This window comes from Moschus berezovskii, chromosome Y, assembly GCF_049115385.1.
Source record: "Moschus berezovskii isolate FMDL1 chromosome Y, NW_MosBer_1.0, whole genome shotgun sequence".
NCBI classification, from domain to species: domain Eukaryota; kingdom Metazoa; phylum Chordata; class Mammalia; order Artiodactyla; family Moschidae; genus Moschus; species Moschus berezovskii.
In genome coordinates this window covers 41,912,699-42,056,877 of record NC_142489.1, presented here as the reverse complement: position 1 = coordinate 42,056,877, position 144,179 = coordinate 41,912,699, and the positions used below count along the sequence as shown (strand labels likewise).

General features: G+C 44.1%; 1 long non-coding RNA gene and 1 pseudogene across 4 annotated transcripts; both read right to left on the bottom strand.

Annotated features, from left to right (window-relative positions):
- Positions 1 to 42,066: 42,066 nt before the first annotated feature.
- On the bottom strand, positions 42,067 to 42,997 carry LOC148773108 (gamma-glutamylaminecyclotransferase pseudogene; annotated as a pseudogene).
- Positions 42,998 to 53,169: 10,172 nt separating this feature from the next.
- LOC148773107 (uncharacterized) lies at positions 53,170 to 96,120 on the bottom strand. 4 transcript variants are annotated; one of them, XR_016036995.1, is made up of 3 exons: positions 95,595 to 96,120; positions 90,980 to 91,142; positions 53,170 to 57,901 (listed from the first exon to the last, which is right to left on the bottom strand). It is a non-coding gene; the product is annotated as an uncharacterized LOC148773107 (long non-coding RNA). The 4 variants fall into 4 exon arrangements; XR_016036994.1 differs by lacking the exon at positions 53,170 to 57,901 and adding an exon at positions 76,204 to 76,469; XR_016036996.1 differs by lacking the exon at positions 53,170 to 57,901 and adding an exon at positions 76,478 to 77,862.
- Positions 96,121 to 144,179: the final 48,059 nt, after the last annotated feature.

The following is a 144,179-nucleotide window of genomic DNA, read 5'->3' as shown; positions in this document are numbered from 1 at the left end:
CAGCTGAGCGACCCTTTAAAAGACAGCGGTGCCCAGGAGACAGCACTCCCCAAGTGCCTATGGTGAGCTCGTCACTTTAGGCTCGTGACCTCTTTTAATCCCCCCAACCATTGAGATCATTGGCAGAGCCCCTGCCTCACAGATGAGGCCATGTCTCTACAGGTGGTGGTTTGTCAGCATGGCTCGTACACTGTGGGCAGCCACAGGGTCAGACCTAGACCGACGACACACCTTGGCGTCTCCCAGCAGCGCATCGCGTGGTTGGGGTTTAGGTCCTCCCACAGCCCTCTGCACCGCCATATGACTCCTGACCACCTGGTTGGAGAGTAGTTTGTGAAGCGGGGGTCGGAAGGACTAACCCTCCTCTTCTTCTGTGTTTGATCTTAGAACCTTCCCACTTAGCTTAGGGTTGGAGGTCTGTAACCCCTTGGTTTCCTCATGAGAATTACTTTCATGTAGGGGCTAGGGGTGGTTCTTTTTTTAGAAAGGGTAATATTGATCGAAGTAACTGTTTTAACTATTAAAAATAGATTAAAATTGCAACTTGAAGTTCCCTTTATATAAAGCCTTAACTCTCAATGAGCATGTGAGAAGACCTCAGTTGACACTTCAGATGATCGGGGTATGGAATACCAGTTAAAGTGTGTTGTGGAAGATGCACTGTTATTTTTTTAAGCATTGAACCTCTCTTTCTCTACCCTCTGCTAAACAAAACTTTGAGTCCCTGCAAGAGTTTTAGGAATAATGCAGAGAGTCTGTGAAATACAGGTGCTTGGCAGTATTTTGTGATATTGCGCATCTAAACTGGTGGTCCTCAACCTGGGTGATGCTGCTCCCTGGGGGAACTTTGGCAATGTCTGGAGACATTTTGGTTGTTACCAGTGGTGGGCTGCTACTGAAATCTAGTGGACTAATTTCCTTAAATATATTGAGAACATTTCCAACTCAGGAGGCTTCTGAAACATCCTACAATAAATAAGACAGCCCCTACAAAAGAATTATCTGCCTTAAAATGTCAATAGTGCCAAAATGTTCATGTCTAGATGATATTTATAAAAGGGCATATAAACATCTGTGACCATCTCCCCAACTTTAAAGCTGTCTCAGTTCAGTTCAGTTCAGTCACTCAGTCATGTCTGACTCTTTGTGACCCCATGAACCACAGCATGCCAGGCCTCCCTGTCCATCACCAACTCCTGGAGTCCACCCAAACCCATTCCATTGAGTTGGTGATGCCATCCAACCATCTCATCCTCTGTCATCCCTTTCTTCTCCTGCCCTCCCTCAATCTTTCCCAGCATCAGGGTCGTTTCAAATGAGTCAGCTCTCCGCTCCAATAGTTGGCACAAACTATGGGAGCTTCAGCTTCAACATCAGTCCTTACGATGAACACCCAGGACTGATCTCCTTTGGAATGGACTGGTTGGATCTCCTTGCAGTCCTAGGGACTCTCAAGAGTCTTCTCCAACACCACAGTTCAAAAGCATCAATTCTTCGGCGATCAGCTTTCTTTATTGTCCAACTCTCACATCCGTATATGACCACTGGAAAAACCATAGCCTTGATTAGATGGACCTTTGTTGACAAAGTAATATCTCTGCTTTTTAATATGCTGTCTAGACTGGTCATAACTTTCCTTCCAAGGAGTAAGCATCTGTTAATTTCATGGCTGCAGTCACCATCTGCAGTGATTTGGAAGCCCCCCAAAATGAAGTCAGCCACTGTTTCCACTGTTTCCCATCTGTTTGCTGTGAAGTGATGGGACTTCTCATTAAAGCTGTCTGGCGCTCCGCAGATTTACTCTTATGTGCCCATGGGTAAGTAGTGTGTAGTTGTTCCACCCTGTTCATTGCAGCTTGTCTCATGTTAGCATCTTGATTGTATTAAAGGAAAAACTGGGCTCCATACACTTGTATGTCATATATATTATCTATTTTTCCCTAACACTGATGACTCTCTTTGTATGCTTGTGTGTCTTCAAAAAATTTTGACCATCATATCAATTTTTATCAATGAAGTTTTCTCTTGATCAGTATCTTCAGTTATGATCCAAGGGATTTTGAGATATAATATTCTTGATTGTGTTTACATTTCTTTTCAAACAGAACAAAGGTTTTGCAGTTCAGGCTCACCCATCAGTAGAGTTTTCTTATTGGATCATCTCTGTTAATGCTCCTCAGAATAAAAGATCAACTAGATATTGTATCAGTTTATCAACTTGTTGAAAATAAGCCTACATAAATACATGCTGTGAGCACCACGTGTGCACACAGCATGTCTGAGCTTGAGACAAAACCTGCCATCTTCCAAATGGCAGCTCTTGAGGTTTGAAGACGAACCTGTGAGGAGGTGAGAGTGGTGGCCCATCCCTCACTTCCAGCTCCCCCTGCTCCATGCCCACCCTGTGCAGTCTGTAGCCTGGTCCTCCGTGGGTCTGCTGGCCTAGTCTACACTTGGCAGAGGGTTCTGAAGTGTACCTGCAGGATTTTAATTTCTCAAGGTGACTTAGTGCCAACTCGGAGAGATTAATGTCTACTGAAAGAATTTATGAGTTGCATCTCACAAGAGAACGGGGTCTGCCATGCCACACAGGGCCACTGGGGAAGTTCCAGGTTGGTTAGGAGGCAAAAAGGAGTGAGGGGAGAGCACAGAGCAGGGGGAAAGGGGGCAGCCTTTACTGGGGTTTCTGAAGGAAAAGGCAAGTGGAGCCTGGTAAACAGGGTTGGACTGGCGAGTTTTAATAACATCGGTGGGCTCTAGGAGTGGTCCTCCTTATATGGTAACTGGCCCTAGGGTGATTTGGAGCAGGAAACAATGCCTTGGTTTGTGTTAGGTAAAAGGTTTGGCTGGTGGAATATAAAGGTGCGTCCCCAGGCTCAGCACTGTCTTTAAGAGTTAAGCTAGCCCTGGGAGGGACTGGGGGTGGGTGAGTAGGATCTCTCAGGTCCCTAAGACCTCTAAGATTTAAAAACATTGTAAGATACAGAAAATAAAAAACCGAACGTGATTAACACATGGAGAACCTACAAACAGTTGGAAGCAAGGGAACTGGTGTCCAATAACTAAACTCACGAAGACTGGATGTCTAAAGCAGAATGCGTTTGTATTAATTTGAGGGGAGGAAGATTTCTTCCAGATCTTTAAATGTGCCTTCCAGAACTTTGAATGGTGGTTCGGGAATAATTGGGATTCCCTGATAGCTCCGTTGGTAATGAATCTGCCTGCAGTGCAGGAGATGGGTTTGATCCCTGGGTTGGGAAGATCCCCTGGAGAAGGGAAAAGCTACCCACTCCAGTATTCTGGCCTGGAGAATTCCATGGACTGTGTAGTCTATGGGGTTGCAGTCACAACTGAGCGACATTCACTTTCTTTCATGAAAATAATTAGGAAGCAAGTTAGAGTAATTTTAGAGCTGGTCTGGGTTATGTGATAATGGGAATGAAGATAGATTCAGCTTACCTATGCTCTGCAGCCATGAAATTAAAAGACACTTACTCCTTGGAAGGAAAGTTATGACCAACCTAGATAGCATATTAAAAAGCAGAGACATTACTTTGCCAACAAAGGTCCGTCTAGTCAAGGCTATGGTTTTTCCAGTGGTCATGTATGGATGTGAGAGTTGGACTGTGAAGAAGGTTGATCGCTAAAGAACTGATGCTTTTGAACTGTGGTGCTGGAGATGACTCTTGAGAGGCACTTGGACTGCAAGGAGATCCAACCAGTCTATTCTAAAGGAGATCAATCCTGGGTTTTCATTGGAAGGACTGATTCTAAAGCTGAAACTGCAATACTTTGGCCACCTCATGCTAAGAGTTGAGGCCTGGCATGCTGTGATTCATGGGGTCGCAGAGTCGGACACGACTGAGCGACTGAATGGAACTGATGCTCTGTCGAAACCCGCGTATCACTTTTAACCTTCTGCCAGAACACCCTCCTGAATCCACCTCTTGCCTTCTCCGTTTTCTGTGCCTTAGTGGATGGTCACCTTCTGGCAGAAGGGACTCATGTGGTCAGTCAGGCTGAAGCCACCCCAGCTGTCGTCACTGACCTGTACCCTGCAGAGTGTGGTTCTGTTTGTCTTACACTAATGTACACATCACTCGGATTGAAACTTCGAGTGTCTCCAAGCTCTGCGGTCATGCATGACCACAGTTGGTTAGTATAGCAGTTCTGTGTGGAGTTTTACCAATACGGCTCCCAGGAATTCCTAGGACTCTTCCATTTCTTACATAACACTTCCTGTAGTACATACACTCAGACAGAAAAAAACAAAACGTTTTGTGGGAAGAGTCTTGAAAGATATCATTTCTAGCCCCAGCAATGCTTTACCCTGGTGGTGTGACCTTCCGAAACCTCAGCTTTCTTTGTTGTAAGATGAGAGGTTGAGGTCGGTGACCTACAAGGTCCTGCCCGGCACCATCCTGTTCTGAGAAGGATGAGTTTTGTCACAATGTACAGTTTGTTTTGCACTGGTAGCAAAAACATCACATGTGCAATTTATTATCATTGTCTTTTGATTTTTAAAAAATTTCCTTGCATCTCACATGAGCAGATGTCCCTGGCTTATAAGCTACTTCTGTTGTGTCCTGTCACTTAATTCCTGGGGACAGCACATTGTGTGGCTACAGGCTCAGTGCTAATAATCAAGATGATATGTTCTGCTTGCTGTGACTTTTTTGCGTTTCTGGGGGTGAAATGCAGATGCTTTTCAATTATTCTAAGGGAATTTTGATTAACCCCCTGGGTAGAGTTTGTGTACCACCTGCCATGGAGAAGCAAGCTTTATTGAACAGAAGGTATAGAATTGAATTGCTCATATTTGTTTTCTTTCTGGTGCCTATAGTATTTCAAGCTAAAGCATTTTAATAAATATTTAATAAATATCTGTCTAAAATAGGTCAAAACTATTAGAAACTAAACCTCTTTTGTTCTTCAATTTCAAATGCAAATAAGTTCATTTGATTCTAAGTGGAATTTCCAAAGATTCACATTTTTCTTTTATATATGTAAAAAGTAGTTATATTTGACTGCAGTAGTCAGCATCCTGCTTACTACTTAATTCTAAATATTTGCCCTTAGCAGCAACATCGCTAATTTTGTTGCTGTTTTTGCAGATGTCTTGCATGTTTACTGTTTTTTTCTCCTTATCCATTTTTTACCTTTTGCCTCTGGCCAAAATACAGGTGTTTGATTTACAGAGAATTTTCAAACGGCTACCTCTGAAGCTTTAAGAAAACGAACCAGTTTTATTAGGATATAATTCCCTTTCCACGCATTGCACCCGTCATTCCAAGAGCACAGGTGAGTATGTTTTAGTCTATTCACAGGGCTGTACAACCCTCACTGTAATCAGTTTTACAGCATTTTTATCACCCCCAAAAGAAACCCCAAGTCCTTTAGCAGTCACTGCCCTTTTCTTTTCTCTCACCCCTTGCCAGCTACTAACCTACTCTCCATCTGTGTGTATTTACCCATCCTGGGCATTGCCTAGAAACAAAGCCATACAACATATGATCTGTTGTGACTGGCTTCTTTCACTTAGCACCTTTGCAAAGATTCACCCGTGTAGTAGCATCAACCCTTCATTCATCTTTTTTGCCAAATAATACTCCACTCTATGGACATACCACATTTTTTCCTTCAGAATGGCCATCTAACGTGCTTGCCTTTTGAGCTATTATATATGATGCCATTATGAACAATCCTTTATATATGTTTTTTGTGTGAATGCATGTTCTCATTTTTCTTGAGTGTATACCTCCGAGTGGGATTTCTGCGTCATGTAGCAATTCTCTGTCTTAAATTTTTGATGATCTGCCAGCCTTCTCTAAAGCCATTATACCATTTTACATTCCCCTCAGCGCTTAATCAAACATTATTTAGTTTCTCCATATTCTTGCCAATGGACTTCCCTGGTAGCTCAGACGGTAAAGCATCTGCCTACAATGTGGGAGACCCGGGTTCAGTCCCTGGGTTGGGAAGATCCCCTGGAGAAGGAAATGACAATCCACTCCAGTGTTCATGCCTGGAAAATCCCATGGAATGAGAAGCCTGGTGGACTATAGTCCATGGCATGGGGTCGTAAAGAGTCGGACATGACTGAGCAACTTCACTTTCACTTGCCAACATGTGTCGCTATCTTTTTTTTCTTGCAGTATAATTGACATATAATGTTATACTAGTTTCAGATGTACAGCATAATGATGCAGATTTGCATTGTTTTTGATCACCACAGTAAGTCTGGTTAACATCTAATGTCTTTTAGATTCTAGCCACCTGGTAGGTATGCGGACAGGACTCCTTTTTTTCTTTTTGAGTTTTTAAATTTTTTATTTTATATTGGTATATATCCGATCAACCATGTTGTGATAGTTTCAGGTGGACAGCAAAGGGACTCAGCCAGACATATACATGCATCTGTTCTCCCCCAAACTCCCCTCCCATCCAGGGTGCCACGTAACACTGATCAGAGTTCCGTATGCTATACAGTAGATCTTTGTTGGTTAGCCCTTTTAAATATAGCAGTGTATACATGTCAATCCCAAACTCCCTAACTATCCCTTCCCCTACCCCGCTCTGACAACCATAATTCGTTGTCTAAGTCTGTGAGTCTACAGGACTCATTTAAATAGGATTCCTCCTTCTCCCTAGCACTTATGGCAAATGCAAAAGTATCCAAAATGGTGTATTAGTTGTTTTATTAAAACAAATTTAACCCTAACACAACAACAAAGCATATACATTTTAATTATTGTATATTTTCTATTACATTGTTATCTCTTCCTCCAATACAATGTTTTTATATTGAGCAAGCAGTTCCTTTTATTTCCCTAGGCTTTTTTTTTTTTTAATGGCAGCACATACTGTGCAGGAAGGTCATTACATAAAGAGAGGAAAAAAGAATAATCATCATCGAAGAGAAAGTTAATGCTGTTCATATAATTTTTTAATAGGCACCTTGTACTGTTTTGAGATTTAAACCAACTAATCATGTTTTGTTCACATTCCTGTTCCGTCCCCTCTGGTTTCCTGTGAACTGATGTTTTGCTTCAAAAATGCAGATAGTGAAAATATTTGTCAAAGCTTCAAATACCAGCATTTTAATTTTTTAGTCATTTAGGTATTAATTCTGTTCTGTAGACCACCTACATGTGTTTGTAAGGACTGTAATAACTGACACTGTATTTAATTAGCACTAATAGTGTGTAGAAGGAAAAGCATATTAAGTATCTTTCTGAGTCACTAGTTCAAAATTATCAGAAGCTTGGAAGAAAAAGTCCTTATCTAGGTTACACTGATATTTTGCATCGCATCACTGAGTCACTCAGTCATGTCTGACACTTTGTGACCCCAGGGACTGCAGCCCACCAGGCTCCTCTGTCAATGGGATTTCCCAGGCAAGAATACTGGAAAGGAGTGGGTAGCCATTCTCTTCTCGAGGGGAATCTTCCCAACCCAAGAATCGAACCCATGTCTCTTATGTCTCTTGCATTGGCAGGCGGATTCTTTACCACTGTGTCACCTGGGAATAGCCGTGGAAATCTGTGATCCATTTCCAAATTCATTCATTCACTTAAGATTTTATTGAGTGCTGTTATATGCCAAACCATGCCCGAGGTGCTGGGGACATGGACCAGTTTCAGTAGGACAGAAGCGTGAATCACAAGTAGGTAGCAACCAACTGATATATACAGTGTAGTAAGTGAATATTGGTATGTCCACAAAAATCAAGCTTTCATAGCTTTTCATAGCAAAACTGGAGGAAACCAAGGTCATTCTCAGAGTGCCCTGTTGGAGGTAGGGCAGGGAAGTCGCATAAAGGGGAGGATGAAGACTTTGGACTCTGATATTGGCACTCTTTTCTCCCTTCGTGATCTTAAGAGCCATTTTTCATTCTCTTGTCTTAAGTCACTTTCCCCAAGTGTAACGATCTTGCTTCCTTTCTTGAATTTCATGTTGGATTCAGTACTTACCACTTCAATTATGTATATCCTTTCTGTTTGTTCACTGAAAGTAATTTACACGTCAATAATAAGGGAGGTTTATTGGAAATTGTGCATGCATGCTCAGTCATGTCCTGTACCAGGTATCGAACCCGCATCTCCCACATTGCAGCCAGAATACTGGAATGGGTAGCAGTTCCCTTCTCCAGGGGATCTTCCCAACCCAGGGACCGAACCCAGATCTCCTGGGTTGCAGGCGGATTCCGTACCGTCTGAGCCGCCACGGAAGCCCAGAGAGCACTTGTCCCACCGAGCCAGCCAGGAGTTGAACTTGGAATCTTCTGATCGGTAGTCAGATGCGTTACCCGTTGTGCCACTGGCCCTGAGGCCAGATTCTATACTTACTGCTTCAGTTTTTTGTGCTCCTTCCGATTGTACACAGATAGTGATTTACATGTTGATAGTGAGGGAGGTTGTACATGTGTCCAGGGAGGGGATACATAGGAAACTGCACATGCGTGCTTAGTCGTGTCCTGACCCAGGTATTGAGCCCATGCCTCCCACATTGCAGGTGGATTCTTTACTGCTGAGCAACCAGGGAATATCTTTTGCATAATTTTGCTTAAAGCTAAAACAAAAGCTGTTCTAAAAAATAAAGACTATTTTTTAAAATGTAATGTACCGGTTCGTGATTAAGGACATATATACCTTTACAGGGCACCTACGTTTTTGAGTCAGGCAGATACTTATTGATTGGCTATTCCAGCTTTGCTTACTAATGCTCTCTAATACCAGTTCCCTGGTCTGTAAAATAAGAGTAATAACAGCATCTACCTCGTTAGCTATTGTGAGAATTAGATGAGAGAATGCATGCGGACTGAGCTTCCTTGGTGGCTCAGCGGTAAAGAATCCACCTGCAATGCAGGAGACTTGGGAGATGTAAGTTCAGTCTATGGGTTGGAAGATCCACTGGAGGAGGAAATGGCAACCCACTCCAGTGTTCTAGCCTGGAGAATCCCTTGGACAGAGCCTGGTGGGTTACAGTCCATAGGGTTGCAAAGAGTTGGACATGACTAAGCAACTAACACTTTCACTCACTTTCATTCTATTGATATAACAATAGCTTTTCTATTTAAAAGACCAGTGTAAGAACAAGTGTATTTTACTTTACACTATTTTAGAGTTAAGTCATACTATTATATATACCATAGATGCTGTTTGTTATTTATTATCTAATGTATCTAATAGTGGAGTTAGCAAAAAAGCAACTAAATTATCCAAAGGTGGCTTTGTACTATCCTCCTGGTTGGCTTACTCAACACCCTTGAAGGTGAACAAGAGAGAAATTTGGCCCAGACTGGTCTTTTCCTGCATTCATCACTTAAAAGGGGGGGTGGGGAGAAAGAATGGGGAGAACAGGCCATCTTTTACTTTTATAATTTTTAATCCATCATTAAAAGTACAACTTGCTTTATGATCTAAAAAAATATCATATAAGTCTTCATATTAGGAACAAAAGTGAACCTTTCAGACAAAAAGGAGCAGGGCTTAATCTGCATTAGCCCTTTGATGTATTTCTAGATTTTACAAAGCTTCCCGTCATTCCCAGCCACGCTGAGACAGACCTAGTCACATGTCCGGCAACGCTGTGTTCTGTCTCCTCAGCACTGCTGAGCTGGAGACACCGCCTGTGAGTGGCTGGGGCTGGACTGTTGCCCCTGGGATGTGTTAGCACAGGGATGGGCCCCAGTTCTTCTCCAGGCAAAAGTTCTTTAAAAAAATTTTTTTTTAAATTTTATATTGGAGTATAGTTGATTAAAGGCGAAGACTTTTAAGTTAATAATTGGTTCGGAAAAATTAACTATCACCCCTTTTACTCTTCTTTTGAATATTTCTTTAAGATGTAACTGTTTATTGGTATATCTTGGGGGCTTGATTGATAAGTGGGAAAATGCCAGCTGAAAAAAGGCATGTTCATCTGTAGTTTTGAAATAGGAAATGTAGTAGATAAGTTTTGCTTCTAAATTTAAAAGATCCTATATTTTGAATTCTTGCCATTTTTAGTCCCTTCATTTCATCATTTCTGTAACCTAGTTTTATGTTAGAAGCTGCTGAACTTTATGTAACAATTTCTTTTTGTTTTGTTTTCTTCTGTGATTTTCTTACGTTTAATCTTATTTAAAAATTTTGTTGGGGTAGAGTTGATTTACAACGTTGTGTTAGTTTTGGGTGTATGCAAGGTGAATCAGTTACATGTATATCCACTCTTTTTTTTAGATTCTTTTCCTATATAGGCCATTACAGAGTATTGAGTAGAGTTCCCTGTGCTATACAGTAGGTCCTTATTAGTTACCTATTTTATAACAACTGCTTGATGAGCACATATTCTTTTGTTGTGATGGTGATGGGTTGGTGTATGTTTTTATTTTTTTATTTTTATTTTTTGACTGTGATCCAATCAAACTTCATTTACAAGCCACTAGCAATCCAATCGGAGAAGGCAATGGCAAGCCACTCCAGTACTCTTGCCTAGAAAATCCCATGGATGGAGGAGCCTGGTTGGCTGTAGTCCGTGGGGTCGCTAAGGGTCGGACAAGACTGAGCGACTTCACTTTCACTTTTCACTTTCACACATTGAAGAAGGAAATGGCAACCCACTCCAGTGTTCTTGCCTGGAGAATCCCAGGGACGGGGGAGCCTGGTGGGCTTCCATCTATGGGGTCGCATAAAGTCGGACATGACTGAAGTGACTTAGCAGCAGCAGCAATCCAAATCTCTCCCATAGGTTGTTACCTAGCTGCACCCCAAAGACCTACAAGGCCTGCACTTGCCAAGGTTCAAGATTGAAGAAAGAGCCTGGAGTCAGCAAAAAAAGACATCAGTTCAGTTCAGTTCAGTTCAGTGGCTCAGTCATGTCCGACTCTCCGCGATCCCATGAAGCACAGCACGCCAGGCCTCCCTGTCCATCACCAACTCCCGGAGTTCACTCAAACTCATGTCCACAGAGTCAGTGACGCCATCCAGCCATCTCATTCTCTGTCGTCCCCTTCTCCTCCCGCCCCCAATCCCTCCCAGCATCAGAGTCTTTTCCAATGAGTCAACTCTTCGCATGAGGTGGCCAAAGTATTGCAGTTTCAGCTTCAGCATCAGTCCTTCCAATGAACACCCAGGATCGATCTCCCTTAGAATGGACTGGTTGGATCTCCTTGCGGTACAAGGGACTCTCAAGAGTCTTCTCCAACACCACAGTTCAAAAGCATCAGTTCTTCGGCGATCATCTTTCTTCACAGTCCAACTCTCACATCCATACATGACCACTGGAAAAACCATAGCCTTGACTAGACGGACCTTGGTTGGCAAAGTAATGTCTCTGCTTTTTAATATATTATCAAGGTTGGTCATAACTTTCCTTCCAAGGAGTAAGTGTCTTTTAATTTCATGACTGCAATCAGCATCTGCAGTGATTTTGGAGCCCCCAAAAATAAAGTCTGACACTGTTTGCACTGTTTTTCCATCTATTTCCCATGAAGTGATGGGACCAGATGCCACGATCTTTTTCTTAATGTTGAGCTTCAAGCCAACCTTTTCACTTTCATCAAGAGGCTTTTGAGTTCCTCTTCACTTTCTGCCATAAGGGTAGTGTCATCTGCATATCTGAGATTATTCATATTTCTCCCAGCAATCTTGATTCCAGCTTGTGCTTCTTCTGGGAGTTCCTCATGTTTAACTCCTCATGTTTAATTACCCTTTTAATTCCTCATGTTTTTAATACCCTTTCTGTTGATCAGCATCATTGCCAGAAGTGGCACTTGGTTTCAACTAGCTTCATAGACGGGAAGAAAAGAGTCCAGGTTTCAGTTTCACAAATGGGAAGAGAAACAAAAAACAAAACAAAACCTAAAAGGAAAAGGAAGCAATTTGTTAGCAGTGAGCCACTGTGCAGAGGAGGATAACCTGCCTTCAAAGATTTTAGTCTGGAACACCGTAATATGGTGTTTAATAAATAGTTAACTTCAAAGGGCTCCACTACAAGAGAGTAGGCAGCTTTCCTACTATTCTTGTTTCTGGCTCAGTTTTACTATAAGTGGCTCACATCCGGCCCTCTGTGGTTTCAGACGGTTATTCGTGTTTATGATCCTAACGCTGACACTGTAAGAACTGTGGCCCTATTTTAAGTCAAGAGCAAGCGTGCAGCAGTCTTCAGGAACTGATCAGGGCTCTCCCAAAGCCCTGACACCGTGACACATCTTACGGAAAGTGCTCAGGCACTATAAACCATATGCACGTGACTGTGTCCTCCAAAAATAAGCTGAGTTTGCTAAGAAAGGGCCAGAAAAACTCATTAAATGTACCCAAAGTTTTTGATGTATTGTGGTCACTCCTCGCTTCTAAACACTGTGCTCAATATCCTTCAGATAAAAGCCCAAGGTTACAAAGATCACTGGAGATGCTTGGAGCTTTTCTTTTTCTTCCTGTGGGTATATTTGGCATGTGTGTGGAACTGAGGGGCCACTAGTAATATCAGTTTCTTCCAGATATTAGCCGATAGCCAGATAGAATGAAACCATAAGCTACTGAAACTCAGAAAGCGGCTATGGTTGTTTTTTCTTTTTCACTATAGATTTTAACCCAACAGAGTATTGGGTCTCCATGGAGCCTGGCTGAATCTTTTTTGAAGAGGCTTCCCCAGAGATTCTGGTGACTATCCCTGTATAATCACTGCTATGAATTCTTGTTGGGTATGGTTTGGTTTGGTTCATTTTGTTATTGCTCACTATTGACTCAGTGATAGGACCTGGGGCCATCCTAAGAAATAAAGGCTTGAGACCGTTTCACTCTGGCCACTCCTGCTTTGGTGCCTATTCCTTCCTCTCACTCGCTCCGTCAGTTCAGAACTGGAGAGACTGCACTACTCTCAGATCTAGCCATCTGGGCATAGGGCAGAGGGGTGAAGGGGAAAGGGGGTGAGTGAGCATGTGGAAGGGAGAAACCGACCCACCCCATTGCACTCACACCAGTGGAAAGGGTTTAAGGACTGGGCCAGGTTTCTGCATTATCCTCGTTGTTCTTTAAAGCACTGGCTGCTGGAGTCATCACTTTCTCTTCCATCCCTTGTATCCTTGAGTCTTTACCTGGAACCAGCTCACTGACTACAGCCATGAAATTAAAAGACGCTTGCTCCTTGGAAGAAAAGCTGTGATAAACCTAGACAGCATATTAAAAAGCAGAGACATCACTTTGCTGACAGAAGTCTGCAGAGTCAGAGCTATAGTTTTTCCAGTAGTCACTTAAGGATGTGAGAGTTGGATCATAAAGAAGGCTGAGCATCGAAGAATTGATGCTTTTGAACTGTGGTGCTGGAGAAGCCTCTTGAGAGTCCCTTGGACCGCAGAGAGATCCAACCAGTCCACCCTAAAGAAAATCAACCCTGAATATGCATTGGAAGGACTGATGCTGAAGCTGAAACTCCAGTATGATGTGAAGAGTCAACTGAATGGAAAAGACCCTGATCCTGGGAAAGATTGAAGGGAGAAGGAGGAGGGTGGTAGAAGACAAGATGAATGGATGGCATCATCGACACAATGGACATGAGTTTGAGCAAACTCTGGGAGATAGAGGAGGACAGGGAAACCTGGCGTGTTGCAGTTCATGGGGTCACAAAGAAACACACACAACTTAGTGACTGAACAACAAAGCTCACTGAGGGAGGTAGGGGTGCTCTGTGGGTTTCCAGTTGTGTCTTCTGAGACCCCTTCTGAACTTGGACACAGATAGCCATATTACAGATCTTAAAATCCTGGGTTCAAGCATGTCTAGTTTAGGTATTCCACGGGTCAGTGCCTTCAGAGGAGCAGTTCACACTAGTGTCCAGCATGAGTGATTTGTAATAGGAGCTTCTCCAAGAGAATTAGACTCCTTTTCAATCTGGAAATCCCAGTGCCAGGAATTCAACCTCAGAAGTTGTTTTAGTTAGGTTTTTTTTTGCTTGCAGGAGATTCACATTTCTTAAACTTAGTACCAGGGAATGTAGACAGAGGCCTTTGGAAATGGCCAGTTGTCCAGGCCCTGGGGAATGCATTAGCTGGTAGTTCTCTGGATCTTCTTGCTCCGATCATCTCCATCCTAATCGTGTAATCTTGAGCACTGGCCTGTGTTGAGCACACCATATATGTGAGGCATTTCGGATTGCCTTCTCTTTTACTCTTCCCATGAGGTGAGCCTCAGTACTGATTATTGTTCACTTTTGAAATGAAGGACTTGAGGTGCCCAGGCATCAGGCCATCTTCCAGGGTCACAGAGCCACTACCAGAAACAGGACTTGGCCCAGGGGGTGTCTGATGGCACAGCTGGGCCCAGTAGCCCGTTACAAGCAGCTCCTGGATGGTCTCACTCTGGACACATTAGTGACAGCGCCCCCAGCCAGGTCTGCCTCCATCCACCCCTGGCTTTGCCTTCCTCTGCTGGCTACAGTTTCTGCACATGGCAGGTGGACCCCAGTCTCACAGCCTCATCAGCATCCTCTAGGTCGTGCTTTCCCTGGAAGCTGCCTCATTCCTAAGAGCAGGAGACTCTGACTGGTCTCTCTCATCTTTTCTCACCTAGATGTTTGGTGGATTGCTGGATAATCCAAGGTTTGCTGCCCTCTAACCCCATCAGTCAGAAGTGGGGATAGGAAGTGGGGCTATGCAAGGCTGTGGGTTACCACTTAGGGTGACTCTGATGGGATGGCCCCAAGATTGAAGCTCCCCTGAGGACCGATGGGGTGCATTCCTAATGGGGAAGGCCCCAAGAGTGAAGCCCCCCTGAGGACCGATGGAGTGCATTCCCAAATTTTTAGAAACCACCAGACTGTCCATCATCAGGGGTTTGATTAACAGGATTACGGTGGTAGGACACTAATAGTAGCCATTAAAATTATGAGCAGGTCCGTGTTTATTAACATGGAAAGATGCTCTATGAACTATAGTGTGACATGAGAAAATAGGGTTAAAATGGCATGTGCTGGGAATTGCCCCGGTGGTCCAGTGGTTAAGACTTTTTTCACTGCCAAGAGCCTGAGTTTGGGGGTCTTCCAAGTCAGAGAACTAAGATCCCAGGTGACAGAACTAAGATCCCACATTCCAAAAAAAAAAAAAAGTCATTGTGGATACTATTTTGTTGTAAAAACCCAAACTTGGAAGCTTGAATCAAGGAATATTAAGAGTAATTTGGGTAGAACTTTCATCGTGCTCTTTTGGTAACATTTAGTTTAAAAAAAAAAAAGGACATATATTGTGTATAAGTGCAGTATGTTCGACAAACACATCAAGGTACAGAAATTGTATAATGAAAAATAGCTGAAATGAAAAATATTGAAACAATGAAAATAAGACAGAGGCCACAAACTACAAATAATTACATTTATTCATATAATAGACAAGTTAAGGGAGGCATAACTGTGTGAACTTAGTTAAAAAGCAGCATTATTACTAAGGAGATAAAAGGAGAAAACCACATTTCTTTAATATAGTCACACTCCAGGTTTCTGGAAGTATTTCACCATGGATTTTTTCCCTACTGGGAATAACTGGGAAGAAAACTTGAGAATTGCTGGCTGAGGTGTCATTAAATTCAACTTTATCGACTCTGATAGAATTCTAAGAATTTCATTTTGCTGATGTGTGTGTGTAGAACAGTTTTTGCCAATCAATGTAAATAGTAGTAGCACTGCAAAGAGTATTATATTTCAGATAAATTTGGGTAGTGCTCGGTTCAATTAAATAATGTTTTTTTCTTTTACTTCAGGACTTCTCAGTCTTTATTAAACTGATATTCATTGTGACTCTCTAAGAGGAAATATGGAATGTTGTATTTCTCAAATTTCTTTTGACCACTGAATCCTTTTATTCACTGCTGCTGCTGCTAAATCACTTCAGTCATGTCCGACTCTGTGTGACCCCATAGATGGCAGCCCACCAGGCTCCCCGGTCCCTGGGATTCATCAGGTAAGAACTGGAGTGGGTTGTATATTAGCCTTTACTAAAACTGGTTTTGTAGAAAACATAGAAGATGCTACGTTGGGACCTTTTAAATTAGGACTTGAAAGAAGCAGGATGGCAGAGAACACTGAGAACAGAAATAACAGCTGAAACACCAATGATTAGAGAAGAGATCCCTTTCCCATCAAAAATAAACAAATAAACAGAAAAAGCCCCAAACCCACATAAAATTGTAATCTTATGGGCGATACAGCAGCAGGACTTAGAGAAGCTTGTCTCAGAATAACCTGTGTTCTCTATATTATACTTCTGTAAGCTGTTGTTGAGTCACTAAGTTGTGTCCGACTGCCACCCCATGGACTGCAGCATGCCAGGCTTCCTGTTCTTCACTGTCTCTGGGAGGTTGCTCAAACACATGTCCACTGAGTCAGTAATGCCATCCAACTATCTTGTCCTCTGTAGGAATTATATATTATAGAATGGGATTATATATAACACATTGAAATGCTTCAAATATATAGGTATTTAAACTATAGAGTTCCCTGGTGGCTCAGACGGTAAAGTGTCTGCCTACAATGCGGAAGACCTGGGTTCAATCCTTGGGTTGGGAAGATCTCCTGGAGAATGAAATGGCAACCCACTCCAGCACTCTTGCCTGGAAAATCCCATGGACAGAGGAGCCTGGTAGGCTACAGTCCATGGGGTTGCAAAGAGTTGGACACGACTGAGCGACTTCACTTTCAAATTATAATTGATATTTAAAATATATATTATATAGCCTTACTAATAATTCTGTAGATTTTTAAGAATACTTTTAAGAAATAATAACTCTGCCTTGAGGTTTTGAAGTTTTGCATGGGTCTCCCCTGGAGATTCACAGTGCACATTAGCATTTTCAAGTCGTGAAGTACCATGGTAAAGAGGCCTGTTCCCCAGATTTTCCCAACTCTGTTTGACACAGGTGACTTACTCATCCCCATATTTAATTTTTTTCACATATCTAGCTTCCCTGGTGGCTCAGAGGTTAAAGCGTCTGCCTCCAATGCGGGAGATCCGGGTTCAGTCCCTGGGTCGGGAAGATCCCCTGGAGAAGGAAACTTCGATAACCCACTCCAGTATTCTTGCCTGGAGAATCCCACAGACAGAGAAGCCTGGTAGACTACAGTCCATCGGGTCGCAAAGAGTCAGACATGACTGAGCGACGGAACGGAACGGATTAAAAAGCCCTGAAAGGTAGTGCTCCTTGGGATACCTTTGGGAGGCACTGCTCCAGATCAGGGGCAACTGACAGCCTCACCACTTACTTTTGTGAATAAAATTTTATTGGAACACAGTTTTCTTTGTGGCTGCTTTCACATTGTGGCAAAAGCTTAGTTATGACACTCAAAGCCTAAAATATTTACTATCTGTCTGGCCCTTTATAGAAAAAGCATGCCCATCTCTGACCTAGTTGATTAATTGTAGGTAGTTGTGTGTGCAAATTAATTTTACACTCTCTGTGTTGTATGCTAGCATTAATACATGCAATTAAAAACCTAATATAGGTAAATGTATGTGTGTTAAGTCGCTTCAGTCATGTCCAACTCTTTGAGACACAATGGACTATCTCCTGCCAGGCTCCTCTGTCCATGGGATTCTCCAGGCAAGAATTCTGGAGTGGGTTGCCATTTCCTCCTCCAGGGGATCTTCCGAACCCAGGAACTGAACCTGCGTCTCTTGTATCTCCTGCATTGGCAGGCGTGCTCTTTACCACTTGCACAACCTGGGAAGCCCATTAAAAATCGAATATAGGTATATATATATGTGTGTGCAGATGTGTATATATTTTAAAATAGTGTAAGACATCTTATCAACTAACAGTGTTAACCAAGAATGAGTATAAAGGCCAGCCAAACTTGTTCATTATGTTTTTTGTGTCAAAACAAAGTGCACTGGACAAGCAAGAAGATAATTTTGTTTAGGCAGTTGTAAAATGGAGGGGTTATTAATAAGGTTATCAGTGAGGAATGTCTCACAGGAAAGGGAGGGCCCGTGTTGTGTAGGGCCAGGTACACAGGGGGATTGCGAGTCTGCTGGGGTCCACACGGCCTGACTCATGGGAAGGGAGAGTGGCTCCTTGCCTGTAGCCATTTATCAGACACGGGTGGGGGATTCTGTAACTCTGTCTGTTTTCTAGGAACACAGGGCTCAGGGAAAAGTTAGTGTTGTCAAATGTCAACCAAGTCAATAAATATCATCCAGTACCCACTTGTATGTAGTTCTGACCCTAAAATGTGGTTTTTTTCTAATGTTCTATCCAAAGCCTCCTCTCTCTCCTCCTGTATTTTGTCTTCCATCACTTCTCTTGTCTGTGTCATAGTCAATACTTTTACCATAAGTCATTGCTTATTGGAATAGAGTCAGCAATTATGAATTAGAGAAAAAAGACACGTCCAACTTTTTTCAAAAAGGAAAGTGGTATCTATGGAATAATATAAAAGGGATTGGTTACATGTCAGTTTGCTATTTCTGTGATATTACTATCATTTTATCCATCTGTAAAAATCTTTATAATAAGAAAGATTGCCACAGGCCTGCTTTACTTTTTGAGTCAGTCCCAGACAACAACAGTACAGGTCCCACTCAAGACGATAATCAGAATAAGACCCTCGCACTTTGAAGGGAGATTAGTGCCTTTTGGAACGTGTATCATTTGATAAGTCTGTTTGAATGGCTACAGTGATGAGAATCATCATCTGATTACTTTAAACTAGGCACTCTTCTAAACATTTTAAAGGTTTTTTTTTGAAGTACACTCTACAGACAATAACATTTACACCTGTGAGTTATAAGTTAATGGATTGTAGTAAATGTATAGAGTTGTGCAATCATCACCACAACCTAGTTTTTAGATTTCCATTACCCAAAGTTCCTTTCTGCCCATTTGCAGCTAATTCCTGATCCCACCGCCAGCCCCAGGCAGTCACTGTGAACATTTTATAGGTGTTAACTACTTTACTCCTTTGAGCTCTGCTGTAAGATGGGCCATTGTCATTATCTCAGTTTTACTGGTGTGGAAGTGAGGCGGAGAGAGCCCACGCTGTTGGGGGACAGGCCCTCTGAGTCACTACAAACCTGGGCTCGTCTACAACAGAATCACCTGGAGAGCATGTTAGAGCTTGGACAGCAGGGCCCACCTGAGAATCCCTGGTTCTTTATAGGTGGGGTGAGGCCCCCAAATCTGTCTTTCCAACAAGTTCTCACTAATAATGCTGGTCAGGGGATCCTATTTTGATATACAATCTCAGACAACTTGAGAAAATTGCCATTCTTGTGATGGGTCTGTTTTGTATTCTTGGTGAGCAAATATTGCTCATTCCAGGGCAAGGAAACGTACATCACGAGACTGAATTATCATCATAACCACTAAATTCCATCTGAAAAGTGATGTTTGCTGTCACCTTCAATGTGGCATGGAAGCCGGTTTTGTGTGCGCGTGCCATATCTGTCCATCATTTTGTAACTTCTAATCAGAATGAATAAACATCATGTGACTCAGCTATTGCCATCTCTGCCTTTTAAAAAGCAGACAGCTATTCACGGCAACAAGAAGCAGAGCCAAACTTTGTTCTCATGCCTCCAGTCACAGGCAAAAATGTAAAGGATAATTTACCCCAATAGAAGAAAAATAAAAGAAGAATTAAAAAAAGACTGAAAGGAAAGTACTGACTCACTGTAGAAAGCTGCAAAATGTTGCCCTTGGGATAGAGGTTAACTGAATTGTGAAATAATGGCCAGAGCTCACACTCTTAATAACTTATTCTTAGCCCTTGAGAAGGTGCCTCCATTTCATGCTGAGATGCTTGGCAGAAGGTGCTGCTGTTTATAGGCTGGCTCAGTGGAGAGGCCAGGATTGAAAACTCTCTGTACAAACTCATTTGCATTCATAATGCTTTTTATTTTAAATCACCTCCAAATGTGAATATTTTGATGTCTTTTCCTGTATTTTAAAAAAAAATAAAATTATTTCAGTGATTATGAGTCCATGTAAAGGTGAGTCCGGTGGCTTTCCATCCCCCCCAAGAGACAGAATGGAAGCCGTAGATGATGCCAGAGAGTTGCGGAAGTAGCAGCCATCGAAGGACCAAGCAGAGATCAGCCAGAGGTCCCATTTCAGAACCTTTTCGGAATGCAGGAGAAGAATCACTAAAAAAGAGGTTCATTTGCTTAGAGAGGTGGTGGTGTGATATGTTTCTTAATGAAAATCAACCGTTTGCTGCTCTTCAGTAACTGCTCCAGTTGACTGTCATTTTTCTAGACTGAAAAGAACAGTGGAGTAGGCAGAAGGGTGTCTGCTGGCCGACGTGGCAGAGGGCACACGGAAGTGGCCCTAGGACAGCCCCCTTGAACTTCTGACCAAAGTGGGAGGCCCACCCAGCCTTCTGGGATGTCCAGATTCCTCACGCGTGGCTGGACACAGGGTGGGTACCAGCCCTGCTGCACCACCAGCCAGGACCTGTCCGGAGGCGGTTGACTAGAAATGGCCCTTTTTAGAGCTTTCAGGATCCCATCAGCTTCTCTGAACGGAGCCTTTCCAGAGCTTTTCTCAGTATATTTGAGCCACAGACCAAGAAGGCAACCGGGCTTCTTAAGGCTAAAGCTCACCTTGATCAAATCCACCACGCTTACAGATACTGTTACTGAGGCAGGTGGGTTTACCTGACATACAGCAAGCCAAACGCTGAGACACCCAGGTTGGCAGCCGAGAAAGAGTTGATTCACAAGGCAGCCAAGCGAAAAGATGGGAGAACAAGTCTCAGATCCACTTCCCTGGTGACCCCATGGACTGTAGCCCTCCAGGCTCCTCTCTCCATGGGGTTCACAGGCAAGACTACTGGAGTGGGTGGCCATGCCCTCGTTCAGGGGAGCTTCCTGACCCAGGGATCGAACCCACGTCTCTTATGTCTCCTGCATTGGCAGGCAGGTTCTTTACCACTAGCACAGCCTAGAAAGCCCCAAATGCGAAGAGGTGAGATATTTATGGGATAAGCCAGGTGGTCTTAGGCATGGGGAGAGTGAGCTGAATCCAGGTTCCTGTAGAACCACTGGACTTCCTGAAGCTGGTAAGGTGTGCATTCGAAGACAGGAGGGAAAAAGAAGGAAAAAATAAAGCAAATATTTTCAACAAAGGTAGTTTACAAGCAGAGGGGTTTTAAGAAGCTGTTCTGCCGTCTACTGCTCTGCAAGACAAGCTCAGGAATCCCTGTGAGCCTTCAGTCTCTGTGAACTCTGTGGGCCTGGTTTCATGACCCCTACCCCAGGGGTCTCACACTCCCAGGGTGACTTGAGAAAGCCCCCTTGTGGTCCGAGTTTGGGTATATCAGTTCAGTCACTCAGTCGTGTCCGACTCTTTGCGACCCCATGAATCACAGCACGCCAGGCCTCCCTGTCCATCACCAACTCCCGGAGTTCACTCAAACTCATGTCCATCGAGTCGGTGATGCCATCCAGCCATCTCATTCTCTGTTGTCCCCTTCTCCTCCTGCCCCCAATCCCTCCCAGCATCAGAGTATTTTCCAGTGAGTCAACTTGTCGCATGAGGTGGCCAAAGTATTGGAGTTTTGGAGTTTCAGCTTTAGCATCAGTCCTCCCAATGAACACCCAGGATTGATCTCCTCTAGAATGGACTGGTTGGATCTCCTTGCAGTTTGGTTATATAGAGCCAACCAAAATAAAGACTGAAGAAGTGGTCATCCACACCTGTGCAGACCCCAGACTTCTTGGCATGAGTGTGGCTTGAGTATCACAGGATGTTAACGTTCTTCCATCTTTTAGGAAACGTGATACCTTTCAGTCCTGTGCCTGGTGACTGCTGTTCCCCTCCCCGGCCCTCCACCCTCCACTTGGTGGCTTTCAGTTCTCTTTAAAGTAGACTTTATTATTTTTTTTCCCTCCCATTTTTAAAACGGCTCTGTTTTATATGGGAGTGTTGCCAATTAGCAGTATTGTCATAGATTCAGGCGCACAGCAAAGCGACTCTGCCATACCTATACAGGCATCCATTTCTCCCCCAAACTCCCCTCCCGTCCAGGCTGCCACATTGCCCTTAGCAGAGTTCCCTGTGCTGTAGGGTAGGTCTCTGTTGGTTCTCCATTTTAAATACAGCAGTGTGTACATCTCCCTCCCAAATCCTAAGGGATAGTTAAGGAGTTTGGAATCACAGTAGACTTTAGGATTAGAGTCAGTTCTGAGTCATCCAGCTGTAGAGAGCAATGGTGGATAAGAAAGCAAACGTGAAAGGTTTCTGATAGAGGAGTAGGTAATATGATGCCAAGCTTGACTCTCCAGCACCCCATCCTTCTCCCAGAATATTATCTCTTCCAGGACAGCATTCAACATGAACTTTCCTGAGACGTGGATAACTCAAGATGCCAACCTAAGCAACCTTGAGTCTATATTTGAAATTCCTTCTGAGCGTTATAGCATTGATGCTTTCGAGCTGCAGTGCTGGAAAAGACTCTTGAGAATCTCTTGAACTGCAAGGAGATCAAACCAGTCAGTCCTAAAGGAAATCAACACTGAATATTCATTGAAAGGACTGATGCTGAAGCTGAAACTCCACTACTTTGGCCACCTGATGTGAAGAGCCAACTCATTGGAAAAGACCCTGATCCTACGAAAGATTGAGGGCAGGAGAAGGGGATGACAGAGGATGAGATGATTGGACGGCATCATCGACTCAGTGAACACAAGTTTGAGCAAACTCCTGGAGATAGTGAAGGACAGGAAATCCTGCCGTGCTGCATTCCATGGGGTCTCAAAGAGTTGGACATGACTGAGTGACTGAAAAGCAGCAACATTACCAATACTTCTAGCCTGACCTACTGTTGAACGTTTCTGCTTTGTCAGCTGGCCTCCTAATGATCCCATGACAGGCTGTTCTCTCCTGGCTCTTCCACACCTCAATCGTAGCATCCTTGTCCAGGAACGCTCACTGCTACCTCTGCCCTTCAGCGGAATTCTTTTACTCCAAGGCTTACCGCAAGCCCTATCTTCTCTATGTAAGTCTTTGTCTGACTCCCGTAGGCTCTTTCCTCTGAAATTCTGTAATATTTCATTTTCTTAACACACATACCCAGAGCAGTTTGCTGTGAGGGGTGCCTCAGCCAGGGACAGTTTTACCCTGGGGACATGTGGCAATGTCTGGAGACGGTGGTGACTGTCATACCACGGCGAGAGGGGTGCTATGACATCTGGTGGTTAGAGGCCAGCCTGAGAAACCTGACGTTCAGTGTTCCAGATCTAACCTGCGTGACATAAGAATCTCTATCCTTGGAGTATTTGAAGAGGATATCTTAGATATATTTGAATGTATTCAGTGGTGAAAGGCTCCCTGCTTCGCAAGGCCACACAATCTTTTGTTGGGGAGCTCCACTGGAAATCATTTCCTTGTGTCGGGTTGTAGTCTGTCTTCTGGGACTGGGCCAATGAATGGATTCCTTTCCCTTCGTGGGGTGTTTGCAGATCTCTCCCTTGTGATTCCTGGCAGTTCCCACCCACACCCTTCCCTAATCCCACAATTTGCCTCTGCAGGTACATCTTCCCCAAACGTCAGGGTCAACCTGCAGACGGCAGACATGACTTCTTACTCTCTTGTTTCACAGTCCAGTAGCTAGTACAGCTCATGTTGTGATAGAAAATGCTAACTCTTTGCAATGACCAGCCCCGTAGAGTTAGTACCGCTGCTGTCAGAGAGCATCCAGAAGGTATACCAGTTGTAATTGTGATGCAATGCATTGTTCCTTATATTTTGTAGGATAATTGTAGATTGGTTGCCTTTAAAGCAGAGATGGGTTTTTTACTTTGTAAAGCCTGTGAGAAAAATATTTATTTGTAAAGTAGGTGGATGGCTCAGCATTTTTTTCTGTGTATGGTGTTCTTGCTTCTCATTCATGATTACGCTATAAAGAAACTATCTTTTACTGCTCTGCTATCCAGTTTGTTGGGTTAATTTGGGAGATACTGTCAGTGACCTGGAATTGTACCAACTTCTAATTATCACTCTGTGTAACCACTGATTTCACTTTAAAAGTAATTACTGCAGATTTTCTCATCAACCCTGAATGTATTAATAGCATGTACTTTTCTAATCCCGTATTTTATTGTTCTCATCTAAAAGGAAAGTTTTCTTTAGGTTTTTATACTGTAAAATGTTTTCAGCTTACCTTGATATAATTTAAGACTTAGGAGAGAGGTGCAAAAATAGTAGAAAGAATGTTCATATAATTTCATCAGTTTCTCAAATGCTAACATTTTATTGTGATTGCTTTATCATATTCTCTCACCCTGTCTGTATGATTGTTTTTCTCTGAACCATTTCAGTAAGTTGCTAACAATACTTAAGTGTGTATTTTCTAACGAGAAGATGGCTATTACCTTTTATAACCACAGGGCAGGAAATTGACATTGAAGAAGTATGATTAGCTGACCTACAAGCCTTTCAAATTTTTCTAGTTTTCCTACTGATGTCTTATAGCAAGAGAAAAAAAAAAATTTTTTTATTTCCTGCTCCAGGATCTAATTCAGAATCACACTGGATTTAGTTTTCATGTCCTTTCATCTCCTTAGTCTTGAAGAGTTCCTCAATCTTTCTTTGTCTTTGATGACCTTTGCATTTTTGAAGATGGACCATTTATTTTGTCAGATGTCCCTCAATTTGGATTTGTCTGGCATTTCCCATTGTCACACTTGAGTAACCCATTTGGGGCAGAGGCAGCACAGAAGAGATACTGCCTCCCTCTCCGAGCATCGTATCATAAGGAGGGTCAGGTTTCTGCTTTCCTGATTACTGGTGCCACTGCTCTGGTGATTTGGGTAAGGTGGCATCTGGTTTCTCTACTTTTGTGGAGTTACTGCTTCCCTTTTTCTATTTGTCTGGTAAAGGAGATAGACCCCTAACCTGGTCACTTCAACATAATATGGTAGATAAGACAGACAGATAGCCAGAGCCTGTACATGGAATTTGGGGAAGGCTCCTGAGTTGGTGACACCTTGACCAAGACTTAAGGAAGGGTTATGAGTCAGGCGAGGAAAGGAAAGTGGGGAGAATATTCCAGAAGGCTGTATTACCACAAACACAGTCATGGAGCCATAAGCTGCATAGTGTGTTTAGGAATCTGCAGAGATTGGCAACTTGAGTTCTCAATTTGAATTCTCAAATCACAGAATTCCGAGGAGGGAAACTGAGGCCTCGAGGTCTCATGGGAAGCTGGAGGCAGAGGCCGTGTTCTTTGTCAGGATTTGTGGGGTCTCTTTTCCTCAGAATTTCATAGCTGTCCCTCCCCTAATTCACATAGAGCCAAAAACAGGAGACAAGTGGGATTTTGGGGGCAGGGGAGGAATCACAATATTTGGTAGTCACAAAAGTTGTATCATTAGGATGTACAATTTATATTTATTGTACTGAAAGTTGGTTTTCTTTTCATGGTGAAAGTACAAGTCACTCAGTTGTATCCGACTCTTTGCGACCCCATAGACTATACAGCGGAGAAGGCAATGGCAAGCCACTCCAATACTCTTGCCTAGAAAATCCCATGGATGCAGGAGCCTGGTGGGCTGCAGACCGTGGGGTCACTAAGGGTCGGACACGACTGAGCGACTTCACTTTCACTTTTCACTTTCACACATTGGAGACGGAAATGGCAACCCACTCCAGTGTTCTTATCTGGAGAATCCCAGGGAAGGGGGAGCCTGGTGGGCTTCCGTCTATGGGGTCATACAGAGTCGGACACGACTGAAGTGACTTAGCAGCAGCAGCAGCAGACTATACAGTCCATGGACTTCTCCAGGCCAGAATACTGGAGTGGGTAGCTAATCCCTTCTCCAGGAGCTCTTTCCAACCACAGGGATCTTCCCAACCCAGGGACGGAACCCAGGTCTCCCACTTTGTAGGCAGATTCTTTACCAGCTGAACCACAAGAGAATTCCCAAGAATACTGGCGTGGGTAGCCTATCACTTCTCCAGCATTTCTTTTCATAGAAGAGAAGTATTATCTTTGCAAAGAATTGTCCCTGTTTTGAATGTCAAAATTAATGAAAATAGAAAGATGAAAAATTGTGCAAATGAAGCAAAAGACCTGATTTTAGCTTAGAAGTTTATACTGAGAAGCCTGCTTTTCTTTAGCTTGAATAAGTAGTTAAAATTGTGGAATGGGAACACATTGAAACCTCTTCTCTGGCACTCAGTCAATTCAATTTTTTAATTTTAGTGGCAAAATGCACTGCCTTACCTAGGCATGAGGTAGCAGATACAGTCAGAGTGGCCAGGACTTCTTCAGACTCCTGTCAACAAGCTGACTTGCCAAGAGTGTTCAAATTAAATTCATGCCAGGACACTTCCTCTGTTTCCCTGATCAACGAGGTCATCTCTGCAAGTTGAACATTAGTGATTCTGTCAGCAAGAAAAAGAATATGAACCTCTGTCTAAATTTCAGCAATGTCTGGGCAGAAATGTTTTCAGATGAATTCCTTGAGGTTTCTAGGACCCCTTAAATTTCTCTGTAAGGGAAATCATTGGGTTTGAGGTTTATGGAATCTCTTTCTTTGGTGTTAAAACTTTTCCTGATTAGTGCTTTTTGCCTCTTGCCCACATGGAGTTGTGTATAGCTTGGCCAAAAGGATTATAGAGTCTTTTCTTTTTTCCTCTGCAGAGTTGAGTGTCTTCTGTGTACCAGACTATAGCTTGTGGGGTTTTTTACTGTCTGTCAGAGAAAACAGAAAAGAGAAGAGGTCAGCCACCAATCAGCAGCATCCGTACTCATAGCTAGAGAGCCTTAAAGGAAAAGCTGTACACAGTTCATGTGGCCAAATATGTTCTTTTTTAAAAATTGAGTTAAAATTCATATAACGCAAAATTAACCATTTTAAAATGTACTATTATATGATATTTAGCACGTGAACAATGATGTCATCTCTGTCTATTCCAAGTGTATTTTCATCACCCTAAAAGAGTGCTCTGTACCCTCTAAGCAATCGTTCCACATTTTCCGCTCTCCCTAGACTCTGGTAGAAAGAAGAAAAGTGTTAGTCACTCAGTTGTGTCCGACTCTTTGCAACCCCATGGACTGTAGCCTTCCAGGCTCCTCTGTCAGGTTAGAATACTAGACTGGGTTGTCGTTTCCTTCTCCAGGGGATCTTCCTGACCCAGCGATCGAACCTGGGTCTCCTTCATCACAAGCAGATTCTTTACCATGTGAACCACCAGGGAAGCCCAGACTCTAGTAACCACTGGTCTACTTTCTGTCTCCAGATTTCCCCATTCTACAGGTCCTCTATAAAGGGAATCATATAACACTTGTTGTGTTTAGTTTCCTCCCCTTAGCCTAGTATTCTTTCTAATTCATCTGTCATGCGATATATCAGCACTCCATTGCTATTCAGTTCAGTTCAGTTGCTCAGCCTTGTCTGACTCTTTGCGATCACATGAACCACAGCACGCCAGGCCTCCCTGTCCATCACCGACTCCTGGAGTTTTGCCAAACTCGTGTCCATTGAGTCGGTGATGCCATCCAACCATCTCATCCTCTGTCATCCCCTTCTCCTCCTGCCTTCAATCTTTCCCAACGTAAGGGTTTTTTCAAATGAGTCAGCTCTTTGCATCAGGTGGCCAAAATATTGGAGTTTCAGCATCAACATCAGTCCTTCAGTGAACACCCAGGACTGATTTCCTTTAGGATGGACTGGTGGATCTCTTTTTCACAACTGAATAATATTCTATTTCCGACTGTATTCTTTAGGTATCTTTGAAAATTAACTCCTCCCTGTTGAACTGTTTCACAGTGATATTTCAGGGATGGAAATAGTTTAAAGACTCAACTTAAACTCAATTTATGTTAGTGTACTTCTCCATAGTAGAGAAGGGGATTGTATTTTGACCCCATAAATAGAACATTTGAAACCTTTTGACAAGGCATTGACTCAGTTCTCTGGTTCTAAGAACTTGGCGATGACAGCCAGCAATTCTGCCATCGGCATTGTGGGCAGAATGATTGCCATCAGTTCACATCCTGTGGAAAACCATGAGTTGGGGTGGTGGGGGCGGCCTCCACTGGCCTGAGGTAGAAATCCCAGGTGCACAGTCTGAGCAGAGCACACTGGGTTTGCTTCCACTGCGCATCTTCGAACTGCATCGCCAGTTCTCAAATATCAGTAGCCTCCATTGTTCCCAAAAGAGGCTTGGACAGTAAGATTTTTCCCTTCGTCAGCATCAGTGTTGGCATAATGGAAACACCAGAGCTTATTGCCCTGGGAGATAGTTGTTGTCCCAAGGGGATGTTGGGCCAAAATAAAGGTTTTTCTATCTGCTGTTCCATGGGATGTATAAGATATTGATGAAATATTTGTTCTGATGCTGATGACTTCTAATGTTTGACCGAGAAACTGCTGTACCTCTTTTTTATTTTCCTAGCTCATGCATCACTGTTTCCAGGCCACATGGCTTCAGCCTCGTCTTTCCAGTACTGGGTGACCTGTTATTTGGCAGGAAGCAAGCTGGCAGGAAGCCTTAAGACAGACCTTCACGCTGGGACTAGTGACAATTTAGTAAAGTTGGGTCCAGGCTTTCATGCTGTGCCTACTCCTGGTAGAGTGCGGTGGCCAGTGCCCCCCAGGGGAACGGGTGTCCCCACATGCACACTTCACTGCCGAGCCCTGTGCCACAGAGAAGCGCTCTGATCCATCACAGTGAGGGACAGAAATAAGACCAAAGCTCGTGTAACCCTAGTCATACTTCCTGATGTAAACAAATTTCAAATATATTTGACATTAAAAAAATTTTTTTTTCCTTCACAGAAGATTATTTTCAAAACAACACAGAAGAAGCCAGGGGAAAAAAAAATTTGTTCATTTCTGATTCACAGGTGGTCTGAGACTTTATTAGAGGTGTAGTGTTTGATTTTTCCCAACTTAAGAGTCTCTGATGAAGAGTTTTGAAGGAATATTCATTGAACTTATGCTTCTGTCATTCGAGGGGGATGAATAACATATTCATTTTTTAAGAATAAGATAGGCAGTGCTTGAAACCCATCTTCAGAACACTTTAGGTCTCAAATCACCTGTGAAATTAACAGAACTAAGAGATTTAGCAAGAATGGAGTTCTGTCCAGAAGATCTAAAATAATTCTAGTTCAATCCATTTTCTCCTAGGGACCTTTTTTTCAGATTGAGGTGATTAGTTTGAAAATAAATGGAGTAACCAGACTGCCTATTCTAGTAAGGTTGTAGAAAGGCTGAAAGTTAAAAGCCAAACTTGTTCAGTGTATCATTTTCTCTTGCAGATGCCAGACCAAGGGCAGTGGTGATCTAGGACTACAGTCGCTGTCATTTGTTGAGACTAGGATTTTCCTTTGGGTATATTACATTTTTTTTTTTTTTTTAATATTAAAGTTTCTTTTCTAGGGTTTTGTACTCAGTTGGTTTCATAACTTATGCATTCCATTGGAAGTTACCTTGCCAATTTTGCTAGGACTTTTTAGCTTCCCCATCGTTTTTTTAATAAACCAAGAGATCAAATGAACACTCCCTCAATTTCTCAGATATTGGGCAGTTACATTTGTTTTCAGTCCATGTAAAACATATACTCATTTATAACAGAGAACATAGTGTTCCCTCTCCAGAGAAAACTTTGAGCCCAGTGCTATTCTCCAGCCTCTGAAGGTTGCTTGTGGCTGCTTCATTTCCTAATTGCACCCTTGTAATAATAATGTGTATGATCTAACTAGGGACAGAAGCATTGAAGTCAAAGAAAATTAATAGGTGGGTGACTGTAGACAGCACACCTTTTCCAAAAGTTCAAAATATCAAATCGACAGGACTGAACACATGCAAAAGGTACATTAAAGGCATTCCTTCTGTGAGCAGTTATGAGTCAGTTCAGACTATGGCAACAGAGGACCAGAGACTGGATGGCTTAAATAGCAGAAGTGTATTCCCTCACAATTCTGGAGCCTGGAAGTCCAAGACCAGGTATCAGCAGGTTTACTTTTATTACTGAGCTGAACTCAGTTTCGCTCCCCAACCACGTAGCAAAGCCAGTCTGCTGACACTGGGTTGTGGTGAGGGAAAGTACAGCGTTTATTACTGGAAATTGTGCCGGACAATTCACACATACTATCTCATTCAGATCTTAAAATAGGCCTACCAGTTTTTATTTTCACAGAAAAAAATTCTGTAAGACAAGCAGTATTTGGGAGTTCCCTGGGAATCCAGTGCTTTGGACACTGTGCTTCCACCGCAGGAGGGCTGGGCAAAGATCCTGCAAAGCCCCAAGGTGCAAGCAAAAAAGTGCAAGCAACAGTCTCCTCTTAGTGTATGAGGAAATGAAACTATAAAGTGAGGTAATAATCATAAGCCACACTCAGTCAGAATCTGAACCCCAGTTTTACCAGCACTATACTCATAATGTCCTAGGTTTATCAGGAATTATATATGAAGAAAGAGTTACTCAGAAGAAGATTTTTCTAGCTAGAACAAGACTCAGAGAAGCCGCCTTATGTTCAGCTGAGTCTTGGGGGAGAGAAGTCTTCTCAGCAGACATGAGTGTTAGTCGTGTTAGCTCAGTCATATCCAACTCTTTGCAACCCCAGGGACTGTAGCCCACTGGGCTTCTCTGTCCATGGGGATTCTCCAGGCAAGAATACTGGAACGGGTTGCCATGCCCTCCTCCAGGGGATCCTCCCAACCCAAGGAATGGACCCAGGTTTCCTGCACTGCAGGCAGATTCTTTACCAACTGAGCCACCAGGGTACATGAACTAAGATCCCTGCTATAAACAGAGCTTTTCCTCCCTGCCAGAGTCCATGCATTGAAACCTGATTCCCAATGTGATGGTGTTTGGAAGCGGAACCTTTTGGAAGCGCAGCCAAATGACTGGCTCAGCGGTAAGAATTCACCTGTCAATGCAGGAAACATGGGCTCAATCCCTGGGTCAGGAAGATCCCCTGGAGTAGGAAATGGCAACCCACTCTAGTATTCTTGCTTGGGAAATCCCATGGACAGAGGAGCCTGCCGGGCTACAGTCCATATGGTCGTAAAGAGTCAGACATGATTTACTGACTAAACAGCTGACAACAAAGAACACGAATGGGATCAGCTCCCTTATAAACAGGACCCCAAAGGGATCCCTTGCCCCTTCTACAATATGAGGGCACAGCAAGAAGATGGCCATCTGTGTACCAGGAAGTGTGTCTCACCAGACCCTCACATCTGCCCGTGCCTTGATCTTGGATTCGCAAAGTCTAGAACAGTGAGAAGTCATTGTCTATTGTTCAGTCAGTTCAGTTCAATTCAGTCACTCAGTTGTGTCCGACTCTCCGCGACCCCATGAATCACAGAACGCCAGGCCTCCCTGTCCAACACCAACTCCCAGAATTCACTCAAACTCATGTCCAAAGAGTCAGTGATGCCATCCAGCCATCTCATACTCCGTCGTCCCCATTTCCTCCCACCCCCAATCCCTCCCAGCATCAGTCTTTTCCAGTGAGTCAACTCGTCGCATGAGGTGGCCAAAGTATTGGAGTTTCAGCTTTAGCATAAATCCTTCCAATGAACACCCAGGATTGATCTCCTTTAGAATGGACTGGTTGGATTTCCTTGCAGTCCAAGTGGGAAGTAGTAATTCTCTTCATTTTAAGGAATTTCCCGAAAAGCTGGATGTGTTTTATACTGGCTGCCTCTCTGTATTCTTTCCCCAGACTCTCAGCTCCCTGCTTTGATGCCCAGCTTGCATCCAGGTCAGGATGGCAGCCTCAGGTGGGAGGGCAAGGGGGCACCTGGGGCCCCAGGAGTGCCAGGCTGGGCCAGTGCCTCTCCCCACAGCGGCCTCCTGAGGTAGTCTTGGGTGCCCATACCCAGTAAAGGAGGCCTCACGCTGCAGATAAGGGCTTTGGCAGCGTTTCCGTCGCCTGCCCGCTCTTTTTTTGTAATCCGATGATGGTTCCTTCCATCACTGCTTAAACACTGCCCCGTCTCCCGAGGTTTCTTCTCCCACTCTCTTTACATGAAGATCTTGGGATGCAAATGCATGTCTTTTCTTCAGGAAATATCAGGGGATATTACCCAGCCTATCTTACCAGCTCAGAAAGAGGAAGTTATTATAATCAGATCCTCGCATTGCCTTTTAACCAAATCTGAGATGCCTTTTGCTTGTAGCTGTTAACTGCCTCTGTCTTCAGATCTAAGGGCCTCAAAATGCACTGCATTCAGGCACCTGTGTTCTCAGTCGCACAGCCTTTAAAACCGTAATTGAAGGATTTTCACTTTTGTGGAGTCAGCAGCAGGGTTGATACTGACCCCTGCTTTCGGGCAGCCCAGCACAGCAGAAGGGGAGACCAGGGCGGGCCAGTGGGCACTCCGAGACTTCTGTCTAATTTGGCAGAAGAACACAGAATGTAGGACAACAAAAGAAGGCTCCCTTTTCCATAAAATTCTTCTTCCCACCCACCCTTCTTCCCCGCCCCCCACCCCACAAAAAAGGGGGATTTAATTTTTCAGCTGCACGCAGTGATTTGGTGCTCACTCTTGCATTGAAACAGTTGCTGTCTGAACAGGCAGGAAACACTTTTCTTTTAATTGCTGAAATCATTCGGAAGTGCTTTGTGCCCTGCTTCTATACAGCAGATGCTGTGCATTAATTGGTCTGTGTAGAAGTGACCCAGGGTTCGTTGAAGCGGGCCCAGTTTTAGGCAGAGGGCTTAAACAGCTTATTTATTATTTTGTATAATTTGGCGTACATTATGTGCTCCTGCACATGTCGTATTTCATGGTCTGCAGTTTCTAATGTCATGTGGGTTTCAAAACCTGTGTTTCTCTGTTAATGTACTAGCAGCAGGTAAGCTCAAAATACCATCCATCAGGAGCTAATCTTTTATCCAGATACTCCAATGACTGATGAACTTGTCTTTTGTATGAATGTTTAGCGCTGTAGAAAGCCATATGCCACTGGCACAGTTTCCCATGCATCCTTTAGAGATGCTAGAGCGTAGGCTTCCGGGAGGTGGGGGGAGCCCTCCACACCATTTGTGGCCTCTTTCCTCTATTTCCAGGATAACGCCTTAAAAACAGCCCTGGTTGTGGACGACAGAAGAGGGTAGGAACTGTCTTAAAGGAAATCCGACTCCCACCATCCTTTTCTTCATCAGAAATATGGCTGCACACTCTTAAGAGGGAGCCTTGTTTTGTTACTCCCTGTCTGTTCAAAACAGACCTCAGCCCATTAGAAGGGCCTCCCTTGTGTGGAAAGACCACAGCTATTACTGTAAATTTCATCCCGTCACTGTGTCACCCCCATTTTGTGGCTCTGAAGGATGAAATTGCAAAATGGAATACTGTGCAGTCATCCTTCACATCTCCAGTTTTAGGCCTTTGCCACCATTTTCATGCTTTTATTCCAAATCAAATAACATTAGTGAGCTACAGCACCTTCTGATGAATGTCTGGTCCTGAGCGCTGCTTTCACATCTGGCCTTCGGGTGGGGGTTCCTTTTCTGTTTGGAGGAGCTCTTTCTCCCCTTTCTCCTCTCGTTCTCCCACTGCACCTTCTTGGGGCTTTCTCCTGGCATTTGCAGTTGGAACGATACAAGTTGCCAAATGCGTTCTGGCCAGAGCGGTGTCCCAAAGGGACACATGCTGGAGAAGGTTCTGTGTCTTTCATCTCTGGGGAACCCAGTGGAAGGATATTGGGGGCTTTAATCAGAAATAAGAAGTGATTTAAATCATTAGCACAACAAAGCAGACTATAAGCTTGAAGATAAAAGTCTCTGGGGAAAGAGTCCTCTGAAAATAAATGGAACTTGATAGATTTCCATATCATTTATAACTTCCCTTAATTACACTTGGAAGACTTGCCAGTAAAACTGGAAAATTGGCAGCCTATATCCATTAGAGTCATTTTACCGATCATGGCAAGCAGCTTGCTTTACTGGATTTTATTTCCCATCACTTACAATTAATCATCAGCTGGAGATGTCTGAAACTCTTCAGCCCAGAGCCATGCCGGGTGACACTCAGGCCTCCCAAACATGCTAAAATCTGCCGAGTAAATGGGCCAGGTTTCTCCGTGGCTTACGCATTTCGGAGCAAGGCAGGCTCCCGCCTAAGGAGTGCGCTCCAATAATCGGATGAGAATGTGAACCTTGACCCCTGTGTCAAAGGAGAGGACGCAATAAGCCGGATGAAAGATACGGGATTCAGACCTCCAAACTTTACACCAATTAGGGAGCTGCCAAGTACATCAGGCCGAGTAGGTTTATCAGAAAGACTTGCATGAGGCTTGTGACCATTTTGTAAGCCCGACGTTGGAGACGTCCTGTCACAATCACTAAGTCTGTTATCAGATGATCCACCGGCGTGTCGGGGAAGTGTGCGCCCGAAAACCCCGCGGAGGCCCCTGCACCGCGTGCGCGCTGTCGGGTGGAGACCCGGCCATGGAGCGCCCTCTCCTCTCAACCAACTCGCCGGGTTTTCTGAGCACACACGGGAGACGTGGGCGGTGTTCCGTTGATCCTGGAGCTCGGGGAGGGGAAGGGGAAAGGCACCCCTGGACAAGGAAGCTTCCAGATCATAGAGGCGAGAGGCCTGTGTCCTGCCCCCCGGGTGACTGTTGGCGCTGGAGCCCGTGGGCACCGCAGGGTGGAGGAGTAGCCACAGTCCCAGCCCCCGTCTGGGTTCTTTGCTGTCCGGCCTGTACTGTGTTCGCTTCCCTGCCTCAGATTGGTGAGGGATGAAATAGCTTGAATTTAGGTCAGGTTCACGTGCGCCCGCACGGTTGCGTGCCATGTGTGCCTGCGTGCATAACACGATTCTGCTGACCGCTACGCCTCTCAGCATTGTGGAGCATCAGGAGCATGGTGGAGGATCAGGGAACAACTTATCCCAGAGTTTTTTCCTCTTTTAGGCACCAAGGAGCAAAAAGCAAACTGCAGAGCAGATTGTTGTGAATGAATGAGTGAGCGCAGAAGGAGACATGAATTAAAGTCCCACCAGATGACCCAAGTCGAGGCCAGCAGAGATAGGGGAAGGAGGAGGGAGCGTGGAGGGCCCGAGGCAGGGCGGCGCTGCGGGTCAGACCGGCACTCCGATCCGCAGGCGCTTTCTCTGAAGCCCTTTTAATCAACTTCTGGGCATCCTTGTTAGTCTGGTCTTCGCCCATCGCATGACTGCTTGAAATCTCCCAGGCTCATTGGTTTCTTTTCCATAGTTGATCAAGAGACACAACCTGGGAGAAGGGGTGGTTCTTGCTGGGGCACCTGCACATCTCTCCCGAACATCTCTGCTGGATCGGAGGTTGTGTTTTTCAGCTGCCTGTACGTCCCCTCCTTGGCTTCTGGCACACACAGCCGCTGGGACTGGCAGGTCACTGGGCCTTCAGAATCTTCTGGCCGTCTCCACCGCTGCCAGGCTCCAAGGCTCTGCTTACACCTCCAGCGTAGCCGGCTGTGGCCGTTAGTGCCCCCCTCACCGCCCCCCGCCCCCATCCACCGCCTTTCTAAGTGTTTCTTCTGGGCATCCTTGTGGGCAGTCTGGGTGACCACTGGAAATCTCCTAGGTTCATTCGTTTCTTTTTCACAGTCGCATTAACTGTGAGTTCACGTTCTGGAAGATCCCGTGGAGCAGTGGTGAGGGGCTCTGTCTGGCCGGCAGTGCCAAGCAGCTGCTAGAGGGGCACGCTGGTGCCAGCCCAGAGATACCAGTGGAGCCGAGGACAGAGAGGCGGGTTCTGGTCACTCACACACCAGCGAGGAAGCCCAGCTGGGCGAGGGTGCCAGGCTAGCGCCCTTGGCTCCCTCTGTGAGGAAGGAGCTCCCAGAGCCTAGAGGCGGAGAACCGATCACAATTTTTTAGACGGAAATTCCACTGCTGAATTTCATATCCACTTTGCAGAAAGTTTCGCAGGCCCTGAGGCCGAAACATGCGTCCTGGGTGGGAACGCAACCTTGTGCCGCTAGCCCTGGACCCGCTGCCTCTCAGAGCTGTGGTCTGGGCCCGCCAGGCGTGCGAGCTGGGCGCGTCCCTTCTCAACAGGTCCCCTGCCTCTGAAAAGAGAGGAAAGGGCTCTGAGGCGCCGCCTCTTGGGCTGGTCGTCTGACACCCCCCACATGGTGGAGACGGACCCCGCAGTTGGCTCTCAGCTCTCTGGAAGGCAGGTGCCGGTGGGTCACGGAGGCCGCCGGCGCCGCTTGTCTGCCCAGCTCTCCAGCCTCTGTGCCAGCCGCCAAGCTTGACATCCTCTCTCCTCCCACATTTCCCATTCCAGGGAGCAGCAGCCCGCCTCCCTACTGGCGGAGGAGAGGAGCACACGGGCTCAGGCGGCCGGGTGCCAGCTAGACAGCCTGTGTGGCGCGGCGGGGCCATGGGCGCTCGGGGATTTTGGAGTAAGGAACATTCCTGGGCACGTCTGCTGGGTGCCCTTGGAGGTTCAGCCCTCCCATTTCGAAGACGGCGGGGATCTTTCCACAAAGAAAGGAGAAAAATGCAGCCTGGCTCCTGGTGCTGTCCCATCAAGAGCAGAGAAAGAAGACACAGAAGTGCCCTTGGTCACCCTGAGGCCTGGAGTCCCAGGTTGAGCCCCAGGGGTTTATATGGCAGCCCCTGCTGGATTTCCGCCACATCAGCTGGCAAACAGCAGTCAGCGCCCCTTGCAAGGAGGGGACAGGGCACTAGGGGTCACTCCCTGGAGTGACTCCCTCCCAGGACCCACTTGGTTGTCTTGCAAAGGCTGGGACAGTGTTCCTGTGACCTGGACGCTTGGCTCTTGTCCCCGGCTCTCCAGGGCTCCTCCCAGCTCCCCAGGGCTCCAGACAGAAAGTCCAGCATTTGATACCAGCTTTACCAGGATGAAGTTCACATACTATCAATCACCGCGTAAGGTGTGCCCCTCAGTGGCTTGGTCTCTTTACACAATTGTGCGGCCATCACCACAGTCAACCTTAGAACGTTTCGTCACCCGCAAAGGAACACTGCACATCCGCATGCACTCTCCCCACCACCGGAAACCACAGGTCTTTCTGTCCTTAGAGATGTGATAATTCTGGACGCTTCGATTAAGCAGAAGACATTCTGTTTCTGCCACATCTCTTTGGCAGAATTTAATTCAGAGGTTTCCCTGAAAAGGCCCCACCAGCACCAAAACCTCCAGTTGTCAGGGATGGTTTTCAGATGACGACTTAACAAGGGAAGGACCTTGTCTGCGGTCCCCCAAAGATGTGCTTGGAATATAAAATATTAGTGACTATTTTTGCGTGTGTTTTTTGGCTTCATGGCTTGTGGGATCTTAGTTCCCCAACGAGGGATGGAACCTGGGGCCCTTGGCAGTGAAAGTGCAGAGTCGTAACCCCTGGACTACCAGGGAATTTCCAAGTACTAAGAGACTCTTGCTGCCGTTGAGATTGTATTTCAGAGCTTTGATGAAGACTCTCTCAGCAGCCTCCCTCTTGAACGTTGCTGAGAAATTTGAATGCTTTTAACACGCCTGTCCACTCTTTGTGTTTTCCAGGTAGCAGAAGGTCAGGAAATGTGTGATTGAAGCCATGAAGATGCAGAACAGTATGATGGCTGGGAAGACTGGCAAGGTATGTCCCCAAGGGCCATCCCTTGATGGCAAGCGGAGCCTCCACCTTGGAGTCCTAGACATCGGACCTGGGAGAGTCTGCGTGACATCCGGGGTGTGGGAGGGGGTGGGTTGAAGAACAATTGTTCTTCACCTTAATGTCTTCAAATTAAGGGGTCTTTAATTTTTAATGTTTACATCTGTCTTTGAGGCAGTGAGTTATCTGCGATGTAGGTGACCCAGCAGGAAATGGTTTTTAGCGATTGCAGAAATTAATGCAACTCTTCAAGATAATTTCTCCAAAAAGAGAACAATTCAATTTTAGATCTAGAGGAGCTGAGAGGCCCACATACACATGTGGGATTTCACGATTCAGGGAGTGGGGGGAGGAAAGAGAGAGAGATGTATTACTGAGATTTGTTAAAAGTAAAACTTCTTAAATGTACTTTCTGTCGAAGAAAATAGAAAAGTCCTTTTAAGCAGTAACTTCATCATTCTTCCTGTGACTTGAAAGGCACCATTTGTAGCAGAATGATCCTTTTCTGAAGGGTGTTTTGCTTTGGAAGTACTACACAGTGGAGTGAGGCGTGGGGCATGTGTGGGGACAGGAGTGTAGATGGGCTGTGTGCTGCACTGTGGTCACTCCCAGGAAGAGTGCTGGAGCCTCGGGAATGGTGGGTGTCCTAGCAGAGAGGTACTGTTGGCTGCCCGTGGAGTTGGCATCAGACACGGCCTCCGTCTGCTTCCCGCAGAGCAAGTGAAACCTGTGTTCAGGGACCAGGCCAAGGGGGACTCCCAGTCCCACCCCAGCCGGGAGGACAGAGGCCCAGTGTCGGGCCCAGCTGGAGTGGGCCTTGGACAACTGCTCCCAGTCTCCTCCCAGTTTTGGGAGAAGAGACTGGTGCCATCTGGGCTCCAGGGGCATCCTGCTTGCCATACCTGATTCCTTTCTAAGAAGTGAACTAGAATGTGTTGGTTTCTGCTCTTGTAAAAATAGTTCTATGTGTTCCTAGGGATTAGTTGACATTTACACTGCATTGTTGTCACGAGATTTCCCTTTGTGATGAGAACCTGGCCTAATTTGGAGCATCCAGAATATGTGTCTGATGCACGCCAAGGGCCAGTGTGCCAGGCTGGGGATCTGATCCTAAAATGAATGCAGCCTTTGCTCCCTCAGGGAGCCAGGAGCCCTCCCGTGCACGTGGTTGGTGTCTTCAGGGCCCAGAGTCTCACGGAGACTCCCAGCTGCCGCAGGGTGTTGAGGGTCTCTAGGCGAATCTGCACTTTGGCCCTTCTCTTTCCACTCAGTCCTGCCCCCCAGGGTGGAGGAGAGGGCCGGGGCCTGCCTGTGGCTGGCAGTTCTTGCTTTGAGAGGCCATTTTTCCTCCTGGGGCCTGGTTCACAGTGGAAGCAGGCCTTCTACTCTGGAGCATTGTTACGGTCACAGCCCGTGAAAACACCAGAGGCTCCAGACCTTAAAAAGCAGCCAGTTCAGTTCAGTCCCTCAGTCATGTCCAACTCTTTGCGGCCCTTTGGACTGCAGCATGCCAGGCCTCCCTGTCCATCACCAACTCCTGGATTCCACTCAAACTCATGTCCATCAAGTCAGTGATGCCATCCACCCATCTCATCCTCTGTCATCCACTTCTCCTCCTGCGTTCAGTCTTTCCCAGCATCAGGGTCTTTTCAAATGAGTCACCTCTTCGAATCAGGTGGCCAAAGTATTGGAGTTTCAGTTTCAGGGTCAGTCCTTCCAATGAACACCCAGGACTGATCTCCTTTAGGATGGACTGGTTGGATATCCTTGCAGTCCAAGGGACTCTCAAGAGTCTACTCCAGCACCACAGTTCAAAAGCATCAATTCTTCGGTTCTCAACTTTCTTTATAGTCCAACTCTCACATCCATACATGACCACTGGAAAAACCATAGCCTTGACTAGATGGACCTTTGTCAGCAAAGTAATGTCTCTGCTTTTTAATAAGCTGTCTAGGTTGGTCAGAGCTTTTCTTCCAAGGAGCAAGTGTCTTTTAATTTCATGGCTGCAGTCACCATCTGCAGTGATTTTGGAGCCCAAGAAAATAAAGTGTGTCACCGATTCTATTGTTTCCACAATTATTTGCCGTGAAGTGATGGAACTGGATGCCTTGATCTTAGTTTTCTGAATGTTGAGCTTTAAGCCAACTTTTTCACTCATCAAGAGGCTCTTTAGTTCTTCTTTGCTTTCTGCCATAAGGGTGGTGTTATCCACATATCTGAGGTTCTTGAAAAAAAGCAACCACGTCAGTGCAAACAGCCCTGTGGAACGAGGCCTTCCAAGTGTTGCTATGTAGGTTCTCTTCTTCTTGAGAGGCCTGAGCTGGAACTTGGGATGAAGGCCACTCTCGCCACCGCAGGCCAGGGCACCCAACCACCAGCTCTGGCTGTTTTGCTGCTTGCCCAGACGCCCAGTGACTTCTAACCTCATGCCTACTTCTAACCTAATTCATCCTCACTCCAAGGCAAGAAACGCCAAGTCAAGTGGGCTGTCTCTGGTTTTAACTGTTTAATTGTGAATGCAAATTTGGGAAAGCAAAAGCTGACTGAAATCAGGAGAAATCGGGGAACCAAGGTGACATCGTGGGAGCCATGGGGTTCGGCCTGCGTTCTGAGAACTTCATTTCCCTTCACAGGATGCTTCGGATCAGGCTGGGGTGCTTCTGCTGTAAATTAATACCTGTTCTGACTCTTGGATAATTGCGGGTGGGGTTTGGTTTTGGTTTTCTTTTTTCCTACGATTAACCATGACGGAGCATTTCTCCAAACCGGAAACTGTGAGAGGCAGGAGGCGGGGTGGAGACTCACCCAGCATTGGCCCCACCGGCTCAACCCGGGGCCCCGGTGCAGAGGGCCGCAGCCACACGGGGAGCAGCGGCTTTCAGGGGCCGCGAGGATACGGAGGGGAGAGGGCGAGCCCCCGCCACCCGGGGATGCCCTCAGTGAGGTCCCCTCGACGGGAGCCCCACCTCCAGCCTCCTGCCTTGTGCTCCAGCGCCTGCCTGGCTGCGCCTTCATTTCCAGAAGTGGACAAGATTGCTTCCTCCTGGTCTGCTTAGTAATTCTTACTCTCCCCTCTTCTTTTCTGTTTTAAATTCAAGGTGAAATCGGTACATTGTAAAGCTGGAGACACAGTTGGAGAAGGAGACCTGCTCGTGGAACTGGAATGAAGTATTTATAGCCTTTCAGTCATCACCCAGTTTAATTAGCCATTTGTATTATCATTCTTTCACACTCAATTTATTCAGGCGTTTGGCAGGAACACCCCTGTGCAGCAGATTTTACACGGTCATATTTACTCCACATATAGTCAAAACCAACATTCTGCCAAAAAAATCACCAATGGAAATTTTTATTGATATAAAAACTTGTACATACGATTTGTACTTCTGCTGTGAGATTTCCTTGTGTCCAAATGAAATCAATAAAACTGAGCATTTGTCTAAATATTAATTTGCCCGTTTTTTTGCATGAAGACAATGTACATAAGAGGCTACGGGCTGTGCCAGTAGGCTTTAAAATACCAGCATGTCATCGGGATGCTTTTTAAAAATGTATATAAATCTCAGTTCTTTGCCTTCAGTTTCATTAAATGAACATTTGCCACCTTGTAATCTCATTACCTGCATCATCCTGCTTGAGGCCCTGAGTCCCGCTTATGGTTGGCTGGTCATGATCTCCAGAAGCCAGGACAGCACTCATGGTGGTCTGGCAGTGAGTGTGGGCCCCCTGAGCCTGCGGGGGTGACCCCCCCCATCCCTCCTAGGGCACCAGTGCGGGCACCAGTCAGGGTTTCCAGGTCCCAGTGGTGGTGGTGGGGCTGCAGAGCCCAGCAGCGGATTCCCATACTCGCCTTTTGTGTTTTTATGAAGCAAGTTTCGGAAAAAAAGGGCTAAAAATAACAGTAGTGCTTCTGCAGCAGGTGCAGTTAGTCATCTCAGTCTGCCGTTAAGTAGACGTGTGAGCGAGCTCTCCCAACGGAGAACAATGTTACCTGGACCAGCAGCTGCATCTTCATCCGGGTCTGGAATTCTCAGGATGCACTTCCTACTTGGTGGTGAGTGAGGAGAGGCAGAGTCGTGCACGGCCTTGAGGCCACTCTGACAGAGTATCAGATGGAGGTGGGTAGTAATTGGTATTTTGTGCCGTGCTAAAATTATTTTAAGTGCTGTTTGTATTTGGAAGCCAAGCTTTGCGTCAGGCCTGAAGAACAAATTACTAATGTGATGGTTCTTCTTTGAAAAGCTTGTTCCCCATGGCAGCTCCCTTCTGGGGCAGGGCTCCCATGAACCTCTCTGAAATGGGAGTGTTCAGCTGCTCTGCCAGCAAGTGGGTGCTTGTTATTTTGCTAGACTAGGGGGAAAAGAACCTGCTACCGAGCAGACTCAGGAAGAGGGCTAACAGTAGCACCAATACTTTTATATTCAATTTCTCAACTTGATATGATCTTTAATCTCTATATAAGATTGACCTCAAAAATTATGAAGAATGATGTCATATATATTCAAAAGAACTCTAAAATACAGCATGTGTTTCTTGAGATTCTTTTATTACATTGAGATGTCTAAAATCAGCTTTAAAATTTTTTCTTTTCTCAGTGCTACAGGTCAGAATCAATACGGCAGGACTGTTAAAATCTAGCTGTCACACACAGACTTGATATTCATTTTAAATGTTATCTTCAGATTAAACAAAGGAAAAAAGCATGATAACATGAGTTTTCAAATGTCATTTAGGGAAATGAAAGTTCTGAGTTTTTCTCATCCAGTACATTCAAACCCAAGATGCTCTTTAAGCAGCAAGCAAGAAAGCAGCATAGTGAGAGATTTGAGGAACAGTCTTGTTATCAGTACCTCAAATTGGGAAATGGGCTGCCACTGAAAAAGAAGTGTTCTACCCCGCTTACCCTGGACAGATAGAGTATTTGTTTCAAGCAGTGATTTCCAGGGGTGTTATTATCGCGCCCTCGTTCAGCGAGCACGGCCCCTTGGCGCCGGTTCCCGGCCTCCCTAGCCCGCGGAGCTCATCTGTTTTCCCGCGACTTGTAGCGGAGCCCGTGCTTCCCCTCCGAGTCGTAATCATCGAGGTACGGCAGGTGGACCCACTCGGGCTGGTAGGTGGCCGCGGTGTAGACGAAGCACTCCAGGGGTCCGAGTGCCCTCCAGGGCCACGTGCAGGCGGGTGCGCTGGTACATGTCAGGGCAGCCCTCGAACTCGTCCAGGAAGCGCAGCATCCGCTCGTCCACCTCTTAGACCTTGCCGGACACGCGGTGCCCACGGCCCAGCAGCTTCAGCAGCCGCGGGATGTTATGCTCACCCGCGATCACCAGTGGGTAGGGCTCCAGCTTGCGGGCCTGGCCCCAGAAGGCCGCGCGCCCATGGGCGCCGTCCAGCAGGACCCGGTGGTTGGGCTGGTCCGTCTTCAGCATCCCATACACGAACATGGGGGCCAGGCGGCTGGAGCTGTGGGCAGAGAGGACGGCGGACAGGTCATGGGTGGGCGCGGCCGGCCCGCTCCCCAGCGGCCGCCCTTCATTAACGGGGTCCTGGAGGAGGGGCCCGCTTTGAGACCAGACTTTCGGAGGAGACAGTCTGTTCGCGGCTCGGCCCCAAAGAGCTGCAGTTTGGTGAAGTTAGTTTTCAATAAAAGGACTTGAAACAAATATTACAGAAAAACAAATAATGATAAGCAGACAAATATATACACACATAGAGGTAGATATATATGTGCTGTGCTTATTAGCACATATTCAGAAGCGTATACATGGCACACCCATGTATGTGTATGTACACCTGTGGCCCGGGCATGGCATTAACCGCACCTCTCCGTGTTCCTTCCTTCTTCAGGGCCCCCAGGTTAAGGATGCCGGCCTAGGACTCAGCACAGTGGCCTGGGCTGCAATGAGAAGGTACGTATTTACCCACTCCTGGCTCTGGGCCGACTCTATTACATAATAGACCAAAAGTGATCGAGCATAAGGGACTCAGGCAGAAGCAGGAAGGGAAGTTCAGTGGCCGGGCCCCTCCTGAGGCTGGCATCTTGCTGCCCTGCTCGCCCCCAACTCGCCAAACACTGCAGGACTTGGCCCCGGTGTGCCAGGCGGACCCTGCCACCAGCCATGTGGCTGGGTAGCCCTTAGGGAAGTCACACTGAAAAAGCAGGATGGGGCTTTCTTCCCAGCAAACAAGAGCTGGTCTGGGTGTCCAGGCCTCACCCCGTCTCTTCAGGGTGTCTGTGGCAGATGGGCAGAGCCCGTGGGCCAACACAGCTGCTCACTCGTGCCCACCCGTCCTCCCCATGGCCTTAGCTTCAGCCGCCCGCCTTGTGCAGAGCAGAGACCTGAGAGAGCTCAGGTCCAGATGGTGCAGGGAGGCCAGACCGGGGTTGGGGGGCGTCTGGGGGCGGCTGCATGGATTTGAAAGTCAGGGTGTGAATGAGAACCTGGACTCAGAGTAGAGGGGGCACAGGCCTCCTGCTGCTGAGGGGACAGGGAGGAGGTGGCATGCCTGGGGAGGACCCAGACGGCGGGGAGCGGGGGTGTGGGGGTTAGCAGGAGGACCAGCCAGCCCTGCCTTCCAGCACATTCTGCAGTAGCAGCTCCAGGTCGAACCCAGATGCACGCTCCCACCCTCGCCAGACCGTCCCCCAGAACCCTAGTAGCCCGAGGCCCAACCCGTCCCTGGGGCCCCATGAGGCCTTCACCCCCCTTCTCAGGTGACCCTGCCTCTCCGGCCTCCCTCAACCCTGCTTGCTCTCTCCTGGCGACCACAGAAGGAGTAGAGCCACAAGGGCGCTGGAAACCACCCTGTGCTTCGGGCCGAGGTCGGTGAGGACTGGGGCCTGAGCCTTTGGGCGCTTGCATCCCCTCCCTTTGATTATAGTCGCTCAGTCGTGTCCGACTCTTTGCGACCCCATGGATTATACAGCCCGTGGAATTCTCCAGGCCAGAATACTGGAGTGAGTAGCCTTTCCCTTCTCCAGGGCCTCTTCTCAACCCAGGGATTGAACCCAGGTCTCCTGCATTGCAGGCGGGTTCTTTACCAGCTGAGCCAAAGGGAAACCCAATGTGTCCATATAGTGAAGGCAAATAAGTTTACAAGAAAAATCAAATCTCTCTCCATTCCCACCCCCTTGCAGAGACCCGGTTAAGCCTCTCGGCTGTTGTATGTGCTGTTTATTAATATCTCCATATTGTCGGTTGTGCCGTGGCTTCCTGATGTTTTAAACCACCTGCCTTCCTACCCCAGAGCAGGTGAGCACGGTGTCAAAGGACAGGCTTTGGTACCAGGTTGTCTGAGTTGGAATCCTGGCTCTGTCACTTACCAGCTCTGTGACCTTAAGCAAACCATGTCACCTCTCTGGGCCTCAGTTTCCTGGACTGTCAGGAAGTTGTGTCAGCCACCTGCCTCAGGGGGCCGCAGTGAAGGTGCAACAGTTAACACTGCATGCTTGGTAAGTGCGTTAAATGTGCCTGTGACTCAGCCCCACCCCTCCAGCAGGGCTCACGTCACAGATTTTGGTCAAGTCCATATTCAGTTCAGCATCACAACTATGTAAACACTACTCTCAGATAAAGCACAGAGTGTACTATGATTAATTTCCTTTCTTGGACAACTTTTTGTTTTTCTTGGAATTAAAAATTGTTTCAGCTATTTTTTTCTTGTTCTTCTTTTGTGCTTTGCTCAAGTTTCTCTGACAGTCCTTCAGCGTCATGATTTTTGGAAGCACTGTAAGAATCCTTTCCGCCCTGACCACCCGTCGCCTCTGTTCTTCCCTGGGGCTGTGGCTCCGTGTCCCTCCTGCCCAGGCCTGGGTCTGCGGTGCCCTGAGTACCCCAGGTTTCTCCCAGAACCCCATCCCCGGCTCCCACGGTCCCCTCTTGGTCGACTCCCTCATTTGATTGAAGCTTCTTCTTTACCAGCCCCAATTAATAGTGTACATAGGGTGAGAACAGAGGATGAGATGGTTGGATGGCATCACCGACTCAATGGACAAGAGTTTGAATAAATTCTGGGAGTTGGTGAGGGACAGGGAGGTCTGACATGCTGCAGTCCATGGGGTCGCAAAGAGTCGAACACGAATGCGTGACTGACCTGAGGATGAGAATTCAAGAAATAATTCCCTTCAGAATTCTAAAAGGCATCTCTTCTTTGTCTTCTGAAGTTCCAAACCAATGCTGAGCCGTGCAGGGCTGTTGGGACCCACAGTCCTTTGTCCAGGAGGCTTCTAGGGTGGTCTTCTCTCCCGTGGATTGTGAGGTCCTATAGTGAGGACCCTCCATGCGGGTTTTTTCCATTCATTGTGCCACAGATATCCATCTGAAGACTCATCATCGTTGATGCCGGGAACCTTCATCTCTCCCCTTCCTTCCTGCGTCTCCAGAACTCAGATAATGCATAACCTGGGTTAATCTCCCAATTGTCTCTTACTGGAGAAGGCAATGGCAAGCCACTCCAGTGCTCTTGCCTGGGGGATCGCACGGACAGAGGAGCCTGGTGGGCTGCAGTCCATGGGGTCGCTACTAGTCGGACACGACTGAGCGACTTCACTTTCACACATTGGAGAAGGAAATGGCAACCCACTCCAGTGTTCTTGCCTGAAGAATCCCAGGGACGGCGGAGCCTGGTCAGCTGCTGCCGGGAGCCAGCGAGGGAAATCCTACCCGTGGCAAAGGTCAACTGGGGAAGAGGCCTGACGGGCAAAGGCTAATCAGGACTCGAGGAGCCCCCTGGACTTACCTGAGCGTCTACCCCAAAGAAAACCGGAATCTGACTGATTTACTATCTTACGCCTCTTACCAAGTCCTCTTATACTTACGGGGGTTTCCCCCCAACCACCTTTCTCTGAAAACATTAATTCAGAGCTGTAGTTTAAAAGTTCTCCTCGGCTTAATAGGAGTATTCCAATCCAAGCCCCTCTGATAGCTTTCTAACTTGAATGACAAGTTTGTCCGGGCTCCTAAAATGCAGGAATCTGTTGAAGAAGTTAAAATCACTAGAATAGTACTAGAAAAGATTTCATTGTTGAATCAATGCTTGCTGCAGTTTCCTCTATCTATTGTATCCTTGGAAATATATTAATCCTTTGACTTAACCACATCAGATCTTAAGTTAATAAGTTCCTTTCTTGCAGCTCACTACACCGGTGCCTTATAGGAATGTAACTTTGTTATGTGTCTAGCACCTAACTTTAGGAAAGTCACCTTAAAGAAAAGTCTTTTACTTGCTAACTAACCTATTGTTAGGAGAGAGGGCCATAAACTGTTATCAGGCCCCCTGGCCAGAAGATGATGTAAACCACCTAAAAACTTTTATCACGAGATATACAAAAATAAGCCCTGATCCTGATAAGGGCCAAGACTGCTGACCCCACGTGATTTTGGTGTGAATCTATACCTCCCTTTCTTTGTTTCTTATGCGCATAACTTAGGGTATAAAAGCAGCACTGGAAAATAAAGTTTTGGGCCTTGCTCACTGAAGCTTGGTCTCCCCGTGTCGTTCTTTCTCTTTTTCCATCCTTTTCTCTATTCTCCTTTTTCTGGTTGAGATCCTTGGAGCACTGGGCCCTCTGAGTTTACTTATCTGCCTGGGCTTCTAAGACCCACTCGAGGGGGTGCCCTGGTGGGGTGCCTCAAGTGATTCGAGAGGGCGCCTGCGGCCTACGTAAACAGAGCAAGCCCCGTGCTGGGGTTTTATTGGTTTCCAGCGTAAACCAAGGAATCATCAGCCCCTGTCTCTCTCTCTCTTTCTCTCTCTCTCTCTGACGCTGACGCCGTTCATCCCGAGGATACCCTGGGTCATTTCGGGGCTGGACCCCGATAAGCTGCCATCTATGGGGTCGCACAGAGTCGGACACGACTGAAGCGACTTAGCAGCAGCAGCAGCAGCAGTCTACTTTACCTTCCGGTATTGTTGAAACTATTTTATCATCATGTTTATCTCCAGGATCTTTTTCTTGTTCCCTCATGTCATTATCATCCTGTTTCTTTCTCAGCATAATACCATCTCTCCTCCTTGGGAAGATATTAATTATTGTGAATTTCTTTAAGTTTTTATCTTTCCCTGTATTGCCACTCCTCCTCCAAAAATTCTTCTTTTGTTCCTTTGAGAGGGTTCCTTCAAACGTTTCAGTAATCCTTGGCTGGGCTTTCATGTTGAAAAGTGAGATGCCCTATAGGAAGCTGGGGGGAGGGGCTGGCTAACCACTGAATCCCCGAGTTGGTGGCCTTTCCCGCCTTCCTGGTCTTCAGGGCGCCCCCTCAACCCCGCCCTCAGCTGGGCCTGGTACCCCCCAGTACCAAGCTTCTCCGGACAGTAACACACCCTTCCCCATGCTGGGGAGAGGGTCGATGGGGTTCTCTGCTTCCTGCACAGACTGCCCCCACCGCCCTGTCCTCACGCTCTCCTGTCCAGGGCCCTGGTCAGCTGGCTCCCTGCAGGGACTTAGGTTTCCCGGCCCCTGGGTGCCGTCAGCCACCACTCGTCTCTGAGCTGTCTTGCAGAATTGCGTCCCCTCTCCCATCGTTTGTCTTTAGGGGGTCACGGCAGTGGCATCTGGGGACAAAGCAGGGATAAAGGAACCTGTTCCCTCTGCTGCACCACCCGACCCTCCACCACAGGCCCTGGGGGTGCACAGGAAGGACGCAGTGGCTGCTTGCAGGGAGGGCTGGAGAGAAGAGTTTATCAGGATCCCGGGTACATGAGTGTGTCACCAAGGTCGCCAGGAGAAAGCCAGTGATGCAGCAGCTGTGGGCACAGAGAGGCTGGTGGTGGGGACCTCGCTTCTGCCAGGCCCGAGCAGGGGACCAGAGGCAGTGGCTGCAGGAGAGGGCGAGGCCGCACGGCGCTCGGTGGGCAGCAGGCTGCCCGCCCCGAGTCCCCAGGCTGAGCCCAGGGAGACACGAGACACCGCCTGCCCGCTGAGAAGGCCAAGGGGAGACAGACGCGTTAACAGGCAGCTTCAAACAGAGCAGGAGCCATAAGGGCGCGGAGAGCACCCTGGAGTAGGGGTGTGGGGGCAGGACTGGTCCGCAGGGTCTGACTGCCCCGCGTGGGGCGGGGGCGCCACGGGGGCTGGGACGGGCGTAGTGCGGGCTGGAACCACTGTGCGGGAAGCGGCCCGGGCTGTGCATGGACAGCGGGGAGGCGCCAGGACGGAGCAGGTTCTCAGCACTGGCTGCTCCAGGTTCATGACTGATTCAGCCACAAAGTGAGAAAAGGAGTATTTCACCCAAGAGGAGGGAGGGCATGAGGGCCTGGTCAGAGAGACGGCAGAGGACCGCGTGTTGAGGAGGGCTGGCCGTGTTCACGGGGTGCTGGGTTCTGCAGGCCCTGCTGAGAGCCTGGATGTCTGCGTGCACAGCTGCATCGACCTCCTAAGAGAGGAGGTGTCCTCCCTGTTGAACACGGGAGGGAACAGAGTCGGGCGGCTCATTCGGGGGCTCCGGGTCAGCACCCGGAAGTGGGCCCATGTTCGCTGGACGCTGAACGCCTGGGTGACCCGTCAGGTCCAGCCTTGGAAGGACTCAGGCTCTGCAGGGGCAGCAGGGGTTCATAATGGACCCTACCTCTCTAGACTCTTCTCCCCCCACCCCCTACTCCCCAACACAGAGGAAAAATAGAGAAGGAATTGATTTTTAGATTTACAAAACTGTACAACAGACAGAATGTGGAATTTACCGTCTTAACCGCTCCTCAGTGTACAGTTAGCAGCATTGAGTACAGTCACGCTGCTGTGTGCGTCTCCAGAACTTCACCTCTTGTAAAAGTCACTCCCCTTCTCCTTCCTGGCAACCCCACGCTACTTTTGGTTTCCATGACTCTTGACTACACGAGGTGCCGCATTTCACTGAAACACCTTTTTGAGGCTGGCTTGTTTCACTCGACAAAGTGTCCGCAAGGTTTGTGCATGCTGCAGTGCGTGTCAGGATTTCCTTCGTGAATTAAGGCTGAATGATACTCACATGTATATGCCACATTTTGTTCCTCCATCTGTCAGTGGCTGTTTGGGTTCCTGCTACCTCGTCGCTGTTGCAAATTACCCTGCCGTCAGACTTTATTTTTTTGGGCTCCAAAATCACTGCAGATGCTGATTGCAGTCATGAAATTAAAAGCTTACTCCTTGGAAGTAAAGTTATGACCAACCTTGATAGTATATTAAAAAGCAAAGACATTACTTTGCCAACAAAGGTCCGTCTAGTCAAGGCTATGGTTTTTCCTGTGGTCATGTATGGATGTGAGAGTTGCACTGTGAAGAAAGCTGATTGCTGAAGAATTGATGCTTTTGAACTGTGGTGTTGGAGAAGACTCTTGAGAGTCCCTAGGACTGCAAGGAGATCCAACCGGTCCCTTCTAAAGGAGATCAATCCTGGGTGTTCATTGGAAGGACTGATGCTAAAGCTGAAACTGCAATACTTTGGCCACCTCATGCAATGAGTTGACTCACTGGAAAAGACTTTGATGCTAGGAAAGGTTGGGGGCGGGAGGAGAAGCGGACGACAGAGAATGAGATGGCTGGATGGCATCACCGGGAGTTGGTGATGGACAGGGAGGCCTGGCGTGCTGTGATTCATGGGGTCGCGGAGAGTCGGACACGACTGAGTGACTGAACTGAACTTAACTGAACTGAAACGTGGGTATGCAGACTCCTGCTTTCAGTTTGGATATATACCTGGAAACATGTTGCTGAATCACACGGTGGTTCTGTATTTAGTTTCTGAGGGGCCTCTGTACTGTTCGGCACAGCAGCTGCACCAGTTTATGCTCCCATGTACAGTGTACAAGGGTGCCAGCATCTCCACAGGCTCACCACTGCTCGTTATCTCCTTCCTCCTCCCTCCCTTTCTCTCTCTCTCAAATAGTGGCCTTCCTAAAGGGTGTGAGGTGGTATTTCATTAAGGATTTTTAGAAATTTTTATTGGCATATAATTGATTTACAGTGTTTCAGGTATATAGCAAAGTGATTCAGTTATCCATATATTCATCCTTTTTCAGATTCTTTACTCATATAGATCAGTACGGAATGTTGAGTAGAGTTCCCTGTGCTATACAGTAGATCCTTGTTGGTTATCTATTTTATATATAGTATATGTTAATCCTGTGTTTATAATTTATCACCCTCCCCAAGTTTCCCCTTTGGTAAACACAGGTTTATTTTCAAAACTTGAGAGTCTGTTTCTGTTTTGGAAATAAGTTCATTTGTATAATATTTTAGAGTCCACGTGAGTGACATCATATATTTGTCTTTCTGTCTTGGTATGATAATCTCTAGGTCCATTCATATTGTTGCAGATGGTATATTTCGTTCTTTATAATTAATATTCCATATGTTTACACACACACATCTTCTTTATCCATTCCTCTGTCAATGGGACATTTAGGTTGCTTATATGTTTTGGCTACTGTAAATAGTGCTGCAGTGAACACTGGGTGCAAGTATCTTTTTGAATTAGTTTTCTCCAGATACATGCCCAGGAGTGGGATTGCTGGATTATATGGTACTTCTGTTTTTATTTTTTTAAGGAACCTCCATACTGTTCTCCATAGTTGCAGTACCAATTTACACTTCCACCAACAGTAGAGGAGGCTTCCCTTTTCTCCATACCCTCTCTAGCATTTATTGTTTGTATACTTTTTGATGATGGCCATACTGACTGGAGTGAGGTGATACCTCATTATAGTTTTAATTCAGATTTCTCTAATAAATAGTGATGTTGATCATCTTTTCATGTGCTTTCTAGTCACCTGTATGTCATCTTTGGAGAAGTGTGTAAGTCTTCTGCCTATTTTTGTTTTTGGATATTGGTGTATTTCAGAGATTAATCCCTTGTTGATTTCTTCATTTGCAAATATTTTCTCCCATGCTGTGGGCTGGCTTTTCATTTTGCTTCATTGGGGGTTTTAATGTGCATTTCTGTAATAATTAGTGATTTTATATTGGCTATGTATCTTCTTTGGAGAAATGTCTATTCAAGTCCTTTGCCTGGTTTTTCATCAGATTGTTTTTCATTGTTGAGTCATAGGAGTTATCTGGGTCTTCTGAATATTAACCTTTTATTAGATATATGATATGTATATCATATGAAATATGAAATATATGAAATATATTATAATATATGAAATATATGAAATATATAATATATGAAATATAATATAATATTTCCTTTCATTTCAGAGGCTGCCTTTTTACTCTGTTGATTGTGTATTTTGCTGCACATAGTTTACATTCCGATCTCACCCAACTTTTGCCTTTATTGCCTATAGTTCTGGTGTCAGAGCCAAGAAACCCGTGCCAAGCCCAGTGTCATAAAGCTCCTGTCCTGTCTCTTCCCCTGAGTTTTATAGTTTTAGTTCTTATGTTGAAGATTTATCTATTTTGAGTTAATGATTGTGTATCATGTAGATAAAATAGGGGTTCAGCTTCATTCTTTTGCATATAGATACCCAGTTTTCCAACAGTTGAAAAAAACTGTCCTTCTCCCCATCGGTCTTTCCACCTTTGTCAAAAAAGTCATTTGACCGTACATCTAAGGATGTATTTCTAGGTTCTCTATTGTGTTCAATAGGGCTTCCCTGATAGCTCAGTTGATAAAGAATCCACCTGTAACGCAGTAAACCCCGGTTTGATTCCTGGGTTGGGAAGATCCACTGGAGAAGGGTCAGGCTACCCACTCCAGCATTCTGGCCTGGAGAATTCCATGGACTGTATAGTCCATGGGGTCACAAAGACTTGGACACGACTGAATGACTTTCACTTTACACTGTGTTCAACTGAATTTGTCTTACTGTCAGTATCACGCTGTTTTGATTGCTGTAGCTTTGGGGTATGTTTTGGAATCAGGACACATGAGACCTCCAACTTTGTGTTTTTCTCTAGATTGCTGTGCTCTTTTGCAGTTCCTTCAAATTCCGTATGAACTGCAGGATGGATTTTTCTATTTCTCAAAGAAAAATACTATTTGGAAATTTTGACAAGAATATAAAATCTGTTTAGGTAGTACTGACATCTTAATAATTTAAGTCATAATCCATTAAGATGAGATGTCTTTCCAATTATTTAATTTCTTTTAATAATATTTTGTAGTTTTCAGTGTACAAGTCTTTCACCTCCTTGCTTATGTTTATTCCTAAGTATTTTATTCTTTTTATGTAATCATAAATGGAAACTTTGAGGGGAGAGTGTTCATTGTTTATGTATACAAATGCAATTAATTTTTGTGTACTGGTTTTATCCTGAAACTTTGCTAAATTCATTTACTAGTCTTAATAATTCTCTTGTGGAAATGTTAGGATTTTCTACATAAGATCATGTGAACAGAGAGAATTCCACTTCTTTCTTTCTAATCTGGATTATTGTTTTTTCTTTTATCATTATACTAAAAGTACGTGGTAAAAGCAAACATCCCTGTCTTGTTCCTGATCTTAGAGGAAAAGCTTTTTCACCATTAAGTTTGATGTTAGCTATGGACTTATCATATACAGACTTTATTCAGTTCAGTTCAATTCAGTCGCTCAGTCGTGTCCGACTCTTTGCGACCCCATGAATCACAGCACGCCAGGCCTCCCTGTCCATCACCAACTCCCAGAGTTCACTCAAACTCATGTCCATCGAGTCGGTAATGCCATTCAGCCATCTCATTCTCGGTCGTCCCCATCTCCTCCCACCCCCAATCCCTCACAGCATCAGAGTCTTTTCCAGTGAGTCAACTCTTCGCATGAGGTGGCCAAAGTATTGCAGTTTCAGCTTTAGCATCAGTCCTTCCAATGAACACCCAGGATTGATCTCCTTTAGAATGGACTGGTTGGATCTCCTTGCAGTCCTAGGAACTCTCAAGAGTCTTCTCCAACACCACAGTTCAACAGCATCAATTCTTCAGCGAACAGCTTTCTTCACAGAAGCAACAGCCTTCATTAGGATGGTGTAATTAATTTCTTTCTATTCCTAATTAAATGCTTTTACCATTAAATAGTGTTGAATCTTGTCACATGATTTTCTGTATCAACTGAGACAGTGTTTTTTTCCCCTTCATTCCCTTAATGCAGTGTACATTGTACTACAGTGTATACTGATTTTCATATGTTGAACCATCATTGCATTTCAGGAGTAAATCCCACTTGGTTATGGTATATAATCCTTTCATTGTGTCACTGAATTCTCTGTTAGTACTTTGTTTCGAATTTTTGCATCAGTTTTCATCAGAGATACTGGTTTGTTTTTTTTCGTATAGTGTCTTTTTCTGGCTTTGGTTGTCAGGGCAGTGCTAACCTCACTAAACCAGTTTGGAAGTGTTCCCTCCTCTTAAATTTTTGGGAAGATTCTGAGGAGAACTGGTGCTGATTCTCTCTGCATGTCTGGTAGAATTCAACAGTGAATCATCTAGTTCGTATTTTCATTGTGGAGGGAGCCTTGATTACCAAGTTGATCTCCTTGCTAGTAACAGGTCTACTCAGATTTTCTGTTTCATCATGATTCAGTCTTAGTGAGGTGTGTGTTTCTAGGAATTTATCCATTTAGGTTACCAGTTTGTTGCCATACAATTGTTCATAAGTATTCCCTTAAAATCCTTTTCATTTCTATAAAATGGGTTGTAATGTTCTAGCTTTCATTTCTGATTTATAGTGTCTCTTTTTTTCTTAATCTAGAGAAACGTTTGTCAATTTTTCGCTCTTTTAAGAAAACCAACTCTTGGTTTCATTGATTTGTCTCTATTCATGTCTGTTCTAACCTTTATTATTTCCTTTCTCTGCTAGCTTTGGGTTTAGTTTTTCTCTTTCGAGTTCCTTGTTGCCCTATACTCCGGTCTTTGTCAATCATGTTCAGCTGATTTCCAAGGGCTGCTGTGAGGGTCACAGCCAACAGAACACGTGAAAAGACTATTACGTTGGCCAGATCCTTGCAGCCCGCAGCAGGGCTAACTGAGAACACGCCTGTGATCCACTCTGGTCAGGAACACACCGGGCCCTTCCTGAGGCACCACCCCCTGGGCCAGCATCAGAGGGGTGGCACTGCCACTACAGAAGGGGATGCTGCCCTCTGTAGTGGGCACATTACTGTGTCTCCCACCCCATTCTCTTCCTGCCACGTAGCTCCTTCCACAGCCCTGGCTTAGGGTCGGAGTCTTGGATAACGTGTAAGGACTTGGTTTAGTAAATAACAGAGGAGGTGCAGGTGAGCCGTTTGGGCTTTTCCAGAGCAACTGAAGATTGTACATCTCTAACGTGAAAGAGATGCTCCCAGGTCGGTCCACTGAAGGGCACTGTGGTACAGGGACAAACCTGAATCAAACTCCCACCTCCACCACCTAGCACATGTGTGGCTCTGGGCACGTTAAACTTTCTGAGAGTCTGTGCCTGTTTAAAATTGCATTCATTCATCTGTCTCCCTAAGAGCTAATCTCTCCTGACTGTGCCAGGCCTTGGGGCCCAGTGAAGGTTAATTCCCTCTTCCCTGTGACTGTATTCCCACCTAAGTTCTCCACCCCAACCGCTTCCTATAGCAAAATCTTACATATCTGCTAGCTTAGAATCTTATCAAGGCAGCCCCTTACAAATCAAACAGAAAAGAATATTCTACATAATAAATCGGAGAAGGGAATCAAGCATTAGTTATGACCTTAATTTTCTGGAGCCAAGCCAAATACCCAGAAGGTGATATTACATAGAAATGATCGTGGGTAGGCCAGTGTGTTGATTCCAACTCTGTAGAAAATCAGTTCAGTAACTTTCTTCTGCAGAAGAGGCTGGCTTATTTCCAGAAAAGAAAACCTGGTGATAAAAAGTAAACCTTCTTTTCTAGGAAATACTGTAGCCTGATAGAATGAATGAATTAAAATTCTCTACATTTTATCTACTGAATTACATCCTATATAATATTAGTTTAAGACTACCACTTATGTAATAAAAAAATTAATATTGTGCATTTCTGGCTCCCTTCACAAGAAAAACATCAGTACCTTTCTGATTGTGTTTTGAACAACTCACACAGATCCTTCAGGAAGAGCCTCGTCCCTGTGGGGATTGAGAAAGGATCAGAGTGAAGCACTGAAACAAGCAATTAATTCCCATTAGAGGATTAAGGCACTCATGTTCACTTTGAATCAGAAAAATGAATTGCGAATAAAATCCTGTACAACCAAGAGGTTACTTGTCAAAGTTAATAAATTAGAGCACTGAAGGGCAAAGTGGAAGGCACAGAAGTTGAGAGGCCACAGGAAGCCAGATGAGAAACTGGTAGGGTCGTGTTTTCACTGGACAAGGCCCATGGTCAGCATGCTGAAGCAGTATGGGGCGGGGGACAGGGTTTCTATCACATGGTGCTGTCTTTAACAGATGTATTCCATGAAGAGAAGTCTACCCTGTTGTGTCACCACCCCCCCAGGCATAGATTTCCCTCTAGTATCTTACCGTTAATATAAAGAATCAATGAAAAGGGACACACAGGAATTAACATTCAACTTGGTGCCTCTTACTTTTGGGTTTTAGAGTGGATTCTAAATGAACTCAAGCAGTGTTTCTGCAGACAACTTTCAGTTCAGTTCAGTTCAGTTCAGTTCAGTCGCTCAGTCATGTCCGACTCTCCGCGACCCCATGAATCACAGCACGCCAGGCCTCCCTGTCCATCACCAACTCCCGGAGTACACTCAAACTCATGTCCACAGAGTTGGTGATGCCATCCAGCCATCTCATTCTCCGTCGTCCCCTTCTCCTCCCGCCCCCAACCTTTCCCAGCATCAGAGTCTTTTCCAGTGCGTCAACTCGTCGCATCAGGTGGCCAAAGTATTGCAGTTTCAGCTTTAGCACCAGTCCCTCCAATGAACATCCAGGATTGATCTCCTTTAGAATGGACTGGTTGGATCTCCTTGCAGTATAAGGGACTCTCAAGAGTCTTCTCCAACACCACAGTTCAAAAGTATCAATTCTTCGGCGATCAACTTTCTTCACAGTCCAACTCTCACATCCATACATGACCACGGAAAAAACCATTGCCTTGACTAGATGGACCTTGGTTGGCAAAGTAATGTCTCTGCTTTTTAATATACTATCAAGGTTGGTCATAACTTTCCTTCCAAGGAGCAACCGTCTTTTAATTTCATGGCTGCAATCAGCGTCTGCAGTGATTTTGGAGCCCAAAAATATAAAGTTTGACACTGTTTCCACTGTTTTTCCATCTATTTCCCATGACACTTTTACTGATGTGTAAAGCCTGGACCGGGAGGCCATGCTGTGATCAGGACTTAGTCACCCTCCCCTCGGGAATCCTGAAGCCCAAAAGCCAAACCCTTGTCTCAAGTCCAACAGGTCAGGAATAATGTGGACGTCCAGGGGTCAGCCCAGAGGTGGAACAGGCTCAGAGAGAGTCTCAAAAACTTTCACTTCAGCAAAATTTGGTGAGTTTAACATTGTCAATCTTTAAGAAAACAAAAACTCATGGAAATGTCTATCTAGTCTGGCACTACTTGAAATGCCTATGTCACTGATTCAGCAGTTTTCTTACTGAAACACAGTCCATCTAGAGTTTCCTATTTCATTGCTGAAGCAGAAATTGAAAGTAATTATGAGTCCTTCGCATAATTGTTGAGTTTTTTCCTGCTTAATATTTTTTCTTAGCCACCTGGTGGCAAGTGTGTAAAAATGCAGAATTTCATGTAAGAGTTTAATCTGCTGGTTTAGGAATTAGAACTGTTGCACACGCCAGGACCATATTTAGAAACACACATGCCAGGTGAACCAAATAGAAAAGGGCTAATATTTAACTCTCGTTAAACTCTGCAAAAGGACGTAAATGGACACCAGCGTCTAACATGAAAACCACCTCTACAAAAGAGGCTTCTCTACAAAATATTCATGCAAGATTAATATTTTATGACACAAGGCAATGCTGAAGAGTTAGAAATGATGACACGTAGATCTTACTGTTTTCTCTAAGTGATAAATCCTTAAGCCATGAAAGCACCAACTGCCTGCCATCAGGGTTGGATTAGACAGCGCTAGAAAAGGCAGGAGCACCGACCGGCTTGGGTCGCACAGAGTTATGGCCCCCAAGGAGCGGCTCTGCCCCGGCCGGCTGGGCGCAGGCCCGGGGCCGGCCACTCACCGCGGCCTACCCGGCTGCCGTGTCCTCGGCTCTGCTTGGTGGACCTCGTGCGTCACACGCGGCTCCCACCAGACCCGTGAGCGGCCCAGCTTCAGCAGCGCGACGCCGCGCCTGGTTCCCGCGCGGCCGCGGGCCTGAGTCAGGCGGGCGCGTGCTCGTCTCCGGAGGGTGCTCTCCTTGCAGGGGCCCCGCCTCCGCCTCCAACACTCCTCTCCCCAGAGACGCGCGAGTGCGCGCTCTAGTTTCACGGAAAGCCCTCGGAAACTCTTCGGGCTGTAGGAAACAGATGGGAAAACAAGCCGCTCGACCCTGCCCGGCGCGGCCGCCCCTCCTCGCCCGCGCGCCTCACGGCGGCCCAGGGCCTCCTGCCGCCGCCGCCGCCAGAGACCCTGGAAACGCCTGGAAACGCGGCAGCACAGCGGCTTCCCGACCGGCGCTTGCGGCCGCGGGGCTCGGCGCCCCTGCAGGCAGGAGGCTGGTGCACGCTCGCGGCCGCCCCGGGTGCTGAGCCCTCCGGGGCCCCTCCCCCGCTGGGCCTCCCAGTGCCCGGCCGCCGTCCTGCTCTGCGCATGCCAGACAGTCCCGAGGAAACGTAATGCCAGGCCAGTCTCACGGCCGCCGGCGCCGTCTCTGAAACACAGGGACCACCGGGAGGCGAGGTGGCCCCCCGCCAGGGGCAGTGCCCGCGTCCTCGGGGCGGGCAGCGTCTGAGGACCCGCGCCAGGAGGGCCCCCAGGAAGCCGGGCGCAGTTGCGGCTCTGAGGGGAAATACACCGCCGGCGGGACTGAGGGCATCTTCGCGGTGTGCCGCGTGTTAGACCGGCACCGCCGCGCTCAAATGATGGCTCACCGAGGCCTCCTCCCGCCCCACCTCCCTGGTTTACAGGCGGGAAACAGAGGAAGGGAGGTGCACGGACGGCGCCCGCAGACCTGCCTTCGCCCCTTCTGCCTGCCCGGCGGAGACTCTGCCCGGTGCCCTCTCGTGGCCTCCCGCCCAGACTCGGAACAAGACCAGGGCCCAGCCCCGGGGGCGCCCGGCAGCAGGCTCCACTGCCGCCCTCTGCCCTCCGGCGCTCGCGGGCGTTTCGCAGGCAGGAGCACCCACCGGGCAGCCTGCCGGGGGTCAGCGCGGGCAGGGGCCTCTGTCCTGGCGTCGTGAGCGATCCGCTCGGAACCTGTGCTGTGTGAGAGAAGCCCGGGGCGGCGTTGCCGCCTCCCGGCCCCCACAGCAGCTCCGCGCAGCCCCGGCGGCTCACGGCGTCCTGGACGCCCCAGGAGCAGAATCCTGGTGGGCCCGCTAGGGGGCTCCGCAAGGCTCGGAGCGAGGTCGAGGCGGTGTCTCACACCGACGCCCGGGCCAGCCAGCAGAGGACGCCCGTCCCTTCCAGGCAGAAGCCGCTCTGAATGCAGCAAGGAGGCACAGTGTTCACGCCAACACCAGCAGGCAAACGGACCCTCCCTGAACACGCCGAACACACACGAGACGAACAGGGAGGCCAGGGCGACCCGCAGAGACCCCGGCCCCCGGCATCAGTCTCTGCTCCAGCACTGGGGGCCGAAGGCGGACTGTCCGCAGAGCGTGCGCCTGTTGAAAAGGGAAATCAATGCAGGTGAGAGAGTTCAGAGCAGTTTCCAGTTCTGACAAGAATAAAATATGTATGTGTGCACGAGTTACAAAATATTGTCATTTCTGTGATTCCACATATGAATTAAATGTTCCTATATTTTCATTTAAACTTAAAACTGAAGTTGTCCAATATAAAGGTAAAGGATAAATTCAAGGCTGAGAATTTAACATAAGAGTAAAATGATATACAATAAAATGTAAAATAGCGATTCAAAAAACACGGTAAGTCAAGAGAGACTGAAGAAAGGAAAAGGCTTCCTATTCAAGACGTTTAACAGCACTTCCTGCCTTCCGAACAGGGGACCCCGTTTTTTCATTCTGCACTTTGTCCTGCCTGGAACCAGTCTCTCTAAACTGTTTCTCAAAACCACAACACTCCTCAAGGGGAGGGGTCTGGAATTCTCTTCATCTCATGTTTCCCACATCACCCAGCACAGTTCAGGGTGAGGAGCAGGCACTTAATAAATACTTGCTGCAGTAAAGCAAGGGGTTTCCCTCCTGGTCCAGACTCCCAGAGAGACCCTGCAGCCTTCACCCTGTTGGGAATCTCTCACGTTCTCTTTGCCACAAAGGCCACAGGCTCAGACGCCACTCAGGGTGCAGACTTATGGGAGCCACATCTAGTCTGGTGGCTCTGTCGCCGCCTCCTTCAGAAGCCAGACACAGAGGCACGGATCTGGAAGAGCAAGTGCTCTGGACTCAGAGTGACTCAGGGCCAGTCACCCCCACCCCTGCCCCAGCCTCCTCCGCAGTGAGCGTCCATGCATAACAAAAGGCCATCATCCAGGACCTAAGAAACCAACCTCCAGGGACAACACTCAGACCACTGTGTGTGTCTTGGGGTGGGGGGTGTTCTTATCTCTACCAGGGCAGTAGCTCCATGGGCGTATACATTTGACAAAATCATCCATCTTTGCACTTAATGTACGAGTTTGCTTATGTATAAATTATACGTCAAAGAAAGCTGATTGAAAGAAAAGATTCAGTGGGATTGTGGAAAGAAAGAAATCTGTAGGCTACTCCGCCTGTAATTATTACCATTTTATATTTTCATCTGAGTTCAACACACTTCACAATCCCTAATCAATAGCAAAATCTTCCCCTTGAATTTCCACCAGCATCCAAGTAGCTCTAAAATAGCTTTGCAATGGCCTCCCTTAAAATTCAGTTGTTTTCTGGAACCCCAAATACAACACAACCAGACAGACTTCTCTGAGGCTGTTACCTGGGCTCCTAGAAGGAGAGGCGAGAAGTCCGAGGTGTCGCTGAGGACGCAGGGGCCTCTGTGGGATGGGATCTGGGGGAAGACTTGGGCCTCGCTGGCTGCCATGAGCCACCCGGGGCCCAGCCACTGGCGGCCGACCAGAGACTTCCCACAGTGGCCATACCAGGAGATGTGGCAGATGATTTGCCTCTCAGGATATTGTTCTGCAGGCTGCTAGAGGAGCAGCTTTTAACTTGCTTGCTGGCAGTTGCTCAAAACATGTTTGTTCTGCCAGCAGCAAGCCCCCCATCAATAGGGAAGGAGTCAGGAATCTGCATTTGTGCCCCCAACCCACTGCTTGCAGGGCCAGCAGGTCTCTGTGAAGGGAGGTAACTCCCACTGGACTCTGTATGCCTGCAAATATCTTTTTTTTTTTCTTCCTGGACACAACTCGGGCAGAAAGCAATAGAGTCCACTGCCCAGTAGTGGACTATTTAAAAGGTTTTGTCTTTCATGAACATTTTAAGGCTTAAATGCTTAACTTAAAGTGGTTTCTGACTGTCTGCTTTCTTACGTGAGAAATGGGAGTCTGGAAATGCAACTTAAATTTAAGTTCGAAAGAGCAAAGAAGAACAATTAGGAAATATCACACAAAGCATTCCCTTCTAGGTGGTGAGCTAACAAAATGTCCCAGAAAGAAGAGAAATACACCCATTTAAACAACTTCTAGATAACCATTTTAGAAGTCAAGCCTCCCCCAAAGTGAATGAATAAGCAGTAACAAAAGGAGCTGAGACCCCAGCTAGGCCGAGGTCCCGTATATTTAATGCAGTATTTCAGAGCGTTGAAGGAACAAGAGGGTCAAAGGTCAAAGCCAAGCCACTGCCAACCTCAGAGGGGCCTGCATCACCCAGGGAAAGGGGGCCGGGCCACAGCAGGTGGCGGGAGACGTGCGGGACACAAGTTCAGCTTCCTACGGCCCCAGGACCCACAGGCGAGCTGCCAGGGGCCAGCACTGTGGGACAGGATGAATTTGGGGAGAAGACTCTGGAAGATGACCACCAGCCCGAGACCCCAGAACAGCACCTCCACTACAAAGGAGCCCTGGGCCCCATGCAGGAGGCATCGGCCCAGGACCCCACCACGGGTGGGCACTGTGCCACGGCAAGCCGGGAACAACCGGACTCCATTTCCAGGGCTCTGGAATCCAGACTCACTGCTTCCAGTGGCAATAACAGAAGCACTTTCAGGATTACTTTTTGCTAAGAATATGACTAAAGACCAGTTTAAGTTCTCTAGAAGGATGTTGGCTACCTGGAGGCGGTCAGGAATGCAAGAGGAATGCAAATCTAGAAAAGCTCACGCCTCCCTCAGAGCATGCAAAGGAGAATCACCCCCCAGCACACAGGTGCACACACACAACTCCATCTTTAAAGGTTTTATTTAAGCCTTTAAAAACTGAACACACAACTCAGAATTAAGGCTGATGGGCTTTTTGATTAGTTAAGTGTCCCCAGAGCATTCAAGGAGAAGGAAATGGCACCCCACTCCAATATTCATGCCTGAGAAATCCCATGGGCAGAGGAGCCTGGTGGGCTACATACTGTCCATGGGGTCGCACAGAGTTGGACACGACTGAGCAAAGCATGCAGATCCTTTCAGTGCTTTTCCAGCCCAAGTAAAATTCAATTAAAACTCTGAATTACAAGGAAGAAGGGATTAGGGGAGGAAATTAAGGGCATATTACTGAACATGCGTTTAAACACTTCACATAAAGTGAATCCATTTGTTCATATTCCTGTGAGTCTGAACACACACCTGATCACTGCTCGCCAATGGCAGTCAGAATATCTTGAGTCCAAAATTCCCAGAAAAATGTATTTTGTTGAAGTGACTGGGCTTTGAAGGGGCTGGATGCACTGAGCCAAGTGAATCCAAGCCTCTTAGACACTCTGTCCCCAGCCAAACAAGCAAAGGCAAAGCCCACTGGGAAAGCTAAGTGACCGCCAGCACCCACAGGAGGCTGACAGCAACCTTCACACACCTTGGCCTCTGGCATTTGGGGGCGGATGTCAGGACCCTAAATATTACTAAAAAGCATGATTTGGTCTATGCTTGGCTTTTCAAAAGCACTTAAAAAAATAACAGGCAGGCCACTCCTGGGAGACCAAAATCCAGTTAAAACGTAAAAATGCCCTGTGGTCAGCAAAGAAGAAACGCTGCCACGTTCAGTTTAACCACTTTTTCAGACTTATTTAAAAAATAACAGAACTGCTTTTCATCATGGGGCTTTTGCTCTTTTAAAGTTAACTTTATAGGGTTCTTTCGATCATAACAAAGAGAAAGACTCAAGGAAGCTCCACTGGGCTTATCCAGCCATTTTCCTAACTGAACAGCCCGATCATTTCAGTGAGGTGGTTAACAATTTTTTCTTTTGATTTATTGGAACTTTGTCTCCTTCCTCTCCCAAAACAACTTTCTTCTATAAAAAGGAACAAAGCAATGTCAGCCAAGGACAAGAAAATCAGGTCTCTCTCCTCTCCCCACCCTGTTGTGGGACCAGCCCATGGTCAGGGGGATGAGCTGTGTCTTCTTCCCCTCCTGGTATGAGGGGAAGGTTACTGGAGGTCTCCCTGGTCTCTCAGGAATCCCTCCCCAGAGATGAAAAGACCAGGACACAACACATCCTGAAGGAGAGAGCAACCTGCAAAGCGGAGTCTTCAAGAGGCAACAAGCAGGCACAGGTTGAGGGTGGTCAGGGGAGAGGGTGGACTAGCGGAGGGAATGGCTGGGCACCTCTGGGGGCTGGGAGCCCTGGAGAAGGTGCTAAGGAAGGCGGATTTCGCCTCCGTGTGATGGGGTAATGAAGGGTATTAGGTAAGCCTGGAAGGAGACGAGGTTAGTTCTGTATTTTAAGAAATTGTCTAGCGCAACCACAGTGGAAGACCATTTGGCAGCATCTATAAAAGCTAAGCCTTTGCAGACGTAACAGCCCAGCAACTCTACTCCAGGCATACATGATACATAAATTTGGGCACAGGTTCACCAGAAACACTCGGATAAAAATATTCTGACCAGTGTCATTTAGAACAGCCCCAACCAGATACTACTGAAGTGTCCCTCAACAGTAAAATGGGCTAATGAACAGTGGCAGGCAAGCTGAGGAACACTCTACGATGAAAACGGACAAGACTGTTATGTGCAGCAACACGTGTGAACATTAAAGCCATGCTGAGAGTCAGACAGAAACAGCACACGCAGTGTGAGCATGGTTTTCCCTGGGGGCGCAGGGCAGAGGCTCCACCTGCCGATGCGGGAGACTCGGGCTCCATCCCTAGGTCGGGAAGATCCCTGGAGAAGGGAACGCCAACCCACTCCAGTAATTCTCCCTGCAGAACTCCATGGACAGGAGCCTGGTGGGCTGCAGTGCATGCGGTCTGAAGAGAAATTACTTAGAAACTGAAACAACTATGTGATGATATTTAGTTATTCAATTAACTTTTTTGGCTGCAGTAATTCCCCGACCAGGGATTGAACCCATGGCCCACACCCGTGAAAGTAGTGAATCCTAACCACTGGACCACCAGGGAAAAGCTGTGCTTATATTTACATGGGGGTAAATCGCAGCCTGACTAACCTCTCTGCTGGACGTCAAGACAGAAGGACACCTGACCTAGGGAGCATTCCTATTATGGACTCCATCAGGCTATGTGATCTCTGCACTTCTCTGTGTGTTATGCTTCCATAAAACGAAACAGTGAAAGACAACATACAGTACCAGAGTAGAAGACAGATTTGCTGGACAAGGCTTAACACACACGGAAAACCTCCATGAACAAGGCAGATAGGTAATGAAGTGGAGGCCAGAAGCCAGAGGGGGTTCCCAGGTGGTGCAGTGTTAAGGACTCTGCCTGCCAATGCAGGAGATGCAAGATTTGATCCCTGGGTCGGGAAGATCCCCCTGGAGGAGGACATGGCAACCTACTCCAGTATTGTTGCCTGGAGAATCTCATGGACAGAGGAGCCTGGCAGGCTACAGTCCATGAAGTAACACAGAGTTGGACATGACTGAGCGACTAAGCATGCAGATGTGGGGGAGGCCCAGGCGGCAGAGAAGTGGCCTGGTCTGAGCTGGACGGAGAAGCGGATGTTCCCCTGGCTGTAAAGTGCGAGGTGCCCCACTCCACACTGCCCCACGGCATGAGAGCTGAGGGAAGGTCCCTGGGAGGACAGAGGCTCCAAGACATTTCACAGTGACTCAGACTGAAGAAGCTCTTCACATGAAAGAAAGAAGTCAACTGAAGCCAACTGCCAACTGGAAGCGAACAGTCAAACCCAGAATGTAGAACATTCTATGGGAAGAAATTTTACAAAAAGGATTCATCCTGGATTATGAGATCTAAGGCATGTAACAGCCCTGGGTAAGCTGCAGACCTTGTTTGGATTCTGATTTGAACCTATCAACTATAAAATGGCATTTCTGAGACAATCAGGAAAATCCTATAGGCAAACATCTAAGTAAAAGATGACACCAAGGAATCACAGTTAATACTTTTAGGAATAGCTAATGGCATTTGGTTCTGTTTAAAAAAAATGCTTATTTTTTAAGAGATGCATACTGAACTATCTAGAAGTTGTAAAATATAGTGTGTGGAACTTTAAAATACTTCAAGTAAAAAAAAAGCATTAATGAACTGTGGCAAAATGTTGATCATTATTGACTCTGGGTAATAGATATGTGAGAAGCATTGTACTAGTCTCTCTACTTCTATGCTCTCTAACCAAAAAAGAAAGAAAAATTGAATTATCAATACAAGAAATCAGAGATGGGACATCTATCTATCTACATATTACAAACATTAAAGGGTAATAAGTGTATATAATGAACAACTTTAGATCAGTAAATTTTAAACTTAAAGTGGAAAAATTCCTTTAAAGACACAAACTGTCAAATGTCACTAAAGAAAAAAATAAGCTGAATAACTATATCTATGAACTTTTACTTGGAGAGGTATGTGACTTCATTGGTAAATTCTACCAACATTTAAGTATAAAAATGTGAATATTAAATAAACTTTTCCAGAAAACAGAAGAGAAAGGAACCTTTCACAACTTCTTTTATGAGGTCAATATTACCCTGACAACTAAACCAAATAAAGACATTCATGGCAAAGAAGACTATGGGCCAATATCTTTTATGAACATAACCAAAAAAAAGTCCTGAATAAAATTAGCAAATCAAATCCAGCAATATGTAAAAAGGATGATACATCATTACCAAGGACTGTTTCATCTGAGGAATGTAAATTAAGCTTAATATTTGAAAACCAATCAATGAATCACTGTATCAACAGATTTAGACAGAAAAGGCTCACAATGATCTCAACACACGCAGGAAAAACTATTTGACAAAATTCAACAATCACAATAAAAATGATCAGCAAACAAAGAATAAAAGAGAACTTTCTCAATCTGATAAACAGCATCCGTACAGCTAACACCTCTTCTCTGTGGTAAAGAATCCGCCTGCAATGTGAGAGACCTGGGCTTGATCCCCAGGTTGGCAAGATCCCCTGGAGAAGGGAAAGGCTACCCACTGCAGAATTCTGGCCTGGAGAACTCCATGGACTGTATAGTCCACAGGGTCACAAACAGCTAGACACGACTGAGTGACTTTCACTTTTTCAGACAGGAAACAACACAGTGATTCCACTCTTCCCACTTCTATTCAACACATGATATGGAGCCTAGCCAGAGTAATAAGGCCTTCCCAGGTGGTGCCAGTGGTAAAGAATTCACCTGCCATTGCAGGAGAAGGAGGAGACATGGGCTCGATACCTGGGTCGGGAAGATCCCCTTGGAGGAGGGCATGGCAACCCACTCCAGTACTCTTGCCTGGAGGATTCCATGGGCAGAGGAGCCTGGCAGGCTTCAGTCCATTGGGTCGCAAAGAGTTGGACACAATTGAAGTGACTTAACACACATGCTGAGTAATGAAGAAAAGGCATACACTGGAGGAAAAGTTAAAACTATCTTTGTTCACAGCTGACATGATTGTATTGAAAATCCTAAAGAACTGACAAAACGCTACTGGAGCCAATAAGTGAATTTAACTGTTAAATTTACTTATTGTATACACTTAGCATACAAGGGCAACACAAAAAAAATCAACTGTATTTTTGTATACTAGCAGAGAATTGCTGCTGCTGCTAAGTCACTTCAGTTGTGTCCGACTCTGTGTGACCCCACAGATGGCAGCCCACCAGGCTCCCCCATCCCTGGAATTCTCCAGGCAAGAACACTGGAGTGGGTTGCCATTTCCTTCTCCAATGCATGAAAGTGAAAAGTGAAAGTGAACTCGCTCAGTCGTGTCCAACCCTCAGCGACCCTACGGACTGCAGTCTTCCAGGCTCCTCTGTCCATGGGATTTTCCAGGTAAGGGTACTAGAGTGGGGTGCCACTGCCTTCTCTGTAGCAGAGAACTGCTACTGCTGCTAAGTCGTGTCCGACTCTGTGTGACCCCATAGATGGAAGCCCACCAGGCTCCCCCATCCCTGGGATTCTCCAGGCAAGAACACTGGAGTGGGTTGTCACTTCCTTCTCCAATGTGTGAATGTGAAAAGTGAAAGTGAAGTCTCTCAGTCGTGTCCAATACTTAGCGACCCCACGGACTGAAGCCTACCAGGCTCTTCCATCCATTGGATTTTCTCGGCAAGAGTACTGGAGTGGCTTGCCGCAGAGAACTAGTATATTTTAAAATATAAAATATACTAAAAAAAGGAACTTGAAATTTAGAAATCTAGTATCCTTTACAATAGTACCAAATAATCTGAACTACATATGGACAGTAACAAAATATGACCTGTAAATAAAAATCTTATACAGTATTGAGAAATTAAATATACAAGTGGAGAGATAGACCATGTTCTCACAGATCAGAACTCAATAGTGTAAAATGATGAGCTGATTCTAAAATATAAATAAAAGTTCAAATTAGAGAATAGAATAGCAAAAACAATAGGGAAGAAGCCAAACAAAGCTTGTACTTCTATATTTACTACAGAGCCATACATAGACTGAAGAATTAAAGGGTACACATCAAGATCAATAGAGTACTGAGCCACAGGTGTCCCTCAATTTATTTCTCTCCAACAACAAAAATCAGCCTCCTTCCACCAACAAAAGTGCCTCTGGGGAGCCAGGGGGGTCCAGCACCATCCGCCCAGGCACTCAGAGGAGTCTGGCCCACCTGTGCATGAGGTAATCGGGGCTGTGGAACCAGCAGGGACCCATGAGAGCCTCCAGCCCTCTCAGCCGCCAGCTGGAGCACCTAAGAAGACTGACCCGGGTGGCCAGGCACAGACGATGGCGCCTGGCACATCGAGCTTTCCAGAGGAGAGGTTCCAGAGCCCACAGGGGCAGAAAAACCACGTGCTTGGACACCCTGGTCCTATGTGGACAGCCTGCTTGGACTCCAGGAGGGGGAGGCTGACCATGCCAGCATCACCCCGCCCAGGGTGGAGCACCCAGGGCTAAATAAGGCTTTCTCCCCTGGGGAAAGGGGGAGCGCCCAGCGTCCCCAGCTGCAGGGCTGTCAGAGAGATGCTTCTCTCCTGCAGCACCCAGGGTATTAAATCAGGCCCTCCAGGACTGGAGGCAGAGACAGATGGGAACAAGAGCACATCAGATTCTTGGAGGTCCTGAATTTCTGTCTGCATTGTGGACTCCATCAGGAAGCCCGTCTACAAGCTGCTGGGGAAGCCTCACCCAGGGAGCCCCCACCTGGCCTGTGGGCACCCCCAGCACGCTGCCTGCCTTGCCCACACTTCCTCAACTTTCAGAACGGCTCCCTTTACATGCTCCTGAGAGTGAGATGTGGTGAAAGGCTAGAGGACACACACAGAAAGCAGACCAGGGAGAAAGCACAAACTGGAGCCGCAGCACTGATTTCCTGAAAAGGAGAGGCTATCAACAGCCAGCCTGGTGCCTTGGAAGATCAGAAGACGCACAAGCCTAAGAATTCTGCCACAAGGCAAGTGGTAGGTGTGGAGCAGGCATGTTCATACAAGCTGCGAGAGAGCTTCAGAGTCTATCGAGGCAGTTAGCAAAGAGGGGAAGAGGTGACTGCTACCTCAAATGTGAAAGCAGCAACACGAAACACCAAGAAACGTGAACAATCAAGGAAATGTGCCATGACCAGAGGACAGCGATAATTTCCCAGAATCCAAATCCAAATACACGGAGCTCTACAGGGTACTTAATAAGGAGTTACAAATAACTGTTCTCAGGAGACCTGAGCTACAAGAAAACCCAGAAAGGCGAGTCAATGAAATCACAACAATGTATGAACAAAATGAGAAAATCAGCAAAGAGAGAGAAATTATTAAAAAAGAACCAGAAAGAAATTCTGGGGCTGAAGGACTCAGAGCGGGAAGTGAAAAGCGCGCAGAGAGCCCCACCAGCGGAACAGACCCCACAGAAGGGCCTGCGAGTCAGAGGAAAGGGGCTCTGAAATAGCGCAGGCGCAGAAGAGCGAAGTAGGAAGCGTGACAGAGCGGAGAGTGCCGAGGTGCATTACGGGACACAGCAAAAGAGCTGGCGCATGAATTAGTGGAGTTCCAGAGAGAGAAGAAGGGGAGAAGACGGCAGAAAACTTATTTAAAGGAAGAGTGGCGGAGAGCTTACCAAACCTGGGGAAATCTGGATATCCACGTTCCTGAAGATGCAGGTCAGCCCATTATTTCAAACCCAAATCATCTTCTCTAAGACACACTATGAAGGAACTGTTCAAAAATCAAAGAGAAAATCCTAAAAGCAGCAAAAGAAATGACTGCAATCTGTAAAGCAACACCCATTAAACTATCAGTGGATTTCTCATCAGAGAGCTAGGGGTGATATATTCAAATTGCTGAAACTAAAACAACAAAAAACTGCAAATGAAGAATACTCTATCTGGCAAAATTATCCCTCAGAAATGAAAGAAAAACATGGAATTATCCAGACAAAAGCTGAGAGAATTCATCACCCTTAGAACTGCTTTATTAGAAATGCTTAAGGAACACACTCTAATCAGTATCATGAAAACATATGAAAATATACAGCAGACTGCTAAAAGTAAACACTTAGCCAAATTCAGAATACTCTAATTCTGTTAAATGGTGTGTTAACCACTTAATTGTGGTACAAAGGTTAAAGGACAGAATACTAACAGACTTATATCTATAAGATGTTTTATCTGAGTCCCCTGGCAACCACAAGCAAAAACCTACAGCAGATTCACAAAATACAAAGAGAAAGGAACTGGAGCACACCACCAGAGAAAGGCAACAAGAGAGGAAGGAACAAGGGAGCTACAAAACAGTTAGACAACAGTGAGATGGCATCAGTAAGTGTTTACCTACCAATAACTACCTTAACATGTAAACTGAATTTTCCAACCGAAAGACACGGAGTGCCTGGATGGCACTTAACAAAAGCAAGACCCAACTATATGTTGCTTACAGGAGATTCACTTCAGCTTTAAGGACACACATAATCTCCAAGTGAAGGGATGGGAAAAGATACTCCAAGCAAGAGGAAACCAAGAGACCAGGAGTAGCGATACTTAAAATCAGACAAAACAAAAGTCAAAAATGGTAAGAGACAAAGAGGGAGGTCAGTCCATCAAGAAGATATAACAACCATAAATATATTAAAGTTTGTTAAAGTTAAGCAAATAGTAACAGACCTGAAGTGTGAGTCAAGACAGCAGCACAGTTAACAGCAGGGAGCGTCCAGACCCCACTGTCATCAGTGGGCAGATCCTGCAGGCAAAAGTCAACAAGGAAACACTGGACTTGAACCACAGAGTGAACCTAACAGACACATATAGAATACTCCATCCAACGGTGGCAGAATAAACATTCTTCTCAAACACACGTGGAACTTTCTTTAGGATCAATCTTATTTTAGGTCACAAAACAAGTCTTCACAAATTGAAGAATACTGAAATCACAGACAGTATCTCTTCTGACCACACTGGTTTGAAACTAGAGAGCAACAAGACAAAACCTGAAAAATTTACAAATGTTTGGAGATTAAATGATACACTCCTGAACAATCAAAGAGAAAAATCAAAAGAAAAATTTGAAGATTTTAACCCTGCCGTTTGCAACAGTATGAACAGCATGAGGTAGTGCAGTGGCAGTCATACTGCAGTATACTAAGTGTGATCGGACACACTGTACCTTAAACATAAACAATGTTACATGTCAGTTATACCAGCGAATCTGGGGGGAAAATCACTGGAACAGTCTTTTGGGGGTGATGAAAATGCTGTAAAGTTAGATAGTGGTGGTGGTTGCATAATCTTGTGAATATACTAAAAACTAATGGACTGCACACTTTAATATGGTGAATTTCATGGTATGTGATTCATATCTCAATAAAAATTACTGGTAAAAACAATCAATGGAACAAAATAGAGTCCAGAGGAGAACACATTTGTATGGCTAGATGTTTCTGGTGTAAGTGGCAAGGCAGTTCAAGAATGGACTGTCTTTGCAACAAACGATGCTGAACAATGGACTATCCATATGAAAAAAGAAAAAGAACTACAACTGTTATCTCACACCATATAAATATACTTAAAATGTATCCAACTGCAAGAGCTAAAATTCTAGAAGAAAATCTTTTATTAGGAAACAAGAACAAATAACATAGATAAGCTGGACTTCATCAAAATCAAGACAGTCTGCCCTCAAAGTGCATCCAGGATTACACGAAAAGTCAAACAGAGTGGGAGAAGCTGTCTGCAAAATAAAAATCATATATTGGATAAATGACTCGTGTCCACAATATACAGACAACTCTTAGAACTCAAGCAGAAGAAAAAAGAAGCCGATTAAAAATGGGCAAGAGATTCAAACAGATACTATCCCAGTGATATATGAATCTCAAGTAAGCACCCGAAAATATGCTCAACGTCACTAGGGAAATGAAAATAAAAACCACAATGAGACACTATCATACACCCACTAGAATGAGCAAAATTAAAATGACTGCTAATATCAAGTCATGGTGGCAAGAATATAGGGTAACTGCAACTCTTGCACCTTGCTTCTGGGAATGCAAAATGGTGCGGGATCTTTGGGAAGAATCTTCAAAGTTAAACATATATTCACCATATAACCTAGCAGTCTCACTCTTGGGAACGCGCCCACCATAAATGATTTCCTACATCTACATAAAGACCTATACATGAGTGTTTACGGCAGTTCTATTCTTAATAGGCAATAACTAGAAACAAATATCCATCAACTTGAGAATGCATAAACAAACTGAGGGATATAGATAGAATAACACAAATAAATTTCAAATGCATGTGCTTAGTGACAGCGGCCAGACACAAAAGGCAACATGCCGTAAGTGTCCAATGAGGTTCTGGAAACAGTGCACTGAAGTGCCAGGAAGCAGAGTGGGGACTGCTGAGGGCAGGGCTCTGGGAGAAGCCCAACAGAAGAGCACGAGGATTTCCTCACCTTCTGGATTGGAGGAAATGGTGGCGATTATGCTGGCGATTCCATGAGTGCGTACATTTGTCACAACTCACTGCACATTTAAGAAAAATTCACTGAACTTTAATTATTAAATGGGTATATTTTTTCACACCCAAATTAATAAAGCCTATTTATTTTTTGAAAGCCCTAATCACACATCAGCATTTGAACAAAATCCTTGATTTTACTTGCTTCTTGTAAAATGTTCATACTCTCATGAATTTTAGGCCTTGTCTTTGCCCAAGTGACTGGCCCATTCCTCTCCACTCCAATTTGAACGAAGATGGCTGAGAAGCCCTTCTCTGTTAGCTTCTTCCCAGGGAAGTTCCACTCAAGCCCATTTCCAGAGATAGCTTCAACTGCCCCATATCAAGTTCCAGCCTCGACAGGATGGCTATGTGGCATCACACTTCCCGGCTGCATGAAACCCCCTGGTCAGCCAGGTCCCCCTGAAGACGGAGTCCCCAGGGAAGCAAGGACCTGTGAGGCCCATCTCCACTGTTCCCCACATGACCCTCCCAGGTAAGGACCCACAGCCACCTCACCTGCCAGCATCCCCGACCCTGCCAGATCCCTTCGGCTTGCCTGCCCGTTTGGTTTGGTTTGTTACAGGCATTTCATTTCTTCACATAATGGATCTCTGCTTTGCTAGACTCCTGTCCAAGTTTTCTGTTTATGTGTAAGTGTGTTCCTGGGACACAGTGTCCTCAGGGTACAACTGAGTTATTTTCTAAAGAAGCAGGACATGTGATCAAGCAAGACTGATGTGTGTGTGAAGAAATCTCTGCTGTCCAGAGCAGCCCAGGCTGCATCCTCCCCCATCTAACTCCAGGGCTGGGGGTCGGGGGAGGGGTGGGGAGGAATTTCATCGCAAGCACACGCCCTCAGACTCCATCAGCTGTGGCCTCTCTTGAGTTCTCAGTCACAGGAAGCAGGCCCCTCTTTCCTCCCTGACTTCGGACTCTGCTCAGCAGTGAGCTCTTGACTACACTCACCTCTGTCTCATTCAGTTTAGTTCAGTCGCTCAGTCGTGTCCCCCCATGAACAGTATCTGTCTCACTACACACTAATATTCCTGGGACACTTTCACCTCTTGGGTTTGGTATTTCTAGTTAAATTTCTCATATTAACCCACCATTACTTATCTAAACCTCCTTGAACTCACCATTAGTTACTAATATCTAAGCTTCCTTGGACTCTGTTTTATTACTTTTTGTTTTCTCATATAAGCAAAGTTTCCATAATATAGTCACACACTGCCCCTTTAAGCTGCTTGTTCCTGATGGTTATTAAGAGGTGAGACCCATGTCTTACCTTGTTACTCCCATTTCTGACCCAGTTTAGAGCTTGTCTTGCCACTGAGGGCTCTTCTGAGACACGAGGACTCTCCTCCCTGGTAATACAAACACCCGAATTATGTGATTTTGAAACGCTCCCCAAGTGGTCTTCCTTTGCTCTCTTCAAAAGGAAAACAGATCTGCGCATCAACAGCCTGTTACTTAGAAGAACTCGGCCGCTCTGCTGCCGAGGCTGCTCGCCACACCTCCACCCGGGCCCTGGGTGGTGGGAGGGCCGCCAGAAGGGCAGCTGGCTTCGGGATCAGACCGGCCTGGGCACTGACGCTGGCAAGCGGCGGGACCACTGAGCCTCAGGGTCCTCCTCCATCCTGTGGCTCAGTCGTGCCTCCCAGAGGCGGGTGGGCACCCCTGAGGCGGCACAGGTGAAGCACCCGGCATGGAGCCGACCAAGTGCAGGGACCCAACAAAAAGCAGTCTTAGTATGCTCTGACAAAACCACCATGAACAGGCTGAGTGATAAACTACATTTATGTCTCACCGTTCAGGAGGGTAAGAAGTCTGAGATCAAGTCCACCTTCCGGTTCACAGAGGGCATCTCACTGTGTCCTCGCCCAGCGGAAGGGGCAGGGAGTTCTCTGGGGTCCCTTTACAAGGGGAATAATCCCATCCATGAGGGCTCCAACCTCATGACCTAATTGCCTCTCAAAGGCCCAACATCCAAATGCGATCACACTGCAGGTCAGGATTTCAACATATGAGTCTTGGTGGGAGGACACAAACATTGAGACCACAGATAGTAGAGTTACTCTGAATGACACTAACAACAAAGAATGTTACTAATTCTGCTCAAAAGATCACCCTCCAGAATCTCCCTGCCCTGAGAAGACAGCGGAAACAGAGCCTTGGGGCCTGGGGTGCCTCCCAGGCCATACTTGGCTGCAGGGTTCTGAGGGACTGTGTCCAGGGCCGCCCCTGGGGGACCACACTCAGCCTCACTGGGAGAAAACTCCCATCCTGCCTACTTCACAGGCTCAGTCATGAGGTCAAAAGACCAGAAGTACACGGAAGCACTGTTTAATTTTTCCATGACATCAGAAGCCCCTGCCCACCAACTCTAGACTTTCTATACAACAAATGGCAGGGAGGGTAACTTGTCGATTTCCACCCTCATATACACTCTTTAGTTCTGCATAAACACCACCCTCTCCAAACCTGGTGTAACCGACAACTACAACCAGTGCTTAGACAGCACTAGGAACCAAGTACACCTCCAAGAGCTCGTATCTTAACTGATTTAATCCTCACAGCAACCTACGAAGCAGGCACCTTAATTTCCATCTTACCTATAAGAAAACTGAGACAAGAGTGTAGGTAGAAAGTGCTGGACTTGCCCAAAGCCACACAGCCAGTAAGCGAAGACCGGCTGCCTCCAGAGTTCAAATGCACTTATCCCCTGCCCTGGCCCATGACACTCCAAAAACACAGGGCAAATTCAAAGGGTTCCTCATCCTGAATTGTACTTGGATAGATCACCTTTACATCCATTACAGGCTGAATGAACTGAATGAACTGTGTCCCTCCAAACTCACATGCTGAAGTCCAGGCCTCTGATACTGACGTCAGGCTGTGACTGCACCAGAAACGGCGTCTTTAGAGGTGAATATGTTAATGTGGGTCACTGGGGAAACTTACTGCAGCAGGACTGAGGCCTTAAAAGATCTGGCCGCCCACGTGCACTGGCTCGGAGGAGAGACCACGTGAGAACACAGGGAGAAATTTTTTTCCTCTGGTTACTTCATTTTTACTGTTTCACCTGTTTAGCAAACACATCAAGATGTACACAGGTTTATTTCACACTAATATATGTTTCTAGAGATTTCTGTCGAATAAACAGGATATTCTTTTCAAACAGCCACCTCCTCAATTCACGGCCAGCCCAGAGCCACCAAGACCAAACCGTGGCGGAGCCAACCGGCCCTCCAGCCTGGGGAGGAGCCGCACCTGGATGTCGAGCCTGCGGCCTCCCGAACCGAGAGGAATGAGCTCCGGGGTCCGAGTCCCCATCTGGGTGTCTCCACTCCCCAGCAGCCTCAGGCACCCACCCCTCCATTCTCCATGTGGAGACCCGCCTCCCTCAGCCTCCACCCAGCGCCCTGGCTGGTGAGCTGCCTGACTGCTCCCCCGGGGGTGCCCTGGCCCCTTGCTCCTGGCCTGGCTCGAGCTGGAGCCCCAGCTCGCCTCTCCAAGCCATCTCTTCTCCCAACTCTCCCTCACCGGCATCAGACTCCCCAGGCTGCCCTCATGGCCCCCTTCTCCTCCGGCCTCTGCCTGTACCTGCCTCTAACAATCATGGTCCCAGCCAGCCTCTCCCTCCAGGTCCTCTCGCCCACCACCCTCACCCCTGAGCCACACTGAGCTGCTGAGGCAGAGCGTGAAGCTCCTCAGGGGCTCAGGATGCCCAGATGTTGGGCAGCCCGCCCATGCTCCCATGACTGTGGCCTGAGCCCCACCAACTTGGCCCCTGCCCCCTAGCCCTGCCCAGAGCCCCTCAATGACAACCTCTGACAATTACCCGGCACCCCACACTGACACCTCCCCCCAAATCCGGCCCACCCCGCACTCCCCAGCTCGGTCCTGCTCCGTCCCAAAGCCTCCTCGGTCTTTCGCATCTGAGCGTTCCGCCCCACCTTCCAGTTACCCCCTCCTGCCAACCCTCTGAAGGCCAGGGACCCACCGGACTTGTTCCCCTGGAACAAAACCTGGATGGAGACCATGCACGGGCTCATTCATCTGGTCCTGGGAATGCTCCTTCAGCCAACTGTCTCTATTGTGATCATAAAGAAATAAACGACAACAAAGCAGCGTCCCAGCAAATATTTGGTTGCAATATTAGCATAACATCCTCCAGGTTCATCCATGATGCTGTGAACGGCAGGCCTGCCTTCCTCTTATGGCTGAGTAAATTTATATGCGTGTGTGTATAATCCCATGTATATAATGAAATACTGTACACATGCATATACAGATACACACATTTTATTCACCTTTCATCTTCTGGTAGACACTGAGATTGCTCCCACACCTTGTCTTTTGTGAATAAGGTCTTTCAGTCTATATTGATGCTGCTGAACAATCTCTCACTGGTGGATTAAAGAGGGTTCATCATTTCTGTATACTGTAAAAACAGGGAAGGCAAGCTAATTTTTACAAGACTTTCTAGCAAAGATGCTATCTTAGCCTTCATCTATATGGAAAGTTTAATTAACAAGAAAAGCAAATTTTCCAAACATTAACATATGTACAAATGCACATCTTTTCTTAGAAAAATGCTGTAAGTCAAAGTCATACAAAAAGGAAAACAAAATACATAAAAACAAAGATAATACTGAATAAAACATATCTCAGGCTAACTACAAGGTGGCCCTTTTCAAATTTAGTACTTATTAGTCCTCTGAATTTCCCTAGCGTTTTGTGTAGCTATAAGACCATTCCCTAAGCAATACTGCTGAGTATACATTTTCTTTTAATCTTGATATTTGGCTGTGGGTCTTTGCGGCTGCATGGGCTTCTCTCTGGTTGTGGAGCACAGGCTCTTGCGGGCTTTGCAGCTGTGGGCATGGGCTCAGTAGTTGCAGCGCGGCTCTAGTGCACAGGCTCAGGAGTTGTGGCGCTTGGGCATAGCTGTTCTGTGCCATGTGGGATATTCCTGGACCAGGGATTGAACCCATGTTCCCTGCGTTGGCAGGCAGATTGTTTACCACTGAGCCACCAGCTCTGAATATACATTTTCCTAAGTAAACAGTTAATGTTTACTCTCTCATGATTCCAGGTCGGCCTATGTGTAAATATTAAGCAACAAACCTAACTATTTTAACACTGTGGAAGAGGTCACATTTTTTGCTCTCAACACCTAGTGTCACCAGCATAACACAGTACTGGGCTGTACGTACTCTGTGCTGGGTGTGTCCATGGCGGCCACAGCCAGGTGTTCACGGGCAGGGAAGCCCACATGCTCAGCTCAGAGCTTCAGCCAGTGCCCAGGGAGCTGCAGTCTCAGGAATCACACAGGTTTAAAGGCCGGTTTTTTATATTTGCTTTTCAATTTTGAACACACTGATGCAAGGAAAAGACTGGAGCGAAATAAACCTGAAATACTTTTTCTCTGGATGTAACAGTTCATGAGTGATGGCTTGTCAGCAACCCCCTCAACCTTCTGGCCCTGTATGTCCCCTGTCTCCTCCCCAAATTCCGTTAATTTTTAGACTGGCTTGCTGATAACGTGACCAGAAACTAAATATCCAAGATCTGTGAATACATCATTCTTTCACATAATTCATGTTCAGGTCAGACTTCAACGGGGGTAGATTTCAGGAAGGAGAAACACAATCCTTCTGACATCATAAGTAAAGGGTGCAGGTGGACCCGTGAGAGGATGCGTGAGAACTGTGGAGGCTGGTTCAGCTGCTTGGCCCCCAAGTAACGCGTCTCAGTATGCAAAGTCCAGGCACAGCGGCACTTGTGAGATGAGACTGAAAAGTTACAGCCCTGGTACTTAGCAACTTGAAAACCTGTGTTAAAACAAGGTAACTGCCTATTAGCTCTCATGTGTTTCCTGGCACAAAGGGGTCCCGCAAAGCCCTCTCTGCAGAAGCTGGTTTCTCATCATTGAAGTCCAGGAACAGATCTGCTGACCGGTCAGCAGTAAGAAATCACAGGTAGTTTTGTACACGGTTGGCATCTCATCAGAAGACTCTGAAGACAATGCTGCTTGGCGGCTGCACGTGTGTTACTTGGTAAGCACTCAAAACACCTGGTCCTTCCCACCTCCTTCCCCTTCCCTCCTCCTTCCCCTTCCCTCCTCCTTCTCCTCCCCCTGAGAGATTGTTAACGAGGCCTCCCCCTTCCTCCCCCACTTGGGCATGTCTTGGATGAGCACCTCCCCCCCAGGTGGTCTCACTGCCTCCAGTCTGCCCTCCTGAGTCCCAGCCTGGGGCTCCGGTGGGCAGCCTCTCAGATGACCCCCATGATCCTGTCCCTTGGGTGAAGGTTGGGTCCAGGGATTCGCTTCAAACGGAACACAGAGGAAGTGAAGGGCTGTCACCTCTGAGGCTGGGTTATAACAAGACCCTGGCTCCATCTGAGCCCCTCGCTCTCCAGAAAGCCAGTGACAAGCCTGAGTCAGGGGACACCCATGTGGATAGGAACTGAGGTCTCCCAAGAGAGACAGAGGGGACCCAAGGCCTGTGGGCTGTCACGTGGGTGAGCTCAGATCTCCCCAAGTCAGTCTGGAGTGACCACAGTCCCGCCAGCCCGAGCTACAGCCACCCAGCAGAGTGGCCCCCCGACTCTCACCATCTCCCCCCAAACTGTGGGTGGGTATGTGTTGCTTGCAGCCACTAAGACTGGGGTAACACATTCATAGGGTCAAGTCTCTTTGTGCCGTTCACAGTGGTCAACCACTGTCCAGCCCCATCTCTCTCTGCCTCACACTGCCCTGGGGGTTCAAACTAGCCCCAGCTCCAGGAGTTTAAATCCCAAGTAGAATCATGCTAGGTGCACAGGAACCCTCAGAGAAAAGGCCAGAGCACACCCCAGGACACTGGAGTAGGTGCTACTCCTGTCAGCGGGGGAGCAGGACACAGGCTGAAGGACGCATGCTTTTCCACTGGACGTGTTTCACTTCCTCTTCAGATGAAACCCTGATGCCGTTAGCCGTGTGACCTTGCTCAAGGTGTTTCATCCCTCTGAACCACAGTTACATCACGTAAAAAATGGGGCTAACAATGCCCACCTCCAAGACTGATGTATGAGGTTTATATGAGAATGTATTCAGTACATCAAAATTCTGGCACACGGTGATTTTAGTAAGTATCAGTCCCCTTCTGAGAGAGGATAAATCTAAGAATTGTCATAAGGACTAAGCAGCAGAATGTATCACAGATATGTAAGTACTTAGCACAGAGCTTGTGTCCAATAGATGTTCCTTTTTAACTCATCCATAAAAAAAGTCATATCCTAGTCATTTAGCATGGTTGAATGGTGTCCTTGATGATGAAGTTTAACCTTTTACACACAGAAACAAAACTGAATAAATCAGGCCTCTCTGCATCAATAATATATGCATTCAGTTCAGTTCAGTTCAGTTGCTCAGTCGTATCCGACTCTTTGCGACCCCATGAATCACAGCAAGCCAGGCCTCCCTGTCCATCACCAACTCCCGGAGTTCACACAAACTCATGTCCATCGAGTTGGTGATGCCATCCAGCCATCTCATTCTCGGTCGTCACCATCTCCTCCCGCCCCCAATCCTTCCCAGCATCAGAGTCTTTTCCAGTGGGTCAACTCGTCCCATGAGGTGGCCAAAGTATTGGAGTTTCAGCTTTAGCATCAGTCCTTCCAATGAATACCCAGGATTGATCTCCTCTAGAATGGACTGGTTGGATTTCCTTGCAGTTTACATAATTATGAAATAATACTATAATAGCTAAGAGGTGGAAGCCTCCCAAGTGTCCATCAATGGATGAACAAACAAAATGTGGTCTCTATACATTATCATCAGCCCTGAAGAGGAAAGAACTCCAGGCACACACTACAACATGGGTGAACCTTGAGGACAATGTGCTAAGTGAAATAAGTCAATCACAAAAAGACAAACACCATTACGATTCCACTTACAGGAGGTGCCCAGAGTCAGAGAGACAGAAAGGAGAATGATGGTTGTCAAGGGCTGCAGAGACAAAGAAATGGGACGTGTTGTCTGGGTAAGGGTTTCAGTTCTGCGGGATGAAAGGGTTCTGGAGATCTGTGTGCAAGATTATAAATATATTGAACTGTACATTTAACAATGGTTAGGATGGTAAATCTTATGTTTTAAAAAAACCACTATTAAATATAAGAAAATTAACTTTTAAATGATGCAACTGGTATCATTTATGCTTTCATAATAACACACGGTCGCCATGCTGATTCATCATGGACTGTGCCACAGACAGGTCTATGCAGTTCGTGGTTTTGAGTCAAATCTGTGTTATGCTTCAGGAGTTGCTCTGGATGCTGCTTTCCTAAATAAATATCTGGGATTTTTTTAGGATTAAGCTAATAAGGGAAAAAGTGGAACCTGATACATTTCACTAATACTCGTTACTATTGGATAAGTTTAAGATGTTAAAACAGGAAGAAATTACATTTTAAAGTAGAAGAAAGTAAAATAGAGACTTTAATAGAACTAAATTATTTGCCTGAGGTCATAATTACAGGTAGTAATTATGAGAAAAACTGGAAAGACAAACCATTTCCTGGCTCCCTCTACAATCCTCTTCTAGGAGGAATGGACTTGCACCCTCCACAACTCCTCTGAACCGCACTGTTTAATACGCCGCCACCAGGGGGCAGCAGGTACATTAGTCTGGTGTACTAAATCCTGGACTTAAAGCCCCAATAAATTTTCATTGTGCCTTCCTCCAACACCTTCCAAAAAATACATATATCTTGGGGCAGGAGGAGAAGGGGACAACAGAGAATGAGATGGCTGGATGGCATCACCGACTCAATGGACATGAGTTTGAGTGAACTCTGGGAGTTGGTGATGGACAGGGAGGCCTGGTGTGCTCTGATTCATGGGGTCACAAAGAGTCGCACACGACTGAGCAACTGAACTGAACTGAAGACTTTACTAATACCAACAAGCATAAAGTTTAAAGAAAATCCATACTAACTCTTAAAACAAAGACTTGGGTCTAATGGAGGTAACATCCTTACTAATCCTTCAGTATTTCTTATGTACTCCAATCTGATGAGTTGGTGATGGACAGGGAGGCCTGGCGTGCTGTGATTTATGGGGTCACAAAGAGTTGGACACGACTGAGCGACTCAACTGAACTGAATAAAGGTCAATCAATATGTTAGTTTTAAACCTAAAAATGACTTAACCACAGAAACCCATTTCTTTTCATTTTGAACTGAATTTTCCTGGTACTTGGCCTCTGAGGCTTCAGACCACAGCAACCTGAAGCCCTTCTGGCCATCTGTCCTCAATCTCCCTTCCTTGGTCAGACGCATTTTTCTTTCTGATGCCCTATGTCACAAAGGAAGGTCTGTCAGTAGGTCTGACCCTCCAGCAACTTTACAGAAGCAAAAGCACAGAGAGTCTGGTCACAAAGTAAAACATATTCTTCCAATTAGATGACAGTAAGGTTCACTCTTTTTAAATGAGACTACTACCTACCAGCGTTAAAGTGTCTGCCTGCAATGTGGGAGACCTGGGTTTGATCCCTAGGTCGGGAAGATCCCCTGGAGAAGGAAATGGCAACCCATTCCAGTATTCTTGCCTGGAGAATCCCATGGATGGAGGAGCCTGGTGGGCTACAGCCCACAGGGTCACAAAGAGTCAGACATGACTGAGTGACTTCATTTTCACTTTCACTTTTCACTACCCACCAGAAGCTCAAACCACAGCAGCCAAAAGGTGAGACCTGAATTTACAGATAGGCCCTATCTCAGCAATGACCTTGTCCACCCACGACCTCACAGTTTCACCTAATGAGAGCAGTGAGGGACAGCAACACAAGGGACAGTCTGGTAATTAGTCCAGGAGTCAAGCCCACACTTGCAAGCAACGGTGACCAGTGGCCATGGTCCTAAATCATCCAATGGGAGATATATGAGCTTTTTTAAACAGATCTCAAATGGTTTTCTTCCTGAGCTCAGCATGCTTTCAGAAGGAAAAAGGGATTCAAACATAAGCATTTACTGCTATCTCAGACACACAGGAGCAGTCCATTTTTAAGGACAACAGGGTTCACCTAGCTAAAAGGCACTCCAAGAAATCACTCTCTGCCTACACCCTTTTGCTCTCATTGAATTAACTATTCACCAATCAATCTAATCTAGCATAAAACTGATGGAAAGAGAAATCACAGTACTAATGGTAAAACACATGTCTTTGGAAGCAAGACATGCACCAGACACATGTAATGAATGATCACTGCAAAATGCATCATGGTCCAGACACTACTCTGTAAACCTCTGCCATATACGATGTGTCAGTGGGTGAGATTCAAGGAAGAATCTTATCTGTAAAATAATCTGGTTTTAATTTAGTTGTTTTCTGATAATGTTTAACATATTAAAATGTATAATATCACCAGAATACCAGATTTATATTTTATATTAAATTATAAATTAAATAGATTTTTATTTATTTATAATTTAATTTAAATAATTCAATTAAATATATAAAAATATATTTACATTAAATATTAATTATATTTATATTATATTAAATTATAATTTTATAAACTATATTAAATATTTATAATGGTTATATGAAATAAATTTAGCTCAGTAATTAATTCAAGAATTATTTAAAATATTTCTATGATACTCAGAAAACTGAAATCTGATAATTAAAAAACAACACACCTATTAAGGTGGCTCAAATTTTAAAAACCTGAAAATATCAAGTGATATCAAGGGTACAGAACAACTGGAACTCTCATACATTCCTGATAAAGATACAAAATGGTGTGGCTTCCCTGGTGACGCACCAGTAAAGAATCTGTCTTCCAAAGCAGGAAATGACAGTTTGATCCCTGGGAAGGGAAGATCCCCTGGAGAAGAAAATGGCAACCCACTCTAGCATTCTTGCCCAAGAAATCCTCTACACAGAGGAGCCTGGTGGGCTACAGTTCAAACAGCAACAACAGCCACTTTGGTAGACAACTTGGCAGTTTCTTACAAAGTTCAACATACAAACCTACCCCCGACCTAGCCATCTAGTCCAAGGGATCCACCAAAGAAAGATAAAAACTTTTGATCACATAAAATCCCATATACAAATGTTTGTAGCAGCTTTATTCATAATCACCAAACACTATGAAGAATCCAAATGTTCAACAGATGTTCAATAGTGGATGGATAAACTTGTGCTATGTCCATAAGATGAAGAAAGGATCCACATGTGGGTGGATCTCAAAAATGTCTTCTGAATGTAAGAAGCCAGTCTCAAATGTTACATACTGTGTAACTTCACTTATGTGATGTTCTGGGAAAGACGAAAGTATAAAGATGGAGATCAGATGAAGGGTGGTCAGAAATTAGGGGTTGAGTGAGGGTTTGACTTCAAGGGTGCAGAATGAGGGAGGGCTTCATTTTCTGGGTATTTCTGGTGATGGGAGTGCTCTATAAGGTTGCAGGAATCAATTTTAAAACTCAAAGTATTATACAACAAAAAAGGTCCATTTTACTTTATATAAATTCAAATAATAATAATGACTGAAAGCATGAGAGCATGCAATTGATGTAGAACAATGAGATAAAAACAAAAGGTAGATGTAAGAATAAGCGCATTCTGAATTAAGCTAAGATGGCATAGATTAATTGTTATAATTAAAACAGACCAAGAGATATATTAATATAAAACCAAATACAATGAAAGAGCTTGCTTTGATCTTGTTTTGAATAAAACAGCTGAACAGATTATTTTAGATGTCTGTGGATATTTGAATACAGCAATACACAATATTAAAGATTTTTTGTTAATTGTTCAGTTCAGTCGATCAGTCGTGTCCAACTCTTTGCGACCCCATGAATCACAGCATGCCAGGCCTCCCTGTCCATCACCAACTCCTGTTAATTGTTAGGTAGGTTTGTTCCGTTCCGTTCAGTTCCGTTCCGTTCAGTCTCTCAGTCGTGTCCGACTCTTTGCGACCCTGTGGACTGTAGCCTACCAGGTTTCTCCATCCATGGGATTCTCCAGGCAAGAATAGTGGAGTGGGTTACCATTTCCTTCTCCAGGGGATCTTCCCGACCCAGGGATCAAATCCGGGTCTACCGCATTGGAGGCAGACTCTTTAACCTCTGAGCCTTGTAGTTATTTAAAAAGTAATCTTTTGAATACAATTCAATACCAAAATATTTAGGGGTGAGGGATACTTGCGGTTCAAGAAGTAGAGTAGAAGGACACGAGCTTATCTCCTCCTATGAAAGCAATAAAATTGCAACTACCTCTTAAACAATCATTGATAGGATAACACTGGAACCCACCAAAAAAAGATACCCATGTCCATAGACAAAGCAGAAGCCTGAGATGGTAGGAAGGGCACAATTATGATAAAATCAAATCCATACCCACCCCCCCACCCCCACCCCCCGCCCCCGGGTGGATGAGAGAGCCCACAGACCCCAGGGCTGGGTTGTCTCAGGCCAAACGACTACCCCAGAGGTAGTACAACCCCACCCATCAGCAGATAATTGGATTAAAGTTTTACTGAGCAAGTCTCTGTCCACCAGAGCAAGACTCAGTTTTTCCCACCACCAGTCCCTCCCATCAGGAAGCTTATACAAGCCTCCTAGCCTGCTCCATCAGACGGCAGACAGAAGAACCACAATCCCACAGTGGCTAAAACAAAAACTACATTTTGGGAAAACAATGGGGAAGATGAAAGAAATGTTCACCAAAGAACTAAAAGAACAAACAAACAAAGAGGAATAATACATGAGAAGGAATCAACAGCAGAATAACTGAGGCAGAAGAATGGATAAATGACCTGGAGGACAGAATGTTGGAAATCACTTGCTGCAAAACAGAATATAGAAAAAAGAATGGGGAAAAATGAAAAAATGAAGACAGCCTAAGAGACCTCTAGGACAACATTAAATGCAATAACATTCGCATTACAGGGGTCCCAAAAGGAGAAGAGAGAGAGAAAAAGAACCTGAGAAAATATTTGAAGGGATAATAGCCCTAACATGGGAAAAGAAATAGACAACCAAGTCCAGGAAGCACAGGGAAGCCCAGGCAGGATAAACCCAAGGAGGAACGTCATGAGACACATAGTAATCAAACTAACAAAAATTAAAGACAAAGACAAAATATTGAAAGCAACAAGGGAAAAACTACAAATAACATACAAGGAAACTCCCTTCAGGTTGTCAGCTGGTTTCTCAACAGAAACTCTACAAGTCAGAAGAGAATCACATGATATATTGAAGTGATGAAAGGGAAGAACTTACAACCAAGAGTACTCTACCCAGCAAGCCTCTCATTCAGATTTGATGGAGAAATCAAAAGCTTTCCAAATAAGCAAAAGTTCAGAGAATTCCGCACCACCAAACCAGCTTTACAACAAATCCTAAGGGAACCTCTCCAGGCTGGAAGCACAAGAGAAGACCTACAGAACAGAAATCCCAAACAATTAAGAAAAGGGGTAAACAGGATCATAGATATCGATAATTACCTTAAATGTAACTGGATTAAATGCACCAACCAAAAGACACAGACTGACTGGGTTGAGGAAATGTGCATATATGCACTTCCACTTATCACATCACCTGCGTGACCCCCAACTGTATGAAATTATTTTATATTGTTAGGTTAATCACATCCCCATTATGGCGTGCAACTATAATTATCTTTTATTTTTTGTTTGGCTATTGTGAAAACTGATAAACATCTTTTACAATTGTGATTATGTAACTATTACTCCAAAATCACTGCAGATGCTGATTGCAGCCATGAAATTAAAAGACGCTTACTCCTTGGAAGGAAAGTTATGACCAACCTTGATAGTATATTAAAAAGCAGAGACATTACTTTGCCAACAAAGGTCTGTCTAGTCAAGGCAATGGTTTTTCCCGTGGTCATGTATGGATGTGAGAGTTGGACTGTGAAGAAAGCTGATTGCCGAAGAATCGATGCTTTTGAACTGTGGTGTTGGAGAAGACTCTTGAGAGTCCCTTGGACTGCAAGGAGGTCCAACCAGTCCATTCTAAAGGAGATCAATCCTGGGTGTTCATTGGAGGGACTGATGCTAAAGCTGAAACTGCAATACTTTGGCCACCTCATGCGATGAGTTGACTCACTGGAAAAGACTCTGATGCTGGGAAAGGTTGGGGGCGGGAGGAGAAGGGGACGACCGAAAATGAGATGGCTGGATGGCATCACCGACTCTGTGGACATGAGTTTGAGTGAACTCCGGGAGTTGGTGATGGACAGGGAGGCCTGGCGTGCTGTGATTCATGGGGTTGCGGAGAGTCGGACACGACTGAGCGACTGAACTGAACTGAAATGATTACTCACTTAATATCACTGTATCAGGATTGGTCAACAGAAAAATAATAGAATTCTATATCACAAAAACTACTATTTAACAGAAAAACCTGTAATCACTTTTTATAATACAGATGCATATCAATTATCTTGGAATTTTTTGAAAAATACAAGTGCCCAGGTATTGCTTCTTTTTCTCTAAAGTTCCAGATACATTTCTAATGAGAAGTCATGTTTAAGAACACCAGAACTATATGATGATTTTTTATTCCTATCTAGTTTGTTTCATTTATTTCTATTTCATATTCAGGGCTCCCATTTCATTTAGTTTATGTTTTCCAGTTTCTCCATCTCTTTTTTTTTTTTTTTTGATGTTCCTTCTCAAGCCTTTATCAAGCACAGTATAAAAGTTTTGTATACATATATAAATATGTATTATATATATTTTAGAAAACTTATGAATTTTTGCCTAAGTAAAAAATGTATGACATTTTGATTCCACTTGTTTGACTTAGTATGAATAGAATAGTAATAGATTTCTAATTTAAAAAGTTGGCATGCAACAAGCAACAAGTTCCCTGTATAGCACAGGGAACTATAATCAATATCTTATAGTAACCTATAATGGAAAATAATTTCAAAAATAATATACGGGTATATGTATAATTGAATCACCTTGCTGTGTACCTGAAACATTATGTCAATGACACTTCAATAAAATATATATATTAAGAAAAATCATCTGGCGGTGAAATGACATAGGTTCTGATATTTGCTTCAAAATTCTCCAGAAGCAAGCCCACGAACAAAAACTCAAAAAGCAAAGAAAGGAGGGCAATTGAAGCCCATATGGTAAAGCTAGGACGGTGTGTGGATTCTGCCACCGTGGGTTCACGAGGGTTTACTGTGCTCTTATTTGAGGAGGGCTGGAGATATTTATAACCTGATGCTGGGAAGATTGAAGGCAGGAGAAGGGGGTGACAGAGGATGAGACGGTTAGATGGCATCACCGACTCGATGGACATGAGTTTGAGCAAGCTCCGGGAGTTGGTGATGATCAGGGAAGCATGGCGTGCTGCAGTCCATGGGTTGCAAAGAGTCGGACACGACTGAGTGACTGAACTGAACTGGAGATATTTATTAAAAAAATGATGAAAGGAAAAAAACCAGGGACTTATTTTTTACAAATACTCCCAAGAATGCCATCTAGCTGTTCTTTATTCATTTAGAAGACAGATTAATTTCCCTTCACAGCTTTTAAGGCTTTTATAATGTGCACGTAACTTTACAGAAAACCAAGTCAAGAGAGAAAGAGTAATTCAAAGCAGCTGTGATTTGTCTCAAAAATAAAGGCTTAAAGAATGCTTTTAAACCTCCTTTACTGTTCATGAGTTATTAAGACTATCATGAGCTATAGAAATATTAATAGCTTTCATTAATTTATCTGCTGTCTCTACCTAGGTGCAGATGACAACAGCAGGAAGAGGTAATTAACGCTCAAAAAGTTTTAAAGGCAGACGTAGGAATGGACAGAGACAAGACACAGCATAATACAAGTTCTCTCTAATTTACTCTTTCTCTCTGCTTTACTCTGGTGTAACTCCAACGGTCAGAGGTCTATAAAAGCACTCCCAACCAACTGGAAACCCCCCTCAGTAGGGGTCTGTTAGGAGGGAGGCCCAGCTCTCAGCCAGTCAGTATTAACGGAGAAGAAAATACTCAATACTGGGTTGGCCAAAAAGCTCCTCTGGGTTTTTCCATGAGATGGGACTGGAAACCTGAATAAGCTTTTTGGCCAACCCAGTATTATAATATGAATTTTACTTATCATCCGGCAGTATTTAAGGCTATTATGCATAAAGAATTAAACAGGCAAACACAACAGAAAAACCAGAAGGTGAAATAGCTGCAGCTGCAAAACCCCGTCAGGGTGCAGAGCAGGAGTGACCTGGAGGGGACAGGGGCATGGGGGCAGAGGAGTCGGTCAAAGAAGACCCTGACCGCCACTCCGCGGAGACACAAATGGGGAGGTTTCGCAGAAGCCCGCCTGCACGGCACCACCACCGTCGGAGAGGCCCCAGGAGCCTAGGGAAGGCCGAGCAACCAAGATAACTGTCAGCACCTGGCCCAGCGCATCCGACCACCCAAACGTCTGGGGAGGCACCGCCAACCCAGCGAGGTGATGGCAGAAAGGTCCCCAAAGACGCCCGTCTTCAGCCCCAGAGCCGGTACAAAGGGCTCTATGGATTGCGTGCGGTTCAAGTTAAGGGCCTGAAGATGCAGAATTACCCTGGATGCTCCAAGGGGGCCCAATCAAACCATGAAGCTTCCAAGTGGAGCCGTTCTCCTGGTTGGGGGACCCCTAGGGACACAGACGGGCTCCCTTGCAAGTGGAGGCTGCAAGGTCAAGAAAACACACTCGCCTCCAGAGCTCCTGCCGCCCCCCGCCCCCACCAAGACCCAGATTTCAGCCCAGTGACGCCCAGCTGTACTCCTGCCCTGGAGAACAGGACAATCCATCTGGGTGGTTTCAAGCTCCAGCAGGACCAGGAAACTAAGACAAAGTCAGATCCGCTTCTTCAAGTCACCAGGCCTCTGCCTGAGCCCTCCCCTACTGCCACTTTGCCTCCTCTCTTCCCCATGAAGAAGGGTACTTGTGATTAAAAGACGTGCCATCCATGTCTCACGTCGCCACTCAAAAGTATCCCACCCAACCCCCTGGAAAAGCTCTCCTGACCCTGCTGCTGCTGCTGCTGCTGCTGCTAAGTCACTTCAGTCGTGTCCGACTCTGTGTGACCCCATAGACAGAAGCCCACCAGGCTCCCCCATCCCTGGGATTCTCCAGGCAAGAACACTGGAGTGGGTTGCCATTTCCTTCTCCAATGTGTGAAAGTGAAAAGTGAAAGTGAAGTCACTCAGTCGTGTCTGACCCTTAGCGACCCCACGGACTGCAGCCTACCAGGCTCCTCCATCCATGGGATTTCCTAGGTAAGAGTACTGGAGTGGCTTGCCATTGCCTTCTCCTGACCCTAGACCCTGCTTAACCATGCCAGGTGAGGCGAGGACCCCACTCCAGGCATTCTCTTAGCACCTGCTCCTCTCAGCTTGGGCCTGGCTTGAATGAATTCTTTCCTTCAGAGCCTACATTTATTGAGTGTTGACTAAATGCTAGTTCAGTTCAGATTAGTAGCTCAGCCGTGTCTGACTCTTTGCAACCACATGAACTGCAGCATACCAGGCCTCCCTGTCCGTCACCAACTCTCGGAGTTTACCCAAACTCATGTTCATTGACTCAGTGATGCCATCCAGCCATCTCATCTGTCATCCCCTTCTCCTCCCACCTTCAATCTTTCCCAGCATCAGGGTCTTTTCAAATGAGTCAGCTCTTTGCATCAGGTGGCCAAAGTATTGGAGTTTCAGAGCACTACACAAAGGAATTTTCGTGGGTTTTCTCATTCAAGCCTCCCCCAAAACCCTAGCAGGTACACGCGATTATTATCCTCCATCTTTTAAATTAAGAAGTTCAAAAGCACCCAGCCAGTATGCAAAGCCAGGCAGTCTAACACAGGAGTTGGTGCCCTTAACCATGCCATTAGCATCTGCCTCTTACATGAGAAATGTGAACTCCAACATCTTGTGCCTTTATTAACAAAATACTCCCAGTATTCAGCACAGAGTTGATAATATTTGCTGAATATGAACAAATAGGACAAAATGGCTTTTCCACCTACTATTCTTTTTATTTAAGAAAACTTTTTTCATTTTGGGAAGTCAAAGATATACAGAAGTCATGATATGATGACCCCCAAAATACCCATCTCCCAACATCAAAACTTGTCAATGTAGGGCCCATCTTAAAGGCCAACATTTAATCAAATTAATATTATACTAGCCGGAGAAGGCAATGGCAAGCCACTCCAGTACTCTTGCCTAAAAAATCCCATGGATGGAGGAGCCTGATACGCTGCAGTCTATGGGGTCGCTATGGGTCGGACACGACTGAGCGACTTCACTTTCACTTTTCACTTTCATATATTGGAGAAGGAAATGGCAACCCCCTCCAGTGTTCTTGCCTGGAGAATCCCAAGGATGGGGGAGCCTGGTGGGCTTCTGTCTATGGGGTCACAGAGTTGGACACGACTGAAGTGACTTAGCAGTAGCAGTAGCAGCTGGTAGAAAGAGTATTATTTTTCAGAATCATATGTACCTAGTTTTCATCATATGCTTATTAATCTGTGTTAACAGATTTTTTATTCAAGAGCTTAAAATGGGCAGGTATTTCTTCATGAGACACAAAACAGGAATACTGTAAAGGTGAGATTGACATTTTTTCCCCTATGTAAAATTAAATTTTTCTTCAGAGCATAAATACTGTAAACAAAGTTTTAAAAAAATGGGGAAACGGTTGTAACATATTTGAGAAAAGATTAGCATCCTCAATGTATACAGAGTTCTTACAAATCAGTAAGAAAAAGACCAATGGCACATTATCTGGAAAAAAAAGGTTTCAACAGATTCACCACTATTCCTAAAAGAAAGACAGGACTTCCAACTGATGCCATCTGTCAGCATACTTTCTCTGGGGTGCTACAGTTTAGAACAGGAAACACACCAGAAAAGAGGAAAACAATTCTCACCTGTAAGTTTCTTTCTTCAAACCCACGTAGCCTTAGAATCCCACATCAGAGTGAGTCTGAAGAGTGTCTGACCTCAGAATCCTTCCAAACAGGATGCCAGGACAAGTAGTTCCCCTTCACAGTAGGAACAGAAGTCCATGGACCAAGTGTCCGGTTCTCATGCCTGTGGGGGTGAGATGAAGAGGAAGGTGAGTGAAGAAACCTGAGTGTTTAAGAGACGAGGGCTTAAAGGCTAAAGCACCCAGTCCCTTGGATGGCATCTCAGACCTTGGCTGTGTGGCGTGGAAGGAAGGGACTGCCATTCAGTGGAAAAACATGACCCAAGGGGTTGAAGGATGCCTAGAATAGAGGCATTGGTGTAGCTGCTGCTGCTAATTTGCTTCAGTCGTGTCTGACTCTTTGCGATCCCATAGACGGCAGCCCATCAGGCTCCACCATCCCTGGGATTGGTGTAGCAGAGGGGCCCAAATTTCTTGACTTTGGGAAACAGCAGTTATAGTCTCTCCTTCAAATAAGGAAAATAAGAATGGAGTGTCTCTTCAGCCATCAGGGTAAGATTATTTTGGGGATACTGAGTTTCCTGGATGTGGATTTGAGTCTTTTTTTTAGAAAAGTTTTTTTTTTTTTTGATGTGGACCATTTCTAAAGTCTTTATTGAATTTGTACAATATCGCTTCTGTTTTATGTCTTGGATTTTTGGCCATAAGGCATGAGGGATCTTATCTCCCTGGCCAGGAATCAAACCCTTGTCCCCCTTCTTTGAGCAAAATCTTAAACAGTGAACTGCCAGGGAAATCCCCTGGAATCTTTTGAAAGTGAAAGTCTCTCAGTCATGCCCCACTCTTTGCGACCCCATGGACTATACAGTCCCTGGAATTCTCCAGGCCAGAATACTGGAGTGGGTAGCCTTTCCCTTCTCCAGGGGATCTTTCCAACCCAGGAATCAAACCTGGGTCTCCCACATTGCAGCCCGATTCTTTATCAGCTGAGCCACAACAGAACCCCAAGAATACTGGAGTGGGTAGCCTATCCCTTCTCCAGGGTATCTTCCCAACCCAGGAATTGAACCGGGGTCTCCTGCATTGCAAGTGGATGCTTTACCAACTGAGCTACAAGGGAAGCTCAAATCTTTTAAAGTCCTAAATAAAGAAAAATAAATTCAGGTACTTCCCTGGCAGTCCAAGGAAGATGGCACACTTCCAATGCAGGGGGCGCAGGTTCGATCTCTGGTCAGGGAACTAAGATTCCATATACTGCATGGTACGGCCAACAAATAAAATAATGACCTGTTCAACAGTTAGAAAAAACATTCAAACCACATCTGAAGCATACTCACTGTAAATGGTGACTCTAATTAAGCCTTTAGATCTACCTTGAAGTTTATGCAGACACAGCAGATAGAGGAACAAGCTAAACCATACTCTATAGAAAGCTGAATAAACCCAGAATGAGAGCAGTCCAGAGCCAACCAGGCGATACCAGCAAACCATGGCATTAAAGAAACCCATAGGACTGCTTCAGACTAGAGTCAGCAAACTACAGCCCTCAGATAACTGCCACCTGCAGGTGGAGTTTGAAACAAAAACCTTTGGAAACAATTTTCCCAGAACACAGCCATGCTCATTCACAAATCATCTATGGTTGAGTCTTTTCAGCAACACAGCTGAGTAGCTTCAATGGAGACCACATGGCCTGAGAGGCCTTAAACAGTAACTAGCCCTTTTCATTAAGTCTGTCAACCCCCTGTCCTGGACTAAGAGACAATAGACACTCAACAAAACACCTTGTGTGGTCCATTTTGATTCACACAGTTCAGTTCAGTTCAGTCGCTCAGTCGTGTCCGACTCTCCGCAACCCCATGAATCACAGCACGCCAGGCCTCCCTGTCCATCACCAACTCCCGGAGTACACTCAAACTCATGTCCACAGAGTCGGTGATGCCATCCAGCCATGTCATTCTCCGTCGTCCCCTTCTCCTCCCGCCCCCAACCTTTCCCAGCATCAGAGTCTTTTCCAGTGAGTCAACTCGTCGCATGAGGTGGCCAAAGTATTGCAGTTTCAGCTTTAGCATCAGTCCCTCCAATGAACATCCAGGATTGATCTCCTTTAAAATGGACTGGTTGGATCTCCTTGCAGTATAAGGGACTCTCAAGAGTCTTCTCCAACACTTCAACAAGCCAAGCATAAAAGTGCATTTCTGAGGCAATCAAGGAAATCTGTAGACTGGGTTCTAGAAAACATTAAGGAATTGTCAATTTGATAAAGAGATTACAATGGTATTTTGGTTATACAAGAAAATGCCTCTTTGGAGGTACATACCACACTAGCTGGGCTTCCCGGGTGGCTCAGTGGTTAAGAATCCACCTGCCAATTCAGGAGACCCAGGTTTGATCCCGTGGTTGGGAAGATCCCCTGGAGAAGGGAACAGCTACCTATACCAGTATTAATGCCTGGGAAATTCCATGGACAGAGGAGCCTGGCAGGCCATAGTCCATTGGGTCGCAAAAAAGTCAGGCATGACTTGCCATAACTAAAAAAAAGCAACTACCCTAGACAGGGGTGAAATATGTTATCTGCAATTTAAACTGCTTCAACAAAAAGATAAGCAGATACAACCAAAAAAAAAAAAAAGAAATCGTTTTAATCAACTTAAATCCAGTTGATGGATATATGGAAGTTCATTATACCATTCCCTTCCCTTTTAAATTTGCTTTAATATAAAGGAAATTAAAAATCAGCACTCTGAGCAAAAACTAGTTTATCTCCACAGTGTCTTTCTCTCTAGGCAGGCCTCCAGTCCCACCGTCCTTACAGAGTTTCATCCCTATTTCTCCAACAAGATTACAAGATCCCCTGGAGCAGGAAATGGCAACCCACTGCAGTATTCTTGCCTGGAGAATACCATGGACCAAGGAGCCTGGCAGACTACAGTCCATGGAATCACAAAGAATGGACATGACTGAGCCTGCACGCACAAGGGCACAGTCTGCTACCAGGAATCCACTCCTCTGCCTCTAAAAATTCTACCCTGGGTCCAAGGTGAAGCCTCACTACGACCTCCCCCAGTCCTCTGGCAGAAATTCATTTCCCAGTGCTCTAAATGCCTGTGGTCACTTACTTCACCTTCCAGAAATGTTAGCTATTTACCATGTCTATTACCTTGTGATGTCATACAAACCGGAGACTTCTACTAACTGTAAACCAGTTTCAGGGGGTATAATATGGTGGCATAATAACACCTTCCACATTGTAATCTCTGCTTACTTTCTGCCTAGCTCTCAGATACAATCTAGGCAAGGTCATCTTGCCCTGAGCAGTTTTACTGACCAGAGAGAGCTTCAACTAAAGAACGAATTCCTGTTACACAAGATGCCGGCCCTGTTTAACCAACACTCTCGTCATAAAGTCTCTAATCTGAGTGTTACCTCTTGCATGAAGAAGGTCCTAGAAAAGAGTAAGATCGCTTGAACTTTGTCCTACTGTCGTCACCTTCCTCGGGACTGTCCGTCTGCAAACAATGCTGCAGAAACCTCCATGCCCACCGGTGCCCTAACCCCTTGGTAAGGCCCAGCGGACTTGTGTACAAAGCCCTCAAATACAGAGCCTTGACTCCACCTGCAAGAGCTGACCCAGACTGGAACTTTCAAGATCTTACTACATAAAATAAGAGGGCAATGAACAGATGATTTAAAAAACTTAACACCACGTTCTATCTTTGCTCTATTCTTCCCACAATAACCTACCTAATGTCAGCGTGAATAACCACCTTCTCCAGGTCTAGCGCTAATAGTCAGGATCCTGGTTTGCAAGGTCAGCCAGTCCAAAACACTTCTGTACAAAGGTCCACCAATTAGAAATTAATTTACCTTTCCAAACTCAGCTTTTGAAACACAAATGCTCTCTACCCAGGCAGTCTGCTTATTCAGGAGCTTCTGGTTTCTCCAGGGAGTCTTTTTAGAAAAAAGAAGGCATTTGGGGAAAACGTGGGCAACCTGCAGGGGTCTCTTATTAGCATTTCAATAAATTGAGTGAGACCAGGGAGAACGGTCCTCAGTTACAGGAAAAAGTACATAAAAACGTGTGAGTGAGACCTACACTTTATATTGGTCACATCCAACTGATTTAGAGAGACCTTTTAGTTTTTAATCCAAGATTTCTCCCTGGGACGTTCTGTTCTGTTCTGTTCCGTCGCTCAGTCGTGTCCGACTGTTTGCGACCCCGTGGACTGTAGCCTACCAGGCTTCTCAGGCTTCTCCGTCCATGGGATTCTCCAGGCAAGAATACTGGAGTGGGTTACCGTTTCCTTCTCCAGGGGATCTTCCCAACCCAGGGATCGAACCCAGGTCTCCCGCATTGGAGGCAGACGCTTTAACCTCTGAGCCACCGGGGACATTAGGCAAAGTTAATATACTGCTTTAAGAAGACGTGGCTCCAAGTCTAATTTTCTTATCAGTTCAATATTAACAGTCAGCCTGGAGTCAGGTGTGTTTTAAAAAAAAAAATCCTGCACCAATAAATATAATTATTAAAAAAAACCGTGCACCAATAAATTTAAGTAATTTTTTTTTAAAAATCGTGCACCCCTTTGGCGTTACCAGTGCGGCTGCGGTATTACCTTTGGCCAACAGAGTGAAAGCTCAATAAGCATATGTCCTAATCAAGGCAGTAAAAGAGGTTTCTTCAAAAACTCAGCGGTGTCACTAACAGCTCCAAAGAAGCCCGAACTCAGCAGCTGACAAGTTGCAGATGTTCTCGGTTTTCTTTTGCAGCTTTCTGGTCTCCTCGCAAACAGGGATCTCCAAAGTTACACACAGAAGCAGCAGACCCGGAGATCCTTCTCTCGGGGGCCCTTCTGAAGGGCAGTCACGCCTTCCTCGGGAAGAGGCGGCGTCTAGCCCTGGATAACTGGCCGAGGCGCCCTGGCGCTGCGCGGGGCCCTGTGGACGCGCTGGCGGCCCGGGCCCGCCCTTGCCGCCGCACCTGCAGGCGCCGCGCCCCGCCACGGCCGCGGTTGTGCCCGCCCTCCGGCCCCGCTCCCGCGGCCCCGGCTACGCGCCGGCGTTCGGCGCCTGCGGGCCCGGGGCCCCCTCGCGGCGGCGGCGGGGACGGACAGGGGCCCCCAGCGCGGCCCGCGCCCGGCGCCTCACCTGCCTCGGAGCGCGGCGCCCTTGGGGAAGAGCTGCCCCGAGCGATCGAGCGGAAACCCCGGCCGGCAGTGGCTGGGGCGGCCGCCCCCGAAGGCGCCCCCTGGAGGCGGGACGCGGCACCCGCCCGCCCTCGAGCGCCGCGCGCACACCTGAGCACACGCCGGAGCCCCGAGGGCGCGCACCTGGGGCTTCTCCACCAATGCGTGCGCTCCAAGGCGGCCCGCCTGGGCGGCCACGGTCAGCCTTGAGCCCATGTTGGACCCAGACCCACCGGGGACACACAGACGCACAACACACACAGACACACACACACACACACACACACACACACACAGAGCCTTGAGTCCATGTTGGACCTAGATCCACCGGGGACACACACACATATGCAGACACACACAGACACACACACATACACACACACATAGAGACACACACAGCCTTGAGTCCATGTTGGACCCAGACCCACCTGGGACACACACACACACACACACACATAGCCTTGAGTCCATGTTGGACCCAGACCAGCCTGGGGACACACACACACACAGCCTTGAGTCCATGTTGTACCCAGATCCATGTGGACACACACACACAGAAATGAGCCCACATATCCTGTAGGACAGATGAACAAGGTGATGACCAGGGCCTCACTCCAGCAGCCACACTCCACTTGGCACTGATACCTTACTGGATACAGATAATCGTGTAACCTTGATACTGCCACTGTTTACCAATTCTCCATTTTCACTTAAAACTGTGGTTGGAGGAGTGTGTGTTTAGTCACTTCAGTCATGTGCTTAAAACCCTATGGACTGTAGCCCACCAGGCTCCTCTGTCCATGGGATTCTCCAGGCAAGAATACCGGAGTGGGCTGCCACACCCTCCTCCAGGGAATCACGACTTACCGTCTCTTCCCTGGATCCCAGGACTAAATTTGAGCCCCAGAAATAAGAGGAGTGAAGACTTTTATTTTCTTTCTAGACTTTGTTCATTCTGGGCTTAAGCAATGCTCCTTTGGGGACCAGGGTGAAAAGAATGGCAGAGAGATTGAGGGGAGACACTTCTGCCCCCACCCCAAAGACCAACACAGAAGTACTAGTTGTTGGACTTGAAATAATCCCCCTTACTCATTTTCTGCCTTTCCATTTCTCATGCATGGGGTTGGATTCATGTGGTTTTTACAATCTGGTTTCTACCCAAACATTTTCAATAATGCTAATGTGGTTGTGTTCTGAACAGATGTGCAATTCCTAAAGAAATCTAAAAGAGCAGATTCAGTTCAGTTCAGTTCAGTCGCTCAGTCATGTCCGACTCCCTGCGACCCCATGAATCACAGCATGCCAGGCCTCCCAGTCCATCACCAACTCCCGCAGTTCACTCAAACTCATGTCCAGAGTCGGTGATGCCATCCAGCCATCTCATTCATAATTTTCAGAGAGTTCTTTCTTTTGTGGGGAAGTTCATAATTAAATTTAAATTAATATTAATATTAAAAAGCCTCATCTAATGTATATTTTAACATACCATTTTTAAAAAGTAGCTGTAATCATCTTAATTTTTCTCTTCCAAAAGGAAGAGTGGTTCCATTTTTATTGATTTTTTCAAGGAGGAAGATCATGTCAGCAAAAGAAAGTGTGAGGGAGATAAATGAATAAATAATTCCCCTGATAAAGGAAGATTAAAGATGGTAAGGAGGTGAGTGTTAAATTGTTTTTATTGCCAGATAAGGCTGGGAGAGTCTGATCCAATATGGATTAGGCTCTGTGGGATGAGATATTCAGTTTAACTGTCAAAAACTCACCCACAGAAAAATAATTTATAATAGTAATTTTCAAAATGTGGTCCAAGATGGGCACCATGAGCAGCACCTGGAAATTTAGAAATGTAAACTGGAAGCCCACACCCCAAGCCTTCTGAATAACCAACCCTGGGGGTGATACCCAGAGAAATGAAATGCATTTTAACAAGTGTCTCTTTTTTCTTCATAATGATCATTTCTTTTCCTCCCCAGTTTTATTAAGATATAATTGTCTCACAGCATTATAAAAGTTTAATTTAATTTGCATAATAATTAAATCAGCATAATGATTTGACTTATAGACATCATAAAACACTTATCACAAGTTTAGTGAACATCCGTCATCTTCAGTTCAGTCGCTCAGTCATGTCTGACTCTCTGCAACCCCATGAATCACAGCACGCCAGGCCTCCCTGTCCAACACCAACTCCCAGAGTTCACCCAAACTCATGTCCATCGTGTCAGTGATGCCATCCAACCATCTTATCCTCTGTCATCCCCTTCTCCTCCTGCCTTCAATCTTTCCCAGCATTAGGGTCTTTTCCAATGAGTCAGTTCTTCGCATCAGGTGGACAAAGTATTGGAGTTTCAGCTTCAACATCAGCCTTCCAGTGAACACCCAGAACTGATCTCCTTTAGGATGCACTGGTTGGATCTCCTTGCAGTCCAAGGGACTCTGAAGACTCTTCAGCACCACAATTCTAAAGCATCAATTCTTTGGTGCTCAGCTTTCTTTATAGTCCAACTCTCACATCCATACGTGACTACTGAAAAAACCATAGCTTTGACTAGATGGACCTTTGTTGGCAAGATAACGTCTCTGCTTTTTAATATGGTGTCTAGGTTGGTCATATCTTCCAAGGAATTTAAGTGTCTTTTAATTTCATGGCTGAAGTCACCATCTGCAGTGATTTTTGAGCCCAAAGATATAAAGTCTATCACTATTTCTACTGTTTCCCCATCTATTTGCCATGAAGTGATGGGACAAGATGGCGTGATCTTAGTTTTCTGAATGTTGAGTTTTAAGCCAGCTTTTTCACTCTCCTCTTTCGCTTTCATCATCTTTCACTTTCCATCATCTTATAAATATAAAATATAAAATTAAAGAAATAGAAATGGAAAGAAATTTTTGTGTGATGAGAACTCTTAGGATATACTTGTCTTAATCACTTTCCTACAGGAGTATTAATTATATTTATTTTTTTGTATGTCATACCCCTAGTACTTCTTTATCTTACAACTTGAAATTTTCAGTACCTTCATCTAATTCCCCCACCCACCCTGACATAACCACAAATTTGATCCATTTTTTGTTGAGTTTTTATGTTTCTTTGTTTTTGAAGTGTAACTAACCTACAATACTATGTTAGAAAAACTACAACATTATGTTAGAAAAATCAGTTTCTCAAGGAAATTGATTGGTCAGCTCAGACAAGTCTTGGCTTCAGTTTTGGGTTGGTGGGTTACACCAGAGACCTTAGCAAGCCAACTGATCTAGTGGGTTTAATAACTTGAGTTGACTCACAGAGGCTTCAGTTGCCTGCAAATGGTGGTATATGTGAGTCCTTCACTGGAAGTGATTCAGCCCACTATCAGCTGTTTTTCTGTTCATTCTGATCAGATGCTCTGCCATCTACAGTCTCCCATACCCTCCAGGCTCAGGGTTAAGCAGCTGGCCAACTGCTACACCCCAGGTTCAAATCTCAACAAACACTTATATCAACTCAAAGGATTTAAACTGTCAAATTGTCTCTTACTGGAATTATTCACTTTGGTCATTTTCTTTTCTAAATACCAGCAGGTAATTGCCAAATTCTGTTTTTCATACTTTGGTGTTAGAAAGTGAAAGTGAAGTCATGTCCAACTCTTTGCGACCCCGTGAACTGTAGCCTACCAGGTTCCTCCATCCATAGGATTTTCCAGACAAGAATACTGGAGTGGGTTTCCATTTCCTTTTCCAGGGGATCTTTCCAACCCAGGGATAGAACCCCGGTCTCCTGCATTGCAGGCAGATGCTTTACCCTCTAAGCCACCAGGCAAGTTGGTGTAAGAGGCTAATATATAAATGTATTTGACTCAATGCACAGACATTTTTTATTATGCAAAAGGGGCCCACCTCATTTCCTTCTGACCCCTCCCCAACATCTCCAGCATTGCAAGTACCACACAGTAGACAGGAAAACATATTCTTCATCTCTTGAAAAGATAATTAGAATGTGAAACGAGCAACAGAACCTGGGTGCTATGTACAGAGCTTGACGTCTAACTGAATAACACTATAAAATCGACAGAAATGTTATCAAATCATTCTAGTAAATCATTACAAATAATTGTCCTTGACCCTAAATATCCTGCAACCTAAATCCAGGCCACCACTTGTTTTGTAAGCTAAGAATGAGGTCTACACACCCTCAGAGCTCTGAGATGACTCAGCAAACAAAGACGCAGTCAGGAGGTTTGAGGGAGGGAGAGGTTTGATGGAATTTGAAGGTAATAGTGTTTTCACAGGCTGAAGGTAAAAGCAGGGCTGTGTGCCAAGGGTTAACACGGTCTGTGTTGTGGCCCAGGCGCAAGTTGGAAAGGAATTTCTAGACATGAGGCAGAATGAGAGAACAGAATTTATCAGAGTGGGAGACGCTGTTAGGGAACAGCAGGCCGGCTCAAGGGCGAGCCAAACCCTTTTGCGGGCTAGTAGCCAAAATGGCAACCCACTCCAGTGTTCTTGCCTGGAGAATCCCAGGGACGGCGGAGCCTGGTCGGCTGCCATCTATGGGGTCGCACAGAGTCGGACACGACTAAAGCGACTTAGCAGCAGCAGCAGCAGCAGCCAATTTCTAAAGCCTCAAGACAGAAAATTCCTACTGGAATGGGGGCATTAGGTGATAGGTTTGGATGCTATAGGGTTCGTAATAGGGTGGGTATTTTACCTAATATGGGGTCAAGTAACTGGCCAGTTCAGTCAGAGGTTCACGGCAACAGTTGCTATGGGGCTTGGTCAGTTTTAGAGATTTTCATCCTGTGACCTTGGTACAGGGCTCCACAGTCTGGGTAGCAGAACCAACAGCTGGATCAGGGTCCTATGAACCTGAAGACTAAAAGTTATAAGAGATGTGAACAGGTGTGTCCAGAAGCGCTTTAAATGAAATTATGCACATGGGTTGGAAACTGAGGGTGCTTGTTCATGTCAAAATTACTTGGACCGTGCAAGTAGAGTGTGATATTTCATTCTTCCTAATGATTTAAAACAGCAACATTTTTGATAGTCAGTGCTTTTCCAGAAGAAGGTTTCTCCCTATATAATAAAGTGGCAGTCACCCTTAGAAGTGGGTTCCTTGACACATTACAACTTCAGCATTTCTATGGGAAAAATGTGATTTTCTCTACACTCCCCACTGCCTATGTTAGCCTGATTAATGGCAGAGCAGAAATGTACTTTTTCAGTCTAAGGGACATTTTTAACCATATCAGAATATATCAGGACTAGAAAGATTCAAAATATTTTATTTCCACAAGAGTGTTGGAATTTCAAACATTCTGACATTACACAACAGATTTTTATGAGGATTTATATAAGCACCCAAGTCACTTTTATAACTTTTTATATGGACTTTAATATAAGAGTTAGGTTTTATATTTTAAAGGTTGCTGCTGCTGCTGCTAAGTCACTTCAGTCGTGTCCGACTCTGTGTGACCCCATAGATGGAAGCCCACCAGGCTTCCCCGTCCCTGGGATTCTCCAGGCAAGAACCCTGAAGTGGGTTGCCATTTCCTTCTCCAATGTGTGAAAGTGGAAAGTGAAAAGTGAAAGTGAAGTCGTTCAGTCGTGTCCGACCCTTAGCGACCCCACGGACTGCAGCCTACCAGGCTCCTCCATCCATGGGATTTTCTAGGCAAGAGTACTGGAGTGGCTTGCCATTGCCTTCTCCGATTTTAAAGGTTAAGCATCTATGAATGTCTGAAGAACACTAGTTTAGTCCAACCCACTCATTTCATGGAAGAAAAACTAATAACAAAAGCGACCACTACCAACCACCACCACCAGCATTATTTTTATTAGAAGCAACTGAGGCATGCAGTAATTAAATGACTCATTTCAGAGTCCTGGTAACTAATGGCCAGACTGGAAGGGTTTACATCTAATTGAACTGTTGAAGCTTAAAAAGATGACTTATGCCAGTGAAGCTGGCCATAGGGTAGCTCTCACACTCCTGGTCTCTGTTCTTTGCATGGTACAACCTTATTTGCTGAGGTCTGCAGATTCCTAGACCAGTATTATAAAAGCTGTCCTCCCTACACATTATCAGAAAGTTCTAGAAATGAGCAGTTTTGAAAATTTTTGAGACAAGTCTCAAGTCTATTCATAAAAATTAATGCTGTTGAAACTAACTGCTGAAATGAAACTTTTTAAAGTAGTTTTTTTAAAGTTTATTTTTGATGTGGGCCACTTTTAAAATCTTTATTGACTTTGTTTCAATATTGCCTTTGTTTGTTTGTCCATGAGGTATGTGGGATCTTAGTTCCCTAACCAGGAAAAGTAAAGTCCTAAAAACTGGACTGCCAGAGAAGTCCCCCAAACTGGTTTTAAATGATAGATAAAACTGAATTTAAATCTACAGGGAACACATTTTCTCAAATACTTATCACCAGTAGGAAGCAGAAAGCTTTATTGGCCTTGGAAAAATGCCACATGTTTAAAAACAAAATGATTAGAAATGCAGGACACTCAAGACGGTTTTGATAAACCATGTAACAGGATTCAAGAACTCACAGAACTAATCAGATTTAGAACACAGGTGATAAGACTATAAACCTGAGGTTGTTTCTGGGTAACTTAACGTCTTGAGGATAAAAACCTCAAGTGAGAGTTAGCTCTCCTTGTTATTTATTGAATATTATTATGTGCCAAGCATGTGTCTAGGGCTTTATGTATGTTTTCTTATTTAAAATTTCCAATAAGTCTGTGAAAAAGGTAGTACTATCCACCATTTTAAGGGATTCCCTGGTGGCTCATTTGGTAAATAATCCACCTGAAATGCAGGAGGCTGAGGTTCAATCCCTGGGTCAGGGAAGATCCCCTGGAAAAGGAAATGGCAACCCACTCTAGTATTCTTGTCTGGAAAATCCCATGGACAGGGAAGCCTGGAGGTTTATAGTCCATGGGGTCACAAAAGAGTTGGACACGACTTAGTGACTAAACCACCACCATCCACTATTTTATAGATGAGGTTCTGAGTTACTTGCTGGATTGGATTTCTAAGGCAGCCAGATATTGGACAAACTGGGTGGTTGAAGGTGGATTCTTTACCAAATGAGCCACCTGGGAAGTCCTTAAATTGGTGAATAATACTACCTTTTTCACAGACTTATTGAAAAGTTTGAATGAGAAAACGTATATAAAGTTCTAGACCCATGCTTGGCACATAATACTATTCAAGATCGAATCTGGGTGTTCCCCACTGCAGGCAGATTCTTTACTGTCTGAGCCAGAAGGGAAGCCCCAAAAGTGAAAGTGAAAGTCACTCAATTGTGTCTGACTCTTTGCAAACCCATGGGATATACTGTCCTTGGAATTCTCCAGGCCAGAATACTGACAGTCTGTGTGCAGTGACAGACAGTTGCTCAGTTGTATCTGAGTCTTTGCGAATGCCATGAAATAGTCCATGGAATTCTCCAGACAAGAATACTGGAGTGGGTAGCATTTCCCTTCACCAGGGGATCTTCCCAACCCAGGGATCGAACCCTGGTCTCCCTCATTGCAGGTGGATTCTTCACCAGGTAAGCCACCACAGAAGTCCCTAAATAACATTAATGTGGGATTTACCTGGTGGTCCAGCAGCTAAGACTCAGCACTCCCAATTCAGGGGGCCTGGGTTCCATCCTTGGTCAGGGAACTAGATCCCACATGCCATAAGTAAGACCGAGTGCAGTCAAATAAGTAAACAAATACAAATAAATGTTTAACTAACAGAAATGTTCTCGAGGCCTGGAGTGTGAAGTCCAGGTGCGGGTGGGGCCATACTCCTCTGCAGGCTCTAGTGGGAGGATCCATCCTTGTCTCTTTTGGCTTCTGGTGACTCCTGGTGTTCCTTGGCTTCACTCCAGTCTCTGCCTCCATCCTAGGCACAGCCTTCTTGCTCTGTGTTTTCTCTTCATTTTAAAAGATACCAACCATTGGCTTCAGGGCCCACCCTAAATCCAGGGTGATTTCCTCTCAAGACCCTTCACTGATTTTGTCTGTAAGACCTGATTTCCAAATACAACCACCTTTGTAAATTCCAGCTGAATATGAATTTTAGCCGGGGACACTAGTCAACACTCTCTACACTTGCCTAAGGTCTGTGAGGTTCCAACTTGGGTGTAACACAGATTTTCCTTTCACACTCGAGTATTATTCCCCCAAAGACCAACTATTTCTAGATGACCACCGAGAGAGCCATATAGCACACAGCATTTCCTGAAGACTTAAAAGCTTGCTTCAGAACAGCCTGCATCGCACACCCCGTCGTTCAGCCAACAATCCAAGCCTCCTGAGCTCTTTTCACTCACTATCACTCTGGAGCATCACCCCCCAGCCTCTCGCCTACCTTTTGGACAGAGCAATTTAGCAACTACTTTCCATTACCTGACTTTCCCATATGGTATCTCTTTACCACCAAGGCACCTTATCACAGCTATGTTATCACAGCCATGGCTCTCTTGAAGAATGATGAATCTGTGATGTCACACATGTTCCTTTATTTACAAAGAAAAATTATTTCAAATGATACTGTAATTTACAAAGGAGAGTCCCGAAGAGGCCCCTGCAAGGGGGGGCTGGTAACAATACTCAGTCCCTGATGTCTACACCAGCAAGCCCAACCTGCACACACAGCAAGGGCTGAAGTAACCTGGATTGTGAGCTCCACAGGGCAGGAATCACCTGTGATCATTCATCATATCCTCAGCAGCTAGTACACTGCCTGTGCAGTCTGCACTCAAGAAGATATTTTGAAAAAGATAATAGCATAAAAGTAGGACGAGGGATCCTTGTGATGGGACTCTTGTGTATCTTGACTGTTGTTCAGTCACTTAGTTGTCTGGCAACACCATGGACTGTAGCACTCCAGGCTTCCCTGTCCTACACTCCCGGAGCTTGCTCAAACTCATGTTCTTTGAGTCAGTGATGCTATCCAACCATCTTGTCCTCTGTTGTCCTCTTCTCCCCATTAAGCTCTCCCAGCCTCAGAGTCTTTTCCAATGAGTCAGCTTTTCACATCAGGAGGCCAAAGTATTGGAGCTTCAGCGTCAGTCCTTCCAATGAATATTCAGGATTGATTTCCTTTAGGATTGACTGGCTTGATCTCCTTGCAGCCCAGGGGACTCAACTTGACTGTAGTGACCTCACAAATCTACCTGTGATAAAATCACTGAGCTGTCCCCTCCACTAAAATGTTCTCCACTGATCTTTCATCTATTGATTTTATTCACTGTTGATCTTTGCCTCAATCAATTAATTCACTGGGGACAAAAAAAAAAAAAAGAAGAATGGTTTTCTAATTGCCATCCTTTCAACATTTATTAGCTTCAATTAGTCAATAGAGAAAAATATTTTCCCCCACCAGCTATGGCTATGTGGAAATCATGCAGTCATGACAGATAGGTCAAAATTGTCTGCTGAGAAATCTATACCTTCCTCCAAGTCTAGTCTATTATTTAAGGCAAGTACTGAGTCGAGCACCTCATTACTGGAAGGGAGGTCTTATTATGCCCACATTACAGATAAGAAACTGGAGTTGAAGCAATCCTAAATGACTTGCCTATGACATCAAAGCCCTAGAGCCAAGAACCAAGTGTAGTTTTTTCACCTCAAAGTCCAATAGTGTGAATATGAACATACATGTCCAATGCTTTACTGTGGGGCTTGATCTATTCTGCGATATTCAAGCTCAGTCATCTGAAATAAAATGTAAAGACCATGCTTAAGAAATATGATAGAATCAGAAACCCAAAGAGCCCTGTGAAGGCACAGTGGGCAATGTCTACATGGTGTAGGTCTTAAGAAATAAATGTAACACTGCATTTAATGGGGAAGAGATGTACAGAGAGAGAAAAAATAGCCCAAAACTATCTTCCAAGGTGTGATGTTTACTATCAGGGAGGTGAAGAAGAATTATTCAGACCCTCAGATTTTCCAAAATGGTAATGATCCGTATGTTTGTTCTGATACCAACCCCACCCCCAACTGAATCCCATACCATGACTGAGCAATAAAAACACAAGTTTAAGAAAAATACCAAAAGCGAGGGGGAACTGGGAGACAGATCTCCACTTTAGTCTTGTTAGAAGGGAAACCTAAGAAATAAAGAAGGTGGCTGCCTTAAGAAGGAAAAAAGGAGGAAGAAAAGATGAACAGCATGGCCCACTTCCAAAATCTGCAGAGATAAAAGGCTCCATGAAATGTCAATCAGGCAAATGACGATTTTCTCTGGACTGAAGGCAGCTGTGATGGAAATCCTGAGATGGAGCAGTGAGAGCTATGGGGGTTCATTCTTCAGGCAGGGTGTCTTGATTTGACAAAGTTTTAGTATCAGTACCAAAAAAAAAAAAAAAAAATTCACAAGCAGGCTGTTATAAGACATGGTTTTCCTTTACTGTCAAAAGACAAGCACTGTTTTAAAGAAAAAAAAAAAAAAAGCATATAGTACATCTATTATCTCCCAAGCTAAGCGCTATAGGAACATAATGAACAATAAGGCAGCTTCTGCTCCTAAGAACTCTATAAACTGTTATTGTTGTTTTGGGACCATTTCTGAAAGGTTTGAAACAGGATTTTCTCTTCTGAGGATCTCAACCATCGTAGGTTTCAATTATTGATATACAACTCTGTGCTGGTCTGCCCCGGACCCCACTCCCCACAAGCAAGCATAGACAATCAATGTGTCTCAATGTGAGATCTACTCAGTTTGTTTGTTGAACCTGGATGAATCTATTAATCGGTGCCTAAAACCAAATAGTGGAGGAGGAAACGGCAACCCACACCAGTATTCTTGCCTGGGAAAGCCCATGGACAGAGGAGCCTGGTGGGTTACAGTCCACGGGGTTGCAGAAGAGTTGGACATGACTTAGTGACTAAACAACAATAACAAAAACCAAACAGAAGCCATATTCTAGAAAGAAAGAATTGGTCACTTTGATTTCAGTTTAAGGAAAGAAGACAAAGGGTCAAATATTGGTTTGCCCAAAATGTTTGAGTTTTTTCATAACATCTTAAGGAAAAACCTAAACAAACATTTGGCCAACTGAGTGACTTAAAAATCATCTATTAAGAAGACAATATGACACTTTTATACTGGTTTGTGTAATAATCTTACTGCAGAAGAAATTATACAGATTGCATAAATCATTAGGTCAACAGCAAATATAGAAGAATAAAACAAAATGAATATGATTATTCTGACCCAATAAAACAGGATAAATAATCCAATTCTTAAAAATATCACAAACTCCTCAAATGTGGTCCTTTTGAGAGGAAGTTTACCTCTTGCATTTTTTTGGATATGACTGTGGTTCTGTGAAGCTAAATGGTAAACTGCTTTCCAGCTAAACATATAAAAATGCAACATACATAGATGTGTAGCCCTCTCAATACTGGATATAACAAAAATAAAGACATCAGGCTGCCTGTTTTTGTCTAGAGTATAGCTTGAATTTTCTATTAAGAGTGACAGTTTATGTAGAATACTACACAATTTTGCATGCTACTAATAGCACAAGTTGAGGAATCCAAAAAAAAATATTGCAGGAGTGAATTTCTTCCTATGGGAAAAGTATAAACATACTAGATGTTAAAATATCCACTCTTCATTCAATTATTTGCCCTGTTCAAAACATAAAAATACAAATAAATATATCCTTACAAATGAAGTACACAGCATATTGTTTGGAAAAAATTTAAAAAACTAAAAATCTTAATTTACTCATCATTAAATAAAAATTCTAATATACAGAAACATTAGATATTTATATAAAGTGTCACAGTCAGTTTGTCATTTTCTGTTCAAAGTCGATGTTTAATAGTATGAGTCTCTATACAACATGACTCATCCCAAATGCAGGTTTAATTCTGCTGTAAGTCACTCAAGATAATTTTTTTCTCTTTTTCTTTTTAATTAAAAAAGACTTTATCCTTGGAATTTCAGAAGTTATGTTTGAATTGTCTGAAAAAATACAATTTCAATGCAAAAACCACATCAAGCATTCAAGAGTAAATTGCTGGTGCTATAATCTCTTTGCATGTCTTTGTTTTCACAGGAAAGAAAAAACAATAAAGTAAACAACATGTAGGACTTTAAATGGTTAAATGCAAGCACGAGATATGGGCAATCTGCCTCATGCACACACACACACAAACTCAAAAAATGAAGGAAAAAGGATCAGACGTTTTTCTTTTGCATTTGTTCCATCTTTCTTCTTAGAAGACCATAATTTTCCTTAGTTCCTGATGCTGTCGGGTCAAGCCTCAGAGAGATCTCGTAGTGTTTTTTGGCCAAGTCTAGATGGCCCCAGTGATAATAGAGCACAGCTGAAATAGCAAGAGATCAATTTCATTGGAAAGGCTTCTGAATAACTTGCGGTATTTCCAACCACTTGCACAAAGAAATAGAAACTCTGCAAGCAGTTTTCCAAAACCACTGTTTACAACAACACTGTTTGTACCGCCAACTTTATTTATTGTAATTGTACTCCCTGGTGATCGTCCATTTAACCATTTCCAGTTACTCCCGGGGTTCTGAACCATCTCCCAACAGCAACATCGTTATATACAGAAGTAAAAGAAGAGTTCCCTAAGTCTGGTGATGCTGTCCTGAAATTTCCTGGAAGCTGGGCTGGACAGGGCTGGGCTGCCACACTGTCTAGCACAGAGCCACCACATGGAAGACCAGCTATTCGGGTTTGTGTGTGTGTGTTTTTTTAATAATCTTTATTTATTTACTTTTGGCTGTGCTGGGTCCTCGCGACTTTGAGGGCTTTCCTCTAGTTGCAGTAAGTGGGGGCTACTCTTCGTTGCAGTGCATGGGCTTCTCATTGTCGTGGCTTCTGTTTTGCAGAGCACGGGCTGTAGGACATGTGGGCTCAGTAGTTGTGGGCACACGGGCTCAGTTGCTCTGCAGCATGTGGGATCTTCCGGGATCAGGGATCAAGCCCCTGTCCCCTGCATTGGCAGGTGGATTCTTTAAAACTGAGCCATGAGGGACGCCCCAAGACCAGCTGTTTAATACAGATGCCCTTACACCTTTTGGCAACGTCATAGCTTGTTTGTTGCCAGCTGGAATTCAGGGCTCTCACATCAAGACCTGACCATAAAGTGATAGCAAATCAAATCTACTTATTAGAATAGTAAGCCTCTGATGAGTGCCTGATGAACTCTGGACGGAAGTTGGTGACATTGTAAAGGAGACAGGGACCAAGACCATCCCCATGGAAAAGAAATGCAAAAAAGCAAAATGGCTGTCTGAGGAGGCCTTACAAATAGCTGTGAAAAGAAGAAAGGTGAAAAGCAAAGGAGAAAAGGAAAGATATAAGCATCTGAATGCAGAGTTCCAAAGAATAGCAAGGAGAGATAAGAAAGCCTTTCTCAGTGATCAATGCAAAGAAATAGAGGAAAACAACAGAATGGGAAAAACAAGAGATCTCTTCAAGAAAATTAGAGATTCCAAGGGAACATTTCTTGCAAAGATTGGCTCGATAAAGGACAGAAATGGTATGGACCTAAGAAGCAGAAGATATTAAGAAGAGGTGTCAAGAATACACAGAAGAACTGTATAAAAAGATCTTCACGACCAAGATAGTCACAATAACGTGATCACTGACCTAGAGCCAGACATCTTGGAATGTGAAGTCAAGTGGGCCTTAGAAAGCATCACTACGAACAAAGCTAGTGGAGGTGATGGAATTCCAGTTGAGCTATTTCAAATCTTGAAAGATGATGCTGTGAAAGTGCTGCACTCAATATGCCAGCAAATTTGGAAAACTCAGCAGTGGCCACAGGACTGGAAAAGGTCAGTCTTCATTCCAATCCCAAAGAAAGGCAATGCCAAAGAATGCTCAAACTACCACATAATTGCACTCGTCTCACATGCTAGTAAAGTCATGCTCAAAATTCTCCAAGCCAGGCTTCAGCAATATGTGAACCATGAACTCCCAGATGTTCAAGCAGGTTTTAGAAAAGGCAGAGGCACCAGAGATCAAATTGCCAACATCCAATGGATCATGGAGAAAGCAAGAGAGTTCCAGAAGAGCATCTATTTCTGTTTCATTGACCATGCCAAAGCCTTTGACTGTGTGGATCACAATAAACTGTGGAACATTCTGAAAGAGATGGGAATACCAGACCACCTGACCTGCCTCTTGAGAAACTTGTATGCAGATCAGGAAGCAACAATCAGAACTGTACATGGAACAACAGACTGGTTCCAAATAGGAAAAGGAGTGCGTCAAGGCTGTATATTGTCACCTTGCTTGTTTAACTTATATGCAGAGTACATCATGAGGAACGCTGGGCTGGAAGAAGCACAAGCTGGAATCAAGATTGCTGGGAGAAATATCAATAATCTCAGATATGCAGATGACACTACCCTTATGGCAGAAAGTGAAGAGGAACTCAAAAACCTCTTGATGAAAGTGAAAAAGGAGAGTGAAAAGGTTGGCTTGAAGCTCAACATTCAGAAAACAAAGATCATGGCATCTGGTCCCATCACTTCATGGGAAATAGATGGAAAAACAGTGGAAACAGTGTCAGACTTTATTTTTTTGGGCTCCAAAATCACTGCGGATGCTGATTGCAGCCATGAAATTAAAAGACGCTTGCTCCTTGGAAGGAAAGTTATGACCAACCTTGATAATATATTAAAAAGCAGAGACATTACTTTGCCTACCAAGGTCCGTCTAGTCAAGGCTATGGTTTTTCCCGTGGTCATGTATGGATGTGAGAGTTGGACTGTGAAGAAGGCTGATCGCCGAAAAATTGATGCTTTTGAACTGTGATGCTGGAGAAGACTCTTGAGAGTCCCTTGTACAGCAAGGAGATCCAACCAGTCCATTCTAAGGGAGATCGATCCTGGGTGTTCATTGGAAGGACTGATGCTGAAGCTGAAACTGCAATACTTTGGCCACCTCATGCGACGAGTTGACTCACTGGAAAAGACTCTGATGCTGGGAGGGATTGGGGGCGGGAGGAGAAGGGGACAACAGAGAATGAGATGGCTGGATGGCATCACCGACTCTGTGGACATGGGTTTGAGTGAGCTTGGGAGTTGGTGATGGACAGGGAGGCCTGGCGTGCTGTGATTCATGGGGTCGCGGAGAGTCAGACACGACTGAGCGACTGAACTGAGCTGAACTGAACTGATGATAACAACGATTTTGTAAGTAAAATACTTTCGATGTGAGCAGTACAGCAACCTGTGATGTTTCGTGACTTTTTTGCAAAGAGAAGCTACAGAATCTTTATGGAAAAGATTTGGTAGAAAAAATATTCACATGACTGAGCCTTCCAAACATCAATAAGCCGTGTTCTAAAAATCTGAATTACTGGGATTTCCCTGGTGGCCCAGTAGTTAATAACCTGCCTTGCAGTGCACCCATGTGCCTTGGGGAAACCAAGCCTGCATGCTACCTCTAGAGAGAAACAACTAAGACTCAATGCAGCCAAATAAGTATTTTTTAAAAAATCTGAAGTACTGAGGTGTAAAAATAGAAGAAAGGAATTCTAAGGAATAGATCACTGTAAATGCATTCTTAGCCAAGACAGAGAACATAGGAATGCAAGGAAGACCAGGTTAGAAGGAAGGTCCAGAAAAGGCAAGCACACACAGGTCAGGCTGCAAACTTCCCAAGCACTTCTCAGTTCACCAAAGCCAACACAGGCTAGATCTGAAAACATCTCAAGTGATTTCAGAAAAATGTACCTATTTTACTAAGTGAGAGCCGCTCAGCCGTGTCCAACTCTTTTTGACCCCACGGACTCTACAGTGCATGAAATTCTCCAGGCCAGAATACTGGAGTAAGTAGCCTTTCCCTTCTCCAGGGTATCTTCCCAACCCAGGGATGGAACCCAGGTCTCCTGCATCTCAGGTGGATTCTTTATCAGCTGAGCCACCACGGAAGCCCAATTTTACTAAGATTATATAGGATTCCCGTATGATTTAAGTTGAAAATTTTCCTTACCCAAACTGCCATGGTAACTTGTTGTATTTGGATGAGCTTTAATTGCTTTGAGGAACAAAGCTTCAGATTCCTAGAAGATGAAATACGTACAAGATAAGGTACTGCACGCAATGCAAAGGTTTCATGCAGTTTTATCGCCCATGGTTTTCAAACTTTGAATGTGCTCTTTCTGTTCCACCAAATCCTCCTTCCAATACTGAGGAGGCCCAGCAAGTCCACACCATGTTGAGAAGAGGCTGGGAATGGTGATCCACTGCAGGGTGTGACGGAGCAAAGGTGACAGCAGGAGTCAGAACAGTGGCCGAAAAGAGGATGAATATGCTTAGGACTCTGCCACCTGCCTCCGGGAAGTGGTGGGAATCCTTCCACCACAAGCAAGCAGCTAGTTCAGGGTGTGGGGGAGGATGAACAAAGGTCAAAGCAAGAAAGCACTGGGATCTGAGACTCCTGTATCACCTTGGACCAGTATTCTTTCTGGGCAAAGACCACCAGCCCCACTGCCAGGACAGTGTCACAGCTCTGTGCCAGGGAGGGGGCTGGGAAGTCTGCCAAGACTCCATGTCCTCTCCTCCCCTCCCACATCTGAGCAACAGCAATAATGACCAGAAATTATGTGGAGTTTGGGGCCACAGAGTGAGCTCTTGGGAAACTTCTCCAGGATGCAGGCTGACCAAGCCACACTGGTATGTGGCTAGCATGGCTCAGGCCTAGTTCTTAACTGGGCAAAAGTTCCATTTATGGTTCCTGTCAGGTGCTGGCATTCAGTGCAAGAAATCACAGCCTGGGGTCCACACACCTTGTATTTCTGGGACTTTCCCAGCACGTTTGCAAGGAGAACATCAGAGAGCAATCATTAGGTATTAATTCCAGTGCCTCTTTGCCAACAACTTCAGCTTGGGCTAAATTACCTATGAGTGAAAAATGAAAAACTTAAAAAACACGTTTGCGCTGTACTAGTGTTTTAGTCTAATTAACAGGGCTTTTGTGCATTATGTACAATGATTATGAGTAAACTATGTAATAAAATAAATGTGGAACTTGTAATACACACACAACACACACACACACACAAAGCAACACACACACACACACGACCTACCAGCTGCAAAGCCATGGCAGTCCAGCAGAATTCTGATTCAATACACCAACAGCTTTGGATTAAATTCTTCCATAGCATGTAAAATCTAATTTTAATTCCCCCCCAGATACCAGGTCTACCCAAATAGGAGAAAACAAGTCTGCAGAATAAGAATATCCCAGCAACCCTTTAATAACTGAATATTTATAGTACTGAAGCTCACATTTTACACTTCCTTTAGAAACAAGTACATTTCTCCTTCCACACTGTACAGATGGCTGACTAGCTTAAAATTCTGCCAAATGAAAACTATCATTTCTTAAGGGATGGTTAGATTTTTTAAACTGGGGAACAGAGAAACTTCCAACTGATTCAGTCTTCCACATACTAAGAAAACCAGATCATCAAGTTTATTATCATTGTATCAAAAATAAGGATCTCTGAGGGTAGGTTTGAGGGCATCCATGAACTTCAGAGCATGGACTCAGCACTGTCCGTTTCATAAGCCTGGAAGGCATCCTTACTTATTTCCGGGAACCTCCAGCATCCTAGATGATGCCTGTTGTCACATGACAGGCTTAAGATGAAATGAGATGTTAGCGCACACTGGCCCCATTACTTAACACCACCTCTAAGCAAAAGGTCACTTTCCCAAACATTCATATTCCAGTATGTCAAAGGAAACTCCATATTTTATACTTGTCATATTTTATATTTGTCAAGCAAAATACTGAATCCTAGTTTTATTTAAAAAAAAAAAACCACCCTAACATACTATTAAAAAAAAATCATCTCTATTCCTTAATTATCCAATGGTGCAGTACTTGGGGCTGACTGAATCACTACTCTGTACCTGTGTTATCGAGGAGTATGATCACGTTGTTCCAGGCCAGGCTGTGCTCTGGCTTCAGCACGGTATCATTCCTCCATGCTTTCAGTGCATCCACGTGACGATTCAGATCTGCATACTGAAAAGAAAGCATGGCCTCCTGGTAATCAATCAATATTCCAATTCTCTTTTGCGTTCTCTTTCCAAGATCTAACCAACCCAAACCAAAGCAAACTTGCATGTATCAAACTTCCAAATTTAGCTTCCAAATACTAACTCATTTAATTCTCCAAACAATCTCAGGGATGAAGAGAACTATTCCCACTTCACAGCTGAAGTAAACTGAGGTACACAAGGAGGAAGTAACTTGCCCAAAGTTCCACATCTAGAAATGGGATAACAGGGAATGGGACCAGGTGGTTTAGTTCCTCAGCCTACAACCTTTTAACTACAACCCATAACTTAGTGATTCTAGGTGTCAAATTATGTTGCATACTACTGAGAAGAGGTAAGGAAAAAACAAAATCATTAGTATTTTTCTAGAAAGACTTAATATAATCTAGATATTATCTAAGATATTATTTTAAATGGCAAACAAAGCATGTAATGTGATTAAGTTCTGTGTGTCAAGCTCACCTTGTGAAGAATGGTCTTTCTGCCTCTATCTAAGCTTCCTATGAGACTGAGTATATCAGACATACTTTATGAACTCACTGGAAAAGTCTTAAGCAAGAACGTAAACCCCTTTGTCAATCTGGAGCCTGTTTGCCTTCCTTAGGAAGGAGAGAATGATACACTGCTGTCTTTTGAGAGAGAATGTTAACACTGATAACAATACAAAATGATTAGTTCTCAATTTACATAGTTAATAAAAGCACGCAGAGGGAGAAAGTTATGGGAGTTTTTAGCAGTGACCCTCTGGCCCTCTCTGAAAGTGGAAGTCACTCAGTCATGTCCCACTCTTTGTGACCCCGTGGACTATACAGTCCATGGAAGTCTCCAAGCCAGAATACTGGAGTGGATAGCTGTTGCCTTCTCCAGGGGAATCTTCCCAGCCTAGCGTTCGAACCCAGGTCTCCTGCATTGCAGGTGGATTCTTTACCTGGCCCTCTCTAATTCAGTTCAAATGCACATCTCAACTGAATGAACATGGTTCCTTTAACTCCAAACAAAGTGCATGTGATGACAATTTATCAGAATTTAAGGCTCTTTCCTTATTTACTATTGTCTGTCTTTTCCTTAGACAACAGAAACACTGTGACTTGCCCTGTGACCCACACAGCAATAGGTGACATATTATGCCAGAAAAAGAAATGTTGAATGAATTATGGAAATATCTGTGAATATGCATTTGCTAAAGATGTTGGAGTTTCCCATGAGACTCAGGAACTCTAGTTAAAGTAGTTTAGCCCTTAAATAAGAAAATATGTAAAGTTAAAAAACTTCAAATAATTTAGGTTGCCTAATTACATCAACATTTAATTTCCTCTTTATATTTGATATTCCATTGATTTATCAGCCAATTCTCTCCAGCAAGTAAAATGCATTTGAGTCACATGGACAAAACTCACAGGGATTTTCCAGGCAAGAGTACGGAAATAGGTTGCCATGTCTTTCTCCAGGGGATCCTCCCAACCCAGGGATCGAACCCAGGTCTTCTGCATTGTAGGCAGATGCTTTACCATCTGAGTCACCGGGAAAGTCAATTATATCAACATTTAATTTCCTCTTTATATTTGATATTCCATTGATTTCTCAGCCAATTCTCTCCAGAAAGTAACATGCATTGGAGTCACATGGACTCATAGTGAAATTTCTTTCTAAAGCACCCAGGAAAACCAGCATAACTTTGTTACATGAACGTTCTTTATGTATTTTATTGTTTATTACTATTTATTAAAGAACAACACCAGACTGAACCAGTAACATTTACTCTTATTTTTGCCTTGAACTGGCTCAGACAGTAGAGAATCTGCCTGTAATGCAGGAGACCCAGCTTTGATCCCTGTGTTGGGAAGACCCCTGGAGAAGGGAATGGCAACCCATTCCAGTATTCTTGCATGGAAAATCCCATGGTCAGAGGAGCCTGATGGGCTATAGTCAGTGGGGTCACAAATAGTGGACACGACTGAGCGACTGACACTTTCACACATTTGCCTTAGCATCTATACAAAGTGAACGAGCGCTTTAAGTGAAACAGACAAAAATGGTATTTAACAAGAACTACTCATTGGCCACCTCATGCGACGAGTTGACTCACTGGAAAAGACTCTGATGCTGGGAAAGGTTGGGGTCGGGAAGAGAAGGGGACTCCTGAGAATGAGATGGCTGGATGGCATCACCGACTCTGTGGACATGAGTTTGAGTGAACTCCGGGAGTTGGTGATGGACAGGGAGGCCTGATGTGCTGTGATTCATGGAGTCCCAGAGAGTCGGACACGACTGAGCGACTGAACTGAACTGAACTCATCCAGAAAGTAAACAGGTAAATAAGCACATTATTTTCCTAATACTTAGGCTGAACTTTCTCTTCTTCCTTATTATCCTTGGCAGTGTCTCTGCAGTGGTCATATCCCCTCCTCCACAGTCCCACGGCTGGACTGTGGTTGTTCTATCACCATCTCAGTCTTCAGTTCAGTCTAGTCACTCAGTCTTGTCCAACTCTATGCGACCACATGGACTGCAGCACGCAATGCCTCCCTGTCTATCACCAACTCCCAGAGTTTACTCAAACTCGTGTCCATTGAGTCAGTGATGCCACCCAACCATCTCATCCTCTGTCATCTCCTCCTCCTGCCCTCAATCTTTCCCAGCATCAGGGTGTTTTCAATTGAGTCAGCTCTTCACATCAGGTGGACAAAGGACTGGAGTTTCAGCTTCAGCATCAGTCCTTCCAATGAACACCCAGGACTCATCTCCTTTAGGATGGACTGGTTGGATCTCCTTGCAGTCCAAGTGCCTCTCAAGAGTCTTCTCCAGCACCACAGCTCAAAAGCATCAATTCTTCGGTGATCAGCTTTCCTTCACTGTACTAATGCTACTCTACCATTGATGCTGTGTCCAGCTTTCAACCATGGCCTTTCTCCAAGCTCAGGCAGAGGCAATAATGTCCTCACAGCTTAGAAGTCTGTATCTCTTATAATTTGCCCAATGTGCACATTGTCATGTGCTTTTGTTAGGAAACATGAAACTGTGTGTACCTGTTCATATCCTCCTCCTGTTAGCTTCTCCTATGTTTTCTTTATTTATTTTCCCCTCTGTGAGCCCTGGCAATTTGTTAAGAGTGTATATTGGTTAGAACTCAGTACACTTATGAATAGCCTGGCCATCAGCAAGCATTTTAAGGTTGTTGTTAGAGAATATGTCCATGAAGTGGCAATATTTCTTCATTCTCTTGTGGCTATGGTAATAGCAGCCTCTGAAGTTATCCCAGGCCTGGTTGTAAAGGAGAGTCAAATGAGACATAGGAAGTCACCTAAAGCTTTTGTTTCTTTACTCTTTGAGGTTTTTAATTGAAACTTTGTTACTTATTTACAACTATTTACATCATTGTAGTTTTTGCAGGGAAACTGTTTCTCATTTCCTTCCACAGATCTCTGGAGGGATACAGCTGCAGTTATTGTCACAGGTATTTTTAGAATCTGTTAAGCACATGTCTCTTGCTAGAGGAGGTCCATGTGGATTTTGAATTGAATAGGTATTTGTGGATATAAGTTTATTCCAGCCTTCACCTTTTGGCTTCTCACCCACCAACATCCTTTGCTAACCCTAATTTTCTTAATAGGAGTGTAAGTCCATTTCACTTTTTCTTGAGTGCACATTGACCAAAGTGTTTTGTTAATCCCCCCGGAAGGTATATGGTGAGATGTCTCTTTAATATGCCCTTCTTTACTTACCATGATTTGCTCTATATTTCTGTGTATCACTGAAAATGGCTTTTTTTTTTTTTTTGCATTTTCATAATAGAGTCATATTTCCTTGTGTCTTTCTGTCACATTTCTTTCTCTTTTCCTCTGCACCCAACAATCCTTTCATCTCTTGGACATTGTGAATGCTGCTGTGTTGCATATTTCTGGGGGTGGGCATGAGGGCGTGTGTTTTCCATGATCTGTTGGTTTCTCAAATACTCTGGGAGTGGAACCACCACATGACTTTTCTGCCCCAGTTTTGAAAGGGTAACAGGCAGGAAGGCCAGCGGTCTGCAAACGGAGGAAATAGCCTGCAAGTGTCAGACATTTTTATCTCTCTTAAGTGGCAGGAGGAAGCAAACTAGAGATATTTTTTTCTTCTCTATACAAAAATAAAAGGAAGTTTCTCTTAAAATACTGTGTTGCCATAATGACACCTGATTTCACCTGAAGTTAACTATTCTCAAATCTTGAGTTAACCAATGCATTTTTCTTATGGAAATATTGGTCTTAAGCTATGTTAATGTACTACACATTTACCCCAGACTATCTTCAAGTCGGTTCCGCCAAATGGCTCAGAATCTACCTGACAAACCTCTATGTTATATTCAGATATTGTTCCCTTAATCTATGTAAAACGAAAGTATTTGTATGGTAATCTGCCCTTCTACAAGATTCAAGTTAATCATTTTATGGCCCGGGATGAATCATCCGGTGTCAAAATTATCCCAAAATGTATCTTATGGGTGAGGGCCTGGTGCCATTCTGAGCCTTAAGACATTCCTTTCTTTCATTAACAGACTGCTAGTGACTGTATAACATCCAGCTGAAGACTATCAGGGTGGTACTCTTTCTTCCCCCTTCTGATATCTATGTCAGAAGCTTTCTCTATCTGCTTTATACTTTAATAAAACTTTATTACACAAAACTCTGAGCGATCAAGCCTCCTCTCTGGCCCCTGATTGAATTCTCGTCTGGAGGCGAATATCCCGGTGTCTTTGTGTCATTCCGCAACAACTTTTCAGTTTATGATTCCAAGGCGTTTGATAGTCATATTCATAAAGTTCTGACTGCTTATCTACCACCAGTGGCATAAAAGCTCCCCTTTATTAACACTGCTCTACTCTGTCTTGTCTGTAAAGTTTTGGATAGTGGCCTGCTTGGTTTCTCAGAGGTGATATTGCGTGGCAGTGTAACTTTTCATATCACTGATAATAAAGTAAATGAGGCACTTTTCCAGAGGATTCTTTCTAGTCATTGACTGGTATTTACCTGTTGAAATTTCCTTCCTGACCATATAGTTTGTTCTTTTTATTTCAGTGTGGGACCACTGGCCATTTTGTAAGGGTAGGTGTCATTTAGATACTGGTTGACTTGTGAATAATCAGTGTCCATCAGGCACTGATTATTCACAAGGTTGTTTCTCCTAAAAGTGAACACCGTTCAGTTCAGTTCATTCCCGCAGTCATGTCCAACTCTGCGACTCCATGAACCCCAACATGCCAATCCTCCCTATCCATCATCAACTGCTGGAGTCTACCCAAACCCGTGTCCATTGAGTCTTTGATGCTATCAAATCATCTCATCCTCTGTTGTCCCCTTCTCTCCCTGCCCTCAATGTTTCAAAGCACCAGAGTCTTTTCAAATGAGTCACCTTTTTGCATCAGGTGGCCAAAGTATTGGAGCTTCAGCTTCAACATCAGTACTTTCAATGAACACCCAGGACTGATCTTTAGGATGGACTGGTTGGATCTCCTTGCAGCCCAAGGGACTCTAAAGAGTCTTCTCTATATGTGGATATAAATAAATATTTATTGTGCATATCTCAAAACTATAATCTCAAAAAATACAAGCACTCTGATGATCATAGCAGCACTATTCACAACAGCCAAATATTAAAACATTGTAAATGTCCCTTGAAAGATGAATGGATAAAGAAGTGGTACATATACAAAATGAAATAGTATTCAGCCATAAAAATTGAAACTATGCTATTTTTTAGCAGCAACATGGATGGACCAAAAGAATACTTTACCAAGTGAAATAAGTCAGGCAGAGAAAGACAAACACTGAATGATATCACTTATTTGTCAAATCTAAGTATGACACAAATGAACATGTCTATGAAAAAGAAACAAACTCATGGAAACAGAACAGACATTTGGTTTCCAAGAAGGAGGGGTTGGGGGAAGGAGGACTAGGAGCTTGGGATTAACAGATGTAAACTATTACACTTGGAATGTATAAACAACAAGGTCCTACTGTAGATCACAGAACAGTGTATTCAGTATCCTGTGATAAACCATGTTGGAAAAGAATATAAAAAAGAATATATATGGGACTTCCCCGGTGGTCCAGTGGTAAACATTCCACACTCTCACCTCCGGGGATGTGGGTTCAATCCCTGGTCAGAGAACTAATCCCATATATCCTGCTGCATTGGCAAAAAAATATTAAAAAGATGCATATATATGTGTGTGTGTGTGTGTGTGCATCATACACACACTTATATACGTATGACTGAATCACTTATTAACACAGTAGTGCATATTTCAATTAAAAAAATAACACAACTGGGAAAAAAATAAAGATTGGCATATCTCATTGTATGTAAATTTTATATCCAAAGAAAAGTGCTGTAAACAAATACAGCTCATTTCTTCATGGCAGGCTTGCTGAATTACTTACAAAGATGCACACTGATGTCTGCAATTTATCGCAAAATACACAAAAGAATAAAATACTTTGATGGATGGGTGGTGGGATGCATAAATGGATAGACAAATAAGAAAGGAAATAATGTAAAGTAGATACAGTATAATCTATCAAGGAAAAGTGTGCATTACCTAGAAAACATGTTCAAACTTGTTGAATGTTTGGAAATTTTTATCATAAAGTGTTGGGGAAAGTACAGAGCAAAGAACAATGAAAACCAAAATTTACCTGAAGTTTAACTTCAAATTTTAAAATATGAGCTACAAAACATGTGAAGGAGATAGATAAAATATTATGTGCTCAGTCCTTCAGCCATGTCTGATTCTTTTGCAATCCAATAGCCTTTAGCCCACCAGGCTCAAAGGGATACTCCAGACAAGAATACTGCAGTGGGTTACCATTTCTTCCTCCATGGGATCTTTCCAACCCAGGGGTCTAACTTCTGTCTGCTGCATTGCAGGTGGTTTCTTTACCACTGAGCCATCAAGGAAGCGCCAATATATAAGTTGTTGTGAAATGAAATACGGTTTTTATTTACTACTTCATACTCCATGCACTGACCAATTTATTTTGCCAATATCCACAGAATACGTTTTCCATAATAAAAGTAACAATGCCTTCCCTCTGGCCCAGGGGAGACAGGCTTACTGGGAAGCATCATTGCCATGCTTGGGCTCCCCTCCTTGTGACCTTGGCTTTGGAGCATCTACTGGGTCTCCCAGAGTCCTCCAATCACAGCTCTAGAGATAGGTCCCAGTTGACTTCCCAGGGCTGATTAAATTTATGGCTGACTCATCTGTCTGGAGTCCCAGATGAAGCCCCACCCATCCTGGTTTCATCATGGCTCATCATGGTTCTACCCACCTCCACTTCATTTTTTCCTCCATATATATTTGAGGTTAAAACAAAAAAGGTTACTGAAAATTACATGTGGAAACGCACACAGGTGAAATCAGTGAGCTTGCACCCTGTCATTCTTTAAACTATACCATCTCACTTCCTAGACTTTTTTTCTTGGTTATTTAAATTTCTTATTTTAAGTGATCTTTCTTCAGAAGGTAAAAATGGGAAATAAAAAAAAAAGAACTTTTTATGCAGTAATGTAAAATTTTGCATGGCAAAAATAATAAGCAGGAAATGTAAAATGACAGTTGAGAAATATTTGGAAGATACCTGACAAGGGATCACTTGCCTACTTTATGCAGTTCACAAGTTAAAATAAGAAAAGATGAAAATTCCAAATAGAAGACAAACATGAAGTTAAAAACATGTGTACAAAGAAATACAGATTTGTCAGGGAATGTTTAACAGAGGGATTCCTATATGCTGTTTCTCATAAATTCTCTGTTTTGTATCTGTTCTTATTCCAAGAATGAGTAGTGCTGCATGCACCTCTCAGGACTGAGATCATGAGAAACGGTAACTGCTTGGATTCCTTTCAGTAACTCCCTTCAGTGACTCTTCAGTTTCAGCGACCTTGTATGTATTAGACTATCCATATTGTGACTATTGATAAAATTTCATCCTGTGTAATAGCTGAGTAATCATCTTATTAAAGATATATAAGCCTGCATTTCTGCTAATAAAATACTTCTGATCCATCAGAGCTTGGGTCCCCATGGCTTTCTTTCTTTCATTTTTCTCACTCTCTGTCTCTCTCTCTCTGTTTCTCGGTCCTCAGTTAATTCTCTAGAAACCCGTCATGCTCACTTTCTTACCCAGGCTTCTAAGACCCCCTCCAGAGGGCTCCCTGTACCTACATGAATGATGCAAGCCCTGTATCAAGGGCTTTATTGGTTCTTTGCATAAACCAGGGAGTATCAGCTTCTTTCTCTGTTTCACTTTCTTATCATCAACTCCAGACCACAGGTTCCAGTCCATTGAAGGACCCCAACATAAATTACCCAGGGGGCAAAAAAGAGAGAGAGAGAGATTACCAAAAAACAGAAGGTAATGTTGTTTCTATTTTGTGATAAAAGAAATTCAAGTCAAAATAATGGAATACGATTTCTTACCATGCAAATTGCCAAATGTTCAGAGAGAAAGTTGAAAGTTGCCAATTTTTTCCTTGAAATTGAAGATGAGGGATTGGAAAATGAGTGCTCAGGCAGTGTTGTGAAACAATAAAGTGAGGCAACTTTCTGAAGGACAATTTGACAATATATAATAAGTTTATAAATGCATGGAGCCACTTAGAAAGACCCTGTTTGGAATTTACATTGAACAAATATTTATGCAATTTCATCAGGATTATGTATGTGATGCTCACTGCAATGTTTTTCTTACCACCATCCTAGAAAATCTCTTTGTGCCTCTTCTCCACACTTCCCTTCCACCATGAAATTCCTGTTCTCAATTCTATCAGTGTAGATTAGTTTTGCCTCATCTAGAACCTCCTACAAATGGAGCTCACATGTATTTGCTTTACAATGTTTTGTGGCATCTAAATAGACATTTCTCCAAAGAAGACACACAGATGACCAACAAGCCTATGTAAAGAAGCTCAGCATCACTAATTATTAGAGAAATACAAATCAAAACTACAATGAGGTATCGCTTCACATCAGTCGGAATAGCCGGCATCAAAAATTCTGTAAACAATAAATTCTGGAAAGGGTGTGGATAAAGGGAACCCTCTTGCACTGTCAGCGGGCATGTAAATTGGTCCAGCCACGGTGGTGAGAAGTACGGTAGCTCCTTAAAAAAATAAAAATAGGATTACCATATGACTCAGCATTTCCACTTCTGGGTGTAATCCTGGAGAAAATCTAAATTCCAAAAGATACATGCACCCCAATGTTTATTGCAGCACTATTTAACATAGACAAGACACGCAAAAGATTTTAATCATAACAAAAACAGTAAAAACTTTTGAAGCAAACAGTCTCTAAACAGGGGGTCGATTTCCTAGGTATTTGTAAAAATAGATGCTTAAAATGAGTAAGCAAAGCAAGGTTCAAGTATCAAAACCAAGTTCTATATTAGCATTCTAACAACAGAAGAGATGATTTTATACTCAATGAAGTATCACACCCTCATCTTTTTATCTCCCCATCCAAGGAACTAAGAATTCTGAACCAAAGTTAAAGCGGTATTATGGGTGATAGTTTTCTTTCTTTGTATTTTACTGGCAAATTTACATTTTCTGTTACGAACATGTATTAATTTTAATAAAGTTATACAGTATCTTTTTCAACATGTAAAGAATATATCTGGATTGTATCAATTATATTCATAAGCATCCTTCTCTTTCTCCACAAGAAGGCAACATATGCATGATAAATATTTATTCATACCCATATATACTCTGGAGAGTCCCTTCGACTGCAAGGGATTAAACCAGGCAATCATAAAGGAAATCAGTCCTGAATATACAACGAAAAGACTGATGTTGAAGTTGAAGCTCCAATAATTTGGCCACCTTATGCGAAGAACTGACTCACTGGTAAAGAACCTGATGATTCTGGGAAAGATTGAAGGCAGGAGTAGAAGGGGACAATAGCAGGGGACAATAGTTGGATAGCATTATCAACTCGATGGATATCAGTTTCAAGGACAGGGAATCCTGAGGTGCGTCAGTCCATGGGATAGCAAAAAGTCGGACATGACTGAGGGACTGAATTGAATGTTCCATTGTGCATATTTACCACAGCTTTTTTATCCATCCATCTGTCAGTGGACATCTAGTTTGCTACCATGTTCTAGCTGTAGTAAATAGTGCTGCAATGAAGAGTGACATACATGTGCCTTTTTCAATTTTGATTTCCTCAGGATATATGCCTAGGAGTGGGATTGATGGGTCATATGGTGGTTTTATTGTTAGTTTTTTCCATACCATCTTCCATAGTCTATCGATTTACATTGCCACCTACAGCACAACGCGGTTTGCTTTATTTCACACCCTCTCCAGCCTTTATTGTTTGTAGACCTTTTGATGAGCATTCTGACTGGTGTGATGTGATATATCTTTGTAGTTTTGATTTGCATTTCTCTAATAATGAGTAATATTCAGCATCTTATCATGTGTTTGTTACCCTTCTGAATGTCTTCTTTGGAGAAATGACTGTTTATGTCTTTTTCCTACTTTATATTCCCACTTCTTTTTTCCAGTATTGAGTTGTATGAACTGATGGAATACTTTTGAAGTTAATCTTTTGTCAGTTGTTTTATTTGCTATCCTTTTCTCTTATTCTGATGGTTGCCTCTTCACATTGCTTATGGATTCCCTTGATTTGAAATGGGTTTTAACTTTAATGAGGTCCCACTTGTTTAGTTTTGTTTTTATTTCCATTATTCTAGGAGGTGGGTCATAGAAGATCTTGTTTTAATTTATGTCATTGAGTTTTCTGCCTATGCTTTCCTAAAAGGGTTTTATACTTTCTGGTCTTACATTTAGGTCTTTAATCATTTTGAGTTTATTTTCTGTATGTTAAGAAGTGTTTAAATTTCATTCTTCTACATGGAGCTGTCCGATTCTCCCAGCGCCACTTATTGAAGAGGCTGTCTTTACCCCATTGCATATTCTTGCGTACTTTGTCAAAAAACAAAATACCCATAGGTTCATGGGTTTATTTCTATGCCTTCTATCTTGTTCCTTTTGTCTCAGTTCAGTCCAATTCAGATGGCCAGTCATGTCCAACTTTTTGAGAACCCATGAACCACAGCACGAAAGTCCACCCTGTCCACCACCAACTTTCAGAGTTTACCAAAACCCATGTAAATTGAGTCAGTGATGCCATTCAACCATGTCATCCTCTGTCATCCTATTCTCCTCCTGCCATCAGTCTTTCCCAGCATCAGAGTCTTTTCAAATGAGTCAGCTCTTCACATCAGCTTCAACACCAGTACAACCAATGAACACCCAGGACTGATCTACTTTAGTGTGTACTGGTTGGATCTCCTTGCAGTCCAAGGGACTCTCAAGTGTGTTCTCCAACACCACAATTCAAAAGCATCAATTCTTCAGTGCTCAGTTTTCTTTATCGTCCAAAGTTCACAACCATACAGGATCACTGGAAAAACCATAGTCTTTAGTAGACGGACCTTTGTTGACAAAGTAATGTCTCTGCTTTTCAATATGCTGTATAGGTTGGTCATAACCTTCATTCCAAGGAGTAAGCATCTGTTAATTTTATGGCTTCTGTCACCATCAGCAGTGATTTTGGAGCCCAGAAAAATTAGTCAGCCACTGTTTCCATTGTTTCCCTACCTGTTTGCCACGAAGTAATGGGACCCAATGCCATGATCTTAGTTTTCTGAATGTTGAGCTTTAAGACAACTTTTTCACTCTCCTCTTTCAGTTTCGTCAAGAGCCTCTTTAGTTCCTCTTCGCCTTCTTCCATGAGGGTGGTGTCATCTGCTTATCTGAGATTATTGATATTTCTCCCGGCAATCTTGATTCTGGTCTGCCTTCATTCAACCCAGTCTTTCTCATGATGTACTCTGCATACAAGTAAACAGGGTGACAACATACAGCCTTGATGTATTTTTTTTTTTTTTTTTCTTATTTGGAACCAGTCTGCTGTTCCATGTCCAGTTATATCTGTTGCTTCCTGACCTGCATATAGGTTTTCACGAGGCAGGTCATGTGGTCTGGTATTTCTATCTCTTTCAGAATTTTCCACACTTTACTGTGATCCACACAGTCAAAGACATTGACATAGTCAATAAAGCAGAAATAGATGTTTTTCTGGAACTCTCTTGCTTTCCCCATGATTCAGCGGATGTTGGCAATTTGATCTCTGGTTCCTCTGCCTTTTCTAAAACCATCTTGAACATCTGGAAGTTCACGGTTCACGTATTACTGAAGCCTGGCTTGGAGAATTTTAAGCATTATTTTACTAACATGTGAGTTGAGTGTAATTGTGCAGTAGTTTGAGCATTCTTTGGCATTGCAATGAAAACTGACCTTTTCCAGTCCCATGGCCACTACTGAGTTTTCCAAATTTGCTGACAGATTGAGTGCAGCACTTTCACAGCATCATCTTTCAGGATTTGAAATAGCTCATCTGGAATTCTATCACCTCCACTAGCTTTGTTTATAGTGATGCTTCCTAAGGCCCACTTGCCTTCATATTCCAGAATGTCTGGCTCTAGGTGAGTGATCACACAATCATGATTATGTGGGTCAAGGGAAGATCTTTTTTGTACAGTTCTGTGTATTCTTGCCACCTCTTCTTAGTATCTTCCGCTTCTGTTATGTCCCTACAATTTCCATCCTTTATCGAACCCATCTTTGCATGAAATATTGCCTTGGTATTTCTAATTTTCTTGAAGAGATCTCTAGTCTTTCTCATTCTATTGTTTTCTTCTATTTCTTTGCGTTGATCACTGAGGAAGGCTTTCTTATCTCTCCTTGCTATTCTTTGGAACTCTGCATTCAAATGGGTATATCTTTCCTTTTTTCCTTTGATTTTCGCTTTCCTTCTTTTCACAGCTATTTGTCAGGTTTCCTCAGAGCACTATTTTGTTTCTTTGCATTTTCTTTTTCTTGGGGATGGTCTTGGTTCCTGTTTCCTGTACAATCCATAGTCCATTGGTCTATATTTCTGTTTTTGTTCCAGTACCATACTTTCTTGATGATTGTTGCTTTATAGTCTAATCTGAAGTCAGGAAGGTTGATTCCTCCAATGCCATTCTTTTTCTCAGGATTGCTTTTGCTATTCGGGGTCTTTTGAGTTTCCATATGAATTGTGAAATGTTTTGTTCTAGCGCTGTGAAACATGCTATTAGTAATTTGATAGGGGTCACAGTGAACCTGAAAAATGCACTTGGATGTATAGTCATTTTCACAGTATCGATTCTTCCTACTCAGGAACATGAAATAGTTTTCTGTATACAACTCTTTTGTCTCCTTAGGTAAGTTTGCCGTAGATATTTTATTCTTTTTGTTGCAATGGTGAATGCAATAATTTTCTTAATTTCTCTTTCTGATTTTTCATTTTTAGTATATAGCAATGCAAGTGATGTCTGTGTCTTGATTTTGTATGCTGCAATTTTTCTAAATTTAGTGATTAGCTGTAGTTATGAACAATTGGTGCTTTTGAACTGGTGTGAGAAGACTCTTGAGAGTCCCTTGTACTGCAAGGAGATCCAACCAGTCCATTCTAAAGGAGATCAGCCCTGGGTGTTCATTGGAAGGACTGATGCTAAAGCTGAAACTCCAATATTTTGGTCACCTCATTCGAAGAGTTGACTCGTTGTAAAAGACCCTGATGCTGGGAGGGATTAGGGGCGGGAGGAGAAGGGGACGACAGAAGATGAGATGGCTGAATGGCATCACCAACTCGATGCACATGAGTTTGGGTGAACTGCGGGAGTTGGTGATGGACAGGGAGGCCTGGTGTGCTGTGATTCATGGGGTCACACAGAGTCAGACATGGCTGAGGGACTGAACTGAACTGATTCTCTGATAGTGTCTTTAGGGCTTTCTATGTACAGTGTCATGTCATCTACAAACAGTGAGAGCTTTACTTCTTTGCTAATCTATCACTGGTTTCTTTTTCTTCTCTAATTGCTGAAGCTAAGACTTCCAAAACTGTGTTGAATAATAGTGATGAAAGTGGACACGTTTGTTTTGTTCCTGATCTTAGGGGGAACATTTTCAATGTTTCTTCATTGAGAATATTGTTTGATGAGGGCTTATCATACAGGCCTTTACTATTTGGAGGTAGGTTCCTTCTCTGCCCATTTTTTGAAGAGTTTAATCATAAATTGGTGCTGAATTTTGTCAAAGGATTGTTTTGTATTTAATGAGATGATCATATGATTTTTCATTCTATTAGTTAATGTGTTATATCACATTGATTGATTTGCATATATTGAAGAATCCCTGCATCCCTGGGATAAACCCAAATATCATGCTGTATGAACTTTTATAAAAAAAAAAATTCAGTTCAGTTCAGTCGCTCAGTCGTGTCCGACTCTCTGCGACCCCATGAAGCACAGCACGCCAGGCCTCCCTGTCCATCATCAACTCCCGGAGTTCACTCAAACTCATTATGTTTGCTAAAATTGTGTTGAGGATTTTTGGATCTATGTTTATCAGTGACATGTGCCTGTATTTTCCTTTTTTGTCTGTTTTCTTGGTCTATTTTTGACATCATAGTGATGGTGACCTCATAAATGAGTTTAGAAGTGTTCCTTCCTCTGGAACTTTTTGAAAGAGTTTTGGAAGGCTAGACATTAGTTCATCTCTAAATGTCTGACAGAATTCACTTGTGAAGTCATCTGCTCCTGGATTTTGTCTTTGGGGATTTTATTTATATTAATTAATTAATTAATTTTAATTGGAGGCTAATTACTTTACAATATTGTAGTCATTTTTGCCATACATTGAGATGAATCAGCAATGTGTGTACATGTGTCCGCCATTTTGAATCACCCTCCCACCTTCTTCCCAATCCCATCCCTCAGGGTCATCTTAGTGGACCGGCCCTAGGTGCCCTGTGTCATACATCGAACCTGGACTGGCGATATATTTCCCATATCTTAATAGACATGTTTCAGTGCTATTCTCTCACAAATATCACCCTCGACTTCTCTCAGTTATTAAAAAGAATGCATCTGAATCATTTCTAATGAGGTGGATAAAACTGGAACGTACTATACAGGGTGAAGTGACTCAGAAAGAAAAACAATACAGTATATTAATGCATATATATGGAATTTAGAAAGATGACAATGATGACCCTATATGCGAGACAGCAAAAGAGACACAGATGTAAACAACAGGCTTTTGAGAGATATTTTATCACAGCTTCGAATTAGAGCTTGTAATTGGGTTATTCATAATTTCTATTTCTTCCCAGTTCAACCTTGGAAGACTGAGCTATTCCAAGAATCTGTCAATGTCTTAAAGGTTATCCATTTTATTGTTCGTAATAGTCTCTTATTTTTGTGTTTCTGTATTGTCTGTTGTGACCTCTCCTTTTTTCGTTTCTAATTTTGTTGGTTTCATTCTTCATCTTTATCTTGAATACTCTAGCTAAAAGTTTGTCAATTTTGCTTATCTTCGCAAGGAAGCAGCTTTTAGTTTTATTAATCTTTACTATTGCCTCTTTATTTATTTTTCTTTTATTTCTTCTCAGATCTTTATGATTTCTTTACTTCTAATTTTGGATTTGTTGTTGTTGTTTTCCAGTTGTTTTAGGTGTCAAGCTACTTTGTCTATTCAGTGTTTTTCTTGTTTCTTGAGGTAGGATTTTATTGCTATAAGCTTACCTCTTACAACTGTTTTTGATGTATCCCATAGTTTTTGAGTTGTCTAGTTTTCACTGTCGTTTCTTTCTAGGAATTTTTTTTATTTCCCTTTTGATTTCTTCAGTAACCTGTTGGTTATTTAGAAACATGTCGTTTAATCTCCATTTGTTTGTGTTTCTTACACTGTTACTCTTGTAACTGATATCTAGTTTCATATCATTGTGGTCAGAGAAGATGCTTGATATGATTTCAATTTCTTAAATTTACTGAGGTTCGATTTGTGGCCAAGGTGTGGTCTATCCTGGAGAATGTTTGATGTGCACTTGAGAAGGAGGTGTAATATTCTGCATTTCTATAAGATGTCCTGAAGATATCAATGAAATACATTTCATCTCATGTGTCATTTAAGACATGTGTTTTCTTATTCATTTTCTGTTTTGATGATCTCTCCATTGGTTAGGGTGTGGTATTAAAGTCTCCTACTATGATTGTGTTACTGTTAATTTCTCCTTTTGTGTCTGTTAGTGTTTGTTTTATGTATTGAAGTGCTCCTATGTTGGGTGCATAGATATTTACAAATTCATGTCTTCATCTTTGTCTTTATCCCTTGATCATTATGTAGTATCCTTCCTTACCTCTTGTAGACTTCTTTCATTTAAGGTCTATTTTGTCTGATATGAAGCTTGCCACTCCAGCTTTCTTTTGCTTCCTATTGCATGGAATATATTTTTCCATCCTCCCCCTTTCAGTCTATATGTGTCTTTAGGTCTAAAGTGGGTTTCTTGTAGACAGCATATATGTGAGTCTTGTTTTTGTATCCATTTAGCCAGTATGTGTCTTTTGGTTGGAACATTTAATCCATTTACACTTAAGGTAGTTATTAACACATATATTCCAATTGTCATTTCTTAACTGTTTGAGGTTGATTTTGTAAACCTTTTCTCTTCTATTGTATTTCTGGACTTTATAAGTCCCTTTAACATTTGTTGTAAAGCTGGTTTGGTGGTAGTGAAGTATCATAATTTTAGATTGTCTGAAGAACTTTTGATTTCTCCATTAATTTTTAATGAGATGCTTGTTGGGTACAGTACTCTTGGTTGTAATCTTGTTTTTCCCTTTCAGTACTTTAAATATATTCTGCCATTCCCTTCTGGCCTGCAGTGCTTCTTCTGAGAGAGCAGATCTTAAGCATATGGTGTTTCCCTTATATGTTACTTGTTGCTTCTCACTTGCTGCTTTCAATATCCTTTATTTATGTTTAGTCTTTGTTAGTCTGATAAGTATGTGTCTTGCCATGTTTCTCCTTGGGTTTATCCTGTAAGGGGTTCTTTGCGCCTCTTGGACTTGATTGACTACTTCCTTTTCTTTCTTGGGGAAGTTTTCAACTATAATGTTAAAGAATTTTCTCATATCCTTTCTTCTCTTCTTCTACTGGGAATCCTATAATCCAAATGTTGGTGTGCTTGATAGTGTCTCTGTGTTCTCTGAGACTATCCCCCAGTCTTTTCATTCTTTTTACATTATTCTTATCTTTAGCAGTTTTTCCCACCATTTTATCTTCCAGCTTATGGATTCGTTATTCTGCTTCAGGTATTCTGCTATTGATTACTTTTAGAGTGTTTTTAATTTCAGTAATTGTGTTGTTTGTTTCTGTGCTAATTATTTTATACGTCTAGATTTTGCTCATTGATTCTTGCGTTTTCACCATTTCCAGTCAATGTTTTTGATCACCTTTACTGTCATTAATCTGACTTATTTTTCAAATAGTTTGACTATTTCCTCTTCCTTTATTTGGACTTCTGTGTTTGAAACTTGTTTCTTCATTTGTGTAGTATTTCTCTGCTTTTTCATTTTTTTAAACTTAATTTGTTTGAGGTCTCCTTTTCTCAGGTTTCAGGATTGAATTATTTTTTTCCTTTTGGTTTCTGACCTCTTGATGTTGGTCCAGTGGTTTGTGTGTGTTTCCTATAGGGTGAGATTTGTGCTGAGTTTTTGTTTGCTTGTTTTTCTTCTGATGGGCAAGGCTGAATGAGGTAGTAATCCTGTCTGCTGGTGACTGGGTTTTTGTTTTCATTTTGTTTATTTTTTGGAAGTGTCCTGCACAGGGTGCTACTAGTGGTTGGGTGGTGCTGGGTTTTGTATTCAAGTGGTTTCCTTTGCGTGACTTCTCACTATTTGATACTCCCAAAGACTCTGACGCTGGGAGGGGTTGGGGGCAGAAGGAGAAAGGGACAACAGAGAATGAGATGACTGGATGGCATCACCGACTCGATGGACATGAGTTTGAGTGAACTCCGGGAGTTGGTGATGGACAGGGAGGCCTGGCATGCTGTGATTTATGGGGTTGCAAAGAGTGGACACAACTGAACGACTCAACTGAACTGAGGGTTAGTTGTAGATCTTGGAGTCAGTGCTCTCACTCCAAAGGCTCAGGGCTTCATTTCTGGTCAGGAACAAAGATTACACAAATGGTTTGTTATGGAATTAAGTGAGATTATTAGAGATATCCAACAATGAGAAACCAAGAATGAACCCAGACGAGGGACAGTTACAAAATCAGGCAAATAATAATGAAAATAATGGAATATATACATATAAATATACATCCATGAGCAAAGTAAAAATAGTCCAACAAAAATAAAGTAGAGTAGATTGAGTTGACTCATAAAGTAAATCAAAAATTTTATTTCCCAATTAAGAACAAAACTAACTGTAGCACAAACTGTAAAATGGAGCTAAAACAAGGTACTAAGTGGGGAATAAAGCAATGAAAACAAAACTAAAAATATGTTGAGAGGAAAGGAAACAAAACATGAAAAGAAAGAATAGATATGCAAATTTGAAGTGTGGTAGATGAAGAAGGCTTATATACATTAAAGATTAACTTCAAAAGGAAAAGAATAGTAGGAAAGGCAAACAGGGATAAATGTAGAAAAATACAGGAAGTTGAAAAAAATTTAAGTTCAAATTATAAAAAGGGAAAAAATGGGAGAAGAAAGGAAAAAAAATATATATATATATATATATATAAGAAAAACTCCACAGAACTGCAAAAACTCAACATTGAGGCAGAGGTTTACAGTAACAATAAAAAGTGACTGAATATACACCCATTCAGTTCAGTTCAGTTCAGTCGCTCAGTCGTGTCCGACTCTCCGCGACCCCATGAATCACAGCACGCCAGGCCTCCCTGTCCATCACCAACCCCCGGAGTACACTCAAATTCATGTCCACAGAGTCGGTGATACACCCATAAGCAAAGTCAAAACAGTTCAACAAATATAGGGTACAATAGTCCGACCTGTCAAGCACAGGAAAAGAAAAATTGTACCTACCAAAAGAAAACTAACTAAAGCACAAACTGGAAAGCAAAGTGGAACAAGCGGACAATTGGGGAATTAAGCAATGAAAATAAAACTAAAAAAAGAAAAGTTGAGAGGAGAGGAAATAAAGAAAAAAAGAAATAATAGATATGGAAAGATAAAAGACATAGATGAAGATTTATATACATTTAGATTAACCACAAGGGGAAAAGAATAAGAAAGGCAAACAATGGAATAAATGTAGAAAAATATAATAGGTTTAAAAATTAAAACTCTAAAATAGAGGGGGAAAAAATGAAGAAATCGAGGCAGTATAAGAAATATAAAATACATTAAACTGACCTGGTGAACGAAGGAAGCCAAAGTTATATCTACCAGAACAAAGGTAACTGAAGTACATACTGGATAACAAACCTACTGCATGGTTCTAAATGGGGAATAAACAATGAAAATAAATGTAACAAGTATCCTGAGAGGAAAGGAGAGAAAGCAAAAGAAGAAAGATAAGGAAGAAATTATAGATATACAAAGTTAAACAGAGGTAGGTAGAGAAAATTCTTCTACATTATACATTAAATAATACATTATACTTTAAAAATTAGCTGCAAGAGGAAAACAACAGTAGGAAAAGCAAAAGAATAAATGTAAAAAATTAACAATAGGTTTAGAAAATTAAAAATTAAATTTAGAAAAAGATACAAGAAAAAAACAGGAAAACTCCACAGAACTGCAAATGCTCAATGTAGAAGCAGAGAATTATAAAAACAATATAAAACCAAAACTCTCAACAACTAATTGGGTTTCATCAGTTCAGTTCAGTTCAGTTGTGTCCGACTAATTGGGTTTCATCAGTTCAGTTCAGTTCAGTCGTGTCCGACTCTCCGCAACCCCAAGAATCACAGTACACCATGCCTCCCTGTCCATCACCAACTCCCGGAGTTCACTCAAACTCCATAGTTCCAATAAAATCAAGAACTACAACAGTGGGGGTGGGGGAAGGAAAAAAAAATATCCAAAAGAATCTACAGAACAAGTCATAAGAATAACATACTTATTATTATTAATAAAACAAGTAAAACAGATTAATCTATATTTATCTTGCAGCACTTCTGTCAGAGTCCTTTCCCTCACTGGCAGTCATAGTCTACCTCACCTGCCTAGGATACCCTCCAACATTGTGCTGATCTCTGGACCTGCTGTGTGGGCAGCTCAGACTCTAATCTGGTCTGACTGCTATATGTTCTTGTCTCCGATGTGCACAGCTATCAGAACTAATGCCTTTTCATTTCTGGGAACTCTCAATGGCTTTTTATGTATTCCATAGACACAGGGTCTGCCTAGTTGATCATGTGGATTTAATCTGCATTCTGTACAGCTTGTAGAAAAGTTTTGGATCTTCTTCCTTAGACATGATGCCTCTGGGTTTCAACTATAGGTTTATTATCAACTCTGCATGTAGTTTGTCCACTGGGTTTTGCTCCTGAGGCTTCCCTGGAAGATTTTGGTTTGCCCTTTGAGACTCCTCCACTGTATTCATCTCAACTTTTTGACTATTGGAAATAAGACTACTATGAATATTCATGTGCAAGTCTGTGGGTAAAGTCTCTGGGAAACCAAGTGTCCTGTAGGCCAGAAAGATTATTTAGCAGTTGAGCCACCAGGGATGTCCAAGAATACTGAAGTGGATAGCCTATCCCTTCTCCAGGGTATCTTCTTTTTTTTATGATATGAATTTTTATTTATTTATTTAAATTAATTTATTGGAGTCAAATTACCTTACATTAATATATTGGCTGGTCTTGTCATATATTGACACGAATCTGCCCCGGGTGTACATGTGTTCCCTTTCTTGAACCCCCTTCAAAGCTCCCTCTTCCCTATATCCTCCCTCCAGGTCATCCCCGTGCACCAGCCCCAAGCATCCTGTATCTTGCGTCGAACCTAGACTGGTGATTCATTTCACATATGATAATATACGTGCTACATTGCCATTCTCCCAAATCATCCCACCTTCACCCTCTCCCACAGAGTCCCAAAGACTGTTCTATATACCTATGTCTCTTTTGCAGTCTCATATACAGTGTTAATGGAGAAGGAAATGGCAACCCACTCCAGTGTTCTTGCCTGGAGAATCCCAGGGACGGGGGAGCCTGGTGGGTTGCCATCTATGGGGTCACACAGAGTCGGACACGACTGAAGTGACTTAGCAGTAGCAGCATACAGTGTTAAGGTTACCATCTTTCTAAATTCCATATATATGCGTTAGTATACTGTATTGAGAAGACTCTTGAGAGTCCCTTGTACTGAAGGAGATCCAACCGCTCCATTTTAAAGGAGATCAATCCTGAGTGTTCATTGGAAGGACTGATGCTAAAGCTGAAACTGCAATACTTTGGCCACCGCATGCGATGAGTTGACTCACTGAAAAGGTCTCTGATGCTGGGAAAGGTTGGGGATGGGAGGAGAAGGGGATGACAGAGAGTGAGATGGCTGGATGGCATCACCGACTCTGTGGACATGAGTTTGAGTGAACTCCAGGAGTTGGTGATGGATAGGGAGGCCTGGTGTACTGTGATTCTTGGGGTCGTGGAGAGTCGGACACGACCGAGCGACTGAACTGAACTGATACTGTACTGATGTTTTTCTTTCTGGCTTACTTCACTCTGTATCAGTTCAGTTCAGTTCAGTTGCTCAGTCGTGTCCGACTCTCTGCGACCCCATGAATCACAGCACGCCAGGCCTCCCTGTCCATCACCAACTCCCAGAGCTCACTCAAACTCATGTCCACAGAGTCGGTGATGCCATCCAGCCATCTCATTCTCCGTCGTCCCCTTCTCCTCCCGCCCCCAACCTTTCCCAGCATCAGAGTCTTTTCCAGTGAGTCAATTCGTCGCACAAGGTGGCCAAAGTATTGCAGTTTCAGCTTTAGCATAAGTCCTTCCAATGAACACTCAGAATTGATCTCCTTTAGAATGGAGCGGTTGGATCTCCTTGCAGTACAAGGGACTCTCAAGAGTCTTCTCCAACACCACGGTTCAAAAGCATCAATTCTTCGGTGTTCAGCTTTCTTCACAGTCCAACTCTCACATCCATACATGACCACGGGAAAAACCATAGCCTTGACTAGATGGACCTTGGTCGGCAAAGTAATGTCTCTGCTTTTTAATATACTGTCAAGGTTGGTTATAACTTTCCTTCCAAGGAGTAAGCGTCTTTTAATTTCATGGCTGCAGTCAGCATCTGCAGTGATTTTGGAGTCCAAAAAAATAAAGTCGGACACTGTTTCCACTGTTTTCCATCTATTTCCCATGAAGTGATGGGATCAGATGCCATGATCTTTGTTTTCTGAATTTTGAGCTTCAAGCCAACCTTTTCACTCTCCTCTTTCACTTTCATCAAGAGGCTTTTGAGTTCCTCTTCACTTTCTGCCATAAGGGTAGTGTCATCTGCATATGTGAGGTTATTGATATTTCTCCCAGCAATCTTAATTCCAGCTTGTGCTTCTTCCAGCCCAGCGTTCCTCATGATGTACTCTGCATATAAGTTAAATAAGCAAGGTGACAATATGCAACCTTGACGGACTCCTTTTCCTATTTGGAACCAGTCTGTTGTTTCATGTACAGTTCTGACTGTTGCTTCCTGACCTGCATACAGGTTTCTCAAGAGGCAAGTCAGGTGGTCTGGTATTTCCATCTCTTTCAGAATGTTCCACAGTTTATTGTGATCCACACAGTCAAAGGCTTTGGCATAGTCAATGAAGCAGAAATAGATGTTTTTCTGGAACTCTCTTGCTTTCTCCATGATCCAGCGGATGTTGGCAATTTGGTCTCTCGTTCCTCTGCCTTTTCTAAAACCAGCTTGAACATCTGGAAGATCATGGTTCACGTATTGCTGAAGCCTATCTTGGAGAATTTTGAGCATGACTTTACTAGCGTGTGAGATGAGTGCAATTGTGCGGTAGTTTGAGCATTCTTTGGCATTGCCTTTCTTTGGGATTGGAGTGAAGACTGGCTTTTCCAGTCCTGTGGCCACTGCTGAGTTTTCCATATTTGCTGGCATATTGAGTGCATCACTTTCATAGCATCATCTTTCAAGATTTGAAATAGCTCAACGGGAATTCACCTCCACTAGCTTTGTTCATAGATATGGTTTCTAAGGCCCACTTGACTTCACATTACAAAATGTCTGGCTCTAGGTCAGTGCCGGCCCCGGCAACGCAGACGCAAGAGTCCCCTGCCCCGGCGCAACCGACCAGGCAAAGAAGCGCGGCCGTGAGGAGCTACCCCATGCCTGAGACCAGGGCCAGCGGCCGAGAGGAGCTCCCCCGCATCCAATAGGCAGAGGCTGAGCGGGCGCAGGAGGGCCGAGAGGAGCTACTCCATGTTCAAGGTCAGGAGGGGCGGCCGTGAGGAGATACCCCTCATCCAAGGTAAGGTGGAGCGGCTGCACTTTCTTGGAGCAACTGTGAAGAGATATCCCAAGCCCAAGGTAAGAGAAACCCAAATAAGATGGTAGGTATTGAGAGGGGGCATCAGAGGGCAGACACACTGAAATCGTAATCACAGGAAACTAGTCAATCTGATCACATGGACCACAGCCGAATGTGGTCCACTGGAGAAGGGAATGGCAAACCACTTCAGTATACTTGCCTTGAGAACCCCATGAACAGTATCAAAGGGCAAAATGATAGGATACTGAATGAGGAATTCCCCAGGTCGGTAGGTGCCCAGTATGCTACTGGAGATCAGTCGAGATATAACTCTAGAAGGAATGAAGGGATGGAGCAAAAGCAAAACCAATACCCAGTTGTAGATGTGACCGGTGATAGAAGCAAGGTCCGGTGCTGAAAAGAGCAATATTGCATAGGAACCTGGAATGTTAGGTCCATGAATCAAGGCAAATTGGAAGTGGTCAAAGAGGAGATGACAAGAGTGAACGTCGACATTCTAGGAATCAGTGAACTAAAATGGACTGGAATGGGTGAATTTAACTCAGATGACCATTATATCTACTACTGCGGGCAGGAATCCCTTAGAAGAAATGGAGTAGCCATCATGGTCAACAAAAGAGTCTGAAATGCAGTACTTGGATGCAATCTTAAAAACGACAGAATGATTTCTGTGTGTTTCCAAGGCAAACCATTCAATATTACAGTAATCCAGGCCTATGTCCCAACCAGTAACACTGAAGAAGCCGAAGTTGAGCGGTTCTATGAAGACCTACAAGACCTTTTAGAACTAACACCCAAAAAAGATGTCCTTTTCATTCTAGGGGACTGGAATGCAAAAGTCGGAAGTCAAGAAACACCTGGAGTAACAGGCAAATTTGGCCTTGGAGCACGGAATGAAGCAGGGCAAAGGCTAACAGAGTTTTGTCAAGAGAACGCACTGGTCAAAGCAAACACCCTCTTCCAACAACACAAGAGAAGACTCTACACATGGACATCACCAAATGGTCAATACTGAAATCAGATTGATTATATTCTTTGTAGCCAAAGATGGAGAAGCTGTATACAGTTAGCAAAAACAAGACCAGGAGCTGACTGTGGCTCAGATCATGAACTCCTTATTGCCAAGTTCAGAATGAAATTGAAGAAAGTAGGGAAAACCACTAGACCATTCAGATATGACCTCAAATCCCTTATGATTATACAGTGGAAGTGAGAAATAGATTTGAGGGACTAGATCTGATATATAGAGTGCCTGATGGACTCTGGACAAAGGTTCGTGACATTGTACAGGAGACAGGGACCAAGACCATCCCCATGGAAAAGAAATGCAAAAAAGCAAAATGGTTGTCTGAGGAGGCCTTAAAAATAGCTGTGAAAAGAAAAGAAGTGAAAAGCAAAGGAGAAAGGGAAAGATATAAGCATCTGAATGCAGAGTTCCAAAGAATAGCAAGGAGAGATAAGAAAGCCTTCCTCAGTGATCAATGCAAAGAAATAGAGGAAAACAACAGAATAGGAAAAACAAGAGACCTCTTCAAGAAAATTAGAGATTCCAGGGGAAAATTTCATGCAAAGATGGGCTCGATAAAGGACAAAAATGGTATGGACCTAACAGAAGCAGAAGATATTAAGAAGAGGTGGCAAGAATACACAGAAGAACTGTAAAAAAAAAACAAAAAACTTCACGACCAAGATAGTCACAACAACGTGATCACAGACCTACAGCCAGATATCACTCTGTATAATAGGCTCCAATTTCATCCACCTCATTAGAACTGATTCAAATGCATTCGTCTTGATGGCTGAAAAATACTCCATTGTGTATATGTACCAAAGCTTTCTTATCCATTCATCTGCAGATGGACATCTAGGTTACTTCCATGTCCTGGCTATTATAGACAGTGCTGCAATGAACATTGGAGTACACGTGCTTCTTTCAATTTTGGTTTCCTTAGTGTGTATGCCCAAGAGTGCGATTGCTGGATCATATGGCAGTTCTATTTCCAGTTTTTTGAGGAATCTCCACACTGTTCTCCATAGTGTCTGTACTTGTTTGCATTTCCACCAACAGTGTAAGAGGGTTCCCTTTTCTACACACCCTCTCCAGCATTTATTGCATGTAGACTCTTGGATAGCAGCCATTCTGACTGGCGTGAAATGGTATCTCATTGTGGTTTTGATTTGCATTTCTCTGATTCTGAGGGATGTTGAGCATTTTTTTTTCATGTGTTTGTTAGCCATCTTTGTGCCTTCTTTGGAGAAATGTCTGTTTAGTTCTTTGGCCCATTTTTTGAGTGGGTCCTTTATTTTTCTGGAATTGAGCTGCAGGAGCTGCTTGTATATTTTGGAGATTAATCCTTTATCAGTTGCTTCATTTGCTATTATTTTCTCCCATTCTGAAGGCTATCTTTTCACCTTGCTTATAGTTTCCTTTGCTGTGCAGAAGCTTTTGATTTTAATTAGGTCCCATTTGTTTATTTTTGCTTTTATTTCCAATATTCTGGGAGGTGGGTCTTGGAGGATCCTTTTGCGATTTATGTCAGAGAGTGTTTTGCCTATCTTCTCCTCTATGACTTTTATAGTTTCTGGTCTTACATTTAGCTCTCTAATATATTTTGAGTTTATTTTGGTGTATGGTGTTAGGAAGTGTTCTAGTTTCATTCTTTTACAAGTGGCTGACCATTTTTCCCAGCACCACTTGTTAAAGAGACTGTCTTTTCTCCATTTTATATTCTTGCCTCCTTTGTAAAAATAAGGTGTCCATAGGTGCGTGGGTTTATCTCTGGGCTTTCTATTTTGTTCCATTGATCTATATTTCTATCTTTATGCCAGTACCATACTGTCTTGATGACTGTGGCTTTGTAGTAGAGCCTGAAGTCTGGCAGGTTAAGTCTAGGGGATCTTCTAATACAAGAAATATATTAGATTTTAACATTATTTTTCAACATTTATCGAGATGACCCTACTGTGTTTCATTTTTAGTTATTTAATAAGTTGAACTACACAGATGGATTTTCAAATATTTTACCAATGTTGTACTTTTAGGGGGACAAAAAAACAATAAAAATGCTGTGTCACACTTTGTAAATCTTTGTGTAATCTGTGCTTCATTCTGTCCACTTTCTATTGTTACCTCTTCAAGTGCACAAATTTCTCTTGCTGCCCTGTCCAATTTGTAATTTTTCTATCAACTGTGTTTGTCACATGACACTATAGTTTTCATATCTAGAAGATGAAGTTGGGTTTATGTTATAATTTCCATGTCTCTACTTAATATTAGAACATACAAAACACAGTTATTCCAAGCATTTAATATCTCTGCAGTTTCTGAGTTCAGTTCATTTCTGTTCAGTCACTCAGTCGTGTCATACTCGCAGTGACCCCATGAATCACAGCACACCAGGCTTCCCTGTCTATCACTAACTCCCGGAGTTCACCCAAACTCATGTTCATCGTGTCGGTGATGCATTCCAGCCATCTCATCCTCTGTCGTCCCCTTCTCCTCTGGCCTCCAAACCCTCCCAGCATCAGGGTCTTTTCTAATGAGTCAGCTCTTTGCATGAGGTGGCCAAAGTACTGGAGTTTCAGCTTTAGCATCAGTCCTTCCAATGAACACCCAGGACTGATCTCCTTTAGGATGGACTGGTTGGATCTCCTTGCAGTCCAAGGGACTCTCAAGAGTCTTCTCCAACACCACAGTTCAAAAGCACCAATTCGTGGGTGATAATCTTTCTTCACAGTCCAAATCTCATATCCACACATGATCACTGTAAAAACCTTAGACTTGACTAGACGGACCTTTGTTGACAAAGGAATGTCTCTGTTTTTTTAATATGCTATCTAGGTTGGTCATAACTTTCATTCCAAGCGGTAAGCGTCTTTAAATTTCATGGCTGCAATCAGCTTCTTCAGTGATTATGGAGTCCCCCAAAATACAGGCTGTTTCCCCTGTTTCCCTATCTATTTCCCATAAAGTGATGGGACCAGATGCCATGATCTTAGTTTTCTGAATGTTGAGCTTCAAGCCAACTTTTTCACTCTCCTCTTTCACTTTCGTCAAGAGGCTTTTGAGTTCCTCTTCACTTTCTGCCATAAGGGTGGTGCCATCTGCATATCTGAGGTTATTGATATTTCTCCCAGCAGTCTTGATTCCACCCTGTGCTTCTTCCAGCCCGGCATTTCTCATGATGTACTCTGTGTGTAAGTTAAATAACCAGGGTGACAATATACAACGTTGATGACCTCTTCTGCCTATTTGGAACCAGTCTGTTGTTCCATGTCCAGATCTAACTGTTGCTTCCTGACCTGCATACAGGTTTCTCACGAGGCAAGTCAGGTGGTCTGGTATTCCCATCTCTTTCAGAATGTTCCACAGTTTATTGTGATCCACACAGTCAAAGGCTTTGGCATAGTCAATGAAGCAGAAATAGATATTTTTCTGGAACTCTCTTGTTTTTCCTATGATCCAGCAGATGTTGGCAATTTGATCTCTCGTTCCTCTGTCTTTTCTAAAACCAGCTTGAACATCTGGAAGATCATGGTTCACGTATTGCTGAAGCCTGTCTTGGAGAATTTTGAGCATGACTTTACTAGCGTGTGAGATGAGTGCAATTGTGCGGTAGTTTGAGCATTCTTTGGCATTGCCTTTCTTTGGGATTGGAATGAAGACTAACCTTTTCCAGTCCTGTGGCCATTGCTGAGTTTTCCAAATCTGCTGGCATATTGAGTGCAGCACTTTCACAGCATCATCTTTCAGGATTTGAAGTAGCTCAAGTGGAATTCCATCACCTCCACTAGCTTTGTTCGTAGCGATGCTCTCTAAGGCCCACTTGACTTCACATTCCAAGATGTCTGGCTCTAGGAGTGTGATCATGCCATCATGATTATCTTGGTCGTGAAGCTCTTTTTGACACTTCTTTTGTGTATTCTTGCCACCTCGTGTTAATATCTTCTGCTTCTGTTAGGTCCGTATCATTTCTGTCCTTCATCGATCCTATCTTTCACGAAATATTTCCTTGGTATCTCTAATTTTCTTGAGGAGATCTCTAGTATTTCCCATTCTGTTGTTTCCCCTTAATTCTTTTCATTGATTGCTGAGGAAGGCTTTCTTATCTCTCCTTGCTTTTCTTTGGAACTCTGCATTCAGATACTCTTATCTTTCCTTTTCTCCTTTACTTTTCACTTCTCTTCCTTTCACAGCTACTTATAAGGCCTCCCAGACAGCCATTTTGATTTTTTGCATTTCTTTTCTATGGGGATGGTCTTTTTCCCTGCCTCCTGTACAATGTCCCGAACCTCCGTCCATAGTTCATCAGGCACTCTGTCTATCAGATCTAGTCCCTTAAATCTATTTCTCAGTTCCATTGTATAATCATAAGGTATTTGATTTAGGTCATAACTGAATGGTCTCATGGTTTTCCCTACTTTTTTTCAATTTAAGTCTGAATTTGGCTATAAGGAGTTCATGATCTGCACCACAGTCAGCTCCCATTCTTGTTTTTGCTGATCGTATAGAGCTTCTCCATCTTTGGCTGCAACGAATATTATCAATCTGATTTCAGTGTTGACCATCTGGTGATTTCCATGTGTAGAGTCTTCTCTTGTGTTTCTGGAAGAGGGTGTTTGCTATGACCAGCATGTTCTCTTTACAAAACTCTATTAGCATTTGACCTGCTTTATTCCATACTCCAAGGCCAAATTTGCCTGTTACTCCAGGTGTTTCTTGACTCCCTACTTTTCTAATGCAGTCCCCTATAATTAAAAAGATAACTTTTGGGGGTGTTAGTCCTAAAAGGTCTTGTAGGTCTTCATAGAACCGTTCAACTTTGGCCTCTTTAGCGTTACTGCTTAGGGCATAGGCTAGGCTTACAAGGATATTGAATAGTTTGCCTTGGAAACGAACAGAGATCATTGTGTCATTTTTGAGATTGCGTCCAAGTACTTCATTTCAGACTCTTTTGTTTACCATGATGGCTACTCCAAGGAGCGGCGGCTGTGCGGTCACAGGAAGGCCAAGAGGAGTTACTCCATGTTCAAGGTCAAGAGGGGCGGCCGTGAGGTGAAACCCTTCATCCAAGGTAAAGAGCAGTGGCTGCACTTGGCTGGAATAGACGTGAAGAGATAGCCCACGTCCAAGATAAGAGAAACCCAAGTAAGAGGGTAGGTGTTTGCGAGAGGGCATCAGAGGGCAGACACAGTGAAACCCTAATCACAGAAAACTAGCCAATCTCATCACACGGACCACAGCTTATCTAACTCAATTAAACAGATAACATTCTGTCATTTAAGACTGCATACAAGTACTGCATTTCATACTCTTTTGTTGCCCATGATGGCTACTCCATTTCTTCTAAGGGTTTCCAGACCACAATAGTAGATATAATGATCATCTGAGTTAAATTCACCCATTCCAGTCCATTTTAGTTCACTGATTCCTAGAATGTCGACGTTCACTCTTGCCATCGCCTGCTTGACCCCTTCCAGTTTGCCTTGATTCATGGACCTAACATTCAAGATTCCTGTGCAATATTGCTCTTTACAGCATTGGAC